At 43.1% G+C, this 144,179-nt stretch overlaps 1 pseudogene; it reads right to left on the bottom strand.

Annotated features, from left to right (window-relative positions):
* Positions 1–39,605: 39,605 nt before the first annotated feature.
* Positions 39,606–111,165, bottom strand: LOC130485843 (ferritin light chain, oocyte isoform-like; annotated as a pseudogene).
* Positions 111,166–144,179: the final 33,014 nt, after the last annotated feature.

Here is a 144,179-nt window from a genome sequence, read left to right on the forward strand (position 1 = left end):
AGTGAGCGGAGTCAGCTAACAAAAGGACGGCAGACGTCTCTTAACTGAGAGGTTTTAGTACCCTTTAAAACCAAGTGTGCTGTGTTGACTAATGCTCAGATGTAGAACTGAATATGGAGCAAAGAGGAGACACGTGTTCTGTCCTCACTGAGAAGCAATTACAAAGAAGGCCAATTTCATGCTGTCTCCTCTCTTCTTGCCAGTGGTTCACCTTCCAAAACTGGAATTCAAAGACCATGAATGAGGCTCAGAATGTAGTTTTGCCCCCAAAAACATTTTCCAACTTGTAATTCAGTATCCAAGAAGCAAATATTTCAAACTATCCCCAGAAAGGGATCACAGGAGTCCCTTAGACTTAAGATTACCAGGTCCCTGTTCTCAACCCGCGGGAGATTTTGGGGGCGGAGCTTGAAGAGGGCAGGGTTTGCGGAGGGGAGGGACTACAATGCCATAGAGTTCAATTGCAAAAGCGGCCATTTTTCTCCAGGTGATCTGATCTCTATCGGCTGGAGATCAGTTGAATTAGCAGGAGATCTCCTGCTACTACCTGGCAGTGGGCAACCCTACTTAGACTCCATCAGGGAGTGGAAACTTGGCAAGGGTCTGATAATGTGAGTGTCAGCCCTTGGCCCACAGAACCAGAAATCACCACAAAGTCATATAGAGTCCAAACAGATGGTTTTTACTGATCAAATAGGCATACAGTGCAAACGAATAAAATGACAGCTATGAGAGGCTCACTAGCTGGGAGACATTATAAGGCAGGCAAGGCGGGAGATTACACGCATGAATACAGTTTCCCAGGAGCTGAGTTCCCAGGCCTAGGTATGCGACCTTGGGGGGCAGACAATACAGTACAGAGACAGAGGCAATAACGAAACCGAGATAGCAGCCTGACATTCTGCTCCCCTCAAGGCCCCCTCCCAGTTCGCAAGGGGGCTGGCCTGTTCGGGTAAGCAATGTGAAAGGCGTCGACGAGGTCGGGGGCGGAGACATCCCGTGCGCGCACCCATTCGTCATAGGCAGGGGGGAAATGTTTCCAACGAACTAGATATTGCAGATTGCCATGGTGAATACGGGAGTCAAGGATCTTGGAGACTTCGAAGTGTTCTTCCCCCCCCACCATGATGGGTTGCGCAGGCGGTGGGTCCGGATGCCACCGTGGAGAAGCAACATGGGGTTTGAGGAGGCTTATGTGGAAAACAGGATGCACACGCCTCAAGGATTTGGGGAGAGCCAGTTCCACTGTGACAGGGTTTATGACCCGAGTAATGGGGAAAGGGCCAATGAATTTGGCGCTGAGCTTATGGCACGGTTGGGTGGAACGGAGATTTTTGGTGGAAAGGTAAACCAAAGCACCCACTTGCAGATCACCCCCGGGGGAGCGATGTTTGTCAGCTTGCGCTTTGTATTTACGTTTGGCCCGGTCGAGGTTGCTAACGAGCCAGGGCCAAGTGGTACGGAGGGCGTGTGCCCAGGAGGCAATGTCGGGGTTCCCCTCCCCCTCTACATCATCCGTAGGAGCGATGGGACTGAAATCTTGTCCATACACAGCAAAAAACGGGCTAAAACCTGTGGATTGATGCATGGCATTATTGTAGGCATATTCTGCTAAAGGTAACAGTTCCACCCAGTTATCCTGGTGGTAGTTAACATAACAACGCAAATAACATTCAAGTACAGCATTGACACGTTCAGTTTGACCATCAGTTTGAGGATGGTATGCACTAGACAATCCCTGTTCCACCCCCACCAACTTGAGGAAAGCTTTCCAAAACTTAGAAACGAAACCACTTCCGCGGTCACAAATTATTTTACGCGGAAACGAATGTAAACGAAAGATATGCGTCACGAAGAGGCGGGCCAGTTTCTGAGCAGAGGGGATCCCTGCGCATGGAATCAAATGTATTTGCTTAGAAAACAAATCAGTAACAACCCACAACACAGTTTTACCCCCACTGAGAGGGAGATCAGTCATGAAGTCCATAGCAATCACTTCCCAAGGTCTGCTGGGCGTTTCAAGAGGTTGTAGCAGTCCCGGGGGTTTGCCCTGCGATCGTTTCGCAGCGGCACAAACGGGACAGCTGCGGATGAAGGAGTCAATGTCGGAACGCATTCCCCCCCACCAGAACTGTCTGCGCAATAAGTGAAGGGTCTTCAGAAACCCAAAGTGCCCAGCTGTTTTGGCTCCATGAGCTAAATGTAAAACGTCCTTCCGGAGAGCTTTGGGTACATACAATTTTGAGTCTTTGTACCAGGACCCCCCTTGTTCCAAAACACCAGGAGGTAGGGTATGAGCGGAACGTTCTAAAAGGCACTGGTCCCGAAGGACAGTTAAAAAGGATTCGGAGATGGGGATTTTGGAGGGAGCCCCCCCGTCGGTCATGGAGATCTGAGAAACAGTTATAGGGCTAGTGCTTACGTGCGGCGGTGCGCAGACTGCAGGCGGCTGAGCGGTCGGAGGGGTAGGAGGGGCGGGAACTCCGGTCTGTTGCGGTGGCGGCTGGGCAGCCGGTTGGGCTGGCGGAGCTTGCGAGTTAGGGAAGGTGTGCTGATGCTGGGATCGGGTTTGCACAGCCAGCATAGGTAGGGCCCCACGTTGCATAGGGGTGAACAGAGAGTTGGTGGGTCTTTCGAGTTTTACCGGATATTGTGGTAAACGGGAGAGGGCATCCGCGAGAACGTTCTGCTTCCCAGGGACGTGCTTCAGGGTGAAACGGAACTGAGCAAAGAACTCCGCCCACCGTTGTTGTTTCGCCGATAGCTTATGGGACCCCGTGAGGGCAGCTAGATTTTTGTGATCGGTCCAAACTTCAAAGGGTACTTTAGACCCTTCCAAGAATTGCCGCCATAAAGTCAGTGCATGATGAACTGCAGAGGCCTCTTTCTCCCAGATGGGCCAGTTTAATTGAGCGTGCGCAAATTTTTTTGAAAAGTAAGCGCAAGGGTGAAGAAGACCGTCCGGTCCTTGCTGGAGGAGAGCCCCTCCCATGGCTACATCGGAAGCATCGACTTGCACAATGAACATTTGATTTGGGTCTGGGTGCCGTAGCACCGGCTCCGAAGTGAAGAGGCGTTTGAGGGCCAGAAAGGCGGCTTGGCATTGCTCAGTCCATAGGATTTTTGCGGAGGGCAAGGCAGCCGAGCTTACTTTTCCCTTAGTTTTCAGCAGGTCCGTAATGGGTAGAGCCACTTGGGCGAAGTTAGGGATGAATCCCCGATAGAAGTTTGCAAATCCCAGAAATTGCTGTACTTGCTTACGGTTGGTGGGGGGAGTCCAATCGAGGACGGCTTGGACTTTGGCGGGGTCCATGCGAAGACCTTGGTGGGAGATGATGTATCCCAAAAACGTGAGTTTGCTTTGGTGAAATTCACACTTAGCTAGTTTAGCGAACAGTTGATGGTTACGCAGGCGTTGTAGAACTTCTCTGACCAGAGTCACATGCTCGTCCATAGTTTTCGAATAAATGAGAATGTCATCTAAGTAGACCACCACCCCACGATATAGAAGGTCATGTAGGATTTCATTGATGAGTTGCATGAAGACCCCCGGGGCCCCTTTTAATCCGAATGGCATTACAAGGAATTCATACATTCCGAAGCAGCTAGAGAAGGCAGTGAGGTGTTCATCTCCTTCGCGGATACGGACTCGGTAGTAGGCTTCCACCAAGTCTAATTTAGAGAACACACGGCCTTCCTGTAATTGTCCCAAAATATCCGATATTAATGGGATAGGATAGGCGTTGGTCTGGGTAACCGCATTGAGCTTTCTGAAGTCAATGCATAGGCGAAGGTCGCCCTCTTTTTTCCGGACGAAAAACGCGGGGGCCGAGTTTGGGGCATTCGAAGGGCGAATGAACCCTCTGGCGAGGTTTTTGTCCAAAAAGTCCCGGAGGACAGTGCGCTCGGAAGCGCTCATAGGGTAAATCTTACTTTTGGTTAATGTGCAGTCCTTTACTACTTCAATCGCACAGTCTGAGGCCCGGTGGGGGGGTAAGGCATCACATTCCCTAAGGTCGAAGACATCTTCAAAGTCCCGGTATACAGCGGGTAGAGCTGGTGGTACTGAGGCAGTAGAGGTTAATGCTGGAACGGGCGGAAATGGCAGAGCAAAGTTTTGCCGATGCTGGTCGCAGGTGGGACTAGCGAAAGAGATAGTGTTTGTTTCCCAATCAATACTGGGACTATGTCCTTTAATCCAGTTAATTCCCAAGACCACTTCAAATCGGATAGGGGCTATAGTGAAGTCTATTTGTTCCCAGTGGGAACCAATTCCCATTGCCACCCCTATGGTGCGGTGATCAACTGGACCCCCCTGGAATTGGCTCCCGTCCATTTGAGCAAATTGGACGGGGGCGGGTAAAGCCTCTGAGTCGGCTCTGAGTGCAGCAAACGTGGCTTCACTTATGAGAGTGCGACAGCAACCGGAGTCAATTAGTGCTTTGACGGGGATTTGTGGACCTCCGTTAAGTTGTTGTAAAACTGCATCCACGTAGACGGTGGAGTCCACTTCTTTGATTTTGGTAGGAGCATTCGGTTTGATAGGAAGATCCTGAGAGGTCTGTGGAGATGCTCCATTCACCACAGACTGGAGCCGTTTTTTGACAAGTCGAGGGGAGATTCCAGGTTTAAGGCTGGAGAAATCCAAGGGTTTTCCTCATCCGAAGAGGGAAAGCTGTCCCCCAATGGGGCACTTGTAATCCGAGACCCGGCGGGGTCGTTGGAAGCAGGCAGGGAGGCTGGGTCCCCGGCATGGAGTGCAGAGGGTGTGGGCCTTCCCGGAGCTGCGCTGCGGGTGGCCGCGGTGCCTCTGCGTGGTGGACGACCTCGGGCGCGGGTTGTCGTGCTGGGACGAAATAATTCCTGGCGGCGTGGGCAAATGGCTGCAAAGTGGCCCATTTCTCCGCATGTAAGACAGGCACCCTTCTGAAATCGGGCTTCACGTTCCTGGAGCGGACGTGGGGGATTTCGTGGGACGAGCAGTGGTGCCTTGGGTTGAGGCTTTTGGGTGCCCTTCTCCTTGTGTTTTTGACGGACGAGAGAAATAAAGCGGCGGCGGCTTTCCACTTCCTCGGCTAATAGGATCCAGCCTTCGAGGGTATCGGGATCGCCCCGCATGTAAGACCAGTTCAGAATGTCAGGATGCAAGGCTTCCCTGAAATGATGGATTAGGGTGGTCTCGGGCCAACCTACAATTTTACTTGCCAGTCGCTGAAATTCATCGGCAAATTCCCGAACTGTAGCAGAGCCTTGTTTTAATTGTAAGAGTTCCGTTTTGGCTCTTTCCCCCAGGAAGGGGTCCTCAAACCTCCTTCTCAGGGCAGTCATGAAGTTGTTGAGGGAACGAATCGCACGAGAGCGGGTGTCAAACTGGAGGACCATCCAGTCAGCCGCTTTGCCTGTCAGGAGGGAAGCTACGTACCGCACCCGGCTATCTTCCGTGGGGAAAAGTTGACCTTGTTCTCGCATATAACTGTCCACTTGATGCAAGAAACAAGGCAAAGTCTCAAGAGATCCGTCATACGTAGTCCTCAATTTGAGTTGCTTCCAAGGGCCGGGCGCGGGTTGACCCGGTTGCACGGGTGGTCCGGGCGGAGGAGCAACAGGAGCTCCAGGAGGCAAGGGTGGAGCGGGCACATTAGCAGGTGGTTGCACGGGTGGTCCGGGCGGAGGAGCAACAGGAGCTCCAGGAGGTAAGGGTGGAGCAGGCACATTAGCGGGTGGTTGTACGGGTACCCCCTGACCCGGTATCGGAACGGGCTGTCTCTGAGCTATCAGGGTGTGTTGTAATTGCCTGTTCTCTTGAAGCATAAGTTCCATTACTTCCTGGAGTTGATCAACACGGTCGGAGAGCTCCCGATTCTGGGCTCGTAAAAGATGAACCTCCTCACTTGGGCCACCAGTAAGATGAGGCTTACTGGTTCGGAGGCTCGTGGCCCATTGAGAGCTATCCCCATATAAATCCTCGTCTTCAGACTCATCTGAGTCTCGACGTCGGTCAGCCAAACGGCGTGCGCGTTGGGTCGCACGCGACGGGACAAACGCCGGGGAAAAAGTTAGACCTGATAGTCCCAGTACATAGTCCTTGGGGCGCGTGTCCACGTTCGCCTGATTCCTAATCCTTGCTGCAGCCGCCCTGGCTGCTTCCGCCGCCTCTCTCTCTCTTGCGACCCTAGCCGCTTCGGCGGCTTGCTGATCCGCAAGAACTTTGGCGTTCTCAAGTCTTAGGGCAGCCTCTGCCGTAATGCGCGGCAAAAGTTCCGTCTCGAGAAGCAAGAGTATGGGGTCAGGTTCCCCGCCCAGCAGAGGTTGTACTCGAACCGCCAGTGCGGATGCCTCGGCTCCAAACGTCGGGGTCAAAACTTGAGCCAAGGTGGCTACCGGGGTGTCCTTTGTACATTCCACAAGGAGAAGAGCGGTGCTAATAGCGACTCGCTTGGCCTCAGCCTGGCAGCTGGCCGCATCCGGGATCAGGGAAAAACCCTCCGGCGGGGCTCCCGCCATGGTAGAAAGAGTTTGTCGAGAAATAAGATTATCCAAAAGTCCAGTTAATATTTGTAAATCCTCAGTCGCCAATCGGGCATCGTCCAGTAATCGATCCAAGTCCTGAAGATCTAAACGAGCATCAGTATCCTCCGATGTTAACATCCAGAGACGTCCTGTAAGAGATTGCCACTGCGCCTGTACCAGTCCCCTCAGGCGGCAAACCTCTCGGGTCGTCCGGAAAAGTTCAGCGATTAAGTCTTGTAACAGAGTAGGATCCTCTGAGAAGGGCTCCAGGGTAGTAGATCACCTGGAGAGCTGCACAGCTCCCATCCAAGTGGCAGGCGAACCCCCCTGGGCTCCAGCCTGGCTAGGAGAACGGTGAAGATGAGGGATAGCTGTCATAATGTCAGCCCTTGGCCCACAGAACCAGAAATCACCACAAAGTCATATAGAGTCCAAACAGATGGTTTTTACTGATCAAATAGGCATACAGTGCAAACGAATAAAATGACAGCTATGAGAGGCTCACTAGCTGGGAGACATTATAAGGCAGGCAAGGCGGGAGATTACACGCATGAATACAGTTTCCCAGGAGCTGAGTTCCCAGGCCTAGGTATGCGACCTTGGGGGGCAGACAATACAGTACAGAGACAGAGGCAATAACGAAACCGAGATAGCAGCCTGACAGTGAGATGTCTTGGCAAAAGGAAGAGGATCAGGCCTGGTCTACAAATGCAGCAAAATTCTAAGTTGGTAGCAGGGTAGGTTGTACCACTTCAGACTGATGGTTCAGGGAACTGGTTAATGTTCTCCTACATGAGACGAAAACTCATGTTAAAGGAAATGAACTCCTCTCTCTTAGACATACTAATTTGTATTACTTGGGTTTTTTTTAATTCAAAATGGTATGGCAGCAAGAAGATATTCCAGAGATGGAGAAATGGCAACAAAAAGTGGCCGAGTATGCAGTACTTTATTTTCAGTAGAGTATTACATAGTATGACAGTGTTGGATTTTGTACAGATGTCCCTGTATGTACAGAACTAAATAAAATGGATCTCTTGAAAAGGTGACACCCTGGACTCCACCTCATGGCCCCTGTTTAGCCTATAAGCTAGTTGGGAGGGAAAGACAACAGGGCTAGACCATGCATAACAGATGAGGAAGGTCATGACACAGGGGCTGATACGTGAGTGGCCTGCTTTTCAAGGGTCAGAAAACAGCCCCATAGCCTAAGCCCCAGCAACAGTCACCACGAGTAAGCAGCAGTGGCTAAACTAACTAATATGATGAAAGGGAAAATGATAGATTAATTCCAAAAGAAATGGAAGTGCTATTTTGATTATAAATAAGAATAATATAGAAGCAATAGGTATGAATTGAAAATCTGAAATGGAAATTATTAGAAAGTGGATAGTATAAATATATATAATAGTTAAGACAAAACAGCATGTTGATTAAAATTGTATGCCCTAGAACTGTTAATCAATTTTCCTAGAAGAAGCCCAATTTGAATTGGTACGTGTATGAGTATGTGTATGGTTAAATGTTTGTAATTTTTTTTTGCAGAACACTATAGTTCATTTTAGCTCATTCACTTGCATTTGTAGCCCAGGGGTTAGACAACAACATGAAAGGAGAGAGATAACTGGAAGGACCCAGACTGTTACCCAAGCACATTCTTAGACTCATCCACAAATAGTCTCTGATGTTTTTGCTAAAGCTGGAACTGCATGTTATGAGAATCACAGAACTGTCACCAAAACCAGCCCCAAACTAATTTTTCCCACTCCTTGCACTTTATGAGTAAATTTACAACTGACCCTATCATCGTACTGTGGATTCCTCTCCCGTTTACCATCACTGGCTGAAATTGGTGGAGGGAGGATCTAATGAGATGTCATAAAGCAAGTTGTCCGACATATTAAGCTGACAGGAAGTATTCAATTTATGTGGGCAATGAGAGGTGCCCTGACCTGGATGGCCCAGGCTAGCCTGATCTCGTCAGATCTCAGAAGCTAAGTAGGGTCAGCCCTGGTTAGTTTTTGGATGGGAGACCACCAAGGAAGTCCAGGGTTGCTGTGCAGAGGAAGGCACTGGCAAGCCACCTCTGCTAGTCTCTTGCCATGAAAACCCCCAAAAGGGGTCGCCATAAGTCGGCTGCGACTTGACGGCACTTTACACACACACAATGAGAGACAGAGAGAGGTGAGTGCTGTGGTCCAGTAGCTGAGAGTCTACAAGCTGAAACTGAAGTTAGATAAGATAGAGGTGATGTTGGTGGAGAAGGCAAAAAAAATTGGCTAGGAATGATTTGTCAGCTCTGAATGGCTTAACATTTTTTTTTGTCAGATCACTGTAAAAACTTGGACATGCTCTTGGACCCAGCTTTGTAGATGGAAAAGCAAATGGGTGCTGTTGCATTGAGTGCCTTTTCAGTAACATCTTGCTATGAAACATGCCAGAATGGTGTTGTGGTTAAGAGTGGTGGTTTGGAGTGGTGGTCTCGAATCTGGAGAACCGGGTTTGATTCCCCACTCCAACATGAGCAGCAGACTCTAATCTGGTGAACCGGGTTGGTTTCCCCACTCCTCCACATGAAGCCAGCTGGGTGACCTTGGGCTAGTCACAGCTCTCTTGTAGCTCTCTCAGCCTCACCTACCTCACAGGGTGTCTGTTGTGAGGAAGGGGAAAGGAGGAAGATTGTAAACTGGTTTGATTCTTCCGTAAGTGGTGGAGAAAGTCAGCATAGAAAAACCAACTTCTTCTTCTAGATTCTGACTTCGCCACATTGATCTGTGCCACTGTAACTTCCAGATGGGAATCATCAGTTAGTACAAAATAAGGCAGACAAGCCTTGCCCTGGGTTTGATCTAAATGAGACAGTAGTAGGCAATAATAATCAACCAATAGACCAAGATAGCAAATGGCATAGATAGCAGAGCTATCACTGGACCCTCAGGTTCATGTCCCTGTTTGGGCGCCCCATCTAGATCTCCGTCGCCTGAAGAAATTGAAACTGACTAGAATTTCATTCTATGCTTCGCATGAACGTTTGTGTATTCATTGTCAGCCTTTGCTGAATTTTTTCGCTACATTGTCCTTGCTACTTTTGCTTTGTAACCTCGGTTGCCTAGCTTGGTTTGTTTATTTATGTTTATAATCATTGTAATACAGTGATAGCTCTGCTATCTATGCCATTTGCTATCTTGGTCTATTGGTTGATTATTATTGCCTACTACTGTCTCATTTAGATCAATACTATTTACAGTAGAGTGAGTTATTTGTATAGCTTGCCCTGGGGTTTGGCACAGAAAATGTATCACACCTGTGATTGGGCATTTGTACTGGTTACCTATTTGCTTCCAATATCAATTCAAAGTACTGATTCTGTAAAGGTCTTCACAACCAGGAGCCCTATACTTATTGGACCACATCTCCCAATGTACTTCTGTGTATTGTTTGTGTGCGTGTTAAGTACTGCCAAGTCGCTTCCAACTCATGGCGACCCTATGAATCAATGTCCTCCAAAACATCTTATCCTTAACAGCCTTGCTCAGGTCTTGCAAACTGAGGGCCATGGCTTCCTCTATACAGTCAACCCATCTCATGTTGGGTCTTCCTCTATTTCTGCTGCATTCAATTTTTTCTAGCATGATTGTCTTTCCCAGTGACTCTTGTGTTCTCATAATGTGACCAAAGTACAATAGCCTCAGTTTCGTCATTTTAGCTTGTAGAGACAGTTCAGGCTTGATTTGATCTATAGCCCACTTTTTTGTCTTTTTGGCAGTTTACGGTATCTGTAACACTCTCCTCCAATACCTCATTGCAAAGGAATCTACTTTCTTACTTCCTCTTTGCTGTACCGTCTGTTAAATCTGGTTTCTTTGTGCAATACCTGACAATGTTTTGGTTGCCGGGCCGGTTTTGCGGAATGGCTTGCCTGAAGAGGTGTGGAGTGGCAGTGAGATAATGATGTTGAGAGTTTCTATTTCCATTGTTTGATTCTTTTGGTTGTGGTGGTGATATTTTAATCTTTATTACACCCTGTGTTTGTAAGCTGCCTTGAGCACTTAGAGAAAGGCGAGTTATAAATATTTTAATGTAAATAAATGGAAATATTTTATAAATGGAACCATTTGTACAGTACTTCCTTACCATTTCTATATACCTCATACTGATTTGAAAAGGTGAATGCTCCTCATAGGCATGCAAAAAAAGTACAACACTGGTATCCAAGTAAATTTTCCATCAACATATACTGTGGCCTCTGTTCAGAGATATTGGCATACAACTAGTGTGTTGTATAGGATCAGTAGTAGTCCAAGAAATGGATTAAAGCTAAGCATTCACATGTGCATTACTAGGTTAATGGTAATGTGCTTTCCTTCCCACTTTTACAATGCATATATATTTGGATCCAGTAATCTACCAGCAGACAATGGTCTTTTATGCATGGCTGTTTCACTTACCATCACCCCTCCTATGACTTCGGGTCTTTATTTGGATTATGAATGCCATTTCCGACTGTCAAGGTCACCTCACTCTCTCCCTGCATTTCCCCCACATTTTCAAATTCGAGATAAAACAGATTCCTCAACATGCGGGCAAAATGCAGGGAAACACGGGGATAGCGAGGCGACCTTGACAGTTGGAAACGGCATGTATAATTCAATAAAGGCCTAAAGTGGTCAGAAGGGGGCCGGGGAGTGAAACAGCCAAGCATAAAAGGCCATAGTTGATGGACATCCCCCTCCCTCTGGCAGTAATTTCTACTCCCAGAAAAGTAATTTTTTTGGGGGTCATGGTACATGTGTGGACCAGCTACACTGGTCAAGGGGCTGCACTGGGGAGGGGGTATGATTGAAATAGCCACTCCTATTTCTTCTATCAGCAGATTGAGGGAAAAGAAAGGAGGTGATTTTGCCCCCTTCTTACTCTCAGGGTACCGCCCCTCCAACCCCATAAATTTCTAGAAGTTGTAAAAGACTGGGGACTATCCACAAGGGAAAGCTCTGTGGTCTTTTGCATCCATGGATCACTGGATCCAACCAGCTGGTACCACACTGACTGTAAGAAGAACCATGCAAGAACAGCCCAACAAACCATGTAGGTTAGCATCCTGTTTCTCACAGAGGCCAATTAGATGCTTCTAGGATTCCCACAAGCAGGGCATTGGGATAACAGTTTCCCTTCATTCTTAACAACAAGCAACTGGTGCTCAGATGCATGGAGGTTTCATCTGGATGCTTCATGAATGGATAGCCATTGACAGATCTTACCCTCCATTAATTTGTCTAGCCCATCTATAAAGCATTTGATATTTTGCATCCAGATGGGCTCCAAATGTGATTTTGAGGGACTATATCCATAGGCATATGAACAAGGAAATGTACATTTGCGATACACTTCTTTGCTGCCATCACTGGTTTTGCTCTAGAAAAATATGAGCTCTGTCTACACTCTGTTTGGATCATGCTGATTTTTTATCTTTCTACCTTTAGGGAACATTTTCCCCTTTGACTTGTTCAGAAGGAACCTTTGGCAATGTTTCTTGGAGAGGGATGGCACACACCCTGTTTTTCTAGGACACTGGTCAAGACTATTGAACCTCACTGGTATCCTACATGAACCAAACTTGCACCCTAAAGCTTGCCTAAGCTGTTCCCATGCTTTAGCTATGTCATCCTTCTTTTTATGTCTGATAAATGTTTTGTATTGGAGTTTCTGTACCCAAAAGTACAACTAACACTCCCTTGTAGCTGTATATTTCAGGGCAAGTTATTTATCATCTTGAGGGAAATGTAACCTACATTACTCATTAAAGAACTCTTCATAATTCTCTAAGGATCTCCTGGGTGACCTGGAACATAGCTTTCAAAGTTCCTTTTCTCTAGAAGAGAAGCAGCAAATAAGCTTTTAGGCAGCAAATAAGCATTTAGCATTTCTACTAAAATAACAAGGCCTGTAAGGAGAAGCCTTGACACAAATTAGAGAACGTCTGGTTGAACTGCAAATACTTTCTTGTAGACCTGCATTGCAAGCGTCATCAAAGCGAATGGAAGGAATTACAGTAATAATAATACTTTTGCTTCTGAAGCTGAAATTGCCTAATTGCACAGCCCATTTTTAATTGGTAGATTATTTGCTGTGAAGCAGCTCCCATCTATTTGCATGATTCAGACACAATTAGCTACCTTAGCAAAATCAGTATATGTCTTTTAGCCAAATCAACACTCAGGCAGGGGACCACTGATTTATTTCCAGCCAAGGAGTTGTAGTGTTGTTGTTGTATTTTCCTGGTGTATAGACATCCAGTATATAAAATCTGACATCTTGTGAAGCTCCGAAGATGACTAGCTATATTCTTTTACATGGAGAAATTGTTTCCTTTGTGCATATACTTGAGAAGCAATTGTTTACAAGTACAGATGAATTTCAAAGCCAAATTCAATTTTCTTTCCTTCCGACACGAAACCCGTGTTCAAAGCAAATAAGAAAAGAGTGCGGCAATGAAATTATTCGGCTGTCCAGAGGATAGTACATGAATTACTGCGACACTAATAAGAACTTTTGTTTCTTCAGATGACAGCAGGTACATATTCCAGAATTTATTCCGTTACAATTGAATGAAAAATTTCACTGGGAAGGAAAGCTCCGGTTACAGCAAGTCACCAGCTGATGGATTTCACTCATTGCAAACAGATAAAAAGTATGGTCTGTAGAGCAATATTACAAGAACGGAGACAAATGGAAGCAAGAGAGAGGGAGAGATTAAAACATTGACAACCATGCTATTCAGGACTTGGTGGGGAGGCAGCATTACCCAAAATGGCATAGTTTGGCAGATAATGTTTGGCTTAAGCTAAGACATAGATCTCACTGAGGCAGGCAAGCTAGGTAGTAGCTAGAGATCTCTTGCTATTACAACTGATCTCCAGCCAATAGAGATCAGTTCACCTGTAGAAAATGGCCTCTTTGGCAATTGGACATTGAAGTCCCTCCCCTCCCCAAACCCTGCCCTCCTCAGGCTCTGCCCCAAAAACCTCCCGCCAGTGGCAAAGAGGGACCTGGCAACCCTATTAATATTCTCCCATGGGGGAAACAAGAGCCCTGCACATACAAAGCTAGTGTGTCAGAGAAAAGGCTAGGCTAGAACCCTTCTCCCTGAATTGCAGTTTTCTATACGCAGGATAATTTTTTGTTCATGAGGAAGCATCCCATCCCTCCCTCCAAGGAAAATGGCTGGCCACTGTGTGAAACAGGATGCTGATCTAGACGACCCACTGACATGATCCAGTAGGGTTCTTCTTATGTTCTCATCCTGGAAAGCTTAACCTGCAATATGTAGTGATGGCCACTATCCTAGATGGTTGTGAAAGAGAACGAGACAGCTGTATGGAGGAGAGGTCCTTTAATAGCTGCTAGTCATGATTACTAAAGGGGATGTCCAAATCTCAGGAGAAAGCCTTGGCTCCTGTGTTCTGTTTCTTGGCAACAGATTGGCCACAATGTGAAACAGGTTGCTGAACTAGATGGCTCACTGGTCTGATCCAACTGTTCTTCTGTTCATAATATGAAGCAGCGAAGTCCATGCAGTTTTGGAAAAAATGCGAGTGTCCCAGGAAAGGCCATTTGAACAGCATCTAAGCTAAACAAATCCAGAAAGTTGCATATATGTATCCAACCCAGAGGCAATGTGATGGATTGGCTAAACAGGAAGGGCACAACGAGGAATGTGCAAGGCCCTTTGCATTACTATTGCCACTGTTGACAGCATAGAGCAGATGAGAAAGAGTCCAGATTCAGCTAATCTGTTGGAATGCCAAATAATTTCTGCTCATCCAATGGAAGTGACCAGCTAGAAGAAGAACTGGTTTTTATAACCCGATCTTTCTCTACCTTTTCAAGGAGACTCAAACTGGCTTACAGTTGCCTTCCCTTCCGCTCCTCCCAACAAACACCTTGTGAGGTAGGAGGGTTGAGAGAGTTCGGAGACAACTGTGACTAGCCCAAGGTCACCCAGCAGGCTTTATGTGTAGGAGTGGGGAAACCAACCTGGTTCACCAGATTAGAATCCACCACTCATGTGGAGGAGTGGGAAATCAAACCTAGTTCTCCAGATCAGAGTCCACTGCTCTTAACAACTACTCCAAGCTAGCCTCCTACCAGTCAAACCCAGAAAATACATCAAACGAACACCTGGCTTTGAGAGGCAGAGCCAATTTAGATAGTGTCTCTCTTGCCCCTTGATCACTGGCTATGGCACACAAGGTGCCTACACCATCATTCCTCATCCTCCATTTTTAGAGCAGCGAGTGAGATCATGGAGACAAATCTGTTGATGGGTGAGTTTTTGGTGAATGTTTGGAACTTCCAACATAGTCAATGGAATTCATCACATTGGCTCATGCACAGAATGCATGAAATACAGTTCCCAGATGGTGGTGTGAGAATGCACAAAGTATTTGCAGTCTTCTGTAAAAATTCAAGATCGTGATCACATTTGGCTTTGGCTGTCAAGGGGGCAAAATGGATATGGCTAGAATGTATGAGAGGCAAGTCAATGGCTTTCCCCAGGCACAGAAAACTTGAGTTGACCAAGAAAAGCATTTCTTTTGTGAGTTACGTTTTCTGCCTGAGGGGAGGGGATTGGGCAGGTGGTGGATTGGGAGTGAGACAGAGATAGCCACAGTAAAGCAATGGGGAAATGTGCACGCGCAAAACATATTGTGACAGGATTTTGAATGCGCAAATAAGCAAAGAGCTTCACCATTAATACTGTTTTCACTTCTTTCTTTCTCCTTTTCTCCAGTAATACTGTTTTCACTTCTTTCTTTCTCCTTTTCCCTTACTTAAAGAAATAGTTTCCTTCATGAAAATAAAGTTTGTTAAAAAACAGTGAAAGGAGAAATTTTCTTGAGTATTAGAGTATATTGCTTTTAATGTACAATCAAAGTGCAGTTGGAACAGAGAAGTTTTTGCTCCCTTTTATAACTAGGGTTGCTAGCTCCAGGTTGCGAAATACCTGGATATTTTGGGGGCTGAGCCTGAGGAGGGCAGGGTTTAGGGAGGGGAGGGACTTCAATACCATGGAATCCAATTGCCACTGGCGGGAGGTTTTTGGGGTGGAGTCTGAGGAGGGTGGGGTTTGGGGAGGGGAGGGACTTCAATGCCATACAGTCCAATTGCCAAAGCAGCCATTTTCTCCAGGGGAACTGATTTCTATCGCCTGGAGATCAGTTGTAACAGCAGGAGTTCTTTAGCCACCACCTGTTGGCAACCCTATTTATAACAACTATTCACATTTATATTATAATGTTAAGCCATTTCTGGATAGTAATGTGCATGCTATATACAGCAGTGATCTAGATCTGGGTAGCATGATTGAAATTTCTCATCCCTACTGTTTCAACTACTAAATCCCCATTTTTTTATTTCACCTTGTGTGAATCAGACCAGTCTTCCTCTATCTTCATGCCATTTTCTTCTCACAGAATTTCCCCTAAAAAAACATAAAACATCTTTTTCACCCCTACTTGTGTGTCTATAAATCAGCATAATGCATTGTACGTATATTATGTGTATAATACATTTTATGTATAAATACCGCATGCATTGTGTATAAAAACTGTACAATGGGCGAAAATGCATGGTCGCTTTAGCCTGCTTTATTCCCTGTTTCAGCCAGGATCAAACACATGCATTTTCGCCGAACGTGTGTTCAATCCTGGCTGAATCCTGGCTGACACAGGGAATAAAGCAGGCTAAAGCGACCATGCATTTTCGCCCAATATAATACAGAAAGCAAAAAAATCTACAAAACCAGCAGCAAGAATTGGAGAATGGAAACTGTGCGTCAAAAATATAAATGAACATAAAAAGAAATAAAATAGGAGTCCTCAGCTCATCCGTAATAAACATCGGGGGGAAAATAAGTATGCTTTTTAAGAATGGTTATTTAAAGAAAATTGTAGACCAGATGTCAAGGAGTAGTAAAATAGGTTGGATTAACTTTAAAAACCACCAGGCAATATATGATATTTTAATTAAGGAATACTGGAGTATTTTACAATAGGGTCTTTTAAGTAGGGTATTTTTTTATTAACCTAGCTATTATAGAAAGCAGTAAAAATATGGCACCATTTGGAAGGTCCGATATACTGTACGTATGGTCAATGTTTGTATTTTGTATTTTTTCACTTTATAATTTTTTTTTTTTTTAAGAAAAATCTACATCACATGTAATGTCTGTTGGCAGGAATGTGGACGTATCTGCAGAAATACAGGGGCTTGTTTTGCACTTCCTTTGTAATTATTGATTTAAATAAAGGTAAATGAGGTCTGTGTCATGGGATTAGTGATTGGCATTGAAGCTGATGTAGGACATATGTGGTAGAGCTCACTTATGTATTTATTTAAAGCGTTTCTATGCTGTCTTACTTATGAGACCTGCTCAAGGTGGCTCACAAGCTAAAAAAAGGTAAAACCATAAGAAACAAATAATCATTCAAATTAGCCAAAAATTACCCAATGAAACCCAGAAGCATCAAAGCACATAAAGCCCTGGAGCATAAAAGCACATAAAAACTCAGAGTGTACAACATTTGTCAGCCTAAATGACCCCCATAACAGTCACCTACACTGGAAGCATTTGTGTTTTTCATATAGACGGTATGGTTGGCTTCTGCGGAGTTCTAGAAAGAATTAGTGAAGTGGAGAAATGGAGTTCGTGAGATGAGAGCACTTGAGAAACAAATCCAGTCTCCCACCCAGGAAAAAAAAAAGAAAAAAAGAAGATACTTGATTGACAAAGCTGGTTACAGTTTCTGAAGAACGTGTTTCGTTTTCTCTCTCCCACTCACTGCCCAGTATACCCTTTTAGCTTGTGCAGAATGTCTTTCTGAGAATCCTGGACTGATAGCTCTGCTTATTTATGCTCCAGCTTCAAAGAAGATACATCGGAGAACAAAAAAGCGTTGCAAAGATGTGAGACCGCGCACACATACCACCCACACATTTTTTCCTTCCCCCTACAGGAAATAAATTGGTTTGCCAAATTCAAACAAGTTTCCCTGCCCTGCGTATTTATTGGATTTCTCTTAGATAATAAATTGCCTCATTCATCATTAGCTGAACACCCAAGTCCTTAGAGAGGAGGGATATGGAGATAATGTAAATACAGCACTTATTGGCAATCATAGTTGATCTAAATGTGGAGTGTCTAATGGCACCTAGATGAGTGTCATCATCATGTTCCATTGCATTTGTGGAGACTGAACAATTTGTAATGCCATGCTACCCAGATGAATAAGAAGAGTTTGGTATTTGGCCTGAACACAAGCCTAGTTTTCGTTTATTGAATTTATATAATGGAGATTTTTCAGTACAACAGCAGAAGGGGGAGCGATTTGCTTGATTAAGCCCCTCATTCAGATGCATTCCTTCAAAGACTAAGGTTAATTACAAAACAAAATCAAGAGATTGTAAGCTGCTAGACGGATTCCCAGCTGGCATGATTTTGCAGAATAATTGCATCTCAGCAGTTGTTACCTTTTCTTTATCACATCTCAAGAGAAAATGGGTTCCAAACTAGGAGGCCATCACTGAGAATAAGTTCAGGTGCAACAGGAAGAGGAAAAAGTGAATGAATCATGCTTTGCAATCATAAGCGTCTTGAGGAATATCAAAGGTTAATATTCCCAGTGGTGAGATCAACTATGCTTTGCTTGTATACATTTGTAAATAAAACAGATATTCCAAAATCACCATAAGTCTTCAATGTTCATCCAGTTGTATTATCTCTTGATATTTTCACCACTTGGGGAAGCGGGAAGTGTCTAACACTATGATTCTTGGGTTCTGAAATCACACAAGTTTGGAAAGAGGGAGTGAAACTCACTTTTGCTTCCTCTGTCACTAGGGTTGCCAGCTCCGGGTTGGGAAACACCTGGAGATTTTGGGGGTGGAGTGTGGTTGCCATCCTCCAGGTACTAGCTTTAGGTTAGTCCTGCTATTAGAACTGATTTCCAGGCGATGGAGATCAGTTCCCCTGGAGAAAAGGGCCACTTTGTCAATTGGACTCTAAGGCATTGAAGTCCCTCCCCTCCCCAACCCCCCCCTCAGACTCTGCCCCAAAAATCTCCCACCGATTGCAGAGATGGACCTGGCAACCCTAGGGTGGCACCTGAGGAGGGTGGAATTTGGGGAGGGAAAGGACTTCAGTGAGGTATAATGCCATAGAGTCCACCTTCCAAAGCAGCCATTTTCTCCAGATGAACTGATCTCTATCGCCCAAAGATCAATTGTAATAGCCGGCGATCTCCAGCCACTTCCTGGAGGTTGGCAGCCTTATCTGTCACTACATTTAGCAGTGCGGGAAGGCCAGCATCTGTGCCTGAGAAGACTGATGAAGAGAGTGAGTGAGTGATTGGGGGGGCCATTGGGACGCTGTCTGCTGTCGCCACTATTACACAAATATCCGCTTGCATACAAAGTGACCACAGAAGATAATTCTCAAATATTTCCCAAATATTGCTTCTGACTTGTTACCATTCTAAGATTTCAAACTTGTTGTAGTCTATTTCCCCTTGCATTTTTATATATCTTTAATTGGTGATAGTCTTGATTTGATGGTTGAGTCGTAAACACTATTTTATTTCAATGCATGTTGGCTGGTTTGGTTCACTTGAGCCATGGAGCAGATCCCAAACCATTCACCTGCTCTGTACCATTTGAGCAGGTTCTGATTTCTTAGAAAAGTGTTTTCATTCTACTTTGAAGAAATACAACGCCAGGGAGATTGATACGGTGAAAAATGCTCGTCCAAGAAGGAAAATTCCCTTCAGAGTCATATGGCAGAATCCATCAATCTTCCAGATAAGGGCTTTCAGCAAATGGAAGGGGGACAATATCCTCTAAATAATGGCCATCTTTTTTCTTGATTTCTGTCAGCAGTCGTATCAGAATCTAAGGCCTATCCTTCAGCAGTAGAGTGACAAACAGATGTTCTCACTCAATAGTTCTAAAATACAATCACAGAGTGGTAGATGTTAGAAAACTGTTTCTCCCCCCCCCCCAACACTTTCTGTGACTGACATGGCTTGCTCAGGTGTATATAGACTGGCTCAGCTGTCCTGGATGAGGTTTATCTTTGGATCTTTGGTTCCTACACAAACATGGCAACTGCAACTCTTACTGTGGGAATTTTTACCTGTTAAAGGTTATGGGGAAATTTTACCTGATAAAGGTACAAATTGTGTTCCTCTTTTCCTCCTCTCTCTGATTTGTTCTCTGCCTTCCAAGTCCAGCAGGCAAAATTTTCAGTATCCCTTTCTGTGTAGACATAGCAAAATTTGGTTTTCCAAGTTGGTTTTTTCATACTACAGTTTAAACTATTTATGCTTTCAGTGTTTTCAACATGTTATGTGTGAAACACAATTGATCGATTTATGACTTATTTATAGGTTGCTTTTTATCTTCAAAATCAAGCTAAAGAAAATTACTGTAAATGATACGGTACAATGAGAAACAACAACAACAGAAACCAGTTAAAAACCACATAAACAAGCAAAACAACTGACGAAACAGTAAAGAACAGGAAGGTCTTAACTTGGCACTAAAAATACAACAATTCAAGTGTCTTCTGGATGTCTTTGAGAGGTTATGTCATAAAAGAATCACTATAAATGTCCCTTTCTCTGACCACCATTTGTCTAATCTCTGAAAATGGAGGTGCTTGAAAAGTAGGGTTGCCAGCTGCAGGTTGGACAATACCTGGAGATTTTGGGGGTGGAGCCTGAGGAGGGCGAGGTTTGGAGAGGGGAGGGACTTCAATGTCATAGTGTCCAATTGCCAAAGTGTCCATTTTCTCCAGGGACGTCGTTCCCTTGAATAGACCGTTTGCAATTCTGCTCGTGTTGTTGCTATTATTGGTAGCTTTGCAAGTGCATAATTTTGATTCCTCATTCTCCTTGTGTGTACTTGTAGCCTAGATTTGATTACCAACCACCTGGAGGTTGGCAACCCTATTGAGACCCTTTCAATGCAGACTATGAAATTCAAACAGATTAATGTGATTGATGTTTCCTAGGTAGAATTTTGATTATACGTGGTAAAAACCTGAGGGGAGGGAAAGATTTCTCAGAGATTCGAAAGAGATGAGTCCCTGGAGGATCCATGAAGACCTCTTCCCAGTGTTCTAAAGGTAAAGTGTAGCTTTGAGGGCCCCAATTTGAATGGGAGAAGAAAGGGTTTAACCTTTGACCATCAGAATTAGCCATGCCGATACCCTCTGTTCATCTGTCAATTTCCCATCTGTAGCTTCTAACAGTATGGAGAAGGTCAGTTTCAACTGGTGAAACTATGCATGAAGAGAAGAATTAAATCACCTTTCTTCGCTCCACCCTTCAACAAATTCCTTCTTTGAATCTTGGCCTCCTACAGTTCTAGCCTACTTTTTAAAAATGCTGGGATATCAGACTTCTCATTGCCGTATCTGTTTTGACTCTTTGATTCACAGTCGCAGGTTTTTAAAGTGCTGTAGAGGGGAAATGGATCTAAACAGAACAGTGATGCAAATTGATAAGAATGAAAAAAAAAGGGCTGTAGAGCAATAAGAAGGACTTTGTAAAGCAAGTATGATAAACTGACAAGGGAAGAGGCTGAAATCCTCCAGGAGTAAGATCACTTTAACAATAAATGCAATGGAAAGTGACAAGTTGAGAGGGGGATGAGATTACAAGAGGAAGACAGGAAATCATGTCGAAATGGTCCTTCCTGACGAGGCATGACAATCAAACTGCTGTTCTAAGAGCATTTCAAAGTTTCAAGCAGGGGTAGTTTACACGAAATGTTTTTTTAGAGTGGATATGGTACAATTCAACCAGCAATTAGAACATATGCAGTTACACTTGGATATCCTGGGCATGTGCTTCATGTAGCAAAGACCACCTTAAAAAAATACCCGAGTGAAGAAATAATAAATGCAAGTGATCTTGCTTTTTACTCTCCATTTCCTTCCCGCTGGGGAATCTGCAGGTTTGTTTTGAGAATTGATAATTGTGTTCAGATTATTTAATACCATTTTGGATGAATTGTGATGGAATAGTTGATTCCGTTTGTTTCACCTGAACACATGAAGCGGCCTAATACTGAATCAGACCCTTGTTCAATCAAAGTCAGTATTGTCTACTCAGACTGGCAGCGGCTCTCCAGAGTCTCAGGCAGAGGTCTTTCACATCACCTACTTGCCCAGTCCCTTTAACTGGAGATGCTGGGGATTGAACCTAGGACCTTCTGCATGCTAAGCAGACACTCTATCACAGCATCTCCACGGCATCTCCCCAGTGGAGAATGCATTTCCATTTGTAGCTTGATCTGATTGGGATAGGATTATTAATTACTGAGATACCCCTTCCCAAATTCAGGCAGATTGGAACAAGCATCTCAGTTCTCAAGGCAATGAAAAGCCTGTCGGGCTCTAACCTCCTCCATCCAACTGGTATAAAATTCTCAGGGACTAGAACCCTCACTTTTCAGATTGAAACAGAAGCGAGAAAGGGGTCATGTTTTGCACAGATTAATTATCTTCCTTGAGAAGGGGCACTCTAGTTAATCTATACCCTTTACTGATGTGAGGATTTGTTGGAGGGGGTTAAACAGAGATGGGAAAGAGTTCCACATAATTCATGCTTGTAAATTTTTCTCAGGTGGCTAACAGGTCTGGAGAAAAATGTCCTGCTCCTTTAATAAGGTCTTAATATTATTTACTTCATCTCTACCCTGCTTTCTCTCCAAGAGGAACCTAAAGCAGCTTACAGGATTCTCCTGTCCTCCTTTTAATATGTGGAAATGGATTCCTGAAGTTTTGCATAGCATAGAGGTAAATAACATCTTCTGGTAAATAAGTCTCTATGAAAGGGATGGGACATTTTTTCCCTTTTCGGGCATTTGATAACCCTATCTGTACCCTGCACTATATTTATGCATTCCAGCACATTCCTTCCAGCTTGTGCCTTACTTAGATTATTTTCTGGTATTCACTGAGTAGCTTGTGGGCTTGCTAGGAGAAATTGAAATGCTTCAAAGAGCAGAGCGTGGCAATATAAGGTCAGAAGAGAATGGAGAACATTATCTTCCTAAATCTACATTCCATTTTGGGGGAGAGGTAAAAATCTACCACAACCATTTTACATGTAAAAGGGCAGACTTGTGCATTAATGGGTCTCTGACACATGCATTACAGGTTGATTATCCCTTATCCAGACTGCTTGGGACCAGAAGTGGTCTGTATTTTAGATCTTTCTGTATTTTGGAAGATTTTAGAATTTTTGCATATGCCTAATCATATATCTTGGGGATGGAACCCAAGTTGAAACACAAAATTCATTTATGTTTGTTTATTTATTTATATATATATAATACACGTAGCCTGAATATATTATATTTTTTAATGATTTTGTGTACATTGAACCCTCAGTGGCCCTGCTGAGGGCCTATGAGTAATGCCTGCATACCGGCTCAAAACATCAATTTTCTGGATATCGGATGTCCAAATAGATAGGGCTGTTGAAAATTTTTTTCGTTAAAATCGGATTCGGCAAAATTCAGCCCGTTTTGATTCGGGCCATGCCGAAGTCAGGACTCCCCCGCTTCGGATCCCCAAAATTCGGGCGAAATCCGGAGTTCGGGGGGAAATCCGGCCCCCGCGCTCGCCTTCAGGGGGCTTCCCTGAAGGCGCGCGGGGGGCCCTTTAAACAGATCTGCGCCTCCCGGCCTTTAAAACAGATCTGCGCCTCCCAGATCTATTCCACGCCCCCCCGCCCCCAGGGGACTCCCCTGAAGGCGCGTGGGGGGCGTGGAATAGATCTGTGCCTCCCGGCCAGGAGGCACACATCTATTTAAAGGGCCCCCCGCGTGCCTTCAGGGGAGTCCCCTGAACCCGCGCGGGCAGCATGGAATAGATCTGGGAGGCGCAGATCTGTTTAAAGGCCGGGAGGCGGAACCCTGAATCTACCAAATTTATTCGCTGAACTCCCGAAGTTGGTGAATTCGGCTCCCCCGTTTCCCGCCTTTTTTTAGTTCGGTTCGTCCCAAACTAAAAAACAGCCGAATCGGGGGAAATTTGGCTGTTTTTTGGTTCGGGATGAACTGAATCGACAGCCCTACGGATAGAGTTGCCAGGTCTCTCTCCACGACCTGTGGGAGGTTTTTTGGGTGGAGCGTGAGGAGGGTGAGGTTTGGGGAGGGACTTCAATGCCATTTAGTCCAATTGCCAAAGTGGCCATTTTCTCCGGGTGAACTGATCTCTGTCTGCTGGAGATCAGTTGTAATAGCACGAGATCACCAGCTACTACCTGGTGGTTGGCAACCCTAGGTCCAGATAAGGGATACTCAACCTGTAATTGGTCTCTGCCAGAGAATGCTGTGCACACAAACATCCATCAGGGATGACACTCTCAGTGATGGGTGCACCAGATAGCTCTTATGGTTAGCTGGCCTTGCATACCTCTCTGCTTACACGCTCTGTCCTCTTTCCTCCCGCTGCTCTTGCTGAACTCTGCCCTTCCTATTTGGGGAACAATTTGGGGGGGGCGTTTCATTTGGATTTGTTCCCTTCCTGAGGCTAGCAAATGAGAAAGTATTCAGATGGGGATTTTGATTAATAAACTTCTGTAAGCGCATCACTATTTGCCACATCTATTTTGAGATAAGACAGCTATAGCTGTCCATCTTGTCAGTTTTGTAGAAATAGCTTCGTTTTTAGTTGACGGTAGATGTGTCAGTGGATGTAATAGAAGTGTTCACATGCTCCATTCCCCCCCCCCCAAAAAAAACTAGATTTATATTTTCTTGGTAAAATGTTTCAAGCCATATGGATGAACACTGAGGAATGACTATAAGGCCACTAAGCCCAAATAAAAGAATGAACACGATAACATTTTCCATTCCCAGATGTTTTCTTCTTTTTTTACACTTGCAAAGGATCATCACCACTTAAAGTGTTCTATCGAGTACCATAAGGAAAAAAGGGACTATAATCTAAAGTAGGGGTCAGGAATGCAACATAGGGAGAAAGAATAATAATAAGAGATCAATGGGTGCAAATGCAGTTCCATAGCTTTGCTAATTAAATACACGTTGAGTATCCCTTATCCGAAATGCTTGGGACCAGAAGTATTTCGGATTTTGGGGGGGATTCTGGAATATTTGCATATACAAATTGAGATATCTAAAAAAGAAATTCATTTATGTGTTATATACACCTTATACACCTAGCCTGAAGGTAATTTTATACAATTTAAAAATAATAATTTTGTGCATGAAACAAAGTTTGTGTACATTGAACCATCAGAATGCAAAGGTGTCACGCTCTCACCAGAGTACCTGTATCAGATGTTAAACAAGAGCAACCACAACAAATGGCAGCTACAACAACACCACCACAACAAAAACAGTGAGACTCATGGCCACTGGCAAACTAATGCAGCTGCTATGGCCTGGAAGGGGTGGGGAGGGCATTGCAGGCGCAATGAGGCTTGGCACAGTGTGAGTAATGCACATAGGTTTTGTTATCGTGGGGAACCTGCCATTGGCACAAGCAGCCTGCACATGTGCCACTTTATTACCCTTTGCAGGTGTGCTTGTGGGGGTGGGATCTGCCAGCTCAAAAAGTCCTTTCCCTCTCCAAACCCTGCCTGCCTCAGGCTCTGCCCCAAAAATCTCTATTTCCCAACCTGGAGATGACAACCCTACTTGTGATGTAGGTTACACTGAGAGTGTGTGACTGGGCCGAGGTTACCCAGCAAGCTTCCATGGCAGAGTGGAGATTTGAATATAGGTTTCCCAGATCGTACTCTGAAACTCAATCTACTACATAATGCTGGCTTACTTTGGGTTGGCTGCTGTTCAACAATATCAAGCACCCGTGCCAGGATGAGTAAAGCAAGTCAGGTGGTATCAAGTTACCTGGTGGTTGCTGCCAGGCCTGGTCCTGAGGAGTCCTCCCTCAATGGCCAAAACAAACCTGGAAAGTGCCCTGTCCCCCCACCCCCGCCTATTATTGACAGAAACCAAACCTGAAATGGCCAGTGAGGGCATCCATTTCTTAAAGGGACAGCCATCCCTTTGATCATTTGCGGGGGGGGGGGTTATTAAGCCCCACAATGTATTAATTCAGCATTCCAAAGTCAGCATTTTCTACTCAGACTAGCAGTGGCTCTCCAAGATGTCACATCACCTAAAGCCTGGTCCTCTTTAACTGGAGATGCCAGGGATTGAACTTGGAACCTTCTGCTTGTCAAGCAGATATTCTACCACTGAGCCACTGTTCCCATTTTCCAAGAGTGACAACAAGCCACAGTTCAGCTTTGATGTCACACCAACCCATGATTCTGGTACTGATCCAAGCTTTGAACCATGGTGGTTCTACTTAAACAGTGGCAAACCCATTGGGTAGTCTCTTAGGGATGCTGAGCTAATACACTTAATACATTGCAGGCCAGCTGTAAATAACCATAGCTTAAACCATATAGTGTCATCTGTTGTCTTCATTAATGGTGTGTGGTAGCGAAAGGAAACAAATTGACCAGAGGAAACCTTGAAACAACTTGCTAGCATCTGGCCAGGAAGACCTTTGATCTTTCCTTTCTTTGGTCCTTTTCTGTATCTTTAATTTGACCTTTGTTTTGTAATCTGCTTTCGCTGAGTTGTTTTCTGCTTAAGAGCATTATTTAAAAAAAAACACAATAGTTTATCATCCAGCACATATTTGTCCAGGGAAAGCTTGCTTTGTTTCTTTTCATGCTTCAGGCTAACCTTGGATGAAGGAAGAGGTTCTACCAGTCAGGTAAATTACCAGAATTGCTATTCTATTGCTATTTTGTTGATGAACGCTATGGAATCCGGTGCCTAAGGAGAAAGGAGATTGTTAGTGTTTAGTTATTGCCTGTCGTCAACATGCTAAAATGAACTTGGCATCCTTCTGAGTCGCTAGAGTGGTAACAGTAAATGTCAGAGATAAGTCATTCAGTAGGCAGTGGCATTGCTTTTAGTTTTAATATATGGGATAAATCTGCCAAGTGCAGGAACACCCACTGTGCACAATAAGTGAATTTTGACAGAGCAAATTGGTTTTCTCTTAGCCATTCGTGCTGTATTATCTCAAAGAAAATGCAACATGGTTATGCGGGCATTAAAAAAAGAAACATAACCACCAACGACAGGATGATTTAGTGTTCCAGATAATCAAATACTGTCTGTCCGGTATCTGCAATTGGCTGGCGATTGGTTCAGTAGGTATTTGATTACACTCCCCTTGAGCCTCTTAATCAAAGGTGTGTTTTTCCCCTATTGATGGGCTGCTTATCACCAGCTGCTACCATTGTTTTGATCCGGAAAGAAACTGCTCAGAATAAAATCTGCTTGATCCCTCTTATTTTCTCATGCACTGTAGTTTCAGCATGCTCTGTATCCATTTTTCTTGCAGGAGGGAAACAAAGTTTGTAATCTGGAAATGTAAATTGATGAACATTTGGAGGAGGACTGAGTGAGAACATGGGTATCAGATCTTGGAAAGGTTGATGGAGAGATGTTAGAAGGCTGATGGGAGAGATGTTATTATTCTGGTTGATGGAGAGATGTTAGAAGGAAGAGCGGTCAACATTGCTAGAAAATGCAAAGGTGATAGCTACACAAATCCTCACCTAATGAATACAGAAGCTGCAAAGATCACCCTAGAAACCAAGTTTTCCCTAAGGACATGGTGAATGTCCTGGAGAATCTGAACATGCATGTTAGAAGGCTGGACAACCAAAAGCAGATTGATTATTGATTCTGATAGCAAGATAAAATATCTGACAGTGTTACAGTAGTTTGGACCTTGAGAATTACAGCTCATTCCCAAGCCTTTTCGCCAGGGACAGCATGGCCGAGGCGCCACTGTGGTGCCCCCAAAGCTGTTTCCTGGCCACCAAAAGGTTTAAAAAAGCCTTTTAATCCCCCCACAAAAATGGGGCATTTTCCTCGTTGAAAATAGCAAGGCTGCACCAGGAAAAACTTGGCACAACAACGCTGTGGTCGGAGGGGGCATTCCCTGCCTTAAAGGGGTCAGGAAGCTGCTGACTGCAGCTCTGCCACCCGGAACACCCCGAGAACACCCCCCCCCCCGGGACAACGGCATGGAGATTTGCACTGTCGGGATGCCAACGGGAGGTTGAGCCAGTGTCTCAGGGTTGTGTTGCCGCACCAGCGCCGGGAAGCTGGTGTGAGCACCCCAATGCCGGTGTCCCTGCCTCTCTTGGTAGTGCAAGTAGCCTGGGCACCGGCACAAACAGCCCAGATGCCAGCATGGCCACTAGTGCGCCTCCTGAGCTCTTTTGGCCCCAGAGCTCAGGAATGGGCTGCCCGTATGATATAGTAGCTGACTAGGATATGGGAGGCCCAGGTTTGAATCCCCACTCTACCATGGCAGCTTGTTTGGGTGTGCTTGGGCCAGTCAGCCTAATCTACCTCATGGGGTGACTGTTGTGATAATAAAAAAGTAGAAGAGGATAAGTTTTGGGTCCTGTTGGGGAGAAAAGCAGAGTATAAATATCTAGAAGACCACCTGAAACACCTAACCCACGCTAATACTGCCCAATCCCAGTAATGGTCTCACCAATCCCAGGGACCCAGACCTGTTTACCTGCCTCACCCATCCAGAACATTGTGAAGCAACTGGAAACATTTCCTTTCTAAACCTTCCTGGCAAGAGAAAACAATTCTTTCTTGGTCCCATAAAAACTGGCAAATTCCACATTTGGGGAGGGGCTGTGGCTCAGTGGTAGAGCATCTGCTTGGCATGCAGAAGGTCCCAGGTTCAATCCCTGGCATCTCCAGTTAAAGGGACTAGACAAATAGGTGATGTGAAAGACCCCTACCTGAGACCCTGGAGAGCTACTGCTGGTCTGAGTAGACAATACTGACTTTGATAGACCAAGAGTCTGATTCAATATAAGGCAGCTTCATGTGTTCATGTGTTCACATTGCTTGTAGATCTGTGGACCAGTAGCATCTCTGATGAATTCCTGACACTGAGTGGTGGATTATCTCTAAGTAAGCATTCTCTCCTCTTCAACCATTGATTGGCAGCTTGATTCTCTGTATCCACCAAGGCTTGGTGTCTCTGCATGGCTCGGTGTATTATTGAGAGCAAAATTGTAACATGTGACATTTTTTGGGGGGGGGACTGGGCTTAGTGCACTTGCCAAATGTGCTCCAGTATAACCTTGCCAAAGTACGAATAGATATTGCGGCAAGTAAGCACAGCAGGCATTATTCTACATGTGGAGGCACATTTATATCTCTAACAATTAGTGCAATCTGCAGGTTTATCTGCAGGTGAACCAAGGAAGACGTTGACCAGAGCTAAAGAAGCAGTCTTGATTTTTACATCATTACAGTACCAAATGAACATGGCCAGTCCCCCACCCCCCAAAAAATATTTTAAAAGGTTCTTTCCTCAAGAAATTAAGAGAAATGAGCAGAACATATTTCTGGGAGAAAATGTTTTGATAGCTTTATGGGTTGGATTTTATTTCTTTTTCTTGGCAAATTGGCCCGTTTGGAATGATAAACTAAGTTAGTGCTCCATTTGTGTAACAGTCATTGGTTTCATAAATATTTAACAGTGTTAAAGTTAGAATAAAGGCCGCTAATTAAACGGCGACAGAGTTGAGACAAAGTGAAGAAAGTTAGAAGCACAGTGGTACAACTGTCCATGAGAGGTCAAAGCTGGTATGATCAGGCTTCGGAGGCTCTTTGAATGTAATTTTGGCTGGCAGTACGACTGTGCCTAAAGTAATTGTATTAAATTTTAAAATGCCTAAACCTAGTTGCCTATTAGCTTTATAATGCTATAACCGTAAAGTAGTGCAGCAGTTTAATTTGAAATGGTATTTAGCAATGGGCAATGTCCCCTCGGTTTAATTCAGAATGGACTCAGCTAATGCAAACAATTTTCTCCCCCAGATCAGAAAATAACTATGTTTTTTTGTCCCAAGCTCCTGATGGACTCCTTCAGAGTACAATGGGGCCTAATTATGTTTTCCCATGGGCCCTGATATCTTGTCCTTATCCCCAAAACCTGCTTGGTTGACAACAGCAAGGATTCTCCATGAGGTTTCCATTCTTCCTTGAAACATCAGCAGGAAACTGGGCAGCACAAACCTAAGGGAGGGGATTAGTTGCACCATGGGTGGGGATGGCACAGCAACGGTGCAGCCACCTCCTTGGAAATCAACGCTCCCCCAACCCCCGTGAAACTGCTGTATGCAGTTCCATGGGCTGCACCATCATTTTGGTCTGCGTAAGTTCACACTGGAATGCCCCCTTTGGCATCAGTGTGAGCTCCTGCACCAGAGCTATGCTGCTGCCATGGCTGTACCAGAGTCCATGCATGGCACTGCTATACTGCTCCCTGCCACTGTCAAAAGTGGTCCAGCGCCAAAGTAAATGCCCTGTGAGGTAGGTGGGGCTGAGAGAGGGTGATTAGCCCAAGGTCACCCAGCTGTCTTCATGTGGAGGAGTGGGGAAACAAATCCAGTTCACCAGATTAGCATCCACCGCCCATGTGGAAGAGTTGGGAATCAAACCCGGTTCTCCTGATCAGAGTCCTCCGCTATAGTGAGCTCATTATAGTGAGCTCCAGTGTGGTGGAGTTTGGGGGAATGCTTATATTTTGGGGAATAATTCTTCAGATCTTCTCTAGGACTGCCCTCCATTCCAAACTTTGGCAACATCATTAATTGTATTCCTAATATATCACAGCCCTGACCTGGATAGCCCCAGGCTAGCTTGAATCCACTATCATCTATAGACTCTTAACTGAGTCAGTGTCAGCTGGACCCCGTCAAAATTGAGAAGCACAGTGTCCTTCAAGACCTCAGAATTCCTGACCAGCATTGACAGTATTCAGTTTCACTTTGCTCAACATTAGCCATTTAACCTCAGTAGTCAGGCAGTTGCTCATCCAGTTGAGAGTCAAAGGGTGGTTCACATATTCAAGAAGAAAAAGAAGATGAGTTGGTTTTTATATGCCATAATTCTCTGCCACATAAGGAAGAATCAAACCCGCTTACCATCACCTTCCCTTCCCCTCCCCACAACAGACACCCTGTGAGGTAGGTGAGGCTGAGAGAGTGTGACTAGCCCAAGGAGTGGGGAAACAAATCCAGTTCACCAGATCAGACTCCACCACTCCAAACCACCGCTCTTAACCACTACACCACCCCAGCTCTCCAAGTACAGCATTTGGCTGAATTTATGAACTGACAACCATTTGGTTCTGAAATATCTGCCCAGCGTGTTTGATCTGTGATTCCTCAATCTTATTCCCAGTCAGCAATCAATGTGGTCATTACATAATGAACATGACTGTGTAGTGTACATGCATGCATGCTGCCTGAAAATGCTGAGGCAGGATTGTGCGTCAGGGCTCTTTTGCTGCAGCACTAAAAGCTGACATTGCACTGGTAATAGCTGGACCTAACTATAACAGTATGCCTATCTGCGAGCAATTGGCTTTATACGTATGTAGTACTATATTATAATTCTATATCATGGACTTCCATCTGTGCTAAATGGCAAAGACCCATGCTTATAAAATAATCTTATAATAGACACAGCTATTTTATATATATATGAGTGAGCTTAATGGTTGAATGGGTATTTGAGCCTGGGTCTTCCCAAATCTAGTACAACGCTGCATGACACTGGCTTTCATCTCACATGTTCTGCCTATTCTGCCAGCTTCAGGTTGGGAAATACCTGGAGATTTGGGGGGCGGAGCCTGAGGAGGGCAGGGTTTAGAGAGGGGATGGACTTCAACGCCATAGAGTCCAATTGCCAAAGTGGCCATTTTCTCCAGGGGAACTGATCTCTTTTGTCTGGAGATGAGTTGTAATAGAGGAGATCTCCAGCCACTACCTGGAGGTTGAAGGAAAATAACAAGCACTGATGGCTACTGGAAACATCAATAAGACTTTTTATAATTCAGTCATAAAAATCAAACCTTATACAGTGAAACAGAAGCAAACAAAGTCCCGTGGTGAAAATAAATTTCGCCAGGTGAGGTCTCCCGGTTGCCAAGTTCCAGGTGAAAGCTGGAGATCCGTTCACTGGGGCGGCACTAGCGGCATGCCAAGCCGCAGATGAAACAGGTACCGCAGGCAAAGGTAGTTGCAGATCGATATTGGCTGTATGTAGCCAAAGAATTTTGAGCCAAAACTTGATTTTAAAGTAAATTGTAACAAAAATTGGGGCTAAATTGCCCTGTACTTTGAGGAGAATTTCCTTAGAATATTTTAAGCCCGAAATAGGATTCCGGTATTTTCCTATTTCGCTGATGCTTTGTCCATCGGGCTTAAGGTGGCTTGAGCTAGTATATTTGGCTCAAATGCCAGTGAATAATATCACATCTGTCATGAGGAAGGCTTGTAGCATTCAGTGCTTGTTATTTTCCTTCAACTCTGTTATTATAGCACGAGGGACGATTTTTGAATTGTACTACCTGGAGGTTGGCAACCCTAACTATGGGAAAGACATATATGCCGTGGAAAACCCCCTGTATCATCTCTACAGAAAAGTAGCAAGGATTTTCTGAGTGCTGGAAGATGCATTTATGTTTCTCTGCAGTACATTTTAACTTATTTGACCTGCTCTTTCATGGGACATGTTTCCCCTTTCACCACCCTTGAACACACTAAGGAAAAAAAAGATATCATTTTGAGGACTTTATAGCACTGTGGAGTAACAAAAAAATGGCATGTTCTTGTTCTTGTAAAGTCTGGTACTTTAAGGCAAATCACTTGGGGTGGGGGGAGAGAACATTTTGTGAAAAGCAAGAGACATTGGAATGGATTGTCCTCAAACGCTTTCCCCCAATGTCAAATGGTAGCTCTTCTTTCCCCTACAGGCAAAATCTGTTGTTTGCTTTAGAGTTCTTTCAGTTTTGAATTTGTCTCAAATATCAGAAAGTGAGTTTATAGTCGTTTTTGTTTTTGTTTTCCTTTTTGAGAGAGAACAAACTTGGAAGCAAAGCATAATGCACTGGCCCTTGCAACTCCTGCTGATAAACTGCATTTTTTTAAATAGAGATGGAATGTATCTTGGTTTCTTCAAATGAGTTATTGAAGACCAGGTGTGGAACTAATTGCAGTGAGCATAGGAAGGATGGGGTTGTGACTCCTGCAGCTGTTGCAGCAGACAGTCAAATATTTACTGCATGAAATGATGATGAGATGATGAAATCCAAATCCGGACTCCGGCAATAAATCTTCAAATAGTTTTGTTTTTTTCCAGGTTAGATGTCATCAACAAAACTGATACAAGAGGAGCAGAATGTAAAGCCAGATTTCTTTTCTGTAGTTTTTTTTTTTGGGGGGGGGGAAGGGAGGGTTAGGGTTAGAGCTTGTTCTCACAAACAGTGGCTGAGATGATAAACTCATCCCATTCCATGCTTATACTTTACTGTGTCCGGTGTTCCTTCCAGTGGTCTAATAGCCAGCATAATCTTTTTATGATGTGCATTTTGATGTGTGTTGCATGAGTAGGGTTGCCAACCTCTAGGTACTAGCTGGAGATCTCCCACTGTTACAACTGATCTCCAGCTGATAGAGATCAGTTCACCTGGCAATAGGACACTATGGCATTAAAGTTCCTCCCTTCCCCTCCTCAGGCTCCACTCCAAAAATCTCCAGGTATTTCCCAGCCCTATGAATATGTATTAGGCACGTGTTGCAATCTGTACTGCCACAATGAGAATTTGTATCCAAAGGTGTGTGTGTGTGTTAAGTGCCATCAGGTCGCTTCTGACTCATGGTGACCCTATGAATCAGTGTCCTTCAAAATGTCCTGTCTTTGACAGCTTTGACTTGCTTAGATCTTGCAAACTGAGGGCCATGGCTTCCTTTACAGAGTCAACCCATCTCTTGTTGGGTCTTCCTCTTTTCTTGCTGCCCTCAACTTTTCCTAGCATGACTGCCATTTCTAGTGACTCTTGTCTTCTCATAATGTGACCAAAATACAATAGCTTCAGTTTAGTCATTTTAGTTTTTAGGGTCAGTTCAGGCTTGATTTGATCTATAGCCCACTGATTTGTTTTTTGGGGCAGTCCACAGTATCCGTAACACCAAAGGTAAACCCAAATGCATAAATTAACCTAGGATTCACCAGCAGAAAATGCGTGGAAAAAATACTCATGCAGCTCTGGTCTATGACACGGACAACATAGATCAGAATGATGCCCTCCAGGGTGAGAATCTATTGGGGAGGAATTTGGAAGCATCCCTGATATGAATGGGCCAAAGACATCACTTCAAACACAACCCTTTTTAATTAGGGCAGTTCACATATTCAACTGTGGTGATCAAGTGTTGGTAGATCAAATGATGCTTCTGTTTGACTGAACCAGGCCTTTCAAATAATTGTGATAGAGCCATGAAGATTTCTTTCCATAAGCTTCTTCACTGCATCATCTGCCAAATGCTTCTAATTGTTCAATATGTGAAAAACAAACAAAATGCTCATTCGCAAACGAAGTAAAATATGATTAAGGTTAGAGGAGACTGCAATCTGCTCTGGTGCCCTTTCCAAACAAAAAGGGGGAATTAAGTGCATTACGTGAATTAAAAAGTTACTAGCCAACATGCCAAAATTCCTCCCCTACACAGAAATCTACATCTGCTCCCCTCACAAGATCACTTAACCTTGTGGTGCCTTGTTAGCATTGCCAACCTCCATGAGGTGGCTGGAGATCTCCCGCGATTACAACTGCTCTCCAGGTGACAGAGATCACTTCACTTGGAGAAAATGGCTGCTTTGGAAGGTGGATTCTATGGCATTATACCCCATTGAAGTCTCTTCCTTCCCCAAACCCCACCCTCCTTCAGGCTCCACCATCAAAATCTCCAGGTGTTTCCCAACTTGGAGCTGGCAACCCTACTTGTGCTCTGGGCCTCCTCTCCTGTGGTAGAGTTGCCAACCTTAGCTAGAGCTCTCCCGCTATTACAGCTGAACTCCAGCCAATAGAGATCAGTTAACCTGGAGAAAACAGCTGCTTTGGCAATTGGACTCTAGGGCATTGAAGTCCCTCCCATCCCCAAACCCTACCCTCCTCAGGCTCCGCCCCCAAAAACTCCCACCCGTGGTGAAGAGGGACTTGGCAACCCTACCCGTAGGAGTGGAGTGAGGGTGCCATCAGCCAGGAGGTAAAACAGATGCTGGCAAACTGCACTGTTGCCCTCTGTTCTAGTGATGGGTGCAAAATGAGACCCCTCTTTGCCAAGAGAGAGTTCTTGAATGCCACCTTCCAATCTGAGCTGTGTGCCAGAGGCAAACCTGCAGCCAGCAGATCTGCGTGCCCCACCCAGTCCGTGACTTCTGGGGCGTGCCGTGGGAAGCTGCTTGAGAGTGGACTGGCTATTAGCCAGTGTGGGGCTAGGATTGCCAGCTCCATGTTGGGAAATACCGGGAGATTTTGTGGGTGGAACCTGAGGAGGGCGGGGTTTGGGGTGGGGAGGGACTTCAATGCCATACAGTTCAATTGCCAAAGCTACTGTTTTCTCCAGGTGAACTGATCTCTGTCTCCAGGAGATCAGTTGTAATAGCGGGAGATTTCCAGCTACCACCTGGAGGTTGGTAACCCTATGCAGGGCCAGTTGCTCCAAATCATCCATGCCTCCCCCCTTCAACCCAGGCACAAATGCCTCCCCTCCCCCCGCCAGCATATGACTGAGAGCCTGCCTTCTGGTGAATTTTTAAATATATGAAAAACAAAGAGACCATTCATTCAAAACTAAGTAAATATGATTAATATTAGAGGAGATTGCAATCTGCTCTGGTGACTTTTCCAAACAGAGAGGGAAATTAAATGTATTATGTGAATAAAAAAAAAAACAACCTTACCCAATTTTGAGAATATGAATGGAATGAATTACGCTTTCTGTGCTGTGTAAAAACTCTTTGGGATGTGTGTGTATGTTTGTGGGTGTTTTACAATTCTTTACTGTAGTGACACCTAAAAATGGAATGTTTGCAAATGATACATTCTGTCTGGGCTGCAGTAATTTTTTAATCTTTAATTATATAACCTGCAGTTAAGAAATATATACCACAAGTTTCTTTCTTTTTTTTTTTTTACTAAGTTATATAGATTTTGGTGCAATATATATACCAGTGTGGAGCTTGTGAAGATGGGTTGGAAAATCCCTCGATATATAGGGTTGCCAACCTCCACAAAAATCACCACAAAAATAGAACCACTGTTGTTAAGTTCGATCCCACTTCCATTGGGATCGAACTCAGGTCGTGAGCAGAGCTTTGACTGCAGTACTGCACCTTACCACTCTGCTTTTATCATGTAAAATAATTGTGTGCATGTGTATTTCTGGAGTCTATAGTTTTAGACCACACATAATATCTCATTAAACTATGATCGCACAAAAATTGTTAATAAATAGGATTGCCAACCTCCAGGTGCTGCCTTGAGATCTCCCACTATTACAGTGGATCCTCAGGTGACAGAGATCAGTTCCCCTGGAAAAAAAATGGCTGCTTTGGAGGGTGGACTCTGTGGCCTCTCCCCTCCCCAAAACCCACCTCCCCCAGGCTCCACTCCCAAAATCTCCAGATATTTCCCAACCCAAAGTTGGCAACCCTAGTTAATGAATTCCAGTCCTGCAGCTTGAAGTTCCAACTGTCCTTTAAACATCTTGTGTGGTGATAAGGTTTCCATAAAGTGTGTGAGAGAGGTAAAAATGCTTTCCTACCAGTGACACTAGTACAGTTGTGCACTCCCATTTTAAATGGCAAATTTGTGTGAAAGAAAAGCTGGATCCTATGAGGTTATTGAAAACCAGAAATTAGAAAAACCTTTTTTTCCCAGTCTAGGAGAATATTCAAGAAGAAACTTCAGAAGGGAAGTTTCCATTTTCTGCTCTGCTCTTAGTTTTCATGTCCCTCTCCTCTCACTGTCTTCTGCATCCAAGTTTTGTCTCACATAATGACATAATGTGGATGGCAAACATCCCGAGGGAAGCTTTCATGGAAAATGCCAACAGAGGCATTTGACAGATGTAGGCTGGCCTGTTACCAGGCTCACCTAGCTCTCTTGGCATGTTATGCCTTCTAGTTCTCCAAGTAATGCACCACTCTGTCTAAAAAATGAGGCACAGAGCCATGCAACATCTGGCGTCTCTGGAAATGGAAGAGGTCCTGGTTTTTTAAAAAGGTAAAGGTAATCAATCCCCTGTGATGTCACATCCTGATGTTTACTAGGCAGACTACGTTTACGGGGTGGTTTGCCATTGCCTTCCCCAGTCATCTACACTTTACCCCCAGCAAGCTGGGTACTCATTTTACCGACCTCAGAAGGATGGGAGGCTGAGTCAACCTTGAGCCGGCTACCTGAAACCGACTTCCATTGAGATCAAACTCAGGTCGTGAGCAGAGCTTTTGACTGCAGTACTGCATCTTACCTCGCTGTGCCACGGGGCTCCAACTGGCTGTTAACTCCTCTCTAGGAAGACTGAGATGGCTGTGTCCATTTCTGTTGAAGACTAGCAAGGTGCAAGGTTGCTCTTCTAAGCCAGTGGTTTTCAAATAATGTACCAATTAATCTAGAGGTTCCTCAGTACGATCAGTATGAATGGATCAGTTCCTTGCCATTATTATCAATCTACCCCTGCAGCCTCAGTGCTGGACTCAGTCAGTATGTTCTAGAGTTAGGGGTCCTACCAGATTTCACCACTTCATCTGGAAAATCCTCAACTGATTTCCCTTGTGCAAATTGAACCTGTCAGCCTTTTTTGCAGGCCACCATTTGTAGGGTTGCCAGGTCCCTCTTTGTCACTGGTGGGAGGTTTTTGCGGCAGAGTTTGAGGAGGGCGGGGTTTGGGGAGGGACTTCAATACCATAGAATCCAATGGCCAAAGCGTCCATTTTCTCCCGGTGAACTGATTTCTATCGGCTGGAGATCAGTTGTAATAGCAGGAGATCTCCAGCTAGTATCTGGAGGTTGGCAAGCCTAATCATTTGTTTCCTTGCAAAGTTCCCCCCTTCCTTTAAAAGGTATGCAGATTCACAGCCCATTCCTGAGACTTGTAGTGGCTGGGTATGGTGTGGCCAAGGCACCTCCAAAGAGGTTTCCTGGCTGCTGCAAAGTGAAAAAATGCCTTCAAAAAACAGAAAGTGGGGGAAATAGCCCCATTGAAAAGAGTGATGCTGCACCAACAAAAAGCTGTTGCTGGAGGAGATGTTCTTGGGCTGGAAGGGGTGAGGAAGCTGGCACCACAGTTCTCGTCTGTGATTTAGATCCTGGAGAGCCTGTGGCGGTGGCGGGGCTCCAAGCAGCTGCACGGCACCCTGGCGCCGACAGAAATACCCCCTAGGGCAGCGTAAGTGCCCCTTATACCGTGATAAGAAGGCACTTATGCTGGCACAGGGGTCTCACTGCCTCCCCACCACTTTAAGCCCCAGGCTCAGGAATGGGCCGTTAGTGTTGTTTTGGGGTCAGTTGCCGAGAAATGGCATCAAATGTATACATTATGTAAAAGAAACAAAGCAGGAACAGCAGCACTGAAAACAGATGAAGAGAAAAAGGTCTAAATGACAACGTGCTATCTTGGCTCTGGAAAGGAATATTGGGAAGCAGTCGCTGGTCTTGACGGACAAAATAATAGAGGGCACATCTGCAGGTCAGAGCCACAGTTGACCTGGTTTTTTCTAGCAGTTTGTTGGACGGGCTAAACAAAGAATAAAGGAACACCAGAACAGAACAGTCTTTGAGGACAACAAAGAATAAAGGAGCTTCAGAAGAATATGGCCTCGGGGTAGCTTAGAGACAGTCTGGATCACATCAGTAGATATTAGCAATATATAGTTGTATCCCATGTGCAAGGAGTGTCTGTGGATGGCTCAACCAGAAGAGGCCATATAGTTCAAAGACAGGGTGCCTTGGTTAGGGGCCATCTGCTAATCATGTATATGAGGAGAAGAGTTGGTTTTTATATGCCAACTTTCTTTATCTTACAATTAAACTGCTTACAATCCCTTCCTCTCCCCACAACAGACACCTTATGAGGTAGGTGAGGCTGAGAGAGTACTGAGAAAACTGTGACTAGCCCAAGGTCACCCAGCATGGTAGAGCGGTTAAGAGCAGTGGTTAGGAGCGGTGTACGCTGATCTGGAGAACCAGGTTTGATTCCCCACTCCTCCCATGAGCAGCGGAGGCTAATCTGGTGACCTGGATTTGTTTCCCAACTCCTACACACGAAGCCAGCTGGGTGACCTTGGGCTAGTCACACTCTCTCAGGGCAAGTCATACTCTCTCAGCCTCACCTACCTCACAGGATGTCTGTTGTGGGGAGGGGAAGGGAAGGTGAGTGTAAGCCGGTTTGATTCTCCCTTAAGTGGTAGAGAAAGTCGGCATGTAAAAACCAACTCTTCTTCTTCATGTGTAGGAGAGGCGAAACAAACCTGGTTCACCAGATTAGAGTCCACCACTCATGTGGAGGAGTGGGGAATCAAACCCAGTTCCCCAGAATAGAGTCCACCGCTCTTAACCACTACACCATGCTAGCTCTCACCTGAGAAACCTGTAATAATGATTGCTGGTATTCAACGTTACAATTAAAAATGGCAAGATGTACAAACAAGGCATTCCTATCATTTTAGAAGATGTATCAGTATAGATAATCTTGCAAAGTGTTTGAAGTCTACCAAGACAGTTAATTAGCCATGAGTGTGAGCCAAATAAATGGAATAGTTAGGTATTGTTAAAGATGTTTTTGAAAGTGCATAAATAAGTGTGATCTGAATCAGCAATTAGCTTCTTTATTAATGAAGCTCCTTGCTCTGTGAATCTGCCCACATTGGGGCAAGCCATTTATTGGATGTAATGCTCTCTTTACTTTATAAACATCTATGTAGAACTATTTGTCTTTCCATATTCTTTTAAGTCCATCAATACAAAAAGATTTTACAGATACAGGGTAAGATGGAGGTAAAAGTTCTCTAATAGGGCAAGGGTGGAGAAAGACCTGGGGCAAATCTGACCAGGCATGGGCTAGAGCTCCTCTGAGTCACTGGACTCCGTCGCTGGACTCACCCAAGGTGAGGAGATTGAAGAGGTACTTGCCCAGGCCATCCTCGCTGGCATGCACGCGCTTCAGGTTGGCCACATGATCTCCCAGCTTCTTGATCAGCTTCACCTCCTTGTCGAGGTAGTGAGTCTCCAGGAAGTCACACATGTGAGGATCCACATGGCAAGAAGCATGCCTATGCAAATCCAGCAGGGCCTGGTTCATGCTCTTCTCTGGCTGAAGGGCAAAGGCCATGGCAGAGACTCCGTTCCCCCATTCATCCTGTTCTGTTCTGTTCAGTTTTTTTTTTTTTACATCCAGCAGAATGGCTCTTCCTCCACGATGGTTTTGGAAGGTCAGGAGTTTCTCAGCTTTTTTGTGTTTCTCCTCAGACACATGCCGGGAAAAGGATGCAAACTTGGGATAGCACCACATCGTCCCGGGTGAAATAATAACCCAAGGACAAATAGGTGAGTTGGCATGGAGGAGCTGGTTGACCAGGCGGTTCATGCCAGCTTCGCTCTCGGCGTGGTAGTTCTGGCAGACCTGGGAGCTCGTGGCGCATATGGAGGCAGGCTGGTGAGCTGGGCTGGTGGAAAAATGGAGGGTGGGACAGCTGCGACCCTGCTCCTTTCAAGCACTGTTGAAGCAAGAGCAGCGGGAAGACAGGCCAAAGGTGGAGTCGATCTCCAAAATATTGTTTATCACGTTATCAATGCTCTGAGGGAAGGTGGCATGGTATGGCGTAATCTTGTCAGATCTCAGAAACTAAGCAGGGAGGGTACTTGGGTGGAAGACCACCAAGGAAGGCTCTGCAGAGGAAGACAGTGGCAAACCACCTCTGCTTCACCCTTACCTTGAAAGCCCCTTGCTAGGGTGACCATAAATTGGTTGTGACAGCACATACGTATGTATCAGCGCTACCATGACAAGTGTTTCCTAATGGGCCAAAAACAGTAAAATTGGAGCGTGTTCTTTAAAAGCATTTAATTGAATTCAAAGGAGAAATCGTATGCCAGGCCTGGATTTAAAATGCAGTGGAAGGCATTACCCAAATAGCAAGAGCCAAGTTTAATTTGATAATTTTAATGGCATCTTTCAACCCTTGGCAAGAATATGGAGCACATTAACATGAAAGATTTCACTTATGCCCCCTTGCAAAATGTAAAGTATTAGAAAGCACCTTAGTCTTGAAGGACAAAAGAAAAGGACAAAAATGATATAAACTGCAGAACCTGAGACACACCTCAAGGACCAACTGTCCCTCCATCAGACTAGAGATGCTTGAATACTCCCCAGTTCAGCTCATGGTTTCTTCACCAACGGCAAGCAGGGAGTTGATTTCTCTTTAGCAGGTTGGCTGTTCTTTGAGCAGCTTGAGCGTGTTCAGCAGGTTACTTTCTGTACATTGAAACAGTTAGGGTTGCCAACCTCCAGGTACTAGCTGGGGATCTCCTGCTATTACAACTGATCTCCAGCTAGTACCTGGAGGTTGAGTTGTCCACTAAAGAAAATTTTCCTGATGGAAAAAGCTACGGCGAAATGGGAGTTACACCGGGTCCCCATCTAAGGATAAGCAGGTTTATTTTCCTTCTGTGAACCTTGTTTGCTCCCTGTTGAAGATTGTGCTCTTCCAGCCTTTGCGGAACGCACCTCCGGGATTTCTCTAGATGCACTTCGCAAGCTTCTGCTAGGAGCGTGGACTTTCGCCGGGACTACAACTCTCTCCGGTTTAGGATTCCTATGTTATCGACAAGGAATTATATGTGGCTTTGTTCACATTCTTGGGACTTTCTGTTTGCTCTTGTATATATTGTATTCTATTGAAATGTAGTATTCTTGAGATGATTTTCTGAATTAATATATTCGGTTTTGTTTTCGCCATCAGTGCTTGCTTTGTTTTGCTTAGTACCTGGAGGTTGGCAACCTGGAGAAAATGTCTGCTTTGGCAATTGGACTCTATGGCATTGAAGTCCCTCCCCTCCCCAAACCACTCCCTCCTCAGGCTTTGCCCCCAAAACCTCCCACTGGTTTCCAAGAAGGTCCTGGCAACCTTACAAACAATACAGAACAATGAGATCACCAGCAGTGCCACAGAGGCTTGGGCTGGAAGGAACTGGCCAGTGGTTGAGCAGGAAGAAGCAATAAATGTTCCTTACAAGGAGTGACAACATACTGTGTGCTGGCCCTGTGCACAGTGCTATCAGAAATGAAAAAGAACGGAACAAAGGCGCATTCATCGTACCTCGGTTCCACCAGAGAAAGAAGACCTTGTAATTTCAAGCTCCAAAATCCAGGGAGCAATTCAGATGCGGAAGAATTTTAGAAGAATTTTTGGTTTTTTTATATGCATGCAACATGCCCCCATTTGCAATCCTTATTATACACTTCAAGCTGCGATATTGTACCTTTCTTGTTAAGACAAATGTCCAAAGGAAACGAAGCTTTCCCAAGGCCTTGAGGAAACAGAGAGCTGGAGTCAGGGGTGGTTCGGGAAACAGACCTTGATTGCCGAGAGGAATTCAGCAGGTTTCTTCCAGCTTGGAGGGAAGCCAGGAACCCAACAGCTGCAGTTGTCCTTGAATGAACAAACTCCGCTGCTGGAGAACACAAGCTGAGCAGGGTAGCTATGCAAAGGGGAAAGGAATGCAAAAATCACAGCTAATTAGAATTCCTGTAGGCTTTATCAACAGGTCTGCAAAATACAGTAATTAAGCTGTGACTGTGAAAACATGTCACTTTGATGTTTTTGAGAAGAGGCGAGCAAGCTTAAAATTACCCAGTTCGAAAATTATCACTTAAAATCTTCTTTATAATGATACATATAATGTATCCACTGCTGCAGTGATTTTTGCAATTACTGCAATCAAAGCTAAGACTAATTTAATTTCTCAATAAACCATACAATACATTAACTTCCCGACTTGCATTCCTGCAGGCTTTGTAGGCTACGATTGAAAGAGATGGTAGGAATGAAAATTTATTCCCTTGGTAGAGTGGAAATATTTATTTTTTCTCTCCAGTATGTGATATATAAGTATATGTGTGAAAAGTCATAATATGCAATGAGTTTTCATAAATCTATTTGATTTTATTGCTGAGGTCTTAAAACGGGGCCTATTTCGGTGGAGAAAACAAAAATAAATGCTCTTGAAGGATTTAATAATTAGTCTTCTTGAGTCAGCACTCATAAAATGAAGCGGAAGAAACAGAATAGTTTGGATTCTGTTGATGGTCTAGTTAAAGCATCTAATATTGGGAAATTGACAGTTATTTCTGACATATTGTGTAGTTGCAGAGTTGGGAGAAATTGTAATAATTATGCTGAAAGGATGGCATGCTCAAAATGTATACTTCTATACAGTACTTTTGGGTTTTTTTTTAAAGGTAACAGTACTCATAAATAAGGTTGTTTTGATTTCCATCAATTACCCCCACAGGACTTGGAAGAGCCATGAAAATTTCTTCCAAGACCTATCTGTACCATCACCTCCCCCACCCCTGCTTATATGCATGAGAAATGCTAGCTAAAAGTAGGGCTGTCAATTTGGTTCGGTCCGAACTGAAAATCAACCGAATTTCCCCTGATTCGGTGATTTTCTGTTCGGACGGATACGAACTCAAAACTGGCGGGCAACCGGGGGGGGGGGCGAATTCAGCGAGTTCGGGAGTTCGCGAATATATTCGGCCAATTCGGCCCCCCTTCAGGGGAGCCCGCTGAAAGGTGCGGGCTGCCCTTTAAACTGATCTGAGCCTCCCAGCTGGGAGGCACAGGTCAATTTAAAGGGCAGCCCGCCCCCCTTCAGCGGGCTCCGCTGGAGAGGCACGGGCTGCCCTTTAAACTGACCTGCGCCTCCCAGCTGGGAGGCTCAGGTCAGTTTAAAGGGCAGCCCGCCCCCCTTCAGCGGGCTCCGCTGGAGAGGCGCGGGCTGCTTTTTAAACTGACCTGCGCCTCCCAGCTGGGAGGCTCAGATCAGTTTAAAGGGCAGCCCGAGCCTCTCCAGCGGAGCCCGCTGAAGGGGGGCGGGCTGCCCTTTAAACTCATCTGCGCCTCCCAGCTGGGAGGCTCAGATCAGTTTAAAGGGCCCCCGCGCGCCTTCAGGGAATCCCTCTGAAGGCGCGCTGGGGCCGAATTTTCCCCCGAACTCCGGATCCCCCCGAATTACCGGGGATCCGAAGCGGGGGAGTTCGGACTTCGGCACGTTCCGAACCCACAAGGGTCAAATTCGGCCGAATCCGAACTGTACCGAATTTTTTTTTTTGACAGCCCTAGCTAAAAGGCCTAAGTTGGACCTTATGTACGCATGCTGCAAAATGAAGTTGTATAGTCCTGAAATTGTGGAATTTTAGGTACCGCTTGAGTCCATTTTCCTGAAACACTGGTTCATCCTAACTGGTGTTGCTATGTACAGAGACTCCACTTTCTACCAAGCATTGCACCATCTCCTGAAATTTATTTGAATACCCCCAATGTAACTGGTCTCCTCATTTTATCTTCAAAAAAACACTGTGTAGTACATTAGGCTCAAAGGTAGAGAAAATTAGCATATAACCAACTCTTCTCTTCTTCTTATTCATAGTCATTGTTTCAAAGTAGTAAGACTCCATCCCCAAGTTAAACACCAACATGGCAGCAAAGTCACTGTGATTGACAGTAAAGCTTTAGGCATTAGTAATCAGTTCAGTCCATTTTGGCAACAGAGATTGAGCAGAAGACAAATGTTTATCTTGCCTTATCAAAACTCTTTTGAGCCCTCTTGAAATTTTGTGAGATGTTCTGGTTGAACTGCCCAATTCACTTCAAATGTCAAGTCAAGTGAGGTCCATTGGCAACCTTGGATAATGAGGACCCTTCTGAAATACATTGCTAGTCTTGTCAAACTTCTTTTGCCTTCCTTTGAAATATTTCAAGGTTTCTTTTCCACTTGAAGAACAACTCCAGAATGTTCTTCAGCTTAGTATCAATGTCATTGGAAGGATTTTTGATTCATCACATCGACTGAGGGCCAGTTTGTGAGCTGCTATTTGTGAGCTGTTGTCCTCTCTTTAAAAAGAACATCCATTCTTGAAGAAGCATATTGATGAAGACATCTTCCTCAACTGGGCTGGTAAAATATCTAGATTAGAGGTGTCAAACATAAAGCCTGTGGGCCAGATCCGGCCCCTTGATAGCTCCTATCTGGCCTGTGAGCCAACCAAGGCTGCCACCCCCTCCCACCCTCAATCTGGGATGGCAAGGCATGGCCCAGCCCGACCAAGTGACATTTATGTCATATCCAGCCCTCGTAACAATTGAGTTCGACACCCTGGGCCCTGATCTAGATTTTCTGGAATTGATGGACACCTCATGCAAAAAACGAGTGGAAAAGTTGGGCTTGACTTGAGAACTGTGAGATTTCATATATTCTATGGGACTCTTCCCAGAGAGATGAGTCTAGCTAGAAGAATATGCTAGAATATGCATTCGTCAACGCGGGTAGAACTTTCCTTCTAGACCAGAGCCCTGTTCAGGCATTCAAAAAGCATAGAGCTATATGTGCATTTGGGGAAAGTATGATTGTATCCAGTGTCCCACATCCCAGTTATCCATTCAAACATCTGCATGCAGTTCTATACATGTACAAGTGTACTCTGCAGGGTCTTGATTATATATAGAAAGCCTATGAACATACATGTGTACATACATAACATCCTGTTGATTGCGTATGTGTATGTAAATTGCCGTTAAGTCACAGCTGACTTATGGTGACCCCATAGGGTTTTCAAGGCAAGAAACTTACAGAAGTGTCTTGCCATTGACTTCCTCTGCATTGCAACCCTGGTATTCCTTGATGGTGTCCCATCCAAGTACTAACCAAGGCCCTGCTTAGCTTCTGAGATCTGACAAGATCAGGCTAGTTTAGGTCATCCAGGTCAAGGCATGTTAATCTATACAGGCAACTATATGGGGGCAGAGCCAGTGGGTGCAGTCCTGTTCCTCTCTATGCATGTGGTGCTGGAAAGTGCCATCAAGTCACAGCTGTCTTATGGCAACCCCTTGAGGTTTTCAAGGCAAGAGAGGTTCAGAGGTGGTTTGCCATTGCTTGCCTCCACATCAGCTGAGAGAGTTCTGAGAGAAATGTGACTGGACCAAGGTCACCCAGCAGGGTCTTCATGTGGACGAGAGGGGAATCAAACCCGGTTCTCCAGATTAGAGTCCACCACTTTTAACCACTACACCAGACTGGCTCCCTCTATACATAGCATAAGTAAACTGAGGTCTTTCATCTTTGCAGCTGTGTAATCCATTATAGATATTGGCTGTGGAAAGAGCATGTACATGAGCAATTTCTTCCTGACTATTAGATGCTGGGTACAAAAACAAACAAACAAACAAAAATTAACCCCGTGGTGCAGAGTGGTAAACTGCAGTACTGCAGTCCAAGCTCTGCTCATGACCTGAGTTTGATCCTAACGGAAGTCGGTTTCAGGTAGCCGGCTCAAGGCTGACTCAGCCTTCCATCATTCCGAGGTCGGTAAAATGAGTACCCAGTTTTCTGGGGGTAAAGGGAAGATGACTGGGGAAGGCACTGGCAAACCACCCCGTAAACATAGTCTGCCCAGAAAACGTTGGGATGTGATGTCACCCCATGAGTCAGGAATGACCCGGTGCTTGCATAGGGGACCTTTACCTTACAAAACAAAATGGAGAAAGCCGCCCACTTTTTTCCGTAGTTGTCAGCACCCATGAACATGTGACTAGCCACTATTGAAAACAGAATACTGATGGGTATTGATCTGATTAAACTTTTTATGTTCCTGTGCCCATTGCAGCAAAAAAGATCCAGAGAATTTGGCTTGGGAGTAAAATTTATAGCCCAAACCAGAGTTCAAGATTACTTTAAAACTGTAAACCTTCCCCTCTGTTACAAGATGTTCTTAGGGCAGTAATTTTAATGGCTTTGGGTTTGCTACTATAAGGTACGTTTTGTGGCGAGAAAGTAGAACATGGATATTACTGAGGCAGGAGCTATATGTAAATAACAAAGAATTGATTTACAGGTTGGTTTTAAAGAACAGGTCAGCAGCACAGATCTCCAGATAGTCAAAGGAGAAACCTGGTTGAGCGGCAGACTGTAATCTGGAGAACTGGCTTTGATTCCCCACTCCTCCACATGAGCGGTGGACTCTAATTTGATGAATCAGGTTTGTTTTACCTGCTCCTCCATAAGAAGCCTGCTGGGTGACCTTGGGCTCGTCACAGTTCTTCCAGAACTCTCTCAGCCCCACCTACCTCACAAGATGTCTGTTGTGGGGAGGGGAAGGAAAGGTGGTTGTAAGCTGCTTTGAGACTCCTTAAAGGTAGAGAAAAGTGGGGCATAAAAACCAAGTCATCTTCCTTTTCTTCTAAACTAGTTATGACTTCAGAGTGTGGCTTAAATTCTTTTTAATGCTTACAGGTATAAACAGGCTTTCACTGACTAGCTGCTAGGTTGGATCCTTTCACACACACAGGATTCCACCCACACCGGCCTAATTTTTCCCAAGAATCAGACTGACAGTGGATTCCTAAGGAGAGTTACTCCAGTTTAAGCCCATTGAAAGAATGGGCTTAGAATGGAATAACTCTCCTTAGGAATGCACTGTAAATGACACAAGATCTGGTCTTCACCAAAGACAGAGACTCCAAGACTTGGTGGCAGCAACGATCTACCATATTTTTCGCTCCATAGGACGCACCTTTCGATAAGACGCACCTAGTTTTTAAAGGAGAAAAAAGAAGAAAAAAATATTTTTAAAGACCCACCAGGTCTTTAAAAATATATATTTTCCTTCTTCTTCTTCCTCCTTTTTCCTACTCTTTTCCCACCGCCCCGCTTCCCGAGAGTCCCGGGAAGGGGGGCGGTGGTGGTTTAAACTGCTCTGCGCTGCCTGTTTAACCTCCGCACCCCCCCCCCCCCGCACTTCCCGCCCAACAGCTGAGAGGTTCTTATGCCAGGGCTGGGTGGAGGGATTACTGCACTCCACTTCCAGTTTCCTAGTCCTGCTCTGTGGAGCGTGTGCACAGCAGGGCTAGGAGGAAGGTTCCAGCCTCCCTTTCCAAGCTGCAAGCCCGATTGGGACTAGTGAGGCTTGCAGCGTGGAAAGGGAGGCTGAAGCCTTCAAAGCCCTGCTGTGTGCACGCTCTGAGAGATCAGAGCGTGCGCACAGCGGGGCTTGGGGGAAGGCTCCCACCTCCCTTTCCAAGCTGTAAGCCCGATTGGGACCAGTCAGGCTTGCAGTGTGGAAAGGGAGGCTGAAGCCTTCAAAGGCCCGCTGTGTGCACGCTCTGAGAGATCAGAGCGTGCGCACAGCAGGGCTTGGGGGAAGACACCAGCCTCCCTTTCCACGCTGCAAGCCCGATTAGGAGGGGCGGTGGGTCTTTAAACTGCTCCTCTGCACCCCCCCCCTTCCCGGTCCGAGGCTCAGCTGTGGACCCGCCCAACAGCTGAGCCTCAGGACTGGGAAGCGCGGGCGGGGGGAAGGTTAAACTGCTCTGCCCTGCGCTGGGTGGCTGGGAGGGGCCTCCCGCCCCCAGCTGGCTGGCGGTGTCCCAGCCGGCTCCCGGGTGGCCGGGCTCCGCGCCCCACTGCCGCTGCATTCGCTCCATAAGACACACTGACATTTCCCCTCACTTTTGAGGAGGAAAAAAGTGCGTCTTATGGAGCGAAAAATACGGTAGTCTTCCACCTGATGACCCAACCATAACAGCCAATGTTCCATAAAGAAAAACAAGAGACATACCTGTAATGCCCCATGAAGAATCATTGTCCAAAGCCTTATCCTGCTTTATTACACTTTACTGAAGGGTCTCCTCTATCTGCTGCCTGCTGATTTGTTCATTTGTCAATAGCCTGTCCTCTACCTATTTAAAAGTCAATGGTTAAGGACCTGGGTGGAAAACAGGATTGTCCTAAAATAGATCATCAGCGGTTCAGGTAGGCTCCAGCAGCTATAGTGTAGAACAGCAGCCTGAGCACTGTATGGTACTACAGTGTTCATGCACAGGAAGTAACACTCATGATGCTGCTCCTGATTCTGATTGCTTCTGGGGAGGGAGCGGAACCTTATAGAATAATTAAAACAACTCGCATTTAAAAATAAGGTACATTCCAAGGGGGTGGGTGGAATAAAATTGGATCACTCATTTATAGGGTTGCCCACCTCCAGGTAGTAGCTGGAGATCTCCTGCTATTACAACTGATCTCCAGCTGAGAGAGATCATTTCACCTGGAGAAAATGTCTGCTTTGGCAATTGGACTCTATGGCATTGAAGTCCCTCCCCTCCTCAAACCCCACCCTCCTCAAGCTCCTCCCCATGAATCTCCCACCTGTGGCAAAGAAGGACCTGGCAACCTTACTCATTTACCAGGGACAGATAATAGAAAACAGGGACAGTTCTAATAGCAAGAGGCTATCTAGGGTTGCCAGCTCCGGGTTGAGAAATACCTGGAGATTTGGGGGGTGGAGCCTAAGGAGGGCAGGGTCTGAGGAAGGGAGGGACTTCAACAGGGTTGAATGCCATAGAGTCCACCTTCTAAAGTGCCATTTTCTCCCGATGAACTGATCTCTGTCGCCTGGACATCAATTGTAATAGTGGGAGATCTCCAGCCACCACCTGGAGGTTGGCAACCCTGTATGTACCATTGTATAGTTGCAGTTCTTTCACATAGGTTGGAGGTAGGTAGGAACCAAGAGCATCAGTCTATGTGTCTGTAATATGTCTATCTGAAAACAAACGCCGAGAATACAGTTAGCAACTTAATGGGTCTTCATCTAGTATCTCCAAGAGCTTTCTGGATTCTTCCCCCCAACACACACCATTACTTGTACTAGTTCTTATCATACTTCAAATGCACAGCTAATTAGAGAAGATATTAAGAAAGGCTGACTCTCGGAGACTCTCAGCTCTCAGCTATTATAGTCACCTATCAGGAGGCATTATTACACTATCAGCCTAATAACTAATGTATCATAAAGTAACTATCCTATTCCCAGGCCTCAAGATACAGGGTAGGTGTAAGGAAATTCTTAAGCTGCATTGCCATCTGTTGGCACAAGGATGGCATTGCTGCTCCAATGATTTACATATGCACCCTCTTTATACATTCCAAGGTTTGATGGTTTATCGGTCAATTGGTTAATTTATTAGCAGTGCACGCATTCATGTGGTATGACTAGAATATTTTTTTTTCAGAATGCAAATTTTTAAGAGGGAGGCGAGCATGCGTAGCCTGCAATGGGGTATGGATGTTGCCCTATAAAAATAAAAAAGCAGGCAGTTGAATTATGCATAAGATTGCAAGAAGAGATTCAATACTGCTGCTCTGTCGTAGGCAAAAATGATCCCTGCTGTTGCTGGAAACTGGTAGAGGGGACTCTGCTCGTTTCTACAGAATTCTGAAATGAGTAGAGGAGGAATCATATATGGGCCATAATTGCAGTGTGATTCCATGCTTATAAATGTGGTCACTAGCAAAGATTGAGGTTAAATTGAGTGCACAACATTTCTATGGCTGTTACCTGGACTTTGGGGGTGAAGGTTTTTTGTTTTGGAGCATGCACCTTAAGGAAAATGCTTGCTTGCTTTGGTTTGGGGGTGGAGGTGGGGGTGGAGGGGAGGGAGGAACAGAGAAAAGAAGTAAACTACAAATGGTGATACCTAGTGACTGAGCACAGCATTAGCCCTTGTATTACAAAGAGACATCATAGACCAATAGGAATAGGGTTGCCAACCTCCAGGTAATTTAAGTAAAATAGGATGACCTATGCTGAGCTAACAGAAGTTGGGGAAACAAACAGCACGTGGGCTCAATTCAAATATACAGTATATTAGTGCAGTTAATATTCATAATAAACGCAAACAAGTAGAAGAAACAATATGTGTTATTAGTCACACTAGAAAATCAACAGAATAAGTAATAAGCAAGCAAGATGTTGGAGGCACATCCATCAAGGTTACACAAAGCAAAATGGTTTCAAAAAGCAAGTCCAACCAAAGGCTTAAAAAACAAAAGCTGCAGTCCTTGTGAAAAGGAGAGATCCAGAGCTATAATCTGTCTGTAAAGTAACTTCCTTAACCTCCAGGTAATAGCAGAAGATCTCTTCCTATTACAACTGATCTCCAGTCGATAGAAATCAGTTCACCTAGAAATAGGGTCGCCAACTGCCAGGTAGTAGCGGAAGATCTCCTGCTAATTCAACTGATCTCCAGCCGATAGAGATGAGATCATCTGTAGAAAATGGCAGCTGTGGCAATTGGACTCTATGGCATTGAAGTCCCTCCCCTCCCCAAACCCTTCCCTCCTCAGGCTACACCCCAAAAACCTCCCACCGATGGCGAAGAGGGACCTAGCAAATAGGAAGTTCCCAGGCTACCAACGTCTGCAATATTCCTTCATGTTGAATTTTTTTAATTCCCATAGGAGCTGATAAATGTTTATCTAATTTAGCTGTTCATCTAATTTAGCCACAGCCCTCAATTTGCAAGATCTGAGCAAGGCTGTCAAAGATAGGACATTTTGGAGGACTTTCATTCATAGGGTCACCATGAGTCGGAAGCGACTTGACGGCACTTAACACACACACACAATTTAGCTGTATACTTAGAAATGCCTTTATAGCATTCTTAAATAAAACTTTAACGTTCTCAATTCCACATCTGCCATATCCAAAAGGATCTGAGCAGAACCTAACTCATGGCACCTCATAAGCATGAAACTCAAGGATGCATCAGTAAAAAGCATCTATTTTTGAGCATCTGGAATAGTATTCTGCTCTGTAATTGTATCAAATGCAGCATGTTTATTTCATCCACTGCATCCATCAATGAAATGTCTTGGTTTGGGGGCTCCTAATGCTACTGTGCCAAACACACTTCAGTGCTTTGCTGTCTTACTGGGTTTTTTTGTTTGTTTGTTTTTGTTTTACTTTGGCTTTCACAAAATAGAAATGCTCTGAGGAGAGTATCACCTGTGCAGCAGTATCTTTGCTTTAATGAGAATTTCTACCCAGTAATATTGTAATACGGTAACTTGGGACTCCAGATAAACCTTTATAGGGATTAGACTACCTTATATATTACCAGAAATGGATTCATCTAATAAGTAAGAGAATTACTCTGCTGGATACCACTTATAAATATTTGTGTGCAATGGGAAAACAAAACAAGGCATGCTTTAAATTGTTCACTGTAACCAGTCTCCGGGTTCATTGTTGATACAGCTATGCATCAGCCAAGCGGTGCTCAGAAGGCCTTTGTACTTCTACAAACATTAAGAAATCAGTACTATGAAGAAAGAGAGCCCCATGGCACAGAGTGGTAAGCTACAGTACTGCAGTCAAAAGCTCTGCTCACAACCTGAGTTCAATCCCAACGGAAGTCGGTTTCAGGTAGCCGGCTCAAAGTTGACTCAGCCTTCCATCTTTCCGAGGTAGGTAAAATGAGTACCCAACTTGCTGGGGGTAAAGTGTGGATGGCTGGGGAAGGCAATGGCAAGCCACCCCGTAAACAAAGTCTGCCTAGAAAACATTGTGATGTGATGTCACCCCATGGGTCAGTAATGACCCGTACTTGCACAGGGGACTACCTTTACCTTTATTACTATGAAGAAATGTGCAAGCACCCTTTGGCCCACCTCAAAAATGACTCTTTCCTCCCATTCTTTCATTCATTCCATCTACCACCATTGATGCATACCTCTGAGAGAAGAGGAGGAGGACACTATCCTGGCTTGGATGCATTATTTGAGCCAGAGAAGAGTTCAAGCAAGGGATCAATTCTTTCTCCCTCCCCCATCTCTTTCCCTAGGAAACTGGAGAACTAGGCTTCCAAGCTGTCCTCAAGGCAGAACAATGGTAAAAAGAAGAAGAAGAAGAAGCCTCAGCGAATCTTCACACTGTAAAAAAGCTGAGGTGACATTTTGGCCTAGACAAAGGAATGCACTTGACCAAAAGAAGGAGACAAAACTTGGTCTTCATGAAAGACAACATAATATATGTCTGTATGTGTTTTTCAAAGACCTCCCGGATGTAAAAGGACATTATATTTTACATAGAATCATACAGTTGGGAGGGACCGCCAGGGTCATTTAGTCCAACCCCGTGCACAATGCAGGACATTCATAACTACCTCTCACACACACACCCAGTGACCCCTACTCCATGCCCAGAAGATGGCCAAGATGCCCTCCCTCTCATCATCTGCCTAAGGTCACAGAATCAGAATTGCTGACAGATGGCCAACTAGCCTCTGCTTAAAAACGTCCAGGGAAGGAGAGTTTACCACCTCCCGAGGAAGCCTGTTCCACTGAGGAACCACTCTAACTTTTAGAAAATTCTTCCTAATGTCTGGATGGAAACTCTTGATTTAATTTCAACCCGTTGGTTCTGGTCCGATCTTCTGGGGTAACAGAAAACAACTCGGCACCATCCTCTATATGACAGCCCTTCAAGTACTTGAAGATGGTTAATCATATCACCTCTCAGTCTTCCCTTCATGCTAAACATACCCAGCTCCTTCAGCCTTTCCTCATACCCAACTCCTTCAACATTTCCTCACAGGACTTGGTCTCCAGACCCCTCACCATCTTTGTTGTCCTCCTCTGGACACATTCCAGTTTGCCTACATCCTTCTTAAATTGAAGGCCAGCTTTATGTCAAAATACCAAAGGAAACCAGTGGAGCATTGCCATTGTACATGTTGGTTGACCAAGTGAGTAAGGGAGATAAAAACATCAGATAATGATTTAAAAATCAAATTCAAATCAATTTTGCGATCTGTTCAGAGATTTAATACTTTGATTTCAAGGGAGGAATTTAACTTTGTGTTTAAATCGTCTCCCGTTGAGTTATCCATGAGTCGAGTGCCCAGAATTCTTACAGCGACAATTAGAAAGATGATGCTATAAAAGTCAATGATATGGCTCCTCTATCTCATTGTTAATGCTCACAGAAACTGCCTACTCCTGAAACAATCCAGCAATTCATCTTGAAGTTTGGGCTGCTTGGTCAGCATGAGATACAGTGGAAGGCAAGGAAATCGATATGTCAAACAGTCAAATATCTGGGCCACATTCCGGTCAAGAAAATGCTGTAAATTCTTATTGGCTGGCAGAGTTTTCACGAAACCCTCCTAAAGACATTGGTCCATCTTGGAACTCATTCCAAGTCGTAGGCATGGAATCTTTCTAAAATTGAATCCTTTGAACATGACTGCAAGTACCTTTTCAATGATGACTGTGGCAAACATGAATTAGATTTATGCCACTATGAAAGCAAGCTGAAGTATGGGTTGAGCGGATTTGATTCAAAAGTACAGTTTTACAGGCAGCCCCTCTTTCTTTGGCTATAGTAATATGGAAGCCATTGTTCCACAATGTCTTTCTTGACAATCAAAATTAACATCCAAAACCAACATGGAGCTAATTTCATGGGTCCTTCCTGTCCAGTCAGTATCCTGCTAGTTGTCTGGCTTGATGCTTGGAGATGATCTTACTGGTCCTTTACTTTTCTGATACTGGTTTTATAGAGCCATTTATATGCAAGTTCATATGCAATGTATGCATATTTATTTGTGCAATGTAATGTACACCCTCACATATAGTGCACAGGGCAGATTTATCAGTGCTGAGGATTTATTCAAGAAGCAAAATCAAAATTGGGAGTTTTGGACTAAACCTCAGGGATGAGAAACTTGAAAAGATACCAAGTGGCAATCAAGTGATTTTAGTCACATGGCAACTCTAAGGCTTGGCACACACTAGAGCAGAGGTTCCCAAACTGGACTCCGTGGAGCACTTGGTTCTCCGCAAAACATCTCCTAGTGAAGAGATTGGAAAGAATAATACTACTGTAATTTGGTTTTGTATATAGGTGCTAGGGGAAAATTAGCGCTCCATGACATATTTCTCTCCATGACTCAAAAAGTGTGGGAACCTCTGCACTGGAGGGATCAACCAGGACACGCCTCTCTTCACCATCATGCACATAAAGAAACCTTTGAAAAGAGTCTTCCACATAGGAAGGCCTGATTTATCTAATACCTCCATTTCAAACTTCATTGGTGTGTGTGTGGGGAGACTGCAAGGACTTGGCTTATATGTACATTTTTGTCCCACTTCACACACTGCAGTATGTTTATGGTGGAGGAGAATTGTACGTGCCCACTTTGTCTTGTATAAGGAATGCCACTATCCAGGAGCTGTATGTTCTGTGAGACTTGTGTATGTGTGCGCGCAGACTCTGGGGAACTTTCATGCCAGTTTGGTGAGTTTATGCAAGACATCTGGCTGGGTGGTGCTGGAAACCCAGAGCTGGGATAGATGGCCATTTTTCTGTGCTGGCCCATCTTATTTGACATGAACATTTTTGCAATGGTAAATATGTAAAGTTCTGTTGGTACATTGAAACAAATAGGAATTTCCATTACTTGATAGATAAAACAGTTGTCTACAGTCATATCAAGATTGTGTTTCCATGTGGTGTGAAAGAGGATTACTATGTTCCAGGAATCAAAGATTGCCACATTTTATGTGGTATGCCCCTCAGAGTGCTTTACATTCTGCTAACAATAATCTCTTGGTGGTGATGGCCAAGAGGCCCACACCTCTAAGGTTGCGATTACCAAGGAGGAGACGACTCAGGCATCAGGTAAAGGAGTTGCTTATTAACCGGTGAGAGAAAAGCACAGCACAGCAGAGCTGAAATCATTTCTCCAAAGATTTCCACCCAAGGATTCAGCACTTAGACATTTTTGCATTGCCCATATTTGGGGCGCCTGTTATCTTACACCATCTATTGGTTGCCCTGTCCCATGTCATTCTCTTGTCTCCATGGTCTCCATGGTTTCTGCTATTTTGGGGGATTTCCATGATGGGTCTGGGCATTGGTAATGTCTATATCTGTGTTCCTCAGGTGTCAGCAATTTGCGTCTTGCAAGGTCAGTGACCATTGCTTTTGCCAGCTTTGTGGTTAGTAGTTTTCCTTACGTGACGGTTAGTAATAGAGCTTCGGGCGTCTTGACCTTCACTCCCTATCCTGTCATGGCCTTCTTTATTCTTGTCACTAACTGACTCCCTTCAGCCTACATCTTGCATCCTGTCTGGTGCATGGCTTTTTCTATTCCATTGTCTAAGGGGTTTCCAGCAGTTGAGATGTTTGGACTGGGGACCTTGGGAGCCCTCGGGAGTTTCCTGGAGACTTTGGGAGCCTTCAGGAGCTTCCAATACCTGGGCCAGCTGCAGCAGGCCCGTCCATCAGTGGTCCCTGGGCCGAAAAGTGTGAAAAGTGTGAGCCCTGTCCTCGACCAGGGCCAGGGCTTTCACAATAGGGTTGCCAGGTACCTCTTCGCCACTGACGGGAGGTTTTGGGGGTGGAGCCTGAGGGTTTGGGGAGGGGAGGGACTTCAATGCCATTGAGTCCAATTGCCAAAGCAGCTATTTTCTCCAGGTGAACTGATCTTTATCGGCTGGAGATCAGTTGTAATAGCAGGAGATCTCCAGCTAGTACTTGGAGGTTGGCAACCCTAGGTGGGATACAAAATGAATGAACTAAATAAATAAATAAATAAAGGTAGCTTGACATTTGAGCTGCTAACATTTCAGAGGCAGGATAATAATTCTTCCCAGAGAACAATAATTGTAATTTTCTTTATTGTAATTGGGACTAAAAATATCTTTTTTCCCTGAGCACTTGTGACTCAGCCATCAAAACAAAGCAAACGAGTGAAAATTAACTTTTGTTTCTTTGAAGTTAATATGTTTTTCCTGCAGGTGATTTTTTGGCTTCAGACAAAATTATCTTGTGCTTATGCCATGAACAAAGGGTGGTTTTATGGCAAATTCAACTAGGTTGGTCTTTTATATAAGAAAAAGGAGCTAATCTTAATAGTTGATAGGTTGGGGGGAAAGAGCAGTGGCCATTAGCCATATTGCTGTTAACATGGAAACGAGGTGATCTTCTGATGCTTGATTTTCCTGCATAGGAAGAAGACTCTGTAGTAGAACTATCCCCTCAAATGCATACTCATTCATTCAATCACAATTCCAGAATCTGCAGAACATCAGAGATTGTGGTAGCGCTTTTTTTGTCCAGTAATAGTGAAACAGCCCTAACTAACTCCGGATTCCTAGACAGCTTGTGCCATTGTAGCCCAATCTTTGTTCAGATTATTCCTACTAAATTGAGAGGGACTTACTTCAAGAAAAGTAGGCATGGGTTTGCATCCTTAGTCAACCAATAATTATGTACAGTATACAAAGGGTAAACATGACCAACGTATGTTTGCAAATTTGTATATCATAGGCAGAAAACAGAAGAAACATCTGCAGAGCAGCCAGGTCAGGATTGCAGTTTGCTATATAATGGTATGTAGGAGGACTAAAAAAATTCTGCCTCTTGTGTAAATAAGGATGGGTAGATTGTGTACAGATAGGCAGGGAAGGGCAAATCTGGTCCCTTACCCCACCTTTGATTTCTTGGTATGGAGATTTGTAATTTCAGTGGTGAAGAAGGGCTCACTAGATATTTGATTCAGTACACTTGTCCAAAGCTAGAATTGGCTTGTTGAATGTATGCTGCACATATAATGTGTGAGACCCCTTGAGTCAAGTGGAGAATTTTGGGAAGGGGAGGGAAATTATCTCCATGCCACTTAGCATGCTTTTGATTAAAATATGCTATGAGAAATGTGTTAACTTTCTTTTGAAATAAGATGTGGCTTGAATATTTTATTTTTTTCTTCTGAGTGTGGTATATTGGTTCAGAGTGGTGGTTTGGAATAGTGGACTCTAATCTGGAAAACCAGTTTAATTCCCCACTCCTCCACATGAGTGTCAGACGCTAATCTGGTGAACCAGGTTGGTTTCCCCACTCTTACACATGAAGCCAGCTGAGTGATCTTCGGCTAGTCACAGCTGTCTTAGAGCTCTTTCAACCACACAGGGTCTCTGTTGTGGGGAGGGGAAGGTGATTGTAAGCTGGTTTGATTCTTCTTTAAGTGGTAGAGAAAGTCTGCGTATAAAGACCAACTCTTCTTCTTCTTCTTCTTCTTCTTCTTCTTCTTCTTCTTCTTCTTCTTCTTCTTCTTCTTCTACTTCCCAAAGAATATAGTGAGAAACAAAATATTTTTCTACTGAATTGTCCTTGATGGTTATTGATACCTTTATTGTTGGCTAAGCTTTAATTTCACTGCCAAAAATCAGGAGCACTCTATTTATTAAAATGCTCATTCCAATAAAAAAATTCTATTATCTTGTATGCAAACAAAAGATTTATTGTATTACTTTGACTGTGAGACAGGATGTGTAAATAGAATTTAAAAATAAGCGGGCCACCAGCTTTACAAAATAAATTATTTCCTGTTCTTTGAAGGTCTCAAGAGTCATATTTCTTAATTATTTTTGATGTTTTCCTTTTCCCAAGCGAGCTTTCTGGTTTTTTCCCCCCCTTGAGAATAGAAATAATTAACTGGCTTCCTTTTGAACAGATGTAAATTTCAAAAAGACGACTTCTCTGTAATTGTTCCTGTCACCCAAAGAGAAGGTATATTGCCTAAAATGTCAGGAATCATTAAGAGAAACAGTTTATTTATACACAGGCCCTTGCAAAAGAAATACATCTTTCATAAATAACTCCCTGTCCTGGAATGGAACAAGTCTTCCAGCCAGCCTCAGGTGCCTAAATTAACAATTGGCTACTGTAGGCATTCTACAAAGCAGAACAGGATCCCCGCAGAGATAGCAGAGAAACACAAACTTCTTAAAATGGCTGATTGTGCCGAATTTTGCTTTAGATCTTCTTCTGTATCATAGTACCAGCTGGAAAACTGTATATAGCTATTCATGCAGAACGAAAAGAAATGCAGCGCGATTGTATTGTGTTGTGGATGGCAGCTTGCGATGTCACATAGGGCCAGCGCTTTCTGGGGAAACTACAGTGAGAACACAAGAATTGTTGAGCCTTTTTCTTTCCTTTTTTTCCCATGTCTGGTAAGTAGTTAATGATCATCCGGAATAGCATCCAAACAGTATTCTCAAATTTCCACAGGGTACATGTCACTTTCTTGTATACAGTAGGTTACATTGTTCAGATCGGAGCCTTTTGCCATCCCGCAGCCTCGGAGGTAAGTAGCAATGCTTGAAAGTGGACATAAAAACGACAAGTTACAAAGTTTAGAAACAAATTTTCGACCTTCTAGGGAACAGGGATGGCCAGAACATTCTTAACTACTGTATTTGTCTGCCAAAGTTAGGGTTGCCTGCTCTAGGTTGGGGAACTCCTGGAGATTTTTGAGGCGGAGCCTGAGGAGGGCGGGGTTTGGAGAGAGGAGGGACTTTGATGCCATACAGTCCAATTGCCAAGGCGGCCAATTTCTCCAGGTAAACTGATCTTTATCAGCTGGAGATCAGTTGTAATGGCTGGAGATCTCCAGCTAGTACCTGGAGGATCGCAACCCTAACCTGGACCCAGGGTAGAGTTGCCAACTGTGGGTTGGGAAATACCTGGAGATTTTGGAGATGGAGCCTGAGGAGGGCAGGGTTTGGTAAGGGAAGGGAGTTCAGTGGCTGTGGCATCAGGCGGGCTGGCAGGCGGCCGGAGAGCCAGCAGTGGGCCCTTTCCCCTGACACCGCGAAATGGTGGTGTGCCCAGGGGAAGCAGGAGACACAGGACCTGAGGCGCCCTGTCCTTCTGCCGGTGCTGCTTCGCCCTATCCCGAGTTCAAATAGGCCAATGGAGGCAGGGAGGCTGCAGGGAAAACAGGCTCGTTGGCGCACCAGACCTGCGCAGGTCCAGCAGCGCCGCATTTAAAGGGGACTGGCCAGGCCCTAACAGCATGCGGCTCTGGTTTGTCCCACCGACCCTCCCTTTTGTTCAATGTTTTGTTGATTGTTTGTCACAACTTTGTGTTGGCGGTTTGGCGTGGGGTCGGATTGAGTTTGGGGAAAGCCGGCCTGTGTGCCCCCTCCCCCCATATGAGGATCCCAATAAGGGATTTTGGGGGAGGCCTAGATATGTATTGGAGCAAGCCCAACTCTGGGGGCTGCCAGGGTCAAGCCCAGCTCGAGGGCTGTCAAGGGACTTGCCCAGCTCGGGGGCAAGTGGGTAGGGCCTCCTTCCAAGTGGCAGTGAACCACACAGCTGGCTTCCATCCAGGTGGGTTCAGATACTGCCATCTCTGTTGCTCCCAGCAAGTGGGCTGGGAGGTCTGCCACATCAAGCTGCAGCGGGTAGGCCAATGTTAAGGATCACGCCCAATGCCATGCCAATGCCTATTGCTGTAACAATAAAGCTGTGGCCATTTCATCCAGCTACTGTCTCTGTGCCTTATTGCAAATCAAGGTCCTGGGAACATTGTGGGGAGGCTTGGCCACCGGGGGGGGGGGTCTGGTCTGGGGAGGGGGAGGAGGCTCTGCCCTGCTCCCCAGAAGCACTAGGCCAGCAATGACTCCCAGATTTGTTCATATTGTGAATTAATTATCAAAAATTTAAAGGAGACTGCCTGCCTCTCATTCCCCAGGAAACAGCGTTTCTCCAAGCCAGTCTTAGCCGTGGAACCATTCAGAAGAGCTGTCTTGGCCATTTACCCGGTCTTGCTTGGAGGAGAGGGAAATTTTTAATGGCAGCCAGCTGTTACATTAGCCATTTTGTTTCACATGTGTGCTGTGCTGTTCTTCATGTCTTGAGAGGCCTTGCTTGGCAGGATGGATCCTGCCTGGACTGTGCTGAAATATTTTCTTGACAGATTAGTTTGATTAATTTCATTTATTACTTTCTTACAGCTAGGCTTGCCTTTTTTCCATTCTTTTCCCCAGGTAACTGGGAAGAGAGAGTAAGGGGGAGGTACTATTTTATTTTATTTTATTTTATTTTTCCCCTTTATTTTTAATTGATTTCTCCCAAAATTTATACAAAAACAATACCAACTAACAACAGAAACCGACACACTCTTACTATATCAACACATTTTGCCCGAATACAGTTAATAACTCTCAACCACTCAGGCTGCAACATAAAACTCTTACCGTTCACAAAAAAAACAGTAAGTCTAATAATCAAATAAGTTTTATCCCATTTATCCAGCCAAGCCTGTATGTTTGGAGTCTCTTTCAACTTCCAGCACTGTGCAAAAATTAATCTAGCTGTTGTATCTGGTGGGGGTGGAAAGTGCCGTCAAGTCGCCCCCGATTTATGGCAACCCCGTTGGGTTTTCAAGGCATGAGACGTTCAGAGGTGGTTTGCCACTGCCTGCCTCTGCGTGGGATGAGAAAGAGTTCTGAGAGAACTGTGACTGCCCCAAGATCACCCAGCAGGCTTCATACAGAAAAGTGGGGAATCGAACCCAGTTCTCCAGATTAGAGTCCACCTCTCTTAACCACTACGCCATGATGGCTCTCTGTTGTAATTGAGCTTCACAATCTACTTTGTAAATTACCCAAAAATGAAGTTACATAGTTAAGCAGCAAAGTTTCAGGTGTCTTCAAGATGTTCCCATTAAAAACATAACTTAACAAGCTAACAACTTTATCCTAATGCTCAATTGCTTTTGGACAGAGCCACCGCATATGCAAAAACCCCGGTTAACTCAGCATGACGATAGCAACAACTGCTGGTACAAGAATTATAAATGTCTGCAATTTACAACTGACAGAAAACGATCAGCCTCGAGATAGAACAATCTTCCAAACATCTTCTGTTATCTCAAAGCTTAAAGCCTGGGTCCATTTACGAATAAAATTAAGTGGTACGGCAGGCACAATATTGATAATCAAGCTATACATCTTAGAAAGAAAATGCTTTTGAGGCTGCATAATCAAGTTTTCAAACTCATTCATTTGCCTTAAGGGTGTATCTGACATAAATCATTTTACTAAAAAAAAGTTCTCATCTGCAGATAATCAAACCAAGATATATGGCCATCACTGATTCTTTTCACAGCATCATATTGGATTATATCCCTGGGGGGGTGGGAAGGTATTATTTTCATTGTTATTTTGTTGTTGTTACATATAGATTAATCTCTGGTTTGGTTTGATTTTCTGTCTTCCCTTTTCTGTGCTTCTGAGGAATTTGTTTCTTGTAGTTCATTTTTCTTGGTTTGTTGGCTTTTCTGGTTGCACTTCCATTGCTTTGCAGGGGCCCATTGTAAGCAATCACGGGAACAGTAGTTTTCCCATAGAATCTCGGGTGTGAATACGGCCATTACAGTCTATGGGTATTCTTTTGTGGGGCACTGGGGGGCATTGTTCAAGGTAGAGTCGCCAAATTTGGCCATTCTCCATTGGAAACAATTGTAAAACGATGGTGCAAAGCTTCTGGAGTTACTCTGAGGCTCCAATACAGACACTACATTCAATTTTGCAAGTTCTCCTTGATTCAGCACTAGGAAATAATAAGCTCTTAAATGGAGTTTTCAAAATGCATTGGTGTTAACTAAAGAACTACAGGAGAGCCAGCATGGTGTAGTGGTTAAGGTGTTGGACTAGGGCCTGGGAAACCCAGGTTCAAATCCCCACTCATGCCATGGACGCTTGCTGGGTGTCCTTGGGCCAGTCACATACTCTTAGCCCTGGCCCTGGCTAGTATTTGGATGGGAGACCTCGTGGAGGCAGGCAATGGCAAACCACCCCGAATGTCTCTTGCCTATGGGATCGTCATAAGTCAGCTGTGACTTGATGGCAAAGAGAGAGAGAGCTGTGGAGTTTAAAATATCAGCAGACTTTCTTTTCTTTTCCAAACCTGAGAACTCCTCATTTCTTTGTCACTGCCAAAGCCTAAGGGTCACATCATAGGATTGAATTGGCATACTTAGAACAAAAGCAAAGTATATCTATGTATGTATGTAGATTGGAAATAATGGCAGTGGCAACATTTATCTCAGTCCTTATATCCCCCAAACAATAGATTTAAAACTATCCTGCTCAAGATCAATGGATCGAAGAGCTTCTAAGGGATAAAGGAAAGGAAAGGTCTGGAAATGATGTTGTTGCTTCAACAGCACCCTGCTAGCAACTCATCCTACATGCAGCCCACACAACTACTATGAGTTTTAACTGTGTTCTAGTTACGCTTATGTTTTTAATAGTTCCCCTACGAATGTTTGATTATATATTTATTGATGTATTGATGTATATAGCTAATGTTTCTATTATGTAAAAGTTTTGTATTGTTGGTCTGGGACCGTATTAAACATTTCGTTCGTACTATGTAACTACTATGCAGAAGCTTATTCACACCTCTGATTCAGCCAGGGATGCCACAATGCCAGTTCCAGTATTTCAAATGACCATGAGGCATCACTGGTGAGCTGGCCAATGGTTAAGATGATAAGGGATGGTTATAAGCAGCGTCCACCTTCAAAAACATATGCCATGTTCTGCAGACCAACCTACTCATCTGTCTGTGGAGCAGGCACCATTAGTCACTGATCAGGGATTCTTATTTAGACTCTTCAAATAGAACTATGTAGGGGACTCTTCTTCACCCACATCCTTCTATTCCTAGAGTGCAGTGTTATAATAGTCCTGGTCTAATGACTGGTTAGATCATAAATAGGACAGCCAATTAATCAACGGGCTGTTTGCAACCTGATTGTGTGCCTTCACAGGAACAGGCTACTTGTGGAAATCACAAGCCAACTCCCAGCTGATGAAGGATCCACTGTGAGTCAGCTTCAGCCTAGACATTAGGAAGAATTTTCTAACAGAGTGGTTCCTTAGTGGAACAGGCTTCCTCGGGAGGTGGTGAGCTCTCCTTCCATGGAGGTATTTAAGAAGAGGTTAGATAGCCATCTGTCAGCAATGCTGATTCTATGACCTTAAGCAGATCATGGGAGGGCATCTTGGCCATCTTCTGGGCATGGAGTAGGGGTCACTGGGGGCATTGGGGGGAGGTAGTTATGAATGTCCTGCATTGTGCAGACTGTTGGACTAGATGACCCTGGTGGTCCCTTCCAACTCTATTATTCTACGATTTTATGATCTTCTGCAGGGGAAAGCAAAGGTCTTGTGCTCTCTGTCTCTGTCTCTGTCTCTGTCTCTCTCTGTCTCTCTGTCTCTCTGTCTCTCTCTCTCTCTCTCTCTCTCTCTCTCTCCTTCCCTCCCTCCCTCCCTCCCTCCCTCTCCAGACTCCGAGGAGAGCTGTCCATTATTATTTTGTTCAAGACAGGCAGGCTCTTATAGCTGCCCCAGATCTGGTTTCCTTCTTTCTCCTTTCAGCATCCAGGGGTCCTTCCTTTCTTCTCCTTTCTAGGGTCTTCATATTCCAGCCTGATTTATTCTGCTATTACAGAATAACATGGCGACCCATCTGAAACTGTGGCCATTTATGCAGGGTCAATTTTGATGCTTGCTCAAAGCACTTTTAAAAAATGAGACATTTAAAATGCCTATTCATGGTCCCGACACAAAAGGAGAAATTCCACCCCCCCCCACTCACCTGCTCCTTCGTTCCTTCCGTTAGCTACTGCCACTTACATAGCTTACGTGCGGGTGTGATTTTGCATGCTTCCTTGAGAGGATTCTTCGAGGCGGGGGCAGAGCAAACACAAAAGGTTACATTAAAGGGGCTCTTAAGAAATGCAAAGCAGCCATGCGCTGGCTTTGCAGTTACTTCCTGAATGATGGTTCAGTGTGAAAAACTAAAAAAATATATATATGCGGGGCACTTGAGTCCGGTACGCGCTGCTAATTACCAAGTGTAAATGGCCTGTGTTACTTCAGTATTTCTATTACTCAGCTTATTGTCTCACTCTGCATCCAAACCCTTCCCCAAACCTTGAAGCTGTCTCTCCTTGGCGGTAGACAATAGAGTAAGCATTTACACTGATGCTTAACTCTACTCTTTCTTTGTTTTTAAGCCACAATCCATAGAAAGCTTATCCTACGTCCATGGGACAGAGTGTCCCTGCTTATAGATGGACAATAGTAGGAAATGATTTCTTTCAGCAATCAGTACTTAGGCTTCGTTGGTCAAGGACGGATGAAACAGAAATGTTCTCTTTACACAATTCACACTATTTTTCTATCCTTCTCTCCCCCTCCCCAGATTTGACAGCGGGAAACTGAGCAATTTTTTTTGGGGGGGGGGGGTAAGCTGAGACATTCCGTTTGGGTTTTTTTTCCCCACTGAAAAGTGTGATTATACAGAGCATGTACCTGTGGATTTGTCTCGGGAAGTTGTGAATCATGTTGGAAAGCTTCCCTTTGCCTCTTAAAATGAATGCGTGAGCAAAATTTACATGTCCCTGCTCCGACTGTGACGCCGTTTAATTTGCGAATGTGGGAGAATCTGGAAAGAGATTGTTCAAAGAATTAGTCTGGTGAGACTGATTTACTTAGATGCCTAGAAAACTGTTCGTTGACTCCACTCCATTATGAATGAGGGAGGGAGAGGCCCAGCGCTTCAATGCTACCTGCTGGTTATTATTCTCTTAAGTTTTAAATGGAAAACGGTTGGAAATGTTGTCTCACAAGATTCGGAGATGTCAATAATTTGTGTCTGTTTCAGAACCTGTCACATTTCCCCCCCTTTAGAGACTCTCTCAGATAGATTTTTTTTTTTACACTTACTATATACGAAATAATATGCTTTTCCCAAAGCAAAGCAGTCGATACGAGGCAAACGGAATTACTTTCCAACACTTTGTCTCATAATTTCCTTGTCATCTTATTTCAGGACAAAGGCTGGATATAATTGGCTGTCGCCCGTATTGATTGTCTGTAATAACTTATTTGATTTAGGGGACATTAGAGTCTGTCGGGGCAACCTAACCCTTGCCACTGTAGCATTAAATACAGATGACAATAAAACTGGGACTGGGAGTGTGTAAACTATAAAGAAGAGTATAGCAAAAGCTGTGAGGCTGAGGGGGGAAATGCATGGTAGTGTCAGCTGCAGCTGTAGCATGGAATAAAAGCTTAAAAAGCTGTATAGATTTGGGGCTGCGTATAACATGTTGGCCCTGACCTGGATGGCTCAGGCTAGCCTGATCTCATCAGATCTCAGACACTAAGCAGGGCCAGCCCTGGTTAATATCTAGATGGGAGACCATCAAGGAAGTCCAGGGTTGCTGTGCAGAGGAAGGCACTAGCAAACCACCTCTGTTAGTCTCTTGCCATGAAAACCCCAAAAGGGGTCGCCATAAGTCAGCTGTGACTTGAAGGCACTTTACACACACACACTTAACATGTTGCAGGAGCCCCATGGCGCAGAGTGGTAAGCTGCAGTACTGCAGTCCAAGTCCTGCTCACGACCTGAGTTCGATCCCGACGGAAAGTCAGTTTCAGGTAGCCAGCTCAAGGTTGACTCCACCTTCCATTCTTCCAAGGTCAGTCAAATGAGTACCCAGCTTGCTGGGGGTAAAGGGAAGATAACTGGGGAAGGCACTGGCAAATCACCTCATAAACAAAGTCTGCCTAGTAAACATTGGGATGTGACGTCACTCCATGGGTCAGGAATGACCTGGTGCTTGCACATGTCACAGGACCACTGGACTCGTGGCTCATTCAGTACCATGCAGGGACTCTACTGTCTTGTTAAGAAACTGCCTTATACTGAGTTACGCAGGTAGTCTGTCCAAACCTCCCTCCTCAGGTGATTCTCCAAGGATCAAAATCAAAAGAGTTTCCGTCTAGACAGTAGGAAGAATTTTCTAACAGAGCGGTTCCTCAGTGGAACAGGCTTCTTCGGGAGGTGGTAAGTTCTCCTTCCCTGGAGGTTTTTAAGAAGATGTTAGATGGCCATCTGTCAGCAATGCTGATTCTATGACCTTAAGCAGATGATGAGAGGGAGGGCATCTTGGCCATCTTCTGGGCATGGAGTAGGGGTCACAGAGGGTGTGTGTGTGTGTGGGGGGTAGCTGTGAATTTCTTGCATTGTGCGGGAGGTTGGACTAGATGACCCTGGTGGTCCCTTCCAACTCTATGATTCTATGAGTCAAGCAGATGTTTTGTCCCTTTGTCACTGCCCTGAGATCCTTTTAACTAGAGATACTGCATTGAGCACTGACAAACAGCATGGTGTCGTGGTTAAGAGCTGTGGACTCTAATCTGGACACCTGGGTTTGATTCCCCACTCCTCCACATGAGTGGCAGACTTTAAACTGGTGAACCAGGTTGGTTTCCCCACTCGGACACATGAAGCCTGCTGGGTGACCTTGGGCTAGTCACAGTTCTCTCCTAGATCTCTCAGCCCCACCTACCGGACTGTAATCTGGTGAACCGGGTTTGTTTAATCTGGGACCTTCTAAATACAAAATATGTGCTCTGCCGCTCATGTGGAGGAGTGGGGAATCAAACCCGGTTGTCCAGATTAGAGTCCACCGCTCCAAACCACTGCTGTTCACCATTACACCACGCTGGCTCTCATCTGAACCTGAATCCCTGCTTGGAATCCACAAGGCTGAGTATTGGGAATCAGGAGGGGGCCTTTGGGGGCACTCCTGTAGATGCCTTACTTGCAACCTCTTCCTTGCTTGCAGTTTCTCCCTTCCTCCAATTTATTATTATTATTTTCCCTTTGCTGGGTGGCCTCCCCCATTCACCTAAATAATGGCTTCCTTGAGAAACAGCTAGATTCAAGTCCAGTAGCATCTTAGAGAGCAACAAGATTTTCATTATCTAAGGTGCTACTGGGGAGGAATTTAACTGTTCTACTGCAGACCAACACTGCTACCTTCTGAAACTTCCTTGAGAAAGTGACTCAGAACCAGAAGTTAAGAGGTTGCAGCTCTCTTTTCCAAACAATAAAAGAACAGTGTAGATAGCTCTGGCTGCTGGCACATGTTAATGCGCCCCCTGTGTACTTTTAACTCAGAACCCTCAGAGATCTGGAAATGGCCTCAGTCTCTACCCTGCTTCTTCCTTCTTTGCTCCTTCCAGAATTTGCAGGACCCCCCCAGGACTACCTCACCCCTTTGGATTGGCTTGCATCGTTTCATTTGGCTCCCTTTTTGTGTTGCTTCAGTGTTAGGTTGTCTAGGGCTAAGGTTTGCTGTGTGAATGTGTGTGTGTGAGAGAGAGAGAGAGAGAGAGACTGCAGCTCTCTGAGCGCCTTCTTTTCTTGATCCATATTTCCAAATAAAGAATTAGACTCAGGTTCTGTTTTCCACTGGCTTTATTTCTGGGAACTTTCCCATTCCCATAGTGAGGTGCTACTACCAAAACTCTGGACCTTGATATAAGAAGAACATAAGAAAAGCCCTGCTGGATCAGACCAAGGCCCATCAAGTCCAGCAGTCTGGTCACACAATGGCCAACCAGGCACCACTAGATCTAAATATTAACCAAGGCCCCAAACAAGACGACTGCAGCAGCCCCATCCTGCCTGTGTACATGGACAGTGATCCCTAATTTAATTTAACTGGATACATATGTGTGTGTTCTTAACACATACAAGCAGGGGGTCACATACAAGCAGACCATTTTGGTAACAGTGGTTCATCTAATTCAGTACTGTCTACTTGGGTCTCAGCTCTCAATGAGAGAGAGTCTTTCCTAGAACCTGCTGACATCCTTTAAGTGAGTGAATCCTTTAAGTAAGATGAATTAAACATGGGGCCTTCTGCATGAAAAGCCTGTGCTCTGAGCTTCATCTCCACTTCCCCCCAAAGATGAAGACACATCTCTAACGTAAGTTAAGAGATTATTTGTGCTCAATAAAGCAGGCAGGATGACATCAGCATTCTATTGTTGTCGCATAACAGTTTGGTAAAGATGGGACATGATATCAAACAACCCAATGGATTCTGAATGTGTTGGACCTTTTGAGGTTGGGTGGGGACAATAATTTGAACCTTTGAGAATCACTGAGAAAAGCCAACATGTTTTGATGTCACCACAGAGGTTAATTGTGTTGAATGAAACATGACTTCAGTTTGATGAAAGCGGCACTTCAGATTCCTGTACAAATACGTTGACATCCCTGTCATTAATTTTGGAGACAATAAGCATCACTTTTACATATAATGTTTTCCTCTTCATTGTCCTGTATTAAAAAAAGTCTGACCCACTGTGGGCTCATGCTTTAAAATTCCTCTGATTTTTGTGTATAACCTCCCCCCTTCCAAAAAAACCCTTACTCCTTATTTTAATTTGAGAAAGTAGTAAATGAAAGTAAGTAGGTAGAGGCCAGTACTGAGGACTGGCAAGAAACTGACTGGACTGATACCTCCCATCTTCTTCTTTGAGCCCCCTGAAAGAGTACCAGAAAGAAATGTAAGTTAATTTAGCCCCAGTAGACATCTCGTTGCAATTCAGGGGTCTTCCTAAGGAATTACATCATCCTTATGAAAACGTTTATGGACTTCTAAAATTGAAACTCCTAAATGTATTTGAAATATTGTTCTAGGTGCAATTTCTGTTTCCCCATACAGCTAAATCTGTCCTTATTTATCAAATGTACCAGAATGCTTGAAGTAAATTCATTGGGCACACCATAAGATGGCAATATTTCTCTTTGAGAAACAGGAGGATAAAAGAATGGGGAAAGAATGGTTTTAAGAATATGACTCAAATCCTTTCTGAAGACTATTTCCAATTTTCATCATAGTGAAATCTTTTTTGTTTTAATATCAGAACAGGTAATTAGAAATTTATATATACACATAGATAGTGTGACCCTGTCACATGCTAATGTATGTTTGATTCTGTTAACATTCTGGATGATCCAATACATAGCCTACCTATATAACTTGATGAAATAAAGGATGAATCTAGTACTGACAAAGATCATGTAGTTCGGTCTAATGATTACTGTAAATTGTCTCATATCAACTTAACTGGAGTTTTAAGATCTTTCTTAGAGTGATGGTTGCAGCCACCATCTAAGGCAAGTTGGAACGTTACGCTGGACTTGGCCTCCTCAGCAGTAGCTTTAAACTTAATAGTTGGTTGGATCCAAACTAAATATTCTAGTGTCAGAATGGAACTTGCCTGCCTCATCCCTCCCTTTGCAGGTCACTGATCTCCGCCAAATGCTTCTCCTGGGGGATTAGGGGATAGGAGACTGAGGAATGACGTGAGGGGGATCTGCAGCAAGAACAGGGAATCTGTGGAAATTGCCAATGTACTCTGGATCCAACCCAGGATTCTACCTCTATCCTACTACTCCAAAGACAAGAGTTTATTTATTGCTTTATTTCCCACCAGTCCTTTTAGCTCAAGTTGGCAGCATTCCTCCAATCACGGAAGCCTTCCTCTCAGTTCAGTGGTTGTCCCACTGGAGGAAGAGCCACTTAAGCGGGAGGAAAGTTACTTGGAGGATGGTTACATCCACATGAATATCTCTTGAGATCCTTCTTTTTTTTACAGGAGGTATCCTTTAGAAGTGTGATTTGGCTAAAACCAAACTAAGAAAAAAAAAACTTTATTGGTATTTTTTGGGGGGGAGGGATTAAACCGGAAAAAATATGGTGGCAATTAAAGGGAACTGAAAAGCAGATCCCAAGTAATGCTGATTTCTTTTGCTATTATTAGTGGCCCCACTGTCATTTTCCCCTCTCCCCCTCCCTCCCTCCCTCCCTCTCCTCCTCACTTACCTGATGCCTCCAAAGTCCACAAAGTCTATATAAGGATTTGGCTTTTTTGGAAAATTTTGAGTTTATTAAACCCAAACCCAAAAAATACCGGGGATAAATGGTGCATAGTCCAATGTCCTTCATGTGAATTTTAGTGAAACCTCTGATCACCCCTAACGGACATGGTATATTAACACCATAGACTTAGCAAGGGTTCCAGTTGGCATTTCAATCATTTGAGGGTTCTTAGAGTAGCATATTCAAGAATCATGAAATAAGTGTAATGCTACATATCTACTACTGGCCTTACCCTCCTGAACCTCCCTCCCCAGGCCAGAGCAGTAAGATTCTAGGGGCTGGGGGAAAGACTCATTTTGATCCTAATAAGGAATGGTGCTTAATAACTTAGGAGATGGTACATTACCTCACACGAAGGAATTATTTAGTGACTCGAGGACATAACCCCAAAAGTAAAATAAGAATGATCAATGTTAGTAAAATGAATAAACAAAGTATCGGAAATTAGCGGGGGAAGTTCTCATGGGCTAATATAAAGAAGAATGATTTTGCAAGGAAGCTCCAAGGATACATTCTTGTCAGGCTAATTCCCTTACGCTTATTGCACCATCGGAAGGTACAGTATGAGAACATGACATGTAACATACTCAATCAATGAAGAAAGCTCTATACCACTACAGAACATAGTGTTGCCAACCTCCAGGTACTAGCTGGAGATCTCCTGCCATTACAGCTGATCTCCAGCTGATTGAGATCAGTTCACCTGGAGAAAATGGCTGCTTTGGCCATTGGACTCTACGGCATTGAAGTCCCTCCTCACCCAAAACCCCACCCTCCTCAGACTCCACCCCAGAAACCTCCCACTGGTGGTAAAGAGGGACCTGGCAACCCTAACAGAACAGTTAGAGATGAGGTAATTCTCTTATCCCACCATTTCATGATCAGAAAACGTGACAAAAAGACCAGGTCGGTCCCATTGGATTGATCCTGGGGCCTGGGCATCTTCCTCCCGCATGGACTGTGACAAGTAGTAACCGTTTATTACAACTGATGGACTCTAGTCGCTGAGCACAAGATTCCAAGTATAGCTATGTTTGTTCAAGTTTCCCTGTGTATTGTTAACAGCTACAGTTATCCATGTGATCAGGGTGTTGATATGTTAACACCTAATGAAGCTGTAATTTGGCATAAAAGTTTCCACTGTGAACTTAATGCTAATTAACAACTCATCCTTAGAATAATGCACCATGAGAGATGTGGGGTTTTTATTTTGACAGATTTCACTTCTAAAAGGCTAATTAAAACAGTTTGGCTGACATTGTGGGTATGCATCTGTATCCTCTAGTAATGTTTTAAAAAGTTTTACGAAGGTATCTTTGAAGCTTCTTTGTTTTTTTTAAAAAATGGTTATTGAACTTTCTTGCTTAAAACTCTGAAAGGAACTTGCATAGCGCTAGTATGTTGATTGCTATCCAGATGTTAATGATCTTAAGAGAGCATCATCCTGCATAAAGCTTCTCATCCATTATAATGGAGGGGATAGCTGGCAGGGAAATTTACCTTGATCAGGCATCCTCAATTACAAATGAGACAAGCTCTTTATAAGATTGCTTCAATGCTTTTTGTTGAAATTTGTCCCGAACACCATATTGTGCTATAAGGCCAGGTTGTGCCTTACTGATGTGTCAAATCTTCTTAATTACCAGCGAAGGCAAATGCATGAGGTGTCATTATCAGGTCATAATGTGACCTACTTGTCAAGTGTAAAATCACTTGTAGTTCATCCTCTCTTTGTGCCTGCACAATTGCAAATAGGCTTGTCGATTGCCCGCCAATCGACTGGTCTGCCCTCGGACCCTCAGCTGGTCAGCAGGCAGAAGAGGGCCAGCTGAAGGGGGGGAGCAATCATCTCTTCTGAGTAAACCCGGAAGGGAGGTGGACGCTCTAGCAATTGCCTCTGAAAACTCTATGGTTTCTATAGAGTTTTCAGAGGAGATTGCTAGAGCCTCCCCATCACTTCTTGGTTTACCTAAAAATCATGCAGACAGTACTAGCACATTCCCCCCCCCCAAAAAAAAAATCTATGGAAACCATAGAGTTGTCAGAGGTGACTGCTAGAGTGTCCATGTCACTTCTGGGTTGCATTACCCAGCCCCAGAAAGCTCCCGCCATTTGCAAAGAGGGACCTGGCAACCCTAGTTGGAAATGTCCTTTAAATTATTTCCATTGAATACATAGGATTGTCTGCTTTTTACACCTGTGCAGTCCACATCACCACTTTATGAAGTGATCACAAGAACTAATTCCACAGTTAGCTAGGGCAGACAGACATCAAAGCAAAACAGTCAATGGGCAGACGGAACTCTTTTCAACTATGTACCTTCTAACAGTTGGAGGAGGCAGCAGCAGATGGAGGTTGGCAGTTGTAAGAAAGCAGTCTAATAATGCAAATGGACACAACCAGATTCATTCAGATAGCTCTGATCAGCTCAGTGAACAATCGCTCCCTGATGTGAGTTGAACATATGGCTTTTCCTTCCTATGTGTCATGGCTATGTGAGTATTTAAATCTGGTGTATCCCAATCTTAGGCCAATGCTCTAACCACTGCACCAAGTAGCTCTCTACTGCCAGACGATAGGGAAACATTAAGAGATACCTAAAAGAAAGTTCTTCATTTTTCTTGAGTGTACCCAAGTTTGTCCACATACTTCTATTTACTCATATCTAATTCCCTTTGTGACAGATGAAATAGTCAGTGGTAGACCATGCATAAAGCCCCAAGCTCTATCCCAGATATCATTTATTTATTTATTTTAAACATAGGAATTTCCAATTAAAAGGATCTTGGGGAGCAGAGCTGGAGGGAAACAAACTTTCAGAAAACTGCTGCAAGTCAGGCCAAATCAGTGTAAGGTGCCTTCATACACTGGAGACCAGTAGCAGAGTAGCTATGGAAAGAGATGCCAGAAACTGGTGTGCCACTTATAATTGTCAAAAATCACCACTGAGATATTCTCTGGAGCTTCATTGCCTGCAATTTCTTCCACAAATTCATGCCTGAAATGGCAGATGCCAGTGAAATATGCGATCTTTGTTAGAAAATATTTTTGTGTTCTCATGCCATAGAAATTGGTTCATTTCCTGCTCCAAATGGAGTAACGTGAGAAGTGGGCCTGAAACTTAGCCCCATTTTGAGCTAAGGCCCTTTAATCAGGATCATCATTAGGGCTTGAGGGTTCACTATACTTCTCACGTTACTCCAGCCTTCCCTTTCTGAAAAACCTATCTCGCGGCAATAGGATTGCCAACCGCCAGACTTCCACATTTCGGACCAAGTTTCTGGACCATTTTCAAAGACATCCCCACATAGTGTCCATTACAGTAATCTAACTTGTACTTGATCAGAGCATGGATTACTATGTCCAGAGCACGTTTCTCTAGGAATGGTCATAGCTGGCGAACCAGCTTGAGCTGATAAAAAGTGCTGCATGCCACAGAAAAGACCTGAGCCTTCATCCATAGACCAGGATGGATCCAGTAGCACCCCGAACCTATGAACCGGTTCTTTCAGAGGGAGGGCAAAGCCCTCCACGACAGGCTGACTCCACAGTCCCTGAGCAGCATCTCCATTGACCTCCATCTGATACCATCATTGATAAACATACTCAGCAAATCCATGTGTGATAATCATGCTTATGCAAAACAAGAAGCAAGCATCTAACCCAGTGTTCTTGATAAAACTGGAAAAGTCTTAACTGACAGCTGGCACCAAAGGGCCACAGGCTGCTGCAGAAGTATTCTGAGTTCCTGAACACACTGCATGCATTTCCCCAGCAAAACCTCTTAAATGTCAATTCATAGTCAAGCGCATCTGTTAATGAATTATTTGACAATTTCCTGTTGCCAAGCTCCAATATCTAGAGGTGTTGTTTCACGTCTCTGCTTTTCAGTGTTTGTCATCTGGTGTTTGTGAAAAATAGTCCAAGTGGTAAAGTATATATCTTTAACACGTTATTTAAAAGTGTTTAGTTAAATGTTAAGATAGGAGAAGGGGGGAGGTCCATATGCCTTGTTCTATTTTCCTATTTACTAGTAAATGACTTAAAAAGACCAGCAGAAGATATTTTAGAAATGGCTTCAGGAAATCAGACTGGCTAAGCCAAAACAACAAATTGCTCATGTAAATACTTTATCAGCCGCAGCACTGTAGAAACATTCCCACACACCCCAACATTATTTTATTGGTATTGGCTGCTTTGATTCGACTTCAGAAAGTGAGTAAAATTCAAAAGTCACTTCTTCATGTGTAAAAGGTGGTATGTTCATCCATATCTTTTAAAAAAATACAAATAATGGTGCTATACAATCCATCATTGTGTCCAAAATGTGGTAGCCAGGTTATGGTTGAGCGCTGGGTATGGGGATGATATCACCCCTGTGATGAAAGATCTGTAACGTCTGTCCTTCTGTTTCTAGGCCCAAGAGGCAGTATCTTATAGTGGTTAGAGCATCAGACTAGGATCTAGGAGACCCAGATTTGAATCCCCAGTCTGCAATGGAAGGTTGCTCAGTGACCTTGGGTCAGTCATATTCTTTAAGCCTATCCTTCCTAACAGGGTTGTTCTGAGGATAAAATGGAGAACAATATATCAAATGTTGTGAGGAATATTATAACCAATCGACCTTCCATGGCACAAGTGGAGATTCAAACCTGGGTCTCCCAGAATCAGTCCAACACTCTTAAGTACTACACCGAACTGAGTCTCTTAAAATGCATAAAGAATTGGTCTATCATTTGTAAATTATATGTATACATGATGTATATTGTAAATATGGCTACTTTGTACTATGCCTTGGATCCCAAGGTAAAACACAATATCTAATTCTCAGTATAGCCCCAGCTGTGGATAATTAAATCCAGATATTGGGGTCATGGAAACACAGGGCAGATCTTCCTACAAACCTCAGAAAAGAACCCAGGTTTGCACAGACATCTAAAATCTAAAAACAACCAAAAAACATTGGGGATTAAAACACTCCAAAGTGATAAAATGAGTACTTGTAGCTTTAAGAAATGAATGCCCTTAGTGGCTATTGCTAGGCAATCACAACTGTATTGGCAGCCCTGAGGCTTTGGCTTATGTCATGAAAAAGGCAGAGGGAGGGAGCAGGGCTCTTTCCAGGGTGGTTTTGGCCTGTTGCTGTGAGGATAAAATTGAGGAAAGACTAATAATTTAAGCTGCTTTGGATTCCCATTGTGGAAAAAGGTGGGGTATAAATGAGGTAAATAATAAATACAGCTGAAGATGAGGAGCAGGTTAAAGCTAGGTTGGTGGGTGGGTAGGAAGGAGAGAAGGAAGCAGGGAAAGGTGAGGATATGGAGACTGCAAGGAGAAGGGAAAGAGGAAATAGCATAGGAAGGGGGTGGACAGGAGAAAGTGAGGTACCTCCTTGCAGGTTCCCCGCTATGCAACTGGGCCTGGCTCAGCTTGTACCACAGAACTTGTCCAGAGTTTTCCTGGCAAAAGGCTGCCAAGGTGAGGGAAAGAGGGAAAGCTGAAGATAGTTGGGCAGATAAAGGTAGGTTGGCTTGTGGGTGGGAAGGAGAGAATGAAACAGGAAAGGCAAGAGGTTTTCAGGGAAGAGAAAATAGTGGGGCTAGGGAAAATGAGATGTCCCCTGCAAGTCCTTGTGGGTCCCCCACTTGTTTCCACTAACATAGCTGATTTTTGCCAATTCTCCTGTCTTGTTTGTGGGCCTCCAGCTCCCTTCTCATTCTGTTCCTTGTAGATCTCCTGTCCCCCAGAAGTAGCATTTTATTGAAAGGAATTAAAAATACATTGTAACTGTCTCCTGTCTCTAACTGGGATCGAAAAACCTTACAGCTAAACGTGAGTTTGATAAAGGATCTGATAAAGAATACAATCAGGTACGATAAGTATAACAGAGATGGCTAATAAAAATATCAAAGGAGAAAATGTTAGCAATCAACTTAATAGCAATCAACTATTCAGCACATTTCCTCTGGCATTCTAGATGTTCTGTGCCAAGTTGAAAGGGCAATGGGTAGGGGCAGTGGGTCCTTCACTGGATTTAGGGGCCTACTCTTATTGCCCACCGGAGCCGTGCCATATCTAATCACCCTATTGTCATACTTTTCAAAGAATAGTGCACAGATATAACTGGCTCTCGTGAAGAGTTAAGCAACCCAGTGATGGACATTCATGCATGAACCAGCTCTGAGTATCAGTGATAATGCTCGTTCTTCCAGATAGTTGTGTTTGTTTTTAAGTCAGGTTCGAATCTGAACAATTGTTAATGGACACCAGTGACATGGAGCTTTTGACCCTTTGAGACTTACAAATCCACTTTGCTGTTTAATTAAGCCCCCTTTGGGGTCGCGTTTTATTACATGATTAATGCTGATGCCATTGATGGATGTGAAGATTATTATTTGCCTTTTATCACTTAGTAATTGAGTTCTGTGTGTAATTTACTGCTCTGTCTTTTATTGTAAAATAGATCAAGGAAAGTTTCCATTAATCTTGCTCTTTTGGCAAGCATCTACATTTAACATTGTGAGCAGCCATCAATAGGAGCAGTGTATTAAGGCGAACAATGACAAAGAAAGAATTTAATTCGGTCGTTAGCCTGCTTTCAAAAATGTGTTTGGAATGGCGAAGAGGGCTGCTTCACCATTATAGCCCCAAGTAACACTTTAAAATGTCATTTAATTGGTCAAAGGTCTAATTACAATGTAACTCGCAGGACAATATACTGTTTTGACCCTAATACTCCCATTCATTGCTCCTTTATTTCTCTTTGCTGCCACAGCTAACTGAATAGAAAGGTACCACGTCTGCTTTCCAAACAAGTAAACTTCAGGAAATGGCTCCTGTTTTATGACCATGTAGGCCAGAGATGGCCAACTGGTGCCTTGTGAACACCAGCAATGAGATATTTGTCCAACATTCAGTTACAATGTTCTACAAGACTAACCTGAAGGGGGGGCAAAACGCCATAGAAGCTGGCATGACCCCACGCCAATGTCCGTGCCACTTTGTGCCGTGATAAAGTGGCATGGACCCCGGTGCGGGGGCATTTACACCAGCGACGGGGAGCGATGCAGCAGCGCAGGACTCAGCCGCCAGCACTGCCACGTTGGTAACGAAATCCTGAAAAGAAGTGCCCACGCTGGCATTGGGGGGGTCTTCCCGGGTGTTCTCAGGGGCAAAGCTGCCCAGGAACACCCCTCTACACTGTAGGGTAGCACCTTACGTTCTTTGGGAAGGTATCCTAACTTTCCACCGTGGTTTTGTAATATGCCCACCCGGCCAATCCATGTCAAGTCAGGCACTGAAAGCAGGGGATGGATTTCCATATTTCCAGGTAAACTAACTGTAATGATATGGTCCAGAAAGGTAGACTTCCATCATCCAGGCTCACTGGGTCTAATGGGTGAATCACTGGGTCAATTTAGCATTAGTATTTTAATTGTCAAAAGCAGGCTATTATGGGGAAATGGGTTGGTCGCATTGACCAGTTCATCTGTCACCTTCACAAGACAGTGGAGGCTAAGTAAGGGGATCATAAAGAATCCTTCCACAGAATAATTTCTTGAGAAAGAGAGCACGAGCAGGGACAAATGAATGAATGTTCCCCATTCCATGACTTTTTATATTCATGTATATTTTTAAGCAGTGGTTCTCAGCTATTCTCTGATGTTTTTATAAAATAATTTGCTTTGTGTATGGCTGTTGTGTGATATCTATATACAGTATATATGGTTTTTGTGAGTACAGTGTCCATCATTTATATGCTTAATATGATGCACAAATAACACAAAAACTGTGTTCATTGATGGGGGAAATAGTGCAAGTAATTGGCATGAAAATAAAGAATCAAGGGTTTGGTTTCATGCAAAGTATACTGTAAGCAAACTTAACAGTGCAACCCTAAACAGATTTACACCCTTTTAAGCCCATGGACTTCAACAGATTTAGAAAGGTGTAACTCTGCTTAGGGCTGCACTGTAAAAAAGGAAAGGATTTCAAAATTATCCCTGAGAGCAATCCCTGGGGAGGGGCCGTGGCTCAGCGGTAGAGCATCTGTTTGGCATGCAGAAGGTCCCAGGTTCAATCCCCAGCATCTCCAGTTAAAGACCCCTGCCTGAGACCCTGGAGAGCTGCTGCCGGTCTGGGTAGACAATACTGACTTTGATGGACCAAGGGTCTGATTCAGTATAAGGCAGCTACATGTATTCATGTGTGTCCAACTCCTACCTTATTTGAGACCCAACTGGATCCTTCCCTGTGAGTTCTTTGCCAGACCTGGAACACCTAGTGAGCCATTCAGCAACTGAGCTGCTGAGTTCAGAATCACTACTACTTAAAACCAAGTTTAGATCCAATAATCCATATATTTCACACTGTTCGGGGGCATACTAAAAATAGTTGCTGAGATCTTAAACTCAAACTTCCCCTCTAGTACTTTTCTCAATGCTAAAGTCTCCCAGTATTTAAGGGCTTTAATGTTCATCAGAAATGAAGATCCTTTGGATAATTGTAGAAGACTAGCAGATAAGGAATTATCTTGGAAGTCAATGGGACTAAATTGGCCAACATCCTAGTAATTTAGTTTAATTGGGTTATGGATTCAGCAGTCAGATGCTATAGCAAACTTCCCTGTTTCTCCTAGGAGTGTTTATTGGATTTGCCTGTCAACCCCCTTTCTCCTGAATTTTTGAAATTTCATTTGTCTAGTACCATAATTGCAATGGGGATGTGTAAGAACTGGAGAGCACCCTTGGTAGTAACCCCATCGTGTCTATTTTCTGGGTATGTCCTTGGTTCTTTTTTTCTAACCATAGAGCAAAGTAAAAAATATGACTCCTAGGATTAAGATTTTTCAAGAGTTATGTAACAATTAAAAGAGTTTCAAAAATCAGCTAGAACTAAAAAATTACAACATAGAAGTCATTATGACATTGATTGTTAAGAGGTGTTTCCAAAATTCTCCTTGTCCACAATTTCCTCCTGGATGTTGGAGTTCCCAAGTACTTGAGCTTGTTTCCGGTGTACAACTGAAGAACTAAGAATCCATCATTGTTACATTCTTTTATTTCTGAATTGTGTATGTATTACCATTGGGCAAGAGTAATTTGCCACAATTTGGAATTACTTCATCTTGTTTTCCCCTCCACATTAATGATACGTGTGCACAGATGTATTGATAAGACATGGCAAAATGTCAATCTTAAAGAGACTGTGGGTACAGTGGTAATTTATTGGTTTCAATATACAGTGTGGACATTAGTAAAACACTGCAAAAGAAACACTGTGATGTGTATCAAAGTACAATGACATTAAAATTCCATTCTTTGCAGTGTTTGATCAGGGCCAGGGAGATGCAGGTGAACTATGGGAGAGCCGTGAGCAGCAGCACACAACACTATCTGTTTCTGGAATTAATTTTAGAAATCCTGCTAGTTAAACCAGAATTCAGGAGGAGCGGAACCCAGCACAGAGAGGCATGCTGGAAAAAACAGATGAAAGAAATACGGTAAACCTGTTTATCCCTAGATGCAGCAGAGTTTAAATGATTCAGTTGAATAGAGACATTGCTCAACAGGTTACTAGGAAGTACGTGCAACATTTTTTGAAAACAAAGAGAGGAGATTTAAAGTTTAAAGATCAGTTTTCTTGTCAAACTTGCATCCAGCAGGTTTGACAGGCATGGTTGCTTTTACTTATTTAAGGAATTTATATCTCCCCTTTCTGCAAAAAGAAAGATTTTTGGAAGATGAGATCCCAGAAGAGAAACTCATCAGAGTGTGACTGACCTCCATTGTTAAGACTTGCGTTTACTGGCTGAAGTTTCAAATGTTCCAGGAAAACACCTGGCCCTCTGGACATGAAGTCATCTATCACCTTTTAGCATCAGGAGTCCCAAGTTTTGTCCAAATTGGACCTTTGGTTTGACTTCATAAATCAGGCCACTATAAAATATAATTATTATTGCTCTCTAGACCACCTTATTAATCATTATGTCAGCCACAGGTGCAGTTTAATGGAAACTTCTGCCTGTGTTGTTTGATTTGGCTCTAACTGTTTTGTTGCTGTTGTTCTTTAGCTTCAAAGATAAATCCCCATGTCAGTAATCAAGACACATCACCCAACTTTGATTTCTTCGCCTCAAACCTCCCCCCCCCCAACCACTGAACTACTGCTGACTTCACAAGATCTTCCTAGAATTGGTCCAAACTATCTGATGATTTGTGCCATCCAACCGAGGTCTTCTCTCTGTGTGTAAGTGTGTGTATGTTTGTGTACGCACAAGCAAATACTGGATTTTAGGGCTTGCCTCCATGTAAAGCTATTTTGGATTGGAGTCTGGTTCATTCTACAATGGATGTATAATGGTCCCTAAGAGACTTCCAGGGCTTGTTGCATGTCCAGGCCTTGTCGCATGTTGATATGACTCTTCAGGGAGGAAGCCACCCACCACTTAGAGGCATCGCCTGAGTTTCAGGTCCTGAGTGTGTCTATGAATGTATGCTCCATCTGGAACAGCTGGGTGGTCCAGAATCAGTAGTTCTTCTCACAAGATCCAGCTGTCCTAAGAGTTTCATATTTGGGTATGATCTATGGCAAGAGAGTTGGGTTGTTTTTGAGAACATGATGTTCAAATCCTCACTCAGCTCTGAAACTTTCTAGATGACCCTAGCCATTAGTTCTCAATTATCCTACCCACGCTTGGTGGTTGTGAGGATAAAATCAATGTCTGATTATATCAGACTGGTGGCAACAACTGCCTCTTTTTAAAGACAGTTCTGTTCTGGTTTTAGATGGACAGCTGTAATCTTCAGTGTGACATTTTGATTTTGAAATCGGTTTTGTGGATTAACTCTGCAATGGGCATTGTGGATTAACTCTGCAGAGGAATGCACTGCTAATCTACCACTCTTATGGCAGTAATCCTGTGCATGCTTAACAGGGAGGAAGTCCCACTGAATAGAAGAGAACTTACTTCTGTGTAGACATATATAATATTGTACCAAAATTCTTGGCACAATCAGAGATATGAATACTTCAAGGATTTTGGTTTTTTGGAAGTATTCTGTTAGGGCATGTGATAACACAAAAGGGAAAAACAATGGTCAAGCGATGCAAATTGTGCACAGTCCAATTCCAGAATTAAATTCAGAAATTCTCCTAGTCAACCATGTGTTAAAGGGGAGTGGAATGCGGACATTCCGGAACAATATTGGAATAGAATAAAAGAAACCTGCTTGTCACCCATCCTTTGAGACAGCATTGGCTGCAAGGATGCCACACAATTTTAAAGCCTGGATTTTTACTTTTCAAAATGTCACAGGGTGCCAATCCTGCTAAGGGCTGCAGCATGGAAGGGGATGAGGAGCTCTTCTTTCCCCCCTCCATCATTCTCAAGAACTGAAATACATCTCTATAATATAGCCACACGAACATAAGAAAAGCCATGCTGGATCAGACGAAGGTCCATCAGGTTCAGCAGTCTGTTCACACAGTGGCCAACAAGGTTCCTTTAGGAAGCCCACAAACAAGACGACTATAGCAGCATCCTGCCTGTGTTCCACAGCACCTAATATAATAGGCATGCTCCTCTTATACTAGAGAGAATAGATATACATCATGACGAGTATTCCTTTTGACTAGTAGCCATGGATACTAGTCTACTCCCCTCTTAAAGCCTTCCTAGCTGGCAGCCATCACCACAATTTAACTATGTCTTGTGCAATGAAATACTTCCTTTTATCTGTTTTGAATCTCTCACCCTCCAGCTTCAGCAGATGACCCCGCACTCTAGGATTACGAGAGAGGGAGAAAAGTTTCTTCCTGTCCACTGCCTCCATACCATGCATAATTTTATAGACCTCTATCATTTCTCCCCTTAACCGCCTTCTTTCTGAGCTAAACAGCCTCTAAGCGGTTTAACCACTCCTCAAAGGGCAGTTGCTCTAGCCCCCTATCATCGGGGTTGCTCTTTTCTACACCTTCTCAAGCTCCGCAATATCCTTTTTTAGTCCTCATCTCAGGGTTATGGTAGTACTGACAGTGCAATTTTTTTGCACTGAAATCAACAGGCTTAGATTGCAGTAACCCTGCATAAGATTGCATTGTGGTAGTTTATGGCTGAAGTGAAATTTCATACTTCATCTCTCAGAACGAACCCTAGAGTAGAGAATGAAGCATGGAATGGCCTCACAGCTTGTCCTCTAATTCCAGTCCTTCCGACTGACCTCAGGGACCCTGAGATGACGAAAACATCTCCAAGGACGCCCAAATGACTTGAGAGGATACATAATATATACGTTAGAACAAGATGTTTAGCATAGAATTAGATCTTCACAAACCTATGAAAGAAGCAATGTAATGAGATTAAAAGGGAAATGGACAACCTTTAGATGGAGCTGTTTCTCCTTGGATGCTATTAGCATGTCACTGTTTTGTTAACAAGGTAAATATGAATGCACAGCAGTAATCCAGAGATGGAGGGGTTTTTTTTTGGGGGGGGGGAGGGGATTGCAAAACAGGTTTTTATACCTCCCACCAAATGTGAAAATATTTCCTGTTTCAGCATGCTGTTACACCTCTCAGCAATTCACAAAGTAAAACCCTGTTTGTAATTGCTATGTTCTGTTTAATTTCTAATCATGAGATGGCTTTCTGGGATGAGAGAGTGATAAGAAAGAGTAGAACGAGCTCAGATAGACTGGTTTTCATATGCTTTTCTTTATGGATGAGCACAGGGTCCCTACTTAGTTTCTTCCTAAACTGGTTTATACTTTTGTTAACAGTTTTGGTTCCCTGATTTTCACTACTGATTTATTTGTGCGTTCTGCATTTTAATGCAATTTGCAAAGGGATGGATCTTACCGTTGTTCAAGTGGATGGTCCTTGTAACAGTGAAATTGTTACCACTTTCGCACTGATGTGCGTAAAGTGCCGTCAAGCCGCAGCCAATTTATGGCAATCCAGTAAGCTTTTCAAGGCAAGAGACTAACAGAGGTGGTTTCCCATTGCCTTCCTCTGCATAACGACCCTGGTATTCCTTGGTGGTCTCCCAGCCATGTACTAACCGCAGATGGCCGTGCTTTGCTTCTGAGATCTAACCTTCCCAGACTGACCCCCTCAATGGCAGCAGCAGGGATTCCAAGGCACCCTTTGATGGACAAAAGGATCACCTGGCATGGGGTCTTAGGCAAAATCAGGCTCCTCTGAGGGCTCAGTTAGATGTGACCAGGTGGTGGACCAGGGCTGCTACGGGCATTTTATGCCTTGGATTTACTTATTCCTGTACTATTATGCTTCTCTGACCAAAGGTCTTGTGTGAAGTCAATACAGATATAAGATAAAATGCAAAGCAGCAAACAGCGTTTTCTTATTTAGAAAATGCCTTGAGGCCTAAGCCTTCCTGATGGTGCTCCAGCTAGGTGGGGACCCAGGTAGTCTTCCCCCAGCTGAGGAAGCTTGGAAGCAGTGCTGGGGAAAGACAGAAGCCCCAGTGGAGATGAGGGGAAGCGCTTCTTCCACACTTCTTCTCACAAAGAATAATTGGCTGCCACAGGATGTGCACTCTTTCCAACAGTGGGAGGAAAGAAAGGAGAAGTGCCATGACCTGCCCCCCCCCCCCCGAGCTGGCTCTGAACACAGAAGCCTCAGAGGAGGCGGCTGGGGCATCAGAAATATGGCCTGAGGGAGAGCTGGGAATTCCAGGAGACCCCCTGCATAGTAGAGCCTAAAGTCCCCAACTTCCCAGTGTTGGCAGGCAATTGCCAGCCAACTAACTGGGCTGCCCGCTATCCCTCAGCTGGCCAGCAGGCAGAAGTAGGTCAGCTGAGAGGGGCCAGTGATCCACGTGTGCAGTGTGCAATGAGGAGTGATGCTGTCACTTCTGGGTTTACCTCCAACCACAGAGTTTTTGGAGGAATGCACAAGAACATCCCATGTGATACTGATGCTTCCAGGGTAAACCTGGAAGTGACAGCATCGTACAGCACACGTGGATCTTGCCCCCCCCCAATCATGACCAGACGAAGCTCCCACTGCTGGCGTCGGGGGACATGGCAACCCTATAGATGCCTCTGGCCCATCTGCTCCAGAGGCTGCCCCCAAGGAGTCTGCAGTTAGACCCTCTCTACCAGAACTTGCTCCTGAGGAGCCTGCAGTAGGAGATCCTCTATCAGAACTTCCCTCTGTCTCCCCACAGTCCTGTTGTAACCAAGCGCCAGCCTAGGACCCAGCCCACAAGCCCATTAGGGTCTGCAGAAGCAACAGAGGTGGGGGGCTCATGCCAATAGACCAGAAATATGGGGCAGCTTTACCCATTGAAATTGGCTTGCAAAGCTATGGAAATTATTTCTCTGATCTGATGGTATTATTGTGCCAATTAAAAGTTGTCAAGGGTAGAGCTTGGGTCAGCTTGGGACAACTGCCCATCTTCTGCCACCTGCAAGGCACTCAGCTTTCCCGAAAGATTTGTAGAAATCTACAAGGATAATCAGTCTATTCTGTGCAAGCCAATAGATTGCATTCATTTCCTTGCCTTTTGTGGGAAAAGGGATTACCTGAAATAGGAAAAGCTTTGAGAAGGAGAATGGGCTTCTCTCCTACCCCAGATTCTTGGGGATACAATTGAGTGGGGGCAGGTGGATCTTTCGATTACAGACCAAACTCTCCTCCAAGAGAGTTCTGTTGGAAATTCGACACTGGGGCATTTCCGGTGAAAAATTGGCTCCTGGTTGAAAAAGCAGAAGCAGAACCACAAGTGGACTTGCAAGTAGGATTCATATTAGGCTTCTCTAGACCGTTTCATCTGGCTACCACATGAGCCTCAAGATAAGGCCATCATCATTTATTTACTCTTTTTAGCCCTACAGGTTGGTGAGAAAGCATCATATTTGCAAATGGCTCCCAGCCTTTTCTCCTCTTCCTTCACCTTTCTGCAATCCTCCCAATCTTGTACATTTTAAAATGCTTAACTGGCCTGCTCTGACTCAGAGCCCTGCGGGCTGTGATAAAGCTTTATTGGTTTCATCTGACTTTCATTGCAACATAATCAGAATCATATTAACAAATGCTCTTGTCACATTGCAGCATAAATCTTGTATCACATCCTATTATTTCTCAGGATGGGGGAGTAGCTGCTTTGCCTACAGCTGGTATCTGAGACGAATACATCTTTTGCCATTCACCATACCAGATTGCAAGATTTAATTGATCCTATCAATAGATCAAATAAAGGTTAAACCAAAATCTGTACACTGTTATCCTTTCTCTGATCATATGTAGGTTGAGCTATTGCATTGTGCTAGGCATGGGACTGCCTTTGATGACCAATGGAAGTTCCCATTGGTTTGGACTGCAGCAGCACGACTGTTAACAAGAACTATCTTCAGTTTAAAAACAGTTTCATTAGTTTACAGCAGGGGTGGGGAACATCAGGCCCGGGGGCCGTTTAAGGCCTGCAAAATCATTTGGTCTGGCCCTTCATGGATCCTGGCAGATCTCTAGCTCAGAAGGATGCTGCCCTGCCTGAATCTCTTGGGCCCAGCTGGGGACAGCAGAGCTCAAAAGCGAGTCACTCTACATGGCAGACACTCAGAGACATCTCTGATCGTGCCTCTTGGCTAAATGTTTGACCAAATATAGCAGGCTAGTTTTTAAGTTGATAATTTTGTATGGCCCGCGAATGATGTTATAAATATCCAAATGGCCCTTGGCAGAAAAAAGGTTCCCCACCCCTGGTTTACAGTTTTACTAGAGGTTGACAAAAATGGACAAGGGTGCTCGGTTTGTGCGCTTGAACAAAATAAACATAAAAATAGTTTGGTGCTACTCCATTTCAGACTTCCACAAAACAGACTAAGCATTGCGTTTTAACTGAGATAAGAACACAGTCAAAACAGCCAATTTTGGTTTGGCAGGTGATAGACAAGATGGAAATCAACGTACATCACATCTTTGAGGTTTTTTTTCATCATTATGCTCTGCTTTCTGATTTCTATTGATAGAGATAACTGATAGCTTTATAATACAAGTTACCTCCACTCAAAACCGGAAGACACCTGGAAAATAAATAATTATTCACAAATGCATGTCTGTTTGCAATATTCATATTATTTTGCCAATGAGAATTCAGCCCGCTGTCAAACTTCACAACAAAATCACATCCCTGTTGGAAACTTGGGTGATTACTTATATTTGCATGGATATAGCAGTTGTCAACCAGAGATGTCCAGATAATTTAAAGAGATGATGTTTCCCCTTTTCTCTATCAGATGGAGAAATAAATGCAGTGACATTAAACAATCATGGTGAAGATAGTGGAATACAGTAGCTTCAGAGGAGGGAAAAATCCACTTAAATTAATGAGAGAGACAGTCAACACCTAGAGAACATTGCTGCTGATTGAATTTGGCAGTCCTTCAGATGAAGAAGGCGAAAAATGATGGTGTTCTTTGTGTCCAAGAGAAATATTGTCCCTTTTGAAACAGACGGAGGTATTATATATGTGCTTTCATCTCCGCTGCCTTGTATTTCTATCAGGGAGGGGGACATCTTGGCAAGCATCTCTGCCTCTCTGTACCTGACACCCACTTTCTTTCAGCACCAAAGGTACCAAATTGCTCAACAGTTCATAATTCTGCTTGTCGACATTCTGGGACTCAGCTTCGCTTTCTGCAATCAAGGAAAACTATTTGCTGTATCTTAAGTGGAATGAACCCATCTCCAGAAGGACGTATAGTTCTATTTGCAAAGGAAGTTTGATTGGCAGCTGGCATAAGTGATTTCGCTGTTGAGGTAGAGGGTTTTTGTTTGTTTTTTACAAAAAAAAAGTCAAATGTCTTTCAATAGAGGGCCAGTTCTGCGGAGTGTCACTCAAGACTGCACAATGTACAATCCAGGAGATCAGCTGGCTCTGCTTCAGGAAACAGCTTGAGTCCTGGTGTCTGTCAAATGTTTCCCTGCATTGTCAGTCGATAGTTAAGATCACAAATCAAAAGGGGTGTCTGTCTGTCTGTCTGTCTGTCTCTGTCTGTCTCTGTCTGTCTCTGTCTGTCTGTCTCTGTCTGTCTGTCTCTCTCTCTCTCTCTCTCTCTCTCTCTCTCTATCTATCTATCTATCTATCTATCTATCTATCTATCTATCTATCTATCTATCTATCTATCTATCTATCATGGTAAGCATGGCTCCAGTGTGAGGGGGAGGTAGAGATTATTTTAAAATTGTTTTTGCTTCTGCATTGTGCTATTGAACCTGTGATTCTTTACCTTAATGCCATTTTTTTTCTTTGTGTTTAATTTCTCCTGCAAAACATCCATATTTCACTGGTTGGAGGCATAAATCAATCAGAGCTATACATTATACAAATATAAGCAGGGGACCTGCAAGGACTTGTGGGGGACATCACATTTCCTTCCTCCCCCCACATTTCCTCTTTCGCTTCCCTGAAAGCCTCTGTAGCCTCTCCCTTTTCCTGCTTCCTTCTCTCCTTCTCACCCACCAGCAAACCTAACTTTATCTGCCCCCTTTATCTGCTTCAGCTTTTCCTTCTATCCTTGCCCTGGCGGCCTCTACCTGGGAAAAACCACAGCCCAGTTGCACAGTGACACTTCTCCTGTCCTCCATTTTACCCTCACAACAACCCCGTTAGGAAAGTTAGGCTGAGAATAGGTTACTGTCTCAAGTCACCCCATGAGCTTCCATGGCAGAATGGGGGTCAAAACTGGGTATCCCAGAACCTTGTCTGAAACTCTAACCATTACTTCACACTGGCTTTTGTGGGGTGTCTGCATTTGGACTGTAACAAGAAGCCAGGCCTGGGTGAGTCATGCAAATCAGTGGTATCATTAGACTTGCCAACTTCCAGGTACTGGCTAGAGATCTCCTGCTATTACAGCTGATCTCCAGCTGACAGAAATCAGTTCACCTGGATATAATGGCTGCTTTGGCAATTGGACTCTATGGCATTGAAGTCCCTCCCCTCCCCAAACCCAGCCCTCCTCAGGCTCCACCCCCAAAAACCTCCTGCCGGTGGTGAAGAGGGGCCTGGCAACCCTAGGTATCATCTTACCCAAAGGTTGCTGCTGGGCCTAACCCAGATATGTTCTCCTTCAAAGGCCAAATGTGTTCTCCTTCAAAGGGCCCAGCTCCTTCTCCTACCTTTTACTGACAGAAACCAAGATAGGAAGATTGGCAATTCTGTTGAGGTTGCCTTGCTATAGCCACTGTGGGCATTCCTTTCTTAAAGCTGCTTCTATCGTTTTGATGGGGTTTAACTCCTCAATGTATATTTTCTTTTAAGATTTCAGCATTTTTTGCAAACCTAAGGCTTTCTTTAGGTTTGTTGAAAGAGCGGACTTGTCTGTCCAGAGCTCCAGTCTCCAGATTTAAGAATCCACAGATTTGGCCATGTTGAGACTTAGATATATTGATCATGTATAAAGACACTATGTATACTATATGCGTGTATGTATAAATACACTCTATGTATACTATAAAATCCATCCAGCATTCATACAGAATACCTACCAATCTACAAGCCCAACACTGAAAAGCAGGAAAGCAAGACCACTGACCAAAATGCAAAGAAATGTAAAAAGAAAAACAAAATAGGGTACAATGATTTTATTCCAGTGGTGAGATGAGAAAGAGTGTCTTGTGTACATGCACTGAGAAGTCATTTGGAAGAAGCCGAGGGCTCACAGCCCTTGCTTATGTGGGTGACAACAGCACACAGTATAACAGATAATTATATGGCTGTGACTTGGACACTAGGATGTTCATTGTTGTTGTTGAAGAGGTGAAATCTAACTCTTTGAGTAGTAGCTGTTTTAGTAACAACACTTTTAGTTTTCAGGGTTGGTTTTTGTTTTGTTTTGTAGCGCTTGAGATAAGATCCTTGAACTTGCAAGCAGAAATTCGCCCATTTATCTGGGACATGGCAAAGTCTGAGGAAATCCTATCATATCATCTTTGCTAAACCATCCCGTTTTTTGTCAAAGAAGCAGATTTTCTTCCACAGTCAAAACGATGAACCGTAACCGAGCATTCTAGAAATGATTCCAAAGGACGATATCTCCCATTCAGCTGGAAAGCTTGATGGGCTAAAGAGATTCTCCTGTCCATATGCCCAGTGCTCTTCATGGCTTTCTTTTCTTTTTAAAGTTCCTTCATAATTTGACTATGTTTTATTCATGATGCTTTTTGACAGCTCCTAAAATACTCTGCAGTGATTTTGTGTCGTAAGGAAATCCAACCTTTTCTCTAAGCAATTTCTCTGTTTAGAGTTAAGCACCAGAGAAATGGGTTTGTCAGAAAAATGTTGTTGAGGAACCAGATGACACATCTCGTGAATGATGGGGACGTCATACATATTTCAAGGTTGAAAGGACACACTGAATTTGAAGTTGGGTTTTTAAATAATCCTAGGACTGGAAGTAAAATGAAAATACATTTTTCCCCACACAAATCTCAAACATAAGAAATTAAATGGGGAGTTCTGACATAATAGAACTTTCAGAACTATGAGATAATTTTGTACTTTCATTGATCCAAAATGTGTTTATTTGGGAGGAAAATCCAGTTGATGTTCATTGGATTTATTTCCAGGTAAATCTGTTTAGACTTGCAGCCTATGGCTTAAATCTGGTTGAGGCTTTGTAAAGGCCTAAGTGGAGGATGGGCAGCCCAGTCCTAAGGGGGAGCATAGCTAGTCAACAGACAGAGATGGTGCAGTCGCGCTGCCTACTGAGAGGCTTCCCAGCCAGGAAAGCAAATAAAACTGCATTTAAAAATCCTGTGAAACTCTCCCATTGAGTTTTACAGGGCTACTACACCAACTATTTTGCAGGTGTAACTCAACGCCTACAAAATGGCACAATCCCAGGGCAAAAGGGCTTTGGTAGCTGCCTCAAGGTAGCTCTGCCCCTGGGAATGCCCTGGATGCCGGCGTGTGCACTTGCACCGGAAAAATGCTGCCAGGGAGACAGCGGCAGCGCATGAGGCTGGTGCTTCTGTGTCGCTCCCCGAAGCCAGCATGAGTCGCCCTGTGCCGGCGTCCATGCCACTTTGGATGGCGCAAGTGGCATGGACACTGGTGCTGAAGTCACACTGGCTCCTTAGTGGCTCCACCCACCACCACCCTATTCAGGATTACACGGATAATGGGAGATTTACAATGTTCTCCTTTAAATGTAAATAGGAGTCATGGTTCCAGCCTGGTTCACTTCCATAGAGCTAAACTGGAAGAAAAGTATTGAAAGCATTGGAGAGCAATGAGATAAGGCAAGCAGGGAGTGGGGGCAGGGTTAGAGATCCTCACTCTCGAGTTTCATTTTTTTTTGTTTGAAAGAAAAAGAAGACTTGCACCCCCTATCCTAAATGCAAAGCAATAGAGAGACTGCCAACAACTGCTCTGGTGAATGGTCTCTGTCTTTGATTCCATTTGAATTTTGTATAGTTGCATCTCACTATGTATTTCCTGTCCATATGAATGAAGAGTTTTATTTGCATTTAGCCATAAGCCAGATCCAAGAAATCAAAGGGAAATTTAAAGCACAGTTAGGCATGCTGAAAGATCAGCATGGAAATACATTAACTGAACAAGACAAAATAAAGAAAAGGTGGGAACAATACACTGAAGAACTATACAGAAGAGATGAAAGGATAAAAGATTCTTTCCAAGAAGAATCTTTTGCAGAAGAACCTACAGTTTTAGAAAGTGAAGTGAAAGCTGCATTGAGAGCAATCGGGAGAACAAATCACCAGGAGCAGATGGGATATCAATACAGCTATTCCAAGCCACAGAAACAAAGTCCATCAAAATCTTGACAAGAATATGCCAACAGATATGGAAAACAAAACAATGGCCCACAGACTGGAAACGATCCATTTACATTCCAATTCCCAAGAAAGGAGACATCAAAGATTGCAGCAACTATCGGACCATCACATTAATTTCTCATGCAAGTAAAGTAATGCTCAAAATCTTACAGCAAAGGCTGCTACCATATATGGAACGAGTAATGTCTGATGTTCAAGCTGGTTTCAGAAAAGGAAGAGGCACTAGAGATCATATTGCAAATATACGCTGGTTACTGGAGCATACGAGAGAATTTCAGAAGAAAATCAGCTTGTGTTGCATAGATTACAGCAAAGCTTTTGACTGTGTGGATCATGAAAAGCTATGGCTGGTTTTAAAGGAAATGGGTGTGCCACTACATCTGATCATTTTGATGTTCAATGTGTATTCTGGACAAGAGGCCACAGTTAGAACAGAATATGGAGAAATGGAATGGTTTCCAATTGGCAAAGGTGTCAGACAAGGATGTATTTTATCTCCCTAACTTTTCAATCTATATGCAGAACATATAATTAGGAAAGCTGGATTAGATTTAGATGAAGATGGAGTGAAAATTTGAGGGAGGAACATTAATAATTTGAGATATGCTGATGATGTCACGGCTCGTGTCGTTAAGGGGTCTACACTCTTAGAATGTATCACCTACTAGGAAGTGAAGTTATCTTATTCAGCAAGACCTCACAGACAGGAGTCAATGATAATTCCTACTACTGTAGGCTTTCTATTGAAGTGTGCCAGAAAATTTATAAACAATGGATTTCCTTTAAATAACATTTATTTCACTATATATATATATATATATATATATATACACATATACATACACATGTGAATATTTACACACTCTCAAACATGTCATAAAATACATTATGACATATGCAAGCAGTTTCAAACAATCTTTATAAGTAATTTCTATGTTTCATAATATTTCTATCTATGAGAGTTTAAACCTTTCAACTTGTATCTCTATTTCATTTAGTATACCACAGTTACAGAATCTTGTAAAAACATGGTTAGTGTATAATCATTACAGAATCCCTATCAAAACATGATCAATATAATGGGAGGGAAGATATGATTAGTAGAAACATCTTAAAATCATTCCAGGTATCATAGCAATATTTCAGGACAAAAGACATGATTTTATCTTGCCATGTCATCTGTAAATCATGTTAACTTCGTGGGAACTGAATTTATGTTCAGTATATTTATATGTTTCAATATGTGTTATCTTTACCCAATGCTGTGTGTAGAGGATAGAATTCCATGAGCTTTGTATTTAATCTATTCTATGTTTATGGACTTCTGATCATTGTTAAGATCAGGAATGCTACATACATGCTGAAAGTATGTGTGTATTTTCACAAGTCAGCAATGCAGAGCTTATGTGTTATGTATAATTCATTATTTGTAAGCTTAAGGCTGTATTAATGTTCTATGAAAGACTCAGTTATTCTCTGGCTTTGCCAATTTCAGAGAATATGTTTACTTGGTTAAGAGTCTCCATAAATAAGCCTAATAGGCTCTGTATATGCTTTATGTAAGCACTGCATTATATGTGCCTTGTGCATTACCACAAAAAACAGAGATCTTCCTTTCTTTTCAGGAATATCTCTGGCCTCTTGCCCTGGGAAAGTTCTGAAGCCCTTCTATTATTTAGAAAAGACTTCTGAACAGATCCAGGGAATTATCTATATAGGATCTATATAGGATATACAATCCTCATGCCTGCCAGCATTTGGAAAGCCAGGACAGGATCAGACAGATCTTCTTTGAGGTTCCATTAATCCTTGCTAGGATCAATTGAGGCTCAATACACCAAATATGGTGAAGATCCAATACACTTAGACTCTCATCTCCAAGGTAGAGTGCTAGCAGTTCTAAGGTCTCCATCTTTGTCATGGAGCAGCCTGCCAGCATTTCACTTCAGATTCTAGCCTTTATGAGAACTAGAATCGCTGAACTGAATTTCCTTTCAAAAGGGATTTATAGCTTTAGGCAAGAAGACTGTAAATATATTCCATAGTATGCAAGAGATGGTAAGAGAGTGAGGCCTGACAACCAGAGTTGTCTTCCTTCAATCTTCTTAGGTTTTACATCTTTCAAGATGGAGAGAGCAAGGCCAGACAGCTGAAGCTGTCCTCCAGTTACTCTCTGCCTTCTGGCAGTTTGGTTCTGGCTTTTATTCTCTCAGACCAGCGGTCATCTGAGCTGAAAGACTAGAAGCTTCTGCCCTGGGTTGCCACTCTAGTACCTATATCCCTACAATTGGCCACACATGGTGGTGTGCCATTGTCACTTGGTCTGTGAAGAAAGCATTACCATGTTCTTGGCATTAAGTCATAAAGTTCACAAGTGCAAGGTTACCATCTGTTATACTGTTTGAAGACTAGCATTATTCCCTCCTCGCACTGCAGCTATCAGAGGGGCTAAACTCCCAGGCAGAAATGACCTTGTTAGTGTCAAGAAGAAGCACCTAGGATAAGTGATGCTGATATTTTTCCAGACACAATCATCAAGCAGGCAACATTGTATATCATAACCTTGTACTCTTGTAGCTTATTTATCTCAGAATACTGAGAATAGTCTTAGCCAGCACCTCAATAACATCATGACCTTTACTCTACTTTATTTACAACATCAACAATTCTGTTCAGAGAAATAAGTCTCTACAAACCTTTATGTTAACCTTTACTTTTATGCTTTACTCATGAGATTCATAGGGAAACCACAGGTACAGGCTTCCTATCACTCAGGCCTGCGACAATGACACTACATTATTGGCAGAAAATAGTGAAGATTTGAAACGACCACTGCTGAAAGTTAAAAGAGAAAGTGCCAAAGCAGGACTGCAGCTGAACATCAGGAAGACAAAAGTAATGACTACAGGAGAATTACACAACTTTAAGGTTGACAATGAGGAAATTGAAATTGTTCAAGACTTTCTATTCCTTGGCTCCACCATCAACCAAAAGGGAGACTGCAGCCAAGAAATCAGAAGGAGATTGAGACTGGGAAGGGCAGCCGTGAAGGAGCTAGAAAAGATTTTGAAGTGTAAGGATGTGTCACTGGCAACCAAGACTAGATTAATTCATGCCATCGTATTCCCTATTACTATGTATAGGTGTGAAAGCAGGACAGTGAAGAAAGCTGACAGGAAGAAAATAGATTCCTTTGAAATGTGGTGTTGGAGGAGAGTGTTACGGATTCCGTGGACTGCCAAAAAACCAAATCAGTGGGTTATAGATCAAATCAAGCCTGAACTGACCCTAGAAGCTAAAATGACTAAACTGAGGCTATCGTATTTTGGTCACGTCATGAGACGACAAGAGTCACTGGAAAAGACAGTCATGCTAGGAAAAGTTGAGGGCAGCAGGAAAAGAGGAAGACCCAACAAGAGATGGATTGACTCAATAAAGGAAGCCACAGCCCTCAATTTGCAAGATCTGAGCAAAGCTGTCAAAGATAGGACATTTTGGAGGACTTTCATTCATAGGGTCGCCATGAGTCGGAAGCGTCTTGATGGCACTTAACACACACATAGGCCATTACAAACATGTCACGGATACCACAGATAAATCTGTCTATATAGATAAATGTGTATGCACATTATGTCTGCCCAGGAAAGACCTACTACATGCATCTGATGAAGTAAATTCTAATCCACAAATTCGTTATGCTAGAATAAAAACGTGTGAGTCTTTAAAATGCTCCAAGGAGCCTTTTATAAATGAATCCCCCCCATCATGTCTAATTGGGTTCTAAATTAAATTCCTGCTTACTTCATAATCTTGGAAATGCCCAATTAAGAATTAAAGGCATAAAATAAGACTTTCTTTCTTTCTTTCTTTCTTTCTTTCTTTCTTTCTTTCTTTCTTTCTTTCTTTCTTTCTTTCTTTCTTTCTTTCTTTCTTTCTTTCTTTCTTTCTTTCTTCCGTAAGCCGAGGCATTCCGCCACAGAGCAAAACTATGCTATTATATGTCCTGTGTTACAAGCATTGTAGTCTTGGTGCATAATTCATGAAGAAATCCACAGGCTAAGATGTGTTCCTATAAAACATTAATCAAATAATTACATAGTCGGAGACCAGATTTTGTGACCCCCCCTTTTTAGCAGCTAATTCATAAATGGAGAAAAACTGCTCCATTCATCAAGCAAATTGCTCACCACACACAGCTTGTTGCACACCCAGCCAAGAGCCCAGCAGATTCTTCTGTCCGTGTCTGAGTCATAATGAGCGTCCCCATGCCTGCTTAATCACACATCCCCCTGTGCTCTATGGACACGTGGAATTAATACATTGAATTGGGAGCAGCACTGTAAAATGCTCAGGAACATTTAACAACTAGGTCCTGTGAATCCTTTTTTAAGCTGTAGCCATCCAAAAACAATAGCCGGTGCTGCCACTGCATAACACACTCCCACCTCCTCCTGTTGCGCAAACTAACACGCTGCTGTGATTAACTTCCTGTGGATTGGCTGGAGGCTGACTGACATGTGTGTCATTGGATATCTCAGCATGCAGCTTATCCTCAATTTGCATACCAACGTGAACTGGCTCCACTGAAAAGTGAGCTAATGGAAGGTACATGGTGCTTGATGTGGACAGAATCAAGAGGGTGCAGAGGAGAGCAACAAGGATGATCAGGGGCCTGGAGACCAAGCCCTATGAGGAAGGACTGAGGGAGTTGGGAATGTTTAATCTGGAGAAGAGGAGGTTGGGCGGGGGGAACATGATAGCTCTCTTTAAGTATTTGAAGGGCTGCCACTTAGAGGAGGGCAGGGAGCTGTTCCTGTTGGCAGCAGTGGATAGGACTTGCAATAATGTGTATAAATTTCAGACCTAAAGATACCGGCTAGATATTAGGGGGGAAAATTACAGTAAGAGTTGTTCAACAGTGGAATCAGCTACCTAGGGAGGTGGTGAGCTCCCCTCACTGGCAGTGTTTAAGCAGAGGCTGGACAAGCACTTCTCAGGGATGCTCTAGGCTGATCTTGCACTGGGCAGGGGGTTGGACTAGATGGCCTGTATGGCCCCTTACAACTCTATGATTCTATGGCCTGTCACACCGATTTGCCCCCAGACTGTGAAAGGAAGGCACAAGATGTGTATAAGTGGGTTAAAGTAGATGCATTAGACTGATCTGCAACACCTTTTAAACAAATCCATATGTTGTGTGGGTCAATTTTAAAGCAAGCCCATTGATGTCACCTTGCTCGGAGGCCCAGCTCAAATCTCAGCACTGTTTTTAGAGCCATGTCTTACTTGTACCGAATTATGTGCTTGTACAGAAATATGTGCTGAGATTTTCTGGGCCTTACTCCCTTTCCCACCATGTTGTATAGCAGCTAGGGTTCAGAATATTGTCACCTAGCACCAAAGGACCCCCTAGCACCAAAGGACAGAGAGCCAGCATGGTGTAGTGTTTAAGAGCGGTGGACTCTAATCTAGAGAACTGGGTTTGATTTCCCACTCCTCCACATGAGCGGCAAACTCTAATCTGGTGAACCGGGTTGGTTTCCCCACTCCTACACATGAAGCCAGCTGGATGACCCTGACCTAGTCACAGCTCTCTTCGAGCTCTCTCAGCCTCACCTACCTCACAAGGTGTCTGTTGTGGGGAGAGGAAGGGAAGGAGATTTTAAGCTGGTTTGATTCCCCTTAAAAGGTAAAGAAAATCGCCATATAAAACTCAACTCTCCTCCTCCTCCTCCCCCACACTCTCCTGGCCATGCTATGTGGCTGGTTTAGGTGTATTTCTTTCATGCTTACATGCCTCAGGTATTGGCCAAGTTTTCCATACCGGTCTTAACCCACACATTTCTGCCAACCTAATTAGAGTTTTACCAGTTGTAGCCAAGCCTTTTTAACTTACATGCACCCTACCCTAAGTTAACAGTATGATGTAGGTGAAAAAGGAAGCCCATTGCAGCCAATCTGATGGAACTCCATAAACTTCCTGCTTGGCCCAACTATTCCCATTCTGCCAATCTAAGGACAGGAGGGAGGGAGACATCATGTGAAAGCCGAACAAAGAAGGTAGAGCTGGCCTGAAAACACTGTGTGCTTTCTGCCTTTTGTCTGAGGTGAAAAAAGGGCACCTAATATTCTGTTCCCTAATCATGCCTCATCCTCCCATTCCTTCTGAAAGGGGCACAGCCAAAATGTCCACTGGACCAATTCAGGATGGGAAATGGAATTCCAATGTGTGTGATAAGTATGCATGTATTTGGGCTGCCAACACTAGGTTGGGAAATTCCTGGAGATTTGGGGGTGGACTCAGGGGAGGGCAGGCCTGGGAAGGTGAAGGGGAGGCACTTCAACGGGGGATAATGCCATCTAGTCAACTCTTCAAACAGCCATTTTCTCCAGGGGAACTGATCCCTGTTGTGTGGAAAAGAGATGTAATTCTCGGAGTTCTCCAGGCCTCATCTGGAAGCTGGCAACCCTAGATGTGTGAATTCAATTTTAGTGGAGCAATAGCAGCTGGGAAGATAGTTTAAGCAGTGGGGGGGGGGGGCTTTCAAGTAGTTGATCTTAGAAAAGGTAGAGAAGAACCATTCAGGATTTTATTTCATTCTGTTTCTGGTACAGAATTTCTACGATTCCCTTTAAGGCTGGTTGCCTGGTTCATATGCTAAACAGCCCCTGCACAATCAGCCATTTGGACTGCAGAATTCTCCTGGAGTTGTCAGGGATCACCCGGAAGTGACAGCTGTAGGCATGGGGCCTATGCATATACCCACCACACTTTGCCCCAATGGCTTTGTTCAAGGCCTTGCAATTATGTAAATCACAGCCACTGAATAGGTACAAAGACCTTACATGGTAGCACTTTGTTCAGACAATCACCTCATCCATGTGACCTCTGCTGGAGGTTCCATGTGGGGGACTTAGGAGAATGGTGAACGATGTGCCATTTCTGACTACAAAGGTCCCGCACTCTAAGCTGGCTGTCTTAGTCACAGTGTAAAGAGTTCCCATATAAAACTGGCCTGCACCAGCAGCTATTTTCCGTTTACTTCAGACCCTCCTTTATTGTGCTCACAATGGCCACAAGACGCCATTGCAGTTAAAGACTGAACGTTCCCTTTTATTGGAATTTCTATTGTTATCATCGGAATGCCTGTGTAGAATCTTTAGGTTCCTTTTGGGGGGAAGAAAAGGTAAGATATTATTGATTCCTCCAAGACAGGTTCCTTTGTGGTCCTAACAGCATGAGGGTGCCAAATTACCTTTCTTTATCCAATAGCTTATTGTTTCCCAAAGGAATTAATTTTTTAAACATGTCACTTACTATTTTGAACGTAGCAGGGGCTCTTTCATCTTCCGGCATTTGCAGCTCCAGTAAACTGTCAAACTGGAAAATAATAATAATAAAAAAAACCTGTGCAGTCTTGAAAGAAAAATACTTAATTCCTGAAGACTGGCTACATTAACAATTTGTCACATTTTTGTCATCATCATATTTAACAGATTTTTTAAAAGAAAAAATAAGAATAAGTGAACACATAGGAGGCAATCAAGAAATATAGAAGGGTTTTGCCTCTGAATCAATTTCTTTATTTGGAGGTTCATTCTTGCTTCTTTCTTTTCATCTCTTTTTCTCCCTCCCTCTTTTTAAATGGTCAGATGGGCAGATGATTGTACTCGAAGCTGCTTTGTTTCCCGCTTGAATGTGGAAAGGCCCAACAGGGGGGCTTATGAAACATTTCGTTGAGAAAGGGGCATCTGATTTCCACAGAAATGATACCTTGGGGAAAGCATAAAAAGCTCCAGCCCCGGGAACAAAAGATAATAATGTTCACTTGTACCATTGTTCCTCATAAAATGCTTTTGTCTTAAGATTCTTTGTCTATGGGGTGATTCACACATTTTATTTGAAACTTTGTTGCAGATGACATCATAGCGCTTCTCAATAGGGGCTGCATCTAGGAAGGGTACCTTCCTGCTGCCAACCACTGGGTACCGTCCATGAGGCTAACAAAAGAAGAGGATGCCAGGTAACCCTTTAATCATGTCTGGACACAGAAGTCCCCTTAAACCTCCCTCCTAATCACCTTTTAAATTCCATTTTAATTCACTTCTGTATTTTTGCATTGCTGTCAACCATTCGAGAGCCATTTTTTCAATCTGAATAGTGACCTTAAAATACAATAATGCATGCATACATGCATGCATACATAACTCTGTCTGCCGTAAGCTTTTAAGTTGGGTTGAGGGGCCATGGCTCACTAGCAGAGAAAGTGCTTTGCATAGTAATGGTCCCAGGTTCAATCCTTGGTATCTCCAGTTAAAGCTATCGGGTAGTAGGTGATGTGAAACACCTAAGACTATGGAGAGCCACTCCCAGTTAGACAATACTGGGAGTAGACAATACTGACCTTAATAGGACAAAAATCTGGCTTAGTCTAGGGTAGCTATGTGTGTTCCTGTGACCATATTTAGGATGGGAAGAAACAACCAGTGTATGGGATTCCAAGCCCTATAGGTTCACATGTTTGGTGGCCATCCACATTGGGGGAATGAGGCTCTAGGATTCGCCCCAAACTCTTTCATTATGGTTAAATCATAGAGTTTGGGGTGAATCCTAGAGCATCGTCACAAAGTGATGATGTTGCTTCCATTTTTGTGCTGAAAGTGGTCGCACATTGGTGCGACCCTGGCAAGCCCCCCCCCCCCACCAGTTTTTCCCTGCTGGCCTGTAAAGTGGGGGCAGGGAGTGTGGGCAAATGCTGGGAGGCCCCCTTATTCACATGACTTCCATTAATCCAACACTGTATTTTGACACTGGCTTTGTGGCTTAATTTATTAATTGATTGATTTTTAAAACTTATATCCTGCTCTCTATCCTGGCCGAGGCCAGGCTCAGAGCAGCTAACATCCATTAAAACATTGTACAATAATCAATAACATAATACAAAAATAATTTAGAATTTAAAACCATCATGTCTCAAACATTAAAATCCAGTTGGCACCCATTCATTGGCACACAGGTCAGTGGCCAGCCCAGGAAAGAGCAGTCTGGGCCCCACCAAATCAACCCAGATGAAGGAAGGGAAGGGAAAGGGCATGAAGGGCAGCTATGATGGAAAACCATTGCTCCCCTCAATCATAGGCCAGGTGGAACATCTCAGTCTTACAGGCCCTGTGGAGCTGCACCAGGTCCCTCAGTAGAGTTGCCAGTTCCCTCTTCACCACCAGTGGGAGGTTTTTGGGGTGCAGCCTGAGGAGGGCTGGGTTGGGGAGGGGAGGTGAGGGATTTCAATGTGATAGAATCCAATTGCCAAAGCGGCCATTTTCTCCAGGTGAACTGATCTCTATCGGCTGGAGATCAGTTGTAATAGCAGGAGATCTCCAGCTAGTACCTGGAGGTTGGCAGCCCTATCCCTCGGGGCCCTGGTCTCACAGGTCTTAAATTGACCTCTTCCTGCTTTCTCAAAGTTAGGCTGTGAGGAAGTTGTGAGATGTCAACACAGAGGAATAGAAATGCCGAGGCAAAGAAATCGCCCTTGTATCCTAAAGTTATTTTGGTGATCAGGCTATGGCATTTGACTATATTTTTTAAGCATGGCTGATTTCTATTTGACGTATGCATGTAATGGTTTCTTCACCTTCGTAACATGCTTTGTAATTGCCAAATGGTTTGATTTGAAAGCCCCATTGTAATGGCTTGGGGGCCCTTTGCTTTTTATGGTTCCTTTAATCCTCCATTACTCATTTGCCTGTTTAAAAGCAATTGGATTTTAAGTGCATTCAACAGTCCCTCCCCCCCACACACACTTTTTTTAATGATCCGGGCTTTATGGTTGAAGCAATAAATGTAACTGTTACAATCAAACTGGACCGGCTTATTCTGATGGGGACATCTTAACTATGAACCGACAATTTTATGCATGATGAGATATAATAATAGAAATATTCATTTATCCATGAAGTTGTAAGTAATTATTTCAGCCTTTAATGAAAGTTTCCGTTCTTCCTTGAATAGGAACAATTCACACTAAGTGTGCATCCCTGATTCATAGTTCTTGGCTTGCTTCTTTTATGGGATTGAGCATTAAGGAATGGATATGAACACAAGAAAAGTCTGACTGGAGCAAAGGCCATCTAGTCCAGCATCCTGTTTCTCTCAGTGGCCAACCAGATGCATTGGAGAAGTCCACATGCAAGGCAATAAGGCAGTAATCTTCCCCAGTTGCTTCTCCCCAGCCACACATATTTAATAGCAGACTGATTCCGAACACGGAGGTCACCCTTAAGCCGTTATGGCTAAGGGTTATTGACAGTATCTGTGTTTTCTAATCTAAGAAAAATATTTAAATGTGAGACATTGCAAACCAAGTGAAATGTTTTCCTAAACAAAGAAATTAGGAAGCTACGGCTGCAAGTCATGTTGCGGAGGTAGGTTGCATTGATATTGGCAGTAACTGCAGTTAGAACTGGCTAAAACCAATTATAAATACAGAATATGAAATAATATCAGATGATTTTGTCTGTGGATTGCTGTACAGTGGTTTGTCTGATCAGGGTTTAACAGATTAGGGCCTGTTCTGATCCTCTGCTCATTCTTTATCCTAGCTATTTTAAGCAGCCAGTTCATACCACTAACATAGGGTTGCAGCTCCACATTGGTAAATACCTTGAGATTTTGGAGGTGGAGCTGGAAAACCTGGATTTTTTCAAAAAAATTCAGGTTAATAAACCTGAACGCAAAAAATGCTGAAAAAAATTCAGCACAGACAGGGAAGTGTTCCTTTCACCACAGCAAAAAGAATGCTGCCCCACCTTCCTATGGGACTCCCAGGAAGGCAGGGGGGTATCCCTTAAGATCCATGCTGCCAAATTTGCTATAGATTTGTTCTATGAGCTTTCTCCAGTCCTGGAGAAGTCCCACAGGTCAGATATATAAATAGCTGAACCCGAATACCTGTTCAGGTTATTCGGGAAGCAGTTATCTGACTTTGCCGAAATTTCCCTTTTTCCTGTTTGGACGAAATTAAACATGGGAAAAGCCAAAATGGCTTATTTCTGCTTTATTTCCAGCTTGGTAAAGCACAATATGCACTTCAACAATTATACCTTGCTTCATCCTACCACTCTTTATAGTTTGCTTCTGATGAAAATACGCAAAATACATTGGCCAAGATAATTCTCCAGAGTATCCCCTGCAAATGGCATGTTAAGGAACCTTGTTTACCAAACCTGGTATGATTAATTAATTAGCTAATAGGGTTGTTGTCTTAGATCTATGAAATTGCAATGAGATAGATAAAAAGAAGAAATGAAACAGCAACACATACAGACACCCAATTGCTTTTTTTACTTCTCAATAAATTGAAAAACAAATATAGTATCTTAGGAGTTTCAGCTAGAAAGGTTTCTGTGTCAGTTGCAGTTATTAGATATTCTGAGCGAGTGATAGGAAAGCATGGGAGATTACTGTTATGTATCTGATATTCTCAGCAACTATGTGCCTAGCTATAGTTTTCTATAAGGCTTCACCAAGCTGTTTACTAGAGAGTCGAATAAGCCTCTCTAGACTTGTTTGGAAAAGCTTGTGCATTTGTGGCAGATCACCCACTGGACTCTGTATGAAAAACGAGATTGAAGACTGCTTGTCTGTTTTTTATTACACAGTTGCAGCGCAAATAATGCTTCTCTGGTTGGGAATCTTTTGGTTTCCATTGCAAGCTCTTTAGATGGGGACGAAAATAAAGGTCAAAAAGGTTATTTTCTCCAATTTTCTTGGTGTTGCATTCCAAAATCAAGAACAGCATTGATTATTGATGCATTTATTTATTTTAATGTGTTTGATTCCCATCTTAAGATTGTGATATTATGTATCAGAACATGACATTTTGTGCAATAGTATATTTTTCAGTGCAATATTTTGTTTCATTTGGACATATATACTGCAAAAGCCACAGTTAAAATTACCTCTTGCTAATACAGCTCTATTTCAAGGATGCTCCTCATCTAAACTGCCTGACTCTCCTGCTGTTCCCCAGTCACTATTGTTATTATTATTAGATGGGGGAGGGGTGTCATCAAGTCACATGTGATTTATGGTAACCCCTGGTGGGATTTTCAAGGCAAGAGACATTCAGAGGTGGTTTGCCATTGCCTGCCTCTGCATCATAACCCTGGTATTTCTTGGAGATCTCCCATCCAAATACTTGCCAGGGTTGACCCTGTTTAACTTCTGAGATCTGATGAGATCAGCCTAGCCTGGGCTAGCCAGGTCAGGGCAGATATATGGAGATGGATCCTGCCTAAATTCATAATTTCTATTCATTCTCCTTTTCCACTGCAGAATCCCCTCATGTTGTTCTTCAGGGTCTCCCGTCCTTCAGAAGCAGAATGTCATGGAGATCAGTAGAATGTAGTGTGAAAGGGGAGGTAAGAAAGTATCATTCCACTGATGGAAAATTTAGTCTGGACCCAACCCTATATCGAATTATGAAGTGCCAACCCCCCGAAAGGATAGCTAAATTTGCATGACTATTAGTGATGGTTCTGTGACCCACCAGAACATAAGAACATAAGAAAGGCCCTGCTGGATTAGACCAAGGCCCATCAAGTCCAGCAGTCTGTTCACACAGTGGCCAACCAGGTGCCTCTAAGAAGCCACAAACAAGGTGACTGCAGCAGCACCATCCTGCCTGTGTTCTACCGCACCCAATATAATAGGCATACTCCTCTGATAATAGAGAGAATAGGTATGCAGCATAACTGGTATCCATTCTAAGTACTAGCCATGAATACCCCTTTCCTCCATGAATATGTCCACTCCCCTCTTAAAGCCCTCCAAGCTTGCAGCCATCACCACATCCTGGGGCAGGGAGTTCCACAACTGAACTATGCGTTGTGTGAAAAAAATACTTCCTTTTATCTGTTTTATCTGTTTTGAATCTATCACCCTCCAACTTTAGCAGATGACCCTGCGTTCTAGTATTATGGGAAAGGGAGAAAAACTTCTCCCTGTCCACTCTCTCCAAACCATGCATAATTTTATAGACCTCTATCATGTCTCCCCTCAGCCACCTTCTTTCCAAGCTAAACAGCTCTAAGTTTAGCCCTAACCGCTCCCCATAGGACAGTTGCTCTAGTTCCCTAGATCCAGCAAGGTTTATCTTATATTCATATGTTACCAGGAGATACATCCAACTTTGTAATAAAGGGAAGAGAAAAAAAAAAAACAATTGTGAATCACCCTCCCAAGTTACTAGTGACTATTTGTACATTTTAAAAAACCAATCTGCAATACATTGCATAGTAACCCAAAATTGTTATCTGGCAGTAAATAGTATTCCATATCTTTCCCAGCTTTCCTTGTTTTATTGTATTTTCCTTTTCTTGTGCTGTTTCAGTTTTGTTAAGGTATCCTATGTAGTCACTTAGCTTGATGATCATTGATCAGTGTAAAGTCAGTCTTTTTAATTACCAAGTAATTGGGGTAGAAGAGCAGGCACTTATGACAGAAAATGTTTTGAAAATAGTTTTTCCCAAACATTCACAATATGGACGACCGAATGTTTCCTATTTCATTTTCTCTTATGTTTGTTTACCATTTGGCAATGTTCGAAGGTTTCCACTGTTGTGTTTTAGATTAATTTGCATTGTGTTTGTATGCTATCATTGATATTCATGATTTCTTCCATATTTACACACAACATATGTCAGGTATAGATGTAAAATACGTGTAACAGATAATGTTCAATTATTGGTCCATAATCTTGGAAAATATTTAATTTTATGGGGTGGGGAATGGCGCAAAGAAGCAAAACAAAATGGAATGGAAATAAATGATCCTGGTCTTGATTTGCACAAGGGAGAAACAAGTTCCAAACTGGGATTCTCTGGATGGACTAGCAAGAAGAAGAAATTAAAAATCATTCCTCATTCCAAAGAGTGAGTGCTTTAATTATTATGCAGACAGTGCTTACCATAGAAGTTTGTCATTATTAATGACTGAACAGAAGAGTCTTAGTGATATTTCTTGCAAAACTTCTGTCATTTTTATTCTTCTCCCCCCCACATCAAAAATCAACATAATATGCTGTTTTCTTTGTCACATTGTAGACAGTATTGTTTATGCTGAAGCTGAATTTTTTTTATTAAACACAGAAAGCTGAATTTGCAGTAGAGCAGACTGGTTCCATGATTACACAGAAATTTAGCAGTTGATGTAGATGTGAACAGATTTAATGATAATTGCTCAGACCAGCACTCGGTAACTATCTGCCTTGCAATTGCTCTTGTTACTGTCTGATTACCCTAGCACCAAACTAGAAGTTCAGGAGAAATTTCTTGGGGAAGTATGTACAGCATGATAGGGATAGAATTAGACTTCAGTGATAAACGTTGACTTATACAGTCAACGCATGTCCCTGTTATAGTTCTTTTCTCCCCCCATTTCCCAAAAAAAAAAAGTGGGGAATGGTTGATAGTCCAGAAAAAGACAGTTCAGCTCAGCTCAAGAGACCTGCAGAGAATGAATGAGTTAGTTCATCTGGTTCTCCTATGTTCAACCATCACTATTTTTAAATTCTTTTATTTAAATACTACTACTATCTATGTTTTTATTTTTTATTAAAAATAAAAAAAAATACAAAACTAATATTACATTCAGCATTGCTGCAAGTGTAATTGACATATAGAAATTCAGTTAGGAGGAAATTTTAAAAATATCTGGGTAGTAGCCAATCTTAGTATACTGCTAGTTCCCCAACAAGTCTCCCAGAGGCAGGATTAGGTATATCATTTCTTTGATGGGAAGTGCCCATTCTCAGAAGTGTTCATGAACTCCTTGGTTGCCTTTGTAAAGTTGGAAAAGGGCACATTTGTCTTTAGGCTGTACAACAGATATTACTTGTAGCTCCTCCTGGTGATTCTCTGATGGTAAATGGTGAATTCCACATCACTGGTAGGCGATGGGCATCCTCCTAATGGGTGAATTGTTCTAACCCTCCTGTGGGAGCCCCGTTGCCTGTGCCTGGGAGTGTATCTGCGATAGAAAGATTCCACCTCAGAAAGATTTGCAAGTTTGGTTACTACCATGGTGTCCACCAGGTGTCTGTATTCTAGAGGGACAGGACTATTCTCACCCTCCTGCAAAGAGCATGATGCTTGTTTCTTCCATACTTCCACATGCATCTTCCTGTTAGGTGGCGGCAGTCTTCATCTCTTCCTCACTGGGGACCCCAGTAGCAAATCTGGTACACAAATCCTTCATGTTTTCCAAATCCGAGCAACTCTAAAAGTTCTGATTGTCTAATAGAGTGGGGTGTAGGCGAATTCTGGGGGCAATGTCTAAGCCCCAAAAAACTCGCAGGGTTTGAGTAGTATTGCCCCTGAGCAGCAGTCTTCACTGTCAGGACATAAATGGCATTTTCACTGGGCTGCACTGTTGCCCCTCTTTGCAAGTGTGAGCAGGATTTGTCCCTTGTCCAATTCCCTTGGGTTGGAATGCCAAAGGCTGACTAATGTTCCAGCACTTGAGCAGACAGAATGACGCAATGCTGACCTTTTCATATCACATGTGGAGACATTTCTCCCTGCAGGATCTTGGCCATTCTCTGTCACTCCAGCACATGCCTTTCTCACGTTGCATGGCCGCTGTTTCCAGGTACGTGTCTGCAATGGACTGTCAATGGGAAAGCAGGCAGGAACTTTAGAGTGGATTCTGGAACAGACTCTGAAGACTGGTGATATGGTCCAACAATTCTTGTATCAATTTTGAGGCCATTTCCTCAGTCTCCTCGACTGTATCCACTAGGTGTGGTAACTTTCCCATGTCTAGAGTATTGCATTCTGCACATGGTATCTTGTTTGGATTGCCCTCCTTTGATGCTGTAATAGAGGGGAGCAGGGGAATTCTGCTTTTTGCTCATTCTTAACTACAGGAATGACATTTACATGTGTATCGGTTGCATGCATGTAAGGTAGGGTTGCCAACTTCCAGGTACTAGTTGGAGATCTCCTGCTATTCAACTGATCTCTAGCTGATAGAGATCAGTTTGCCTGGAGAAAATGGCTGCTTTGGCAATTGGACTCTATGGCATTGAAGTCCCTCCTCAAACCCCGCTCTCCTCATGCTCCGCCCCAAAAACCTCCTGCCAGTGGCGAAGAGGGACCTGGCAACCCTAATGTAAGGCATTGTGAGATAAATGTGCATTAGTAGGGCCAGTGTATTGCATTGCAAGAGGAAGTGGGGCCAATGCGCTCACTCTTGCCCCCACTCTTATCCATGCTTATGTCATGTATATAGAGCTAATGGGTAAAAGGTTCCTTGAAGGCAGAAAGTTTTGAAACCATTAACACCCACCATATTCTTTATCTTCATTTTCTTTAGATCTCTTTCCGCTATGGAAGCTTCACTAATTCCAGCTAATTCTTTTCCCTCTTGAAGGTCCGATTGCCATTCTAAGTGCTGAAGGTGGTATATGTAGTTTCTTTCTTTTTTATATTTAAGGGAAAACATAATAAGCTGAAGTTGGTTGAGTCTTTTGAGCAGGTTTCAACGTAGAAGAATGAGGGTGTTTGTTTTTTAAGCAGACATCTAAGGAGTGTGAACATTTTTTTTAATTAAAATGTTTTTGACAGGCAGTTGGATCCATCTTATTTCATGGCTTGCAAGTAACAAGTGCCAGCGGATATAATCACCATTATCATAAGTAGTTGAAATTTTCATATAGTAGCCTGACTGACTGAGGGTTACATCCATGGTACATGCTTCCATCAGCCACCAGTAGAAGGCAAGCTCATGTGCTAAGATTTTAATGACATAGATGAGTTACTGTGCAATTCTGAAAGGTGGGGGGGGCAAAGCATCTTAGGAGACAGTGTGACTCCTGTAGCAGCATAAGCACCACTTGCACTGTCCAGATGGGTACCTTTGCTTTTGCAAATATGCTGGTGTTAGGGAGCCGCACGGCAGCACAAGCCACAGGCACCAGTGCAGCCTTGCCAGCAGCGTTTCACTGGTGGAAGTGCTTGCACCGGCTTCAAAGGGGGGCGTTCCCAGGAGCAGGGCTGACTTTAGTCAGCTCCAAAAGCCCTTTCACCTGGGAACACCCTCTTTAGCCAGCGTGGACTTGCACCAGCAAAGAGGTAGGAGTTTCATAGTTTTTTTGTTTTTTTTAAAGAAATTACCCTTTTTACTTGGATTTTCGGCACTGAAAATAATTCAGGAGGTAGTGCGGCTGCGCCGTTCCTGGGCGCCCTCCGACTAACCCCCCTTCAGGATTGGCCTGTTAGTGAATACATATACTTCAGTCCTTAATACTGTTCTTGTATTGCCTTGTCTTGTATATGCCATTGTTTTCTGTTGGTAACATCCAAAGCTGTGTTGTATGAATAACAAACCAATGGGCTATCTCATGCAGCCTTAACATTGCCTCTGTTGTTGGTCTTCATCTTCCTTCTTTGGCTGTTCATCGTGATTAGGTTGATGATAGCTGAGATCAGTTAGCAAACCCCAAGGAATGTGGGTGTAGCCCTTTATCATAATAGGCAACTCCTTGTGGGAACAGTAGCTCTGTGGGTGGTTTCGTGTGGTTTCATTTGGATGTATAAGCATGGAATTAACTCAGAGAAGCAATGAAGATGGTCACGTAATGTGAGCTTTAAGCAAATGTTTATTCATGAAGTATCCGTTTCTGTGCCAGCCCTTTCTGGCTGACTGAATGCTCAGCATGCAGTGCAACAAACACCACATGGTATACTAGCAGGTACGGAACACCCAGGAATGTAGCATCTGCTCTGTGCAGTCAGAAAGAAAGGTAAAAATGATGCAACTTTGGAGAAAACTGTGTGCATTTTAGCACAGAGAGGGAAAAAGAATAAGATCAGCCCCTTGTAATTCACCTAGCTGGAATACTCCTGAATTCTACTATCTGCATATTTCTTATTTGTGTGTTTATTTTAATTACAAGCTTACTCCATCATTAGGATGGGTAATAATTTTTTCTTTAAAAAAAATCACAATGCATTAAAAAGATCTTAGTGAAATATTTGACACTAAAGTCCCACATGCTTAACTATGGTCACTATATATGTTTATAAGAAAGGATGGACATTTTAAAACCAAAGTTAAGCAATGTTAAGTCTTATTCATTTCAGTAACACTTGAGTATCTGCAATTATTGGGATTGGAATTGGGATTGGAATTTTGGCTGGACTGTTGAAGGATTCCATGGGGGATAATACTTAGGGGGATGCTACTGAATCCTACCTAGGAATATCACTGAAATTCTCAGATCTTAGTGTTCTGAAACATACATTAATAATGTATTAATCTGTTTGATTATCTAGGAAAGACACAAACTGAAAACTGTAATGTATTAATAATCTGTTTGATTATCTAGGAAAGACACAAACTGAAAAATTTAGCAAACCACATGCGCATTTCTCCATGCAAATTCTGATATATATATAAAGAAACCTACTGCATTGGTTTCTGTATTTAGAAACAAGACCAGGAAATCTGGATCTCCACAGTCCAGTGGAAAACTCGGGTTAGGGGGATTTCATAAGCATCCCTCCGACTTTAAAATTTAGTCCCACTGAGTTATTCATGTATTCGCCTCTTTACACACTGAATGTGCATATGGGTAAACACCATAACTTAGTGGTAAACCACATGCTTTGAATACTCAAAGTCCTGGGCTCAGTTCTTTCTATCTCCACCTAACATTTCACAAGTACCTGGGGTTCAGAAAGATTCTTCTTTTCTACAGGACCCACAGAGACACTTCTAGAGAGCACAGTATTAAGCTACAAAACCCAGTAGTTTGATTCAGAAGGCTATTGCATGAGATAAGACTGCCACAAAAACAAACAAAGAAACAAACAAACAAGCAACCTTATATGAAGCTGTGCATGCTTGCACAGCATATTGGGTAGGGCAAAGTTTTACCAATGCACAAGAATGCATGTGCACACAATTAAAACACCATACAAAAACATTAGTCATATATAAGATCAAGTCAAGATTTTTTTTTGGGGGGGACAGTCTTTTATTCAGTGGTAAAGGAACCACCCCTGCACCCCATGGCGCAGAATGGTAAGCTGCAGTATTGCAGTCAAAAGCTCTGCTCTGAGTTCAATCCCGACGGAAGTCGGTTTCAGGTCGCAGGCTCAAGATTGACGCAGCCTTCTGTCCATCTGAGGTCGATAAAATGAGTACCCAGCTTGCTGGGGGTACAGTGTAGACAACTGGGGAAGGCAATGGCAAACTACCCCATAAACATAGTCTGCCTAGTAAACGTCATGATGTGCATTAAAGGAACCACAGGAACGTGCATTAAATTACCCGAGGTTCAAGTCCAGAATTAATTTTGTGAATTTTCCTAGGTAAGTTGGAATTCTAGAGGAATGGAATGAATCTTTAGAAAAGGTAGCAGGAAAATCCACTGATCCCTAGGTCTATGGGCGCTTGTGACCCAATATAGCTAAAAATGGCATCTCTGTCTTGAAAGAGAGGTATGTTAGACAAGCTGGGAAGAATTCTAAGACTCCCTTTCACTACATGTTTGCCTTAAAACTTCCTTTTTCACCTTGCAACTTGAAATGACCCAGCCGAGGGCCTATCCATTGCACATCATTTATGCATTCCTCTCTTACCCCTTCTGCATCCAATGAATGAATGAATCCAGCCCTGAATGACTGATAGTGGAAACTAACTAGAGCTTGTCCAAAGTCCAAAAGGCCTGACCACCCAGCATCCATGCAGCCTGTTCATTTGGCTTTGTGTCTGCTATTGGAATGCTAGGCTAGCTTGGCAACCCATGTCTGGCTTCCCAAAGTGTTTAAATATTGAAAATCACTCTAACACATTGTACGGAATGTTGTGAGTCATGTTTTGCCTTTGGACAGCTGCTTCTCTTAAGTCATCTCAGCAGGTGCATCTGTGGCAGAGCGATTGTCCATCCATGGATGAACATGGTTTGCTTCCTTTTTATCATCCCTTGCTGAATGCTTTAAAGTCTCTCCAGTGGCTGCACAGCTCAATCTAGGGGGCACTGAGTCCCAGCTGCTGCTATCCCATAATCTCACCTTCCTTCTAGCATCCTTGCTTGTGAAGAACAGGCCATCGTGGAGTTAGTTTCCATTGCCCAGTGCTTCTCCACTTGAAAACTCATAGTAATGAAGGAGAGGAGTAATTCTCCTATGGGTTGGCTCTAATCATCTACACAACAGGTTGTCTTGTTCCCACCTTCCTTTTGGAGCTAAAAATTTAAGTGACCCACTGCAACTATCAAACCTTTTTCTTTGGCTACCAAAACTGCACAGCTGCTTTGTCATTACAGCCAAGGACTCCCGTGAAGCTTACAAAACATTAATTGAGCAGACCCCCAAGGGAGAGAAAGAAAGAGGACTGGCCCATTACATAAAAGGACATTATTTTTAGAGTTTCTGCTTCCAACATGCAGCACTCTCTAGGCTGTTTAGATTTTGTCCTGAGAGTAATGAACATATGTAGCTGTGCTTCCAATTAGAGTTGTTCTTAACTAAAGTTAGGAGTATGTAGGTGTGCTGTTAATACATTGGTCCTTGTTTTTAATGTGGAAACAACAAGGGATTATTGCAAATTTCTCATCCCTGCTATTTTGCCCCCCCCCCCCCCCAAGATCCCCATTTCAGTTTCATGTCTCCTTTTGGAAATCTATTCTTTGGGTTGAATTCTATGGGGAAGCTTTTGCAAGGAGTAGGTAGAACAGATCTTTCCCCACCATTGCCAGTGAGGATGGGGGGCTATTTCACCTTATTTTCCCTCCTCATTGCAGCCTGTCTTGCTGTAGTATATTTTGCCCAAATTTTTTCTCTGACACTCTAAGATGGTTTTGGGGACAAGCAGTAGGTTGCTGGGGGGCGGGGGGGGGAGGAGAAATATCTATTCTATCATCTCCTTTTTTATAAGATCCAATCCATGTTTTTTTCCATTGCACTGAATTTTCCTCATCATGACATGCATGTTTCTCAATGTTGCTTGTGTACCAATAGTGTTATACATTGATTATATGTAAAAATAACATATGTTGTAACAGTGAAAAGTGAAGAACTGAACCAGTGACCATATATGAATAAATATAAAAAGGAATGAAATGGGGAAAACTCACAAAACTCTAAAAATGTCCAAGGTAACCAAACCCACCCAAATTTCCTTGTGATATAGGTCATTTATGCATGGGTACTTTCACTCATGTTTGCCCCTGATCTGTCTCAGTTGTTCCTTGGATTTATGCATGAGTTTTCCATCCATTAGAAATGATCTTGCTGCCAGTCCTCACAAATCGTGGGACTTCTCATTCCTCTGTTAACCCGATTCTTCCCTCTCCCCTGAGCTCAGCTGGGATGAAATCCCCGTGCATAAGGCAAAGCACGGGAAACTCAAGCTTGGTTTCTCTCATAGCCAATTAAAAAGGAGTGTGTAAAGAGGTAGGGATTCAAATGCTTCCTGCTTCCTCTGAGCTCTTCTCCCCTTTCAGATTGCTCAGTTATTTTGTTTTTTTTCTTAAAATGCTTTTTTAAGCAGCAATTGGTGTTTTTTTTGAGTGGGGGGAGGAATTGTCTCTCCCAGTACGCTCTACAAAGTAAGCCAATTACAAAGCAACATTTAAAGAAGCAGGGACTTGATTTGAGCTTGGAGACTGCTGGTGCATAGATTCCCAACAGGAAAGTGTGGGTCCAGTGAGCAACGAACCTCAGGTAAAACTCCCATGCATAAATGACCATAGATACGGTAAGTAAAATTTAAGAATGAAAACGTGTGGATTTTAAAACTGGATATAGTGTGTAAAAGAAGTTGAATAGAAAGGAGAACTAATAAAAATGTTGGATAAGATTGGCTGTGATGAAAAGGTTATCAGCTATGGCAGGATGAATTTCTAAGAAGTAATAATAAAAATCATATTTTTTTATTTACAGAGATCCTGAAACTAAGCACTATATGAAATGAATAATAATAATGATGAAAAGGATAGTCTCCACTCAATCTAACAATAGAATAGCCAAATAAGGAAGGAAAGGAGTCAAGAGAAAAGAGGCTGGAGGTCAAACTAACTTGAGTGTCTGGAGGATGAACACTTGTATGGATTTTGCAGATATAGGAAATTATGAGGGTTGGAAGGGAAAAAAGACCCAGAACTGAAAGACCACAGGGGTGAAGACAGGAAAGAGGTGGGGATGCTATAGTTTTGTAAATTAACAAAGAAACTACAGAGCCCAGCAGATATACCGTATAAGACAAAAAGAGGCAAGATATGCAAGAGCAGCAGTACAGTGAAACTTTGTGGACCAAACCAAGAGCCACTTAATTTGAAGGTTCAATAGGTTCCATAGGTTTTGGAGGAAGGCTCCAAAATTTCCACAGAAGAGTAGTAGGCCAGGAGTAGCATCCACCCTATCATCTCATATGGCCGTAAACCTGCCTGCTTTTTTCTTTGGCTTTGAAGACTTCCTTCAGTTTCTGATGACTGCAGACCCCATCTTTCCAGTCTTCTTCTTTCCTATTTTCAACTTCTTTGTTCTTAAGTTATCAGCTTATCAGCGATGCTTCTCACTTCAGTCACAGTTCTTTCTCTTTTTTCCCCTTCACTGGCTTACTTTCCTTCAGAGCTTCAATTTCCTTGGGCATTTTATGCATGGCTGTTTCCCTCACAGTCAGCCCTCTGATGACTTCGGGTCTTTGTCATGATTATGCATGCTGTTTCCAACCATCAGAGGTCACCTCGCACCCCCCTGCATTTCCCCACATTTTGTCCGCGTTTTCAAATTTGAGATAAAACAGATGTCTCAAAACAAAATGACAAAGGGATATCACATGGATCTTCCAAATTCCTCGCTGATAGGAATTTTCAGGCTGCAGTTCTGATTGGAGCTGTCTGTGTCAAGTAGGGTTGCCAAACTCCAGAAGATCTCCTGCTATTACAGTTGATCTCCAGACTACAGAGATCATTTCCCCTGGAGAAAATGGCTGGCTGGTGAGGTCCCTCCCCTCCCTGGTGAGATCTCTCCCCTCCCCAAACACTGCCCTCCCCAGGCTCCATTCCCAAAATCTCCAGGTATTTCCCAATCCAGAGCTGGCAACCCAAGTGTCATGGAATCGGACTACACACACACACACACACACACACACACACACTTCCTTTCCCCCCTTTTTTCATTGGTGTGCCCTAGAGTATTTTTGGGGAGTATATATTGGATCTATATTTGGATGGACACTGTCATTATGAACATGCTATGGAATTATGAATTGCAATGCCTATTGAATATGTGTAGACAAATATAACATTGACATTGGAATTATCTGCACATCCATTGATTTCTAAGCTAATTTCTGTTAGCTAATTCACAACTGGATCACTGGAAGGATATGGATTGAAACACTTGACATTGCAAAACAAAAATGGGTTTAAATTGGTGCCATTTATCTAACAAAAATATTTATTTTATACCTACTTTTATCCTTATGGAACTGAAAGCAGCTGTTACAACACTGTTCTCCCCTATACCCAGCATGGTGTAGTGGTTAAGAATGGTGGTTTGGAGCAGCGGACTCTGATCTGGAGAACCGGGTTTGATTCCCCACTCCTCCACATGAGTTGCCGAGGATAATCTTGTGAGCCGGGTTGGTTTCCCACTCTTACACATGAAGCCAGCTGGGTGACCTTGGGCTAGTTACAGCTCTCTTAGAGCTCTCTCAGTCCCTCCTACCTCACAGGGTATCTGTTGTGGGGAGGGGAAGGGAACATGGCTGTCAGCCAGTTTGATTCTTCCTTAAGTGGTAGAGAAAGTCGGCATATAAAAACCAACTCTTATTCTTCTGTTTTGTTTTATCCTCACAGCAACCATGTGAAGCAGGTTAGGCGGAGTGAGAGTAACTCCCTGGTTCCGAGCTCACCCAGGGAGCTTCCATGTTAGAGTAGAGATTCAAACCTGGGTCTTCTGGATGCTGGTCCAACACTTTCACCATGACACCCCATTGATTGACAACTTACCAAACCGGAGACCAAACAGGAAGCTCAGCTTTACAAACAGTTCAGAAAAAAGGAGCTGAAAGTCAAGGGAAAACAAAACAAAACACACACACACAAGAAAGTAATCCCAAAGTTGAGAAATAAAAGAAGGTGAAAGATACCAAGCAATAATATAAAGTTTTGTTATCATTAACATTAAAAGGAGAGCTAATTTTGAAGACAAAATAAAAGAAGACAAAATGAAAGAGAAAGGAACCAAGAAACCTTGAGGGACTGCAAAAATGAAAGAAAAAAAGAGGGGAAGGAAACAAAAACAGAGGAGGAGGAGCAATCTGAAATACTCAGATCAGTATAAAAACAAGGACAGGCCATTATTAGAAAGGCAAAGATCATGTAGAGAAACAAGAGGGGGAGAAGATATGGATGATATCAAATTCAGAGGATAAAAGAAGCCACATGGAATAAGATTTAGAAATGTAACAGCTCATGCATTATCTCTTCGAACAGATTTAGTAGGGCAATGCACACGAGACCCGAACTGAAATGGATCAAAAAGTGAACTCACAGAAGGAAAGTCAGCAAGATAGCACCAGATGCTCACCGATTTCAGAAAAGGAAAGCCAGCTTGGGAATGGAGTGACAGAAAGATCATAAAAGTCTGGAGAAATGAGAACTAGTAAAAGATATAATTGAAGGGATATCGGAAGGAAGTGCAAGAAGGCCTAGATATGATTGCATCAAGCAAAGGAGATGCAGAATGCATAGTGTGCAGTGTCTGGTTCCCAGGACTGTGTGGAACCCCTATAACTCCAGTCATGTGGATCAGCTGACTTTGTCCTGCTTCCAAGGTAAATAAATCCTCTCTTTACTCTTGCAGTCAGCTTAGGGTTGCCAGGTCACTCTTCGCCACCAGCGGGAGGTTTTTGGGACGGAGCCTGAGGGCGGGGTTTGGGGAGGGGAGGGACTGCAATGTCATAGAGTCCAATTGCCAAAGCAGCCATTTTCTCCAGGGGAACTGATCTCTATCGGCTGGAGATCAGTTGTAATAGCAGGAGATCTCCAGCTAGTACCTGGAGGTTGGTAACCCTAAGTCAGCTTAGTCAGGAGAAATGAATCTGGACAGGCAAGGCACTTGTGTGTGTTTTGTCAGCTCCTCCCTGAGAGTAGGAGGCAAGAGGGCAGCATTTAAGCCTTGCAAGCTTTTCTGGCTCTCACTGCTCATGCTGGCAACAAGTTCATGCTGGCAACAAGCACTCTTTGGAGTTAAGTAGAGGAATTCCAAGGGCATGCATTTTCTCAACAGGAAGGCATGAACCCACCCACAGTGACGTTTGCACCCAGGATCTTAGGTAAAATTGTTTTGGGGGTTCTGCTGAATGTATGTAGAATTGTGGTTCAGGTGATGAGATATATCCCTTCCACCATGTATTCACTTAGGTGGCTTTACTGCAAGCTCCTGGCTCTGTCTTATTGCCCCCTTTCCCACCTGTGATGGAAGAAGAAGAAGAGTTGGTTGGTATATGCCAGTTTTCTCTACCTTTTAAAAAGAGACTCAAACCAGTTTACAATCGCCTTCCCTTCCTTTCCCCACAATAGACACCTTGTGAGGTAGATGAGGCTGAGAGAGCTCTAAGAGAACTGTGACTAGCCCAAGGTCATCCAGCTGGCTTCATGTGTAGGAGTAGGGAAGCCAACCCAGTTCACCAGATTAGCCTCCACCACTCATGTGGAGGAGTGGGGAATCAAACCCGGTTCTCCAGATTAGAGTTCACCGCTCTTAACATCTACACCACACTGGTATACTTACCTACTTTATAGGATAGCTGTTGGGCAGGAGTGCTATTCAGAAGCCTTTTCAGGCAGTTTTGGAATCCCTAACGCCATCCATACAATGCATATTCCTTTCAACAGAATTGTTCCACCATTTTCAGAGCTGGGAATTCAATGCCCTTCAATAGAGCAACGAGTCTCACTTGCCCCAGGGTCACTGTCTGTCATTGATGTAAACTTTTTTTTCCCGGGCCGTAGGCAGACTTGTGCTTCAAGTGAGGTTGCCATACATTCAGACAGGGTTTCAAAGTAATGAACGGAGAACCAGCAATTTCCTCATAACCAACAGAACCTTTTATAAACCTGTCAGAGTCTATCAATTGGTAGTGACAGCATGCATGTCAGTTGCATACGAACTGTTTGTTTTTAAGTGGTTTGAAAGGGGGAGGAGAAGTGGCAGGGGTAGGGAACGGGCACTTCTGCGTATCTATGCGTGGATGCAGACATTTTGTGGAAATCCTCTTTAATGCGCGCAAATGCCTGTCAATTTTTTTTGAGAGTTTGATAGGGATGCTTGCTAAAGTGCGAGTAATTTTGGGTTGAGGATGAAGATGGCCTCCCATTGTTAATTGCCTTTTGGACTGTATTGTACTACATAGCTATTATAGGCTACTTTGAGGACTAGAGCTGAAAGGCAGGCAGAAATATTGTAAACAAATTACTAGGAAATTGCTGGTGGGGGGGGTCCCCTCACTACCATGATTGGGTTGGAGGCTGAGTCTTCTTGCTCACATGTATCCAAAGCATTTGTCCATCTCTCCCATAAAACACCCAATGGAAAATTAGCAAAAAATTAAGCCATTGTTGTACTGGGGCCTGGCAACTGCATGCATTGTGAGTGTGTGCTACCCATGATGCTTCCAATTTGCATGTTAGCCATGTTGTCTCAATATGGCAATATACCTGTTTTGCATGCACATATAGCTTTGGTACATGAGAACCAGAACCCTGGGAAATCCAGTGGTCTGTTCACACCATACGGAAGCTGTACACGCATGCAAAATACATGCATTGCTCCTGTTCAGATGATGTAGTGACTTTGCCTATCAGGAGGACGTACGCGCAGTTGCAAGCTTTCTGGTATGAGTGGATGTAATGTCTGAAAATGTCTATGTATGCACTTCCTTTTCTTGGCATGGACAACTTGGATGAGGAAGCAGTATTCCATAGCTACTAAGGAAGGAATGAAGAAGCATCTATTAATGCCTCCTGCTTCTAACTTCATAGTCCCACCTCTTCATTTGCATCACCCCTGGATTCTGTTTCTTGGCCATGCCACAATGGGATGGAATTTTGCTTTTATTCATATAGATTATACCAGTTGAATGAGAGAATCGCTTTCTGATTCCATTCTTCTCATCTCATAGGCATTGCGCATTAAGCTTATGAATCGGTAGCGATCTTGCAATAGCATCTTCTAGCTAGATGCAGGGCCATCAGTTTTGCACATAATGGATGTGTGGTTTAAGTCGATCAGCGATGCTTATCCTGTTTAAACAGATTTCGCTGCAGGGCGAAGCCCCCCAGTAAATCCTGAGGTAATTAAGCCGATCACATAACTACATTGAAACTGCGTTAAAAGGGCAGCAATATTTTTGTTTATGACATTTCAGTCTTGTCGACAACAAATTTATTTTGTCCCCGGTCAAATTCATTTTGAGAAAGATGAAGTGTGTTTTGTCAAGAGGATGGCATTCGGTGTCTGGCACTCGTGCTGCTAGAATGATTGTTTTTAAAAGCTTTAGTGTGCTGGTTTGTTCGTTCATTCACACTCTAACTTGCCCCAGAGAAACGGAACTGCTGTGGTGAATGAAGTGCTGACATGACCTCTTGGGGGAAAACTGGTGCTTCATTCTTAGCTCTTTATTCCTTGTCATTGAAGGGGTACAACCCTAGCCTCACCCGTCACTACATTTCATTCCATTGACAAACACGCTAATTCATTATATAATAAAGCCCCTGCAAGTGAATGTTTCATAGGGTTGACAGGTCCCTCTTCACCATTGGTGGGAGGCTTTTGGGGCAGAGCCTGAGGACGGTGGAGTTTGAGGAGGGGAGGTACTTCAGTGCCATAGAGTCCAATTGCCAAAGGGGCCATTTTCTCCAGGTGAACTGATCTCTATCGTATGGAGATAAGTTGTAATAGCAGGAGATCTCCAGCTAATACCTGGAGGTTGGCATTAGGCATTAGGTTGGCATTAGGTTGGCCTAATGTTTCATCATCATTTTTGCAGCAACATCTTGGAGATCCTGTCTGGTATTGTGATGGGTAGTTCCACTGGTTTTGTTCAGTTTAAGCAGAGAGGAACTATATTATTCCACTGCTTCAAGTCTCTAAAGTGGATAGGATGGCCAGTCTCCAGGTGGGGGCCTGGAGATCCCCTGGAATTATGACTGAGCTCCAGTATACAGTTTGTTGGAGAAATTGGCTACTGTGGCATTATACCCAGCTGATGTGTGCTAGGGTTGCCAACCTGCAGTTGATAGCTGGAGATCTCCTGCTATTACAACTGATCTCCAGGTGACAGAGATCAGTTCACCAGGAGAAAATGGCTGCTTTGGAAGGTGGACTCTATGGCATTATACCTAATTGAAGTCCCTCCTCTCCCCAAACTCTCCCCTCCTCAGGCTCCACCCCCAGAATCTCCAGGTATTTACCAATGTCGAGCTGGCAACCCTACTGATGTCCCTCCAATTCCCCAAACCTGTCTTCCCTGGGTCCACCCCAAAATCTCCAGGAATTTCCCATTCCCAAATTGGAAACCATAGTGCCTTTGGCACTTGGCTCTGATCCAGCAAGGAGAAGGTAACAGAAACATCTCATTACTCCTCTAGATGCCCTCCTTTTTGTATCTCTAAAACTTTAGTATAGTGTTGAGCATGTTTTTACTAGTTTAAACTCATTGGGTGTGTTTTCATAACTGTTTGCTAACTGAGCGTATGGACTTTGGATTTAGGATTCAGATTTGGATGGGGATCTAGTCATAGCTATTCATCTCCATAGTCCCTGGCTTCTATTTCTGGTGTTGTTTTTTGGTCAGGCAAGAGTTCTGTGGCAACTTGGCAAGGAAAAGCCTTGCTTTATAGCACTGAGTCCTGGCCACTCTAGCAATGCAGTCTTGCAGTGAGTCCTGCCCACTCTAGCTCTTTCTAGAAGCTACAGTTCCTAATGGTTCTTGAAAAATTTTAACTGCAACCCTTGTGTAGCCTGTTGGGAGATGGACACCCTGAGAACCCTGAATTTGTACTCTCATTAGTCAATCTTTCTATGACATTTTTACTGGACCCTCAGGACCCTGGTTGCTTTCTTGTTTAGTTTTCTGGTGACTAAAAGCCTTTCAGGACAGAGGTGAACCCACAACTGGTCCTGAAATTTAGACCTGAGAAGCAGTGATTTTGCCTGCATGTCATGACCAAGTTTCAGGCAAAAGGAAGTTAGCCAGGAAGTCTATGAACAGCTACTGTGAGCATGCCTATTATTTTGGGTGTGGTGGAACACAGGCAGGATGGTGCTGCTGCACTCATCTTGTTAGTGGCTTCCTAGAGGCACCTGGTTGGCCACTGTGTGAACTTGATGGGCCTTGGTCTGATCCAGCAGGCCTTTCTTATGTTCTTATGAACTGGCTAGAACCAACACGGTGCTTGACACCTTTGAAGATTTCCATGTTGGTAGAGTTTCTATGTGGCAGGATTATCTAGGTTTAATCCATATTCTGGACATACCGTACCAAGCAGTGCCCAATTAGTCCATTAGTTTGCTGGGATTGCCAGCTTAATATAAAATATAAGTAATCTTCATAGCTCTAGAGATATGACAGGAAATGTTCAGGCAGTATTCTACCCAATCATTTAATGTACAAACATAAGAAAGGCCATGCTGGATCAGACCAAGGTCCATCAAGTCCAGCAGTCTGTTTACACAGTGGCCAACCAGGTGCCTCTAGGAAGCCCACAAACAAGAAGACTGCAGCAGCATTACCCTGCCTGTGTGCCACAGAACCTAATATAATAGGCATACTCATCTGATCCTGGAGAAAATAGGTATGCATCATGACTAGTATCCATGTTTACTAATAGCCATAGATAGCCCTCTCCTCCATGAACATGTCCACTCCCCTCTTAAAGCCTTCCAAGTTGGCAGCCATCACCACATCCTGGGGCAGGAAGTTCCACAATTTAACTATGCATTGTGTGAAGAAATACTTCCTTTTATCTTTTTTGAATCTCTCACCTTTCAGCTTCAGGAGAAGACGCTGCATTCTGGTATTATAAGAGAGGGAGAAAAGCTTCTCCCTGTTTAGTAAGATACAAGCCCACTCCTACCTTCACTTGTTCTTGCTGATGAGGAAAGTCAGAGCTATGACTAATATGGTTACTATCTCTCCCAGATAAGCTTACCTGTGGTCTAAGAACCAACCACAGCTAATACTTATGAGGGATAGTTAAATTCCTCTCCAAAAGGAATTATCTTTAGAATGTGTCATTCCAATCCAAGTGGCAATGTAGTGAACTGGAACTCACATGCATGTTCTTTCCCCCCAGTTTTCACACACTGGATATACATTTGGATATACATTATTGTTATAAAAGTACTGATTGCACACATGGCATAAACTATGCATGTAAATGTATATCATGAGCCCATCTGCACAAACAAGACTTAAAGAAATTTCCATTGGATTATTGGAAGGATACAGAATGCAGCAGGGTGTGGAATGGTAGATGATAGCCCAATCTCATCAGATCTCAGAAGCTAAGCAGGGTCAGTACTTGGATGAGAGGAGGACTGTGCAGAAAAGGCAATGGCAAGCCTTTTCTACTTCTCAATCGCTGTGAAAGCACCTTGCTGGCATCATCATAAATCCATTGCAACTTGACGGTACATACATACATAGACAGAATGCAGCATTTAATACCAGGGCGATTGAGAACCACCGTCATTCGAAAGATGTAGATTCCCTCTAGGCTGCACTCATACCACCCAGCTTCAAGTCAAATATAGATCAAGCAACCATTCAAGTGATAGAGCATCTGTTGGAAAGTTTCCAGGTTCAATCCTCAGCCTCTCCAGTTAAAGAATCAGGTATTAGATGACATGAAAGACATGCCCTGGAGACCTGCCAGTCAGAGTAAACAATACTGATCTTGATAGGCCAGTGTTCTGATTCAGTACAAGAAGACAAAAGAGCAATGTTGTAGTGGAAAGAAAATTGATTATACAATGCCTATGCACCTTCATGTGTTAATGTGTTCAGGATTTGCCTGGTCTTCTCTCCCTAGTGCCCCCTCTCAACAACCCTCGTTAACACAACACAACCATGGAACAGGTAAAGAAAGGAACATTCGGATATTTGCCCAACCCAGACATGAGCAAAAGGTGAGGGGGGAAAACAATAATGCCTCTGATTACTTCCCAGCTTTTTATGGGAGTTGCCAGGAGAAAACACAAAACAGCTGGTAAACAATTGAGCAGCAATTGATGTGCGCCATTTGCATAATTAGCAAACAATTTGCATAATATGCCCATTAGGTTGCTTGGGAGTAGGGAACAGGCATTCGGCAATTGCACGGGTCAGATATACTCACTAGTCTGAGCGGCAAGTGGGAGGGCGCTCCCGCTCCTTTCCGTTCCCTGTAACAGTTGTCAGTGCCTCGTCCTCCCTCACCTTCTCTTATTCCCTAACACCCTCCCCCCCACCCCAAAAAATCCCATGACAAGGGTTTGGTCTGAGACAGAAATTTCATTAGATGTCTCTAACAATTGTAGGACCAAATAGTTTTCCAGTCGCCATCTCAGGCACCCTCAGGAACCTGGGCTTTCAAGAATTGCCGCGTTTCTTTTATATAAAATCCAGGTCGCCGACAGGGTCAAGCTTAACTCCTTTCGTCTTCAGCTTGAGATGGTCCATCAGTGCCCTTTAACATCTCCCAAGTAAATTGTTAATGCATTCAGGATGTGCCTAACCAATGATAAAGACAAGCAATTCAAATTAATTGGTTCTTGTAGGTTATCCGGGCTGTGTAACCGTGGTCTTGGAATTTTCTTTCCTGACGTTTCGCCAGCAACTGTGGCAGGCATCTTCAGAGTAGTAACACTGAAGGACAGTGTCTCTCAGTGTCAAGGGTGTAGAAAGAGTAATATATAGTCAGAAAGGGGTTGGGTTTGAGCTGAGTATTGTCCTGCAAAAGTATTGTCCTGTAAGTATCAAGATAATGTGCTAATGAGGGTATGGTATGTTAATATGGAACCATTGTATCCTGAAGTGATCTGTTAATGTGTGTAATCCAAAACTAATCTGTATGGCTATTGTTGAATGTTGTCTTTGTCTGGAGGTGTTTCAGGGCAGGAAGCCAAGCCTTATTCATTCTTAAACTCTCCTCTTTTCTGTTAAAGTTGTGCTGATGTTTGTGAATTTCAATGGCTTCTCTGTGCAATCTGACAAAATAGTTGGTAGAATTGTCCAGTCTTTCAGTGTCTTGGAATAAGACCCTGTGTCCTGTTTGTGTCAGTCCATGTTCAGCCACTGCTGATTTCTCAGGTTGGCCAAGTCTGCAGTATCTTTCATGTTCTTTTATCCTTGTTTGTATGCTGCGTTTTGTGGTCCCGATGTAAACTTCTCCACAGCTGCAAGGTATACGATATACTCCTGCAGAGGTGAGGGGGTCTCTTTTGTCTTTTGCTGATCGTAGCATTTGTTGTATTTTCTTGGTGGGTTTAAACACTGTTTGTAGGTTATGTTTTTTCAAAAGTTTCTCCATCCTATCAGTGACTCCTTTAATAAATGGCAAGAATACCTTTCCTATGGGAGACTGTTTTTCTTGAGTTTTCTGATTTTTGTTTGGTTCAATGGCCCTTCTGATTTCATTCTTGGAGTAGCCGTTTGCTAGCAGTGCGTGATTTAGATGGTTAGTTTCTTCCTTGAGAAACTGTGGTTCACAGATCCGTCTTGCACGGTCCATTAATGTTTTGATTATTCCTTTTTTCTGTCGGGGGTGGTGGTTGGAGTTTTTGTGTAAGTAGCGATCTGTGTGAGTTGGTTTCCGGTAGACCTTGTGACCTAACTGAAGGTTTGATTTACGGATGACAAGGGTATCAAGAAATGGGAGTTTACCCTCAATTTCCTTTTCCATGGTAAACTGAATGTTTGGATGGATATTATTAAGATGGTTTAGAAAGTCCATTAATTTTTCTTCACCATGGCTCCAAATGGTAAATGTATCATCTACGAACCTGAACCAGACTGTAGGTTTGTAAGGTGCTGATTCTAATGCTGTCTTTTCAAAATATTCCATGTAAAAGTTTGCTATTACTGGACTGAGTGGACTTCCCATAGCTACTCCATCAATCTGTTCATAAAATTCTTGATCCCATAGGAAATAACTTGTTGTCAAACAATGGTGAAATAAGGCTGTTATATCTTCTGGAAAAATCTGGTTAATCAATGAGATTGTGTCTTTAACTGGAACCTTGGTAAAGAGGGATACAACATCAAAACTGATTAATATATCCTTTGGATTGAGTCTTAACGGACTGATTTTGTTGATGAAGTGAGTTGAATCTTTGATGTAAGAAGTGGTTTTTCCAATGTGGTCCTGTAGGAGGGTGGTCAAATATTTAGCTAATTCATATGTTGGGGAACCAATGGCACTCACGATGGGTCGGAGTGGAACGGAATCCTTATGAATTTTAGGTAGTCCATATAATCGTGGTGGTTGTGCTTCAGTCTTGCATAGTTTTCTGTGTGTGTCGGGATGAAGAGTGGAATTCTTGATCAGAATGCTAGTTTTCCTGGTAATTTTGCAAGTTGGATCTCGTTTTAGTTTTTTGTATGTGGCAGGGTCCAGAAGTTCCTCAATCTTCTTTTTGTATTCTTCTGTTTTCATGATCACTGTGGCATTGCCTTTGTCAGCTGGTAGAATAATGATTTCTGGATCTGCATTGAGGGTCTTGATGGCGTTTCTCTCCTTGCGTGTTATATTGCTAGTAGGGGGCTTTGCTTTTCGTAGAATTCTTGCTGTCTCTCCTCTTATTTCCTCAGCATCTTCTTCAGGTAGATTACGAATGGCAGATTCTACATTTGCAATGATGTCTTCCACTGGAATTTGGGTGGGAGTGACTGCAAAGTTTCCTCCCTTAGCTAAGATGGAAGTTTCTTCAGGTGAGAGTTGTCGGTCTGTCAGATTGAAGATAATCCGTTTGTTGTCAAGTTTTGGACTGTTCTGTCTTCTTTCCTGTAATTTGTTAAACTTTTGCTTCTGTCTGGAAGTATGGCTGGTTAACCCCTGTTCCATTTTTCTGTAGGTGAGATTATCAATCTTGTCCCAATCATGGCTTCTCATTTTGTGGCTAGTATTGATATGTAAGGAAAACAACTCCTTGTCTGTGGCAGCAAGTTCTCTGCGGGTAGTGTGAATTCTCTCTCGTAAGAGAGCCCGTTCTAGATGGTCATAAATGCGGTTAGCTCGTGAAGTTTTAAAGATTCTTTTACTTGTGAGAAAAGATGGAATGGTTCCAGTGTCTCTGCATCGTAGTAGAAAAGTTAAAGAACAAAGTAGATGTGCTTTCTTGTTCCGAAGTGTTTCCAATCTCCGGGTCTGTTGAAATATTTCCTCCCCGTAGAGGCGTTCAAAATATTGTCGAAGGCTTTCACGGTCAGAGTTCATTGGTTCTTGTAGGTTATCCGGGCTGTGTAACCGTGGTCTTGGTGAAGAAAGCACATCTACTTTGTTCTTTAACTTTTCTACTACGATGCAGAGACACTGGAACCATTCCATCTTTTCTCACAAGTAAAAGAATCTTTAAAACTTCACGAGCTAACCGCATTTATGACCATCTAGAACGGGCTCTCTTACGAGAGAGAATTCACACTACCCGCAGAGAACTTGCTGCCACAGACAAGGAGTTGTTTTCCTTACATATCAATACTAGCCACAAAATGAGAAGCCATGATTGGGACAAGATTGATAATCTCACCTACAGAAAAATGGAACAGGGGTTAACCAGCCATACTTCCAGACAGAAGCAAAAGTTTAACAAATTACAGGAAAGAAGACAGAACAGTCCAAAACTTGACAACAAACGGATTATCTTCAATCTGACAGACCGACAACTCTCACCTGAAGAAACTTCCATCTTAGCTAAGGGAGGAAACTTTGCAGTCACTCCCACCCAAATTCCAGTGGAAGACATCATTGCAAATGTAGAATCTGCCATTCGTAATCTACCTGAAGAAGATGCTGAGGAAATAAGAGGAGAGACAGCAAGAATTCTACGAAAAGCAAAGCCCCCTACTAGCAATATAACACGCAAGGAGAGAAACGCCATCAAGACCCTCAATGCAGATCCAGAAATCATTATTCTACCAGCTGACAAAGGCAATGCCACAGTGATCATGAAAACAGAAGAATACAAAAAGAAGATTGAGGAACTTCTGGACCCTGCCACATACAAAAAACTAAAACGAGATCCAACTTGCAAAATTACCAGGAAAACTAGCATTCTGATCAAGAATTCCACTCTTCATCCCGACACACACAGAAAACTATGCAAGACTGAAGCACAACCACCACGATTATATGGACTACCTAAAATTCATAAGGATTCCGTTCCACTCCGACCCATCGTGAGTGCCATTGGTTCCCCAACATATGAATTAGCTAAATATTTGACCACCCTCCTACAGGACCACATTGGAAAAACCACTTCTTACATCAAAGATTCAACTCACTTCATCAACAAAATCAGTCCGTTAAGACTCAATCCAAAGGATATATTAATCAGTTTTGATGTTGTATCCCTCTTTACCAAGGTTCCAGTTAAAGACACAATCTCATTGATTAACCAGATTTTTCCAGAAGATATAACAGCCTTATTTCACCATTGTTTGACAACAAGTTATTTCCTATGGGATCAAGAATTTTATGAACAGATTGATGGAGTAGCTATGGGAAGTCCACTCAGTCCAGTAATAGCAAACTTTTACATGGAATATTTTGAAAAGACAGCATTAGAATCAGCACCTTACAAACCTACAGTCTGGTTCAGGTTCGTAGATGATACATTTACCATTTGGAGCCATGGTGAAGAAAAATTAATGGACTTTCTAAACCATCTTAATAATATCCATCCAAACATTCAGTTTACCATGGAAAAGGAAATTGAGGGTAAACTCCCATTTCTTGATACCCTTGTCATCCGTAAATCAAACCTTCAGTTAGGTCACAAGGTCTACCGGAAACCAACTCACACAGATCGCTACTTACACAAAAACTCCAACCACCACCCCCGACAGAAAAGAGGAATAATCAAAACATTAATGGACCGTGCAAGACGGATCTGTGAACCACAGTTTCTCAAGGAAGAAACTAACCATCTAAATCACGCACTGCTAGCAAACGGCTACTCCAAGAATGAAATCAGAAGGGCCATTGAACCAAACAAAAATCAGAAAACTCAAGAAAAACAGTCTCCCATAGGAAAGGTATTCTTGCCATTTATTAAAGGAGTCACTGATAGGATGGAGAAACTTTTGAAAAAACATAACCTACAAACAGTGTTTAAACCCACCAAGAAAATACAACAAATGCTACGATCAGCAAAAGACAAAAGAGACCCCCTCACCTCTGCAGGAGTATATCGTATACCTTGCAGCTGTGGAGAAGTTTACATCGGGACCACAAAACGCAGCATACAAACAAGGATAAAAGAACATGAAAGATACTGCAGACTTGGCCAACCTGAGAAATCAGCAGTGGCTGAACATGGACTGACACAAACAGGACACAGGGTCTTATTCCAAGACACTGAAAGACTGGACAATTCTACCAACTATTTTGTCAGATTGCACAGAGAAGCCATTGAAATTCACAAACATCAGCACAACTTTAACAGAAAAGAGGAGAGTTTAAGAATGAATAAGGCTTGGCTTCCTGCCCTGAAACACCTCCAGACAAAGACAACATTCAACAATAGCCATACAGATTAGTTTTGGATTACACACATTAACAGATCACTTCAGGATACAATGGTTCCATATTAACATACCATACCCTCATTAGCACATTATCTTGATACTTACAGGACAATACTTTTGCAGGACAATACTCAGCTCAAACCCAACCCCTTTCTGACTATATATTACTCTTTCTACACCCTTGACACTGAGAGACACTGTCCTTCAGTGTTACTACTCTGAAGATGCCTGCCACAGTTGCTGGCGAAACGTCAGGAAAGAAAATTCCAAGACCACGGTTACACAGCCCGGATAACCTACAAGAACCAATGAACTCTGACCGTGAAAGCCTTCGACAATTCAAATTAAGTTAGACACATTATACCTCTCCGCCGAGGCTGTGAAATCTACATGAGAGCTCAGCAATTTCCTTGGGAGGACGGTAATAAAACCACCGCAATCATATGAGCTTGGGCAGAAAAAGGAGAGAAGTTTATTTCCATTATCGGAGCGGCATTCTGTGAGATAGGATCCCAATTCACGTTTCGTTGGCATGAAAATGTACGGAGAAGAGAACTAGCTGAATGATTACCGAAAAATGAGGGGGGAAAGAAGACTGAGTTTTTACCCCCAAAATGAGTTGGCTCTACAAATTTCCATGGGCCAACCTGGATGATTTTGTGCGCAGTACAAAGAGGGGATAGTCAGTACATTCCTGGATTGGGTCTAGGAAATCTGCTGCTTATGTGAAGTGGACACCTTATGGATTTGGCCCGATTTACATATGTGGTTGGCCACAGATAGACCTCCCAAGTGGGCAAACAATCTCTTTCTGCTGCTCTCTGTTCTTGCATTTGATCATAGGGATCAGTAGTGCATCCCAACCATATTCAGAGCTAGTGTATGTATCCAGCTGACAAAATGGCCCTAATCCACAAGAGCCGACGATGAAATAAAAGCTGGTTAGCCTTTAAAGAGCCACAAGGCTCTTATTCATTTTTGCTGTGACAGACTCGCAGTATCATCCTAGGCTCAATAATGCCAGTCTAAACCCACCGACATCTAAACCCATTGGCTTAGACTTGAGTAACTGTCTAGATTGCATTTAACACAGTTATCCCAGTACACTTTTATGAAATCAACAGGCTTAGATGCACCTAACTTTTATGTTTGAAATCCAATCCATGTTTTATGTTTGGAGTCCATAAATTCTTCCAGTGAATAATTCCAACCCAAGGCTTTACTCACATCTTAAGCTCTCTCTCTCTCTCTCTCTCTCTCTCTCTCTCTCTCTCTCTCTTTCTCTCTCTCTTTCTCTCTCTTTCTCTTTCTCTTTCTTTCTTTCCAAGATTTTGGTTGGACCCTCATGAAAGACTCTGGTATGTCTCCCTGTATTTAATCTTTGTACTGAAGTTGTTCTAAGAAACCTAGATGTTGCCTGCTTCTATGGAAATCTTAGTTTCTGCAGACTGTTAACTGTTTTACTGTGCTGTAAATTAAAGCACTCGGACAGATAATGGTAGTCAAGGAACATCAGCATCTAAAGCATCTGTTATTACAAAGTTTCGCTCCAGTCCATATCAAAGCAGTTGGGGTGTGTTATAAATTCTTCAGGCGAGAAGCCATCAGCCATCAATAGTTAGTGCAGAGGTATTCATCGGTTTCTGGAGGCATACTGCTATTGGTCAAATGACTTTCAAATGGTGGTGTATTTACTGGCAAGGTCAAGGTAGGTGATGTGAAAGACCTCTGTAGCAGTCTCTGACATGATCATGGTATCTTGTGAACATGTGCAGAATTAATTCCATATAGAGCTTAAACACATCATGCACATACAGAGGTTTGTGTAATGTATAATGAAACTCTGTGTCATGCTGACAGGCTAGCTCAAGGTTAGCTCTAATCAAAGCTAACTACTAAAGTTACTCTGGCTTGCCCTTGAAGGGGCAGCGTAAAAGTCATCTTTCTGACTTAGCTGCCAGATGTCGGAATCTTAACTGGCCTTTTCAAGGTCTTAAGATATCTTAATGTACTACGAGTGCATTAATAGTTGGAAGTGTGCTTAAAATATAGCCTAAAGGCATTATAGTTCTCTCAACGATGAGAGTAATATGCTTCCTTGTTCTACTGTAATCTTGCCAGAATACAAACCTGCTAACTAATGTAAACAAAACACTTTGCAAAGTGACAATGTCAGCTAAAATTATGTTTCATGAGTTATATAGTTAAACGTTGTGCTACAGATTTCTAAGTAGTCTCATTTAATGCGTATAGTCCTAACGAAGAGGATGGTATAGAAATTAAATATGTAACTTGATCATGTAACTCAGAAATAAGGATTTATACTTTAGGCACAGAGGACTGAAAGGGAAGGATGTCCATATTTGGACAACAAGATATCAGAAGACAGGAAAAGAAGCCACTAAGCTCCTGGTTTTGGACAAGAAAGGGAAATAAAAGTACCCTTTCGAGGGCTAAGGAAGAGGAGAAAGGAACAATCTTCACTCTTAATGGGTCTAGAAATTGTATAAATACCAGCCACAGTCCATCTTGCATTTTAGAGTTCTATGGCTGGCAGACTGCAGCTGTCTGGCGTAGGACCTCCATCTCAAAAGGCTTGAGATGTAAAACATTGAAACTCTGTTCTTGCGTGGACAGTAGTTCAGAGATATCTTGAAATATCAACATCTGGATATTTCAACATATCTTACTTACAGTCTTCTTGTGAGACTGCTCTATTCCTAGAAGAGGATAGAGACCCTTAGAATTCCTATTCTTTGAATAGGAATCTAAGTGCAGTGATCTTTCCATGTATTGGAACACTGAGAGTCCATCAGATTTATGGATTCTTACAAACTAAGTCTATTTGGCTTACCAATGCTAAGAAGCATCCTGAATACAGGGATAATAGCTAGACCTCTGAGATTGTGTCAGAACGTCCTCTACTTAACAGAGGGACTTCTGAACCTCCTCAGAGCAAGAGACCAGAGAAGTTCCTGAAGGGAAAGGAGATTCTCTGTACTCTGTGAGATATGCACAATGCACATACACAGATTGGCACAGTCAAAGAGACTGTAAACAGCTTTAAGCTAACACATAGTATTTATATATTCAGCATTGCTGTCTAAAACTAGAAAGAGCATGCATAGCATGTACATACACAATGCCTGATCTTAATGATGATCAGTTAAGAATATTAATAGAAGTCTTTAAAGGACTCCAGATGACACAGATGACACAGCAAGGTATAGTGTGTCTTCTGTACTGAAATGTTATGATGTTTTGAATGATTTAAGTTAGGATGTTTCTAACCAAATCTTTCTCCAAAGAATTAACCATATTTTGACAGGATTTCTGTAACCTTATATTCTGAATGAAGGTGCATTGCACTAAGGATACTTTATGAGTATATTCTGACTAAGATACTCCTTTATGGAGGCATAGAGAATGTGAATGATTACTTGCTACATAAACATGTTTAAGACTAATGATGTCTATCCTTATATGATATTTTAAGGCTTTGCAACCAAAAAGCATATATAATATAATGTAAATAAATGTGTTTTTTATATACTTCTACTCTTGTCCATTATTATAAATTTATTGGCGTGTTCAAGAGATGTCCTAGGAACAATAACAAGTTTCTAGGAACCGTTGATTCCGGTCTAGTGGTGTCTCGCTGAATAAGATAACTCCATTTCTCAGTAAATGGTACATTCTAAGAGTGTAGGCACTTAACGGCCCGAACCGCGACACCTCTGCCTGAAACCCTGGAGAGCCACTGCTGGTCTGAGTCGACTATGCTGACTTTGATGGACTAAGGGTCTGATTCAGTATAAGGCAGCTTCGTGTGTTCATGGGTTCTACTGGATTTTATATCAGATTTTTATGCCCCTGCATTAGATTGCTTCTGAGATTGCAACCAAATCTATTGGAATTCTGTGAATCTGCTATTGGTTTTTCATACTTTTTATGTATCTGTCTTTGCAGATGTGCATTTATAGAGGATACAGGGGGAGATCAGCATTTCAGGGGTGTGCAAGTGAGCTATCCCATGATTCTGGAATCCAGGGGAAAGTGCATGCAAGTGTTTAGAAAGGGTTCCTGGAGCTTCCCACACACAGACACCAGGGGAAAAATGTGATCTGTAGAGTCACAACTCCATAATCTTAGGATCCCAAATAGTGCTCCATTAGCTTAATTATGGTTCCCTAACTGGTTTTCTAATACGATGTATCAAATTTTTATTTGACGTTAGGAAATCCAGGAATGGATTCTTCAAGAAGATGAGGACTATGTGATACTAGTTAATAATGAATTGGAGAAGAGTGGAGAAAACCACTCCAGTGGGTGAACTGGTTGCAATCAGAACAGATTGAGCATCTGTCACCCCTGGGTCAATTCCTAGGCTTACCAGGTCCATCCTCTCCTCCAGCGGGAGGCTTTTGGGGTGGAGGTGAGGTGTGATCATACACGCTCTGCCTTGCTGACATGATCACGGCACTGGGAGTTTCAGAGGTAAAGGCCCCGTTGTGATGCAGTACTTCCAGGTGTAAACCGGAAGTGACATGGCGCTTCGGGCAGGAGTGTGCGCACGCTTTGCCCGCCGACCCTCAGATGGTCGGCGGGCAGCCAGGTGGATAGGCGGGGATTTGCCCGCCACCACATGGGACTTGGCAACCCTATCAATTCCTGAAAAATTCCAAGCAAGATTTTCAGTGTCACTGAGGATTGGCTGCAAAGTCCATCTGGAACCAGAAAAGGATCAATAGATGTTAGTGGGAAATATTGCCTGAATCTACAATGAACATCAAAACAGCCATCAATCATGTATTGTTGTAAGATGGTATTTCACCTCACAGAAGGCTGCATTGTATCTTATTTTAAACCCTCAACTAGTTTTAATTATGTGATAAACACACAAGTCAAAGACATATACAATGATGATTCATAAACACTAACATTTATAGCTTTAATTTTAACGTAAGCCCAGAGAATTTACTTTGATAAACAAAGGTTGCTAGTACACAAAAGTAAAAATGATTTAGTACATATTTATGGATTTCTTTTTCGTATGCAACGATGACAGTAAATTCAGTTAACTTTTAGGTATCTGATTTGAAACACACTAAACATTTATGCTTTGTAATAGTGCCGTGGCTTTGGTCGTTTGTCTTATGGACGAGTTATGCCTTCAAGTAATTACCACAGATACAAACAGGGCTTTTTTTTAATAGATAAAAAAGTGTTGAAGCTACCATTTTGCATTAGGGCTCTAACCTAAATAGCCAACCATCATGTAATTTATATGCTATGTAAATGAAGGACCATCTATCCTTGTATGAACCCATGTGGCAACTCAATACTTTCTCTTGTTTCCAGCCCCTGCAAGAGTAAACATAATGGCCATTTTAATGGCTATTTGGAAGTGTTACAGTCCTAGGGGAACTGTGTGTGTGTGTGTGTGTGTTAAGTGTGTGTGTTAAGTGCCGTGAAATCGCTTCCGACTCACGGCAACCCTATGAATCAATGTCCTCCAAAATGTCTTATCTCTAACAGCCTTGCTCAGATCTTGCAAATTGAGGGCTGTGGCTTCCTTTATAGAGTCAATCCCATCTCTTGTTGGGTCTTCCTCTTTTCCTGCTGCCTTCAACTTTTCCTAACATTATTGTCTTTTCCAGTGACTCTTGTCTTCTCATAATGTGATCAAAGTATGACAGCTTCAGTTTAGTCATTTTAGCTTCTAGGGTTAGTTCAGACTTGATTTGATCTATAACCCACTGATTATTTTTTTTGGTTCATTTTTTTGACAGTCCATGGTATCTGTAACACTGCAGATAAGCTGAGGTAGTACAACTTATTGCCTCTTCCACCCTCTTACTGAAGAGGCTGCCCTGAATATGCAAACCTTCAGTGAGTAACCTTTACTTTGGTCTATAAAGCCTATAGGCATGGTTCCAGCAGTCTCTACATATCACATGGAATGTATTCCTAGTTTTACCTCAGAACTGTACTTTAGGGATTAATGGATCCCCCCTTCTTTTCCTTTTCAGTTCCAGAATTTCACTGCACACTGCATTCCACTTCTCTCTAATTCTAAGTTAACAAGAGGATTTCTAAAATTAATTCATATATTAAAGCGTGAAAAATTTGCCACAATTTTCAGTTGCTACGGTTCATTTATATATTTCATCCCTTCAGTACAGATGAGGCAGTGTAAAAGAACAGCTCTTGAAATGATTGTATGTATGGACTCATCACTTTTTTTTTTGTAGAGTGTTTTACGTACGGGCACATGTGCTCCTCTGCTTTGATAAAACTGCACAAATGTACCATTGCATCAAGACTGCTTTTTCTGCTGGGCACGTTGGTAATTTTGAGAGAGGGCAGAAAAGCAAATTAATGGAAGGACTGAAATCTGCAGTAAAGTGTGCATGCTCGACAAAATTTGGAAATAAAGAAAAAATGGAGCACTGGAGGAGTCATAATGTAGAAGTTGCACTCTAGAAATAAGACAAGGTAATTCAGAGCTATAAAATTGGGCGGGGGGTTGGATGAGCAAAAACATCTTCGGTGACCCGGAGCAGGGAAAAGTTCATATCTCTTTCTATTACACTGCCTTGCTGTTGACTATAATACCACAGTGCCGGCATCATAGAAAGACACCATCTGGGTACGCCTGCAAGGAATGAGAGTGATGTGGATTTCTATGATTGTGATCAACAGTGTGCTTTAGTTGATCGGTCTGAATGAATGACCAAAGCTAGTTTCTTACCAGTTGTTCCACTACTTATTTGAATGCCCTCTGTGTGTAGAACCCAGGGCTAAATTTCTTGCCGGGTTGGTTTCAAGCCTAAACCCTTGTCCTGCGTGTGTGTGTGTGTAAAGTGCCGTCAAGTCGCAACCGACTTATGGGGGTTTCATGGCAAGAGACTAACAGAGGTGGTTTGCCAGTGCCTTCCTCTTCATAGCAACCCTGGTATTCCTTGGTGGTCTCCCATCAAAATACTAACCAGGGCTGACCCTGCTTAGCTTCCGAGATCTGATGAGATTTGGCTGTACCATGCTGCCTTCCCTCCCAAACACTCGTCCTCGTGCTGAATAATTAGTATTTTTGTTAAAAGACTCTGATGGGCTTGTTTCTTATAGGACCTCTCTGTATATTCTGGCAACAAAGAAAATAAGGTCCAATGTAGTTGCTAAGAGAGCTGATCCTTCGAGTTGATTTTAATGGTTTCAAGGTCTCATTGGCCGATTGGGACACCACCACAAATTTTAGCTCTTACTGCTCTGTATGCATCAATTTAGCATGGTTTTATTATGTATATTTATCAATCTAGCATTTTTTAATCTAGTATTTTCCTTTTATTATGTGTTTGTGGTATTGTTGACATGTTTGTAATGGCCTAAGGTATATGCAAATAAAAACATTCATTTTTACCAGTTGTACAGTGCAATCTAAAGCAGTTACACCCCTCTTGGCTTCTTAGCCCACTGGCTCTGTTTAGGATCGCACTGTCTGTCACCTGCAGCAGGTCGAACTGAAGTATTCAGATGCCAGTTCAGCCAGAGGCGGCCTTAGGGATGGCTGGTTTCACAGGTCCCAGTGTTATGAAACTGCCTTTGTTCACTTTTGTTCGGAGAGATTTGTGTTCCCGTGATCATTATTGCTCCACTACACCAGGGCACTTTGCATAATGCAAAAGAGGGCCCCTAGAAACTCACTGGAACAATATTTAACATATGTAAGATACTCTATTTCAGCGGCTGATATGATCATTTATGACTAACCTATTACAATTTGTTAGCACAGGGCTGACCTTTCTCTTGTAAGCAAAGGGCACATTTTACAGCTTTCTGAATATGTCTTATCTATTTAGGAGGTTTTACAGAAAAGGAAGACGTCGTGACATTTAGTTTTATTCTAGTTCACTGCCATTAACCTCCCGCTGCTGACTTGTCGATGGCTGCACACGGCACTTTATCAAGACGCAGCAAATTAAAGCCCTCATCTGGGCTTGGAAAGTTAAAGCGCGTTAGCACATTGCAATTTGTTTCGGAGATTGCGAAAAATTTAAATGAATTTGCTTAATGACACAGGCTATGGGTGCCCGCCAATGACACATGCAGGCAGCCTTGGCAATGCGAAGTGCCGTCTTGAAGAGGCTTACCAATTGACTGGAACACGGCTTCGAAGTACTTTCTCACAGTCCTTTGAAAGTTGGGAGGAGCAGATTTGTGCTTGTTTGTGATTCCATGATCTTGCTCTGTGCTGCATTCCATTCCTTGTGAACTGGTTTAATGAGGAGCATTTCTTGTTAAACTGTGTACAACTATGAATAAGAAACTTCTTGATGTATTCCTCCATATGGTAACATTAACAACGATAAATTTTGCCAGGTGCTGGAAAGGAGCAAACTCTCTAAGCTTAAATAGTTGGTTCGACAAAGTAAGAGAGATCTATGTGTTGATTAAATTAACTTACTATCAAAATAACAAAAACTTAGAGGAATTTGATAGAATATGGAATCCCACTATGTCCAGGATGAAGAACATGCTTAAACATTTAGATTCTGTTGGTGGTGGTTCATAAAGAGAGTGATTATTTAGAAAGTTATATGTTTTATTGGTTTTATAAGTATTGGCCGATGTTTGTTTGTTAAGAAGGTTGTTTTTTTAATGTTGTGTTATTGTAAATTTAAAATAAAATAATTAGGAGCATTTCTGAAATCAGTTCTGGAAATGGAGCAATTACCCTCATGAATCCATGTTGTCGCCCTTCTTTTTTGTCCACCAGCTTTTCTCTGTCAGTCAGATGGCAGAGAGACCCAAAAACACAACTTTCAGATGATCTATCATTAGTGTTGCCAACCTCCAGATGCTAGAAAGTGAAAGAACCTATGCTGAAAATAGTGAAAGCTAAGTAAGAAGGCAGCACGTGGCTCAATATTCAATTCAAAACAAAGATCTCTTGCTATTACAACTGATCTCCAGCCGATAGAGATCAGTTCACCTGGAGAAAACGGCTGCATTGGCAATTGGACTCTATGGCATTGAAGTCCCCTCCCCAAACCCTGCCCTCCTCAGGCTCCGCCCCAAAAATCTCCAGGTATTTCCCAATCCGGAGCTGGCACCCCTATTTATCATGCAAAGGCTGAGAGATGGAACAGAAAGGGAAGAATTTGGCATAATTTTCCACGTAGGCTTATCATGCCCACCAGGATGAAAGGGCAGTCTTAGAGAAAACAATTCTTCTCTCTTACCTAGCCCTCAGATCCATTCATCAAAACTACTTTGTAATTTCTCAACAATACATTAGTACAAAGGATGTGGGTGTCTTAGCATTCAAGCCTGAGAAAGAACTAAAGCATACATCAGCATTTACTTGTAAGAAGTTCCTAGTCCAAAGTGATCTATGGAATTTCTCACCACTGATCCCGCTCACTAACATAACTAAGGCTGCAATCCTACAGACACCTTCCTGAGAGTAAAGTCAATTTGATTAACATGAGACTGACTTTTGAGTAGATCTGCTTAGATTGCCCTTTTAAACTGTGTGACGTGATAGCTTGCTCGGGTTACCAACCTTAAGAGGGGTGCTGCAGTTCTCCCACAATTACAACTGATCTGTAGACTAGATTAGTTCCCCTGGAGGAAATGGCAACTTCTGGGGGCAAGCTCTATGATATCACATCCTCAGTGAGCTCTCTCCTTGCCAAACTCCAAATTTCACCAGAGACCACCCCCAAATCCACAGGAATTTTCCAAGCTGGAGCTGGCATCCTTATGTCTGGCAAGAATACTTGCATGCTAACCATTGCAAATATTAATTGCCTTGCATGATGTAAAGGTTTTTTTTTTTTTTTTTTTAAATAACTTTCCCAAGCGCTGGAGACCTAAGTCATTTCAAGTTTCTTACAGGAAATTGTAGAAGTTAGTACTTTGAAAGGAGAGCCATGGACACAGATGGCTAAACAGTCTCCATTCTTTTATAGTGTAAAATCAAAACTCTGTGGTTAGCCAATAGTGAAAGCTTGCATCCCCAGGAGGATAATGCAAATTGTTGTTATTGATCATGAGGAAACTATCACAGAATTGTTGAGGAGTTTTCCTGAAGTGGCGAGTGCACATTGTAAGTGTTCTGAACCAATTAATATGTCACTTGAACAAGAAAGGTCCCTTTGATGTCTGCAGTGTTTAGACTAAGCCTTAATGAACGATTAATTGCAGGCAAATCCTGTCAACTATTGCACAGTACCAGCAGGGCAGAAGACCAATGAACATACAGTGGAATATCTCCATCCCTTCCTTTGCTGCATTCAACATACCCTAAAGTAGGTCATATGACACTGCTGAGTTCTCACAGGAATCTCAAGAGAAATTGTGCATTATGCCTAAATTAAAATTTAAAAATAAACTATGTCACAGGAAGCTGTCTTATACTGAATCAGACCCTTGGCCCATCAAAGTCAGTATTGTCTACTCAGACCAGCAGGGGCTCTCCAGGGTATCAGTCAGATGTCTTTCACGTCACCTACTTGCCTAGTCCCTTTCACTGGAGATGCCTGGGATTGAACCTGGAACCTTCTGCATGCCAATCAGATGCTCTACCACGAGCCACAACTCCTCCTCTACAGGAATAAGGAATTTTGTATTGAATAACTTGCTTTCAAGTGGGTGTTGCCATTTTCTATCACCGTGTCCTAAGCTCTTTGGCAGGTACGAGCCAGACTTATCTTCATTCGCATGTGATAGCTGCTAATCCTGTTCCATATGCTTTGCCTTTATCAGATTGAACAAGTGCACTTTGTTGCACTTGGATTGACTCATTAGATGTTTGAAGGATTTCTTGAAGCAACCCACAATGACAGGAGCCATCCGATGACCTGGCCAGCTTGCTGCCAAGCTGCTAATTGACTTGAGTTACTATGAAATTTCAATATCTCTCACTCCGCAACCATTGTACAGCTCACCCCAGTCAGAACAAGATTTCCCAGGATGGTTCTGTAATTTTTTACACTATATGAGTTTCATTGTTTGGGTGATTATCTACACAGTAGCAATTTTCCTTCTGTGCTAAGTAAACCGCACCCAAGCAGATCCTTAAAAATGCTGTGGGAGAAGTTAAAAATGGTGCCTCTAAGGAGAGCTGAGATGCACTCATAGCAATTCCTGTATCTAGAAGGAAAAAAAAAAGAAATAAGCAACTAATGCCATCCTTGTATTTCAAGCAGAGCTTGAGGAGAAAAGTAATTGTATGAGGCAAATACAAAACTGGAAATTCAATAAAGCAGAAGGAATATACTCACAACTAATGAAGTCTCAAGATACCCCAGTGCATTTGTTTTGGAACAGAATCCCCAAATCTTATAATAGCAAGGAAAATGCTGTGAAGGAAATAATGCCACATCTGGAAATAGGGTGAGAAATGTAAGAGATCCCCACAGGTTGAATACAAATGTGCTTCAGTATGAATCCCCAATATATTTTTACTAGCAAAACATTAATCATTACAATTACACATGTAAACTCATTGGCAGTCTACACCCATACTTCAGAACATCATTTCACCTGTGACGTTCTGCAGTGTTCAACCTAAATCTTGTCTTGTCCCAAGCAGAGACCAAATTAACCTATTATTAACTTAATGCTTCATTAATTTATTCAGTGAACATTTGATGGCCTTTGATACCATTGATCATGACAGTCTTCTGGACCATCTGGCTGCACTAACTCTGAATCACAGTGCAATCCTAAACTGAGTTATTCCAGTCTAAGACATGGTTTTAGAAGGGTGTAACTCTACTTACAATTGCACTGCCTATATTGCATTGGATCTATTCTTTTCTTGAAAGCAGGTTCCAGAAGATGAGGTTTAGAGTCAAATAAGATAGAAAACATTAGGGGAATGAACTCCCTGACATAATTGTTATGGGTGGGTATTCTAGGCCCTAAGGGTTATTTACAACAGGGGGCATACTATTATCTGGCTGATCTCAAGATGGAGAAAGAAATAAAGGAGATAACTAGAGCTGATAATATTGTGGTACTGGCTGACTTCAACAACCCTCATGTTGCATGGGTAAACGTATACTCGAATCATGCTGTAGAAAATGGGTTCTTAGATATAATAAGCAACTGGGCACTGAAACAGTTGGTCATAGAGGCAACCAGAAGGATTGTGGTTTCCTGGTGAGGGAAAATCGACATGGCTTCTGCCACCTTCCAACCTTTTGGAGTTCTTTGAAAAATTGAACAAACATAGATAATGGTGACCTAGTGGACATTATATACTTGCACTTTCGAAAGGCTTTTGACAAAGGTACCTCACCAAAGACTCCTGAATAAGATCAGCAGTCATGGAACAAGAGGACAGGTTCTCTTATGGATTGAAAATTAGTTAAATGAAAGGAAGCAGAGAGTAGGAATAAATGGACATTTATTTCAATGGAGGGAAGTAAGCAGTGGACGTATTGGATTGCTATTGGGGCCGGAGGGAGGTTTTTAGGGTGGAGCTTGAGGAGGGCAGGTTTTGGAGAGGGGAGTAACTTCAGTGACATAGAGTCCAATTGCCATAGTGGCCATTTTCTCCAGGTGAACTGATCTCTATCAGCTGGAGATCAGTTGTAACAGCAGGAGATCTCCAACTGATACCTGGAGGTTGGCAACCCTAGGGCAACAGTGTGACAAATTAAGTAGGTAAGTGTATGGAGGTACACATTGCAACGCAAAATCCCAACTTCAGGTATATGCTAATGAATTTACTGAGACTGAGAGAAAAAGACCTTGGGGTGTAGTGGATAGCTCAATGAAAATGTCAACCCAGTGTGCCACAGCAATGAAAAAGGCAAACTCTATGAATGGGAATGGGGATTATTAATAAAGGGATTGAAAATAAAACAGCCAATATTATAATGCCCCTGTATAGGTCTATGGTGTGGCCTCATTTGGAATACTCTTTCCAATTCTGGTCACCATATCTTTAAAGAGCTGGAATAAGTACAGAAGACTGCAACAAGCTGATTAAGGGGTTGGAGCACCTTTCCTATGAGGAAAGGCGAAAGAGTCTGAGACTTTTCAGTTTAGAAAAGAAACAACTAAGAGGGAACATGGTAGAGGTTTATAAAATTGTTCGTGGGGTAGAAAGGGTGGACAGAGCAATTTTTTTCTCCCTTTCCCGAAATACTAGAACTTAAGGGCATAAAATGAAATGGATGGGTGATAGATTCAAGATGGTCAAAAGGAAATGCATGTTTACTCAATGAGTCTTTAAAATGTGGAATTTGCTGTCAGGTGATGTAATGATGGGCATCAGTGGAGACAGACTGAAAAGGGGAGTAGATAATAGATCTATCACTGGCTACTAGCCATGGTGACTCAAGGAAGCTTCCATATTCAGATGTAGTAAAGGCAAAATCAGGGCAAGGCTGCAGCCTCTTGTACTCAGTTTTTGGCCCTTCAGAGTAATGGTTGGCCACTGTGTGAGATGTAGGGTTGCCAACCTCCAGGTGGTGGCTGGAGATTTCCCATTATTACTACTGATTTCCAGCTGATAGTTCCCCTGGAGAAAATGGCTGCTTTGGCAATTGGACTCTATGGCATTGAAGTCACTCCCCTCTCCAAACTCTGCCCTCCTCAGGCTCTACCCCAAAATCTTCAGGTATTTCCCAACCTGGAGCTGGCAACCCTAGTGAGATGGGATGCTGGACTAAATGGAATACGGGTCTGATCCACAGCTCTAGCTCTCTTTTTTTTTTAAAAAAAAAAAATCAAAATCCTGTAAAGTAGTGGAAGTGGTAAATGGATGTTTCAAAACAGTGAAGGACTTGATGAGTGTTTTTAATACATGGAAACTTATTCCATATAAGAAAGAAGAGCTGTGCTGGGAGCCAGAATTAACAGACGTTTGGCAGGCAGGGACCTGTCTTTTCCTGAGGGCCTTTCAGTCTGATTAATTAGTTGAATGTGGGCACTTGTGTAAAATTATCTTTATACGATATTTTAGTATGTTATTTTTACTTTGTTTTCAGTGTGTTTTACTGCATAGCTTGTAAACCACCTTGGGGATCATTTGGTTGAAAGGCAGACTACGGGCAAGCTAAATAAATAAGTAGTTTATCTCAGTTTTCTGTTTGGTAATTCAGGTTTATAATTGGCTGCTTCCTAGTCACCTGGAGGTAAGGATCTCTCATGTGTGACCATTCAAGTAAGGAAACTTTTCAAAAGTTTGATTTGAGATTTGGAATGTTTCACAAATTGCTTTGTGTGGGTAAACAGGTTAAGGGGTGTAACGTCTGTGGTTTTACTAGCAAGACCACCTGTTCTAACATAAATAATTCCATGGCCTTCATTTATTCAGTTGAAATGTGGTGTTGGAGGAAAGTTTTATGGGTACTGTGAACCGCCAAAAAGACAAATCCATGGGTTCTAGATCAAATCAAGCCTGAACTCTAAACTGAGGCTGTCATACTTTGGTCATATTAGGAGAAGACAAGAATCACTGGAAAAGACAATAACGCTAGGAAAAATCAAAGGCAGCAGGAAAAAAGAAAGACCCAATATAAGATAGATTGAGTCTATAATGGAAGCCAATGGTCCTCAGTTTGACAAACCAGAGCAAGGCTGTTAATGACAGAACGTTTTGTAGGACACTAATTTCTAGGGTCGCCATGAATCGGAAGTGACTTGATGGCACTTAACAGTCACACACAAATGTATTCTTCTTCTACCATAAGGTTTACATGTCTACCATTTTGATAATCATGAATACATGGAATGAGAATTGATCAGAGTTGCGCCCAGTGACCCTTCTGTCAGCCTCCAAGCACTCAAGCTTACTGAGTACACAAATCCTAAATATGAAGAAGAAGGTTGGTTTTTATATGCCATTTTTTTCTACCTTTTAAGGAGAATCAAACCAGCTTGCAATCGCCTTCCCTTCCTCTCCCCACAGCAGACACCTTGTGAGGGAGGTGGGGTTGAGAGAGTTCTGAGAGAACTGTGACTAGCCCAAGGTCACCCAGCTGGCTTCATGTGGAGGAGTGGGGAAACCAACCCAGTTCACCAGGTTAGAGTCTGCCACTCATGTGGAGGAGTGGGGAATCAAACCCGGTTCTCCAGATTAGAGTCCACCGCTCTAACTACTACACTACGCTGGCTCCCAAATGTGTGTAGGCTGCTGTATATACAAGCTTGGATTCACTGGTAATTCCCACTGATGGAAGGGACTTCTGTTGGCTGAGCCTTCCCACTGCAACCATACCCCCCCCCCAAAGTGCTGCTCCTGGGGGACAGAAGGGAGAGTCGGAGGTTGGAGTGGGAGGGAGAATCAGTGAAAATTGCTTGACTTTCATTCATAAGAATCCTCTAGCACAGCAGTGTCAAACATACAGCCCGTGGGCTGGATCCAGCCCCTTGAGAGCTCATATCTGATCCACAAGCCAGCCAACTCTCAATCTAGGCTGGCGAGGCATAGCCCAGCCTGACCAAGTGACATTTATGTCATATCCGGCCCTCGTAACAAATGAGTTTGACACCCCTACTCTAGCAGATCCAGGCTGTGACCTGGAACCTTGAAAAATGGAGGATTCCGTTGTTCCATTCTCTGAACATTGTCGTGTTAGTGTCAAAGCTCTGTGCCATTGTCTCATTCAAACAGGTGAAATTATGAGCAGGGCTGATGGGTATAAACACAGCCACTCCCTTAATGCAGTCCCTTAATACATTTATACCAAAATGAATGAACATATACAGCTATAAGAGCCAGCGTGGTGTAGTGGTTAAGAGTGGTGGTTTGGAGCAGCGGACTCTGATCAGGAGAACCAGGTTTGATTCCGCACATGAGTGGCAGACGCTAATCTGGTGAACCGGGTTGATTTCCCCACTCCTACACATGAAGTCAGCTGGGTGACCTTGGGCTAGTCATAGTTCTATTAAGAGTTCTCTCAGCCCCACCTATCTCACAGGGTATCTGTTTTGGGGAGGGGAAGGGAAAGTGATTGTAAGCCAGTTTGATTCTGCCTTAAGTGGTAGAGAAAGTTGTCATATAAAAACCAACTCCTCCTACTACTACTCCTCCTTCTGCAACCCATACACTGGAGGTTAGTTTTAAGGCTGGATTTTAGATTCTTTCCAACTCCCTTTTACTACTATGTTGTCATGAGAATCTTTCTAAAAACATGTTCATGGGAATAGCTGATCAGGAAGCAGAATGCAAAAAAGGGGGGGTTGATCCAAATTATGGCAGATTTATGATTGAATGGTCAAGAGAAGGACATCCGCTGTCCTCTCCCCCACCCCTGTTTCTCTTAATTAAAATAAAGCTGGCTGCAGCATTGTATCTCTAGG

The sequence above is a fragment of the Euleptes europaea genome, chromosome 13, assembly GCF_029931775.1.
Source record: "Euleptes europaea isolate rEulEur1 chromosome 13, rEulEur1.hap1, whole genome shotgun sequence".
NCBI lineage: Eukaryota > Metazoa > Chordata > Lepidosauria > Squamata > Sphaerodactylidae > Euleptes > Euleptes europaea.